General features: G+C 49.5%; 3 protein-coding genes across 6 annotated transcripts in view; 1 reads left to right on the plus strand and 2 right to left on the minus strand.

Moving 5' to 3' along the window:
• LOC116408223 (serine/threonine-protein kinase mig-15-like) overlaps positions 1 to 154 on the minus strand; it is a 1,648-nt gene extending 1,494 nt beyond the window's left edge. For both annotated transcript variants that reach the window (XM_031894951.1, XM_031894952.1), the window contains exon 1: positions 1 to 154. This exon is cut by the window's left edge. The gene's annotated coding sequence lies outside the window, so the exon portion shown is untranslated.
• A 33,854-nt stretch (positions 155 to 34,008) lies between these two features.
• On the plus strand, positions 34,009 to 94,174 carry il11ra (interleukin 11 receptor subunit alpha). 3 transcript variants are annotated; one of them, XM_031898474.1, is made up of 14 exons: positions 34,009 to 34,218; positions 41,543 to 41,645; positions 53,959 to 54,039; positions 62,201 to 62,297; positions 63,529 to 63,589; positions 64,512 to 64,678; positions 66,749 to 66,863; positions 77,906 to 78,069; positions 87,562 to 87,725; positions 89,327 to 89,468; positions 89,766 to 89,843; positions 90,107 to 90,209; positions 90,399 to 90,478; positions 91,122 to 94,174. In XM_031898474.1, exons 2-14 carry the CDS (start codon positions 41,628 to 41,630, stop codon positions 91,136 to 91,138), a joined length of 1,287 nt encoding a protein of 428 aa, XP_031754334.1. In that variant the 5' UTR covers positions 34,009 to 34,218; positions 41,543 to 41,627; the 3' UTR covers positions 91,139 to 94,174.
• A 427-nt stretch (positions 94,175 to 94,601) lies between these two features.
• Positions 94,602 to 101,642, minus strand: ccl28 (C-C motif chemokine ligand 28). Its single transcript, XM_031894954.1, has 3 exons — positions 101,321 to 101,642; positions 99,612 to 99,738; positions 94,602 to 95,897 (listed from the first exon to the last, which is right to left on the minus strand). The coding sequence occupies exons 1-3, from the start codon at positions 101,385 to 101,387 to the stop codon at positions 95,804 to 95,806; spliced, it is 288 nt and encodes a 95-aa protein (XP_031750814.1). The 5' UTR covers positions 101,388 to 101,642; the 3' UTR covers positions 94,602 to 95,803.
• Between the last annotated feature and the right edge of the window lie 42,537 nt (positions 101,643 to 144,179).

Below are 144,179 nucleotides of genomic sequence, written 5' to 3' on the forward strand. Positions count from 1 at the left end.
GATGTTGACCACTTTCACCGCCACGTCGCCTTTCCTATGGTGGTGACCCTGTAACACAGACACAAAGGTTTGTTGGCACTTCTCACTAGTTCAGTATATAAGATTACAGTGACTGGTCCCTCTTAGATCAACACCTTATAGAGCTGGGACAAGGTCTTGGGTGTCATCTTCCCCTAAAATAAATAGAAAAATCTTATAAGGTTAAAAGAACATTATACAAAACCGAGTAAGGCAATGGCACCGCCAGGGGATCGGCACAGACAGAACCGGAGGGGGGAAAATGGCGGCAAAATCGACGTGTGCCAGTGCCGCTGTGCCCCCTTCATGTGACACCTGTATGATGGAGCGAACTTTGCTCTGTAGCCATGGGGGGGGGGGCCTGGGGTCTCAGCCTTACCTGTGTGTGGCAGTGCCACAAAGGCACCTAGATCTTGTAGCACCTCAGCAGATGGCAGATGTAAGTGCCGACACCACAGAAGAGAATAAATAGATGGAAATAGCAGTAGAAGGCCCACAGAGTTTACAATCTGGTTAATCTGGGTGATTAACATGCATACACATAGGTACATGCCTGTATGGCACTGCCTCTCCTCCCACTGGCACTGCCGGGCCCCCCGTCCTCTTCTTCTAATACCCCCTGTCCTCTTCTTCTAATACCCCCTGTCCTCTTCTTCTAATACCCCCATCCCCTCAGAGGTTCATGCCTGTATGGCACTGCCTCTCCTCCCACTGGCACTGCCGGGCCCCCCGTCTTCTTCTTCTAATACCCCCTGTCCTCTTCTTCTAATACCCCCCGTCTTCTTCTTCTAATGCCCCCCGTCTTCTTCTTCTAATACCCCCTGCCCCTCAGTAGGTGCATGCCTGTATGGCACTGCCTCTCCTCCCACTGGCACTGCTGGGCCCCCTGTCTTCTTCTTCTAATACCCCCTGTCCTCTTCTTCTAATACCCCCCGTCTTCTTCTTCTAATGCCCCCCGTCTTCTTCTTCTAATACCCCCTGCCCCTCAGTAGGTACATGCCTGTATGGCACTGCCTCTCCTCCCACTGGCACTGGCAGGCTCCCCGTCCTCTTCTTCTAATTGCCCCTGCCCCTCAGGGGGTGCATGCCTGTATGGGGCTGCTACTTGATTTGCCCCTGCCCCTAGGGGCCACCCCCTCATAACCCTGGGGCCGTGCCGGGGTAACAGTGAGGAGCTGTAGGCATATCTGAGACGCTCATAGGGAATGAGCGGTGAGTTTTACCCGGTGTAACTGTAACTACGTATAAAGGTATAAAATAAACATTACACGTTAAACAACAGAGATATAAGGGGTGCCACATACAAGCCGTACTTCAAAGATCTTTCCCCCAAACTGGCAAGAACCCCCAGTTGTTGCCCCCACACTCTTAAGGATTTATAACTCTGAAACAATAAAAGTTACTCTTCCAACTGCCACTGGATCCCTAGTTTGTGCTTTCTGTTAGAATACTGGAAAAGATGCTACTTTTCAACATATTTTGCTCATAGACTTTCCCCTATTTCTATTCTTTTGTGTATTTTCCACCTAAAACCCAATGCCCGTGTGTGGCCTTTAATCAGCTTTCCCCCTATATCCCTCGGGGGGTGCCCCTATAGCGTTATGTAACTGCCCCCCTCCCAGGACTGACTGGCATCCATAATGATGAATAAAAGGCACTGCTGCCAGTGCAATATGGCACAGAATGGGCCTGCGGGGCAGTACTGGAGCTGGAAATGACTGGAGATTGGGTTGGAAATCACTCCCAGGAGTCCTCTGTGTGTCCGGAGAGACACCTTTGTGTTGGTTACTAAAGGATACATACTGATGGTACCTCGGGGAGGGGTCCCTCAGGATACATGTACTGGCACAGAGTCCATAGAGAATTATAGACCCACGTGCATCCATCAAAATACTCCTTCCAGTTTCAAAACAGCAATCGGACCAGTCCCTGGATCGACTTTGTACCCAGAGTGTTAATATCAGTAACCATGAATTTTTTGACTGCTGAAAAGCCATCCAACCCTCTCCTTGTACTGATCCAATGTATCTGCCAGTCCAGCCGGGCCCGGGAGTTAATCCCACAGCTTCCCAGCTCTCCCTGTAACAGCCCTTTAACATGGGACCCCCTTTCCTCTAATCTGATTGGCTCCCTTCTGTCTGTCAGGAGCGTCTACTGGTAAATAAAGTATCAAAGAGTTCATTTTATGGTTCCCTTATACTGTATGTATTTATATATAGTTACCTACCCTCTCCCCAGTGTAACCAATCCCAACTGGGCCAGCCTTTCCCCATAACTGAGCCCATTCCCTTTATCAGCTTAGTCGCTCTTCCCTGTACTTTCTCTATTTCATTACTGCCCCCCCTTATATATTTATATATAGTGACCCCCCCTTAACTGCCCCTTCCCCAGTGTAACCAATCCCAACTGGGCCAGCCTTTCCCCATAACTGAGCCCATTCCCTTTATCAGCTTAGTCGCTCTTCCCTGTACTTTCTCTATTTCATTACTGCCCCCTTATATATTTATATATAGTGACCCCCCCTTAACTGCCCCCCCCCCCCAGTGTAACCAATCCCAACTGGGCCAGCCTTTCCCCATAACTGAGCCCATTCCCTTTATCAGCTTAGTCGCTCTTCCCTGTACTTTCTCTATTTCATTACTGCCCCCTTATATATTTATATATAGTGACCCCCCCTTAACTGCCCCCCCCCAGTGTAACCAATCCCAACTGGGCCAGCCTTTCCCCATAACTGAGCCCATTCCCTTTATCAGCTTAGTCGCTCTTCCCTGTACTTTCTCTATTTCATTACTGTCCCCCCTTATATATTTATATATAGTGACCCCCCCTTAACTGCCCCTTCCCCAGTGTAACCAATCCCAACTGGGCCAGCCTTTCCCCATAACTGAGCCCATTCCCTTTATCAGCTTAGTCGCTCTTCCCTGTACTTTCTCTATTTCATTACTGCCCCCCCTTATATATTTATATATAGTGCCCCCCCCCTTATATATTTATATATAGTGCCCCCCCCTTAACTGCCCCTTCCCCAGTGTAACCAATCCCAACTGGGCCAGCCTTTCCCCATAACTGAGCCCATTCCCTTTATCAGCTTAGTCGCTCTTCCCTGTACTTTCTCTATTTCATTACTGCCCCCCCCTTATATATTTATATATAGTGACCCCCCCTTAACTGCCCCTTCCCCAGTGTAACCAATCCCAACTGGGCCAGCCTTTCCCCATAACTGAGCCCATTCCCTTTATCAGCTTAGTCGCTCTTCCCTTTATAGGTCCCTGGTAAGGCCTCACCTTGAGTATGTAGTGTAGTGCATCTCTTTGCCACAGGGGGGCACTGCACTGTAAGTGATAGTTGCAGTGGGACATAAGTGCAGTTAAAAGTAGGAATGTTCTTCCCAGAGGCGATGGTTTCCCTGGAGATGCAGTAAGTTTCTTGCCTTAAGGAATACAGTCCTGTTGCCCAGTCTCAGTCCTAAAAGTTTTGTTGAACTACAATCCGCTTTTGCTTTTAGTGGGGCCCTGGGAGTTGCAGCTGAAGAACAGCAGGAGGGCCACAGGCCGGATATCTCTGGTGTTAATACTGAACTTATCTGAAAGCTGTAAATATAATCTGTCTTTTCATTTGGGTCTTTACTCCAACGGGCCCCTGTGTTGCTTAGGGCCCAGTCTGAATGCCTCACCTGTCTGCCTCTAACCCTTATACTGTATTATAGGAAATTCTTATCTGCTAAACCTTACAGCCAGGGATGTAACTATAGGGGTAGAAGAGCCCATGGCTGCAGAGGGGTCGCACTAAGGACTTGCTAAACCCCCCCGGGCAGTGGCTGCACATCTGGCAGAGTGGGCTCCAGCTGCTGGGGGCCAAAAAGGGTTAAGTCCTAAGTCCTTGCAGTCTCCATCTTGCCCTACAGTCTCCATCTTGCCCTACTGTCTCCATCTTGCCCTACAGTCTCCATCTTGCCCTACGGTCTCCATCTTGCCCTACTGTCTCCATCTTGCCCTACTGTCTCCATCTTGCCCTACTGTCTCCATCTTGCCCTACTGTCTCCATCTTGCCCTACTGTCTCCATCTTGTCCTACTGTCTCTATCTTGCCCTACTGTCTCCATCTTGCCCTACTGTCTCCATCTTGCCCTACTGTCTCCATCTTGTCCTACTGTCTCCATCTTGTCCTACTGTCTCCATCTTGCCCTACTGTCCACATCTTGCCCTACTGTCTACATCTTGCCCTACTGTCTCCATCTTGCCCTACTGTCTCCATCTTGTCCTACGGTCTCCATCTTGCCCTACTGTCTCCATCTTGCCCTACTGTCTCCATCTTGCCCTACTGCCTCTATATTGCCGTACTGTCTCCATCTTGCCCTACGGTCTCCATCTTGCCCTACTGTCTCCATCTTGCCCTACAGCCTCTCTCATGTCCTACAGTTTTAATCTTGTACTACAGCCCCCATCTTGCCCTACCATTTCTATGTTGCCCTACTTTCTCTATTATGTCCTAGTGCTTTAATATTTTCTAACTGTCTCCCTATTGCCCTACTTCTCCCTTGTGCCCTTCTGCCACCATCTTGTCCTGTTACCATGCTGACGTACTGTAGCCATTGTGTTACATTAGCCATCATGCTTCTTCACTCTTAATACCTTTATGTGGTGGCCTTGTGGTCCCTGAGGCCCAGGATAGCCCCCCTGGATTGCAGGGCCTACAGACCCCCCTATAAGGATGGTACCGCTGGTATTGTGCTGGGTAATGAGGCACAAAGGGGTTCTGTCCTTACGTTACCCATTTGTTGCTCAAAGAAACTCGCATAACCTTTTACATTTCTCTGGAACAAGAAACTAAAGAAGCCTTTAAACAGTGAGTTATTGGACCGGCCCATTGTACCTGGGCACATATATTACTGAGCGGCGCTGCTGGTTGGAGAGAAATATTATAGTGTGGAAATTAATTTCCAAAATAACCTCACGTTCTGCTTTTATTTCCTCGCCCCGGCGCTTTGGAACAGGAAAGTCGTGAAAGGTCTTGGCTTGTTCTACATCTGGCTTATTTGTTTAGGATTTATACGTTTAATTTCCTGAAGAAGGAGCCATTTCAACTGTTCCGCCATCACCGCTGGAAACCTGCTTCTCCTCAACGAATCGCTTCTCCTCCAAACTGTTTGAACTAGGAAACCAAGGGGCCTCCTTACTGGGTAAAATGCCCTTTTCCCCCCCAAACAAAGCAGCCCTGACCCCCGGGGCCCATTAATCCAGATCTGTTTGGATTTGGATCGGTATTTGGCCAAATCTTTAGCGGAATGGAAAAAATGTGCATTTGGTGCATTCTGAGGCAATTTGTATTTGTTATGTTTGGTGGAATCTCATTCTCTAGTTCCTCAGCTTTCTCTTTGGCATTGGAACTGCTAGAGACGTATGGGATTTATATACATATACAGTACAGGTATCGGACCTGTTATCCAGAATGCTCGGGACCTGGGGTTTTCCGGATAAGGGATCTTTCCATAACTTAAGTCTGCTAAAAAATCATTTAAACATTAAATAAACCCAGTAGGATTGTTTTGCCCCAATAAGGGGTAATTATATCTTAGTTGGGATCAAGTACAGGTACTGTTTTATTATTACAGAGAAAAGGGAATCATTTAACCATTAAATAAACCCAATAGGGCTGTTCTGCCCCAATAAGGGGTAATTATATCTTAGTTGGGATCAAGTACAGGTACTGTTTTATTATTACAGAGAAAAGGGAATCATTTAACCATGAAATAAACCCAATAGGGCTGTTCTGCCCCAATAAGGGGTAATTATATCTTAGTTGGGATCAAGTACAGGTACTGTTTTATTATTACAGAGAAAAGGGAGTCATTTAACCATTAAATAAACCCAATAGGGCTGTTCTGCCCCAATAAGGGGTAATTATATCTTAGTTGGGATCAAGTACAGGTACTGTTTTATTATTACAGAGAAAAGGGAATCATTTAACCATGAAATAAACCCAATAGGGCTGTTCTGCCCCAATAAGGGGTAATTATATCTTAGTTGGGATCAAGTACAGGTACTGTTTTATTATTACAGAGAAAAGGGAATCATTTAACCATTAAATAAACCCAATAGGGCTGTTCTGCCCCCAATAAGGGGTAATTATATCTTAGTTGGGATCAAGTACAGGTACTGTTTTATTATTACAGAGAAAAGGGAATCATTTAACCATGAAATAAACCCAATAGGGCTGTTCTGCCCCAATAAGGGGTAATTATATCCTAGTTGGGATCAAGTACAGGTACTGTTTTATTATTGAATTATTTCCTTAAAATGGAGTTTATGGGAGATGGCCATTCTGTAATTCGGAGCTTTCTGGATAATGAGTTTCCAGATAACGGGTCTGATACCTGAATAGTATCCATATAATGGCTACCAACAAACCTGAGCCCGGTTTATGCCTGCTGCTGAATGTTCTTACTCTCTATACAGAATGATAATCCTTTCATGAAGATGCAGAGTTTTTCTTCCCCCGGGAATGGCCAGAAATGCCTGTTTGATGTAACCACATAAAGGGAAAACAAGAAAAATACATTAAATAAAAAATATATTTATATTTTCTCGACCTGCTATGAACCAAGCAGGAAAACACGGGTCATATGTTTGGTTGGTTATTTGGCACGGGAGCAGCTGTTTGTAGCTTCCCTGTTGGTTTTTGGCTTGGGGTCGGCTGCTCATAAATTCATTTCTGCAGATCTGGACTGAAGAGTAGAGGAGATGCCCAACCTGCCAGATGTCAAGCTCTTTTCCTACCCTATAACCAGCCCTGCATTGGTTAATTAATTCCAGCTGCTTTGTAACGTCACTGGCACAAATCCCAATATGGGCTTTTGATCAATGAATCTGGTTAGATGTTCCTTGTTGGATCTTGATGACCTTCCAGCTCAGGACTCTAGTAAAACATTGTCTTCTGGGAAGCATCAATGAATCCAACCTCTGTTAGTTTTAGTGGCTTACACAACCTGGTTTAATGGATTTCGACATTCAGTTTTATAGGCTAAGTGCGAACTCTGAGAAATGAGTTCATTTCATTGGGTTTGATTTATGGTCTCCCTGGGTGTGGATCCTGTGTTTCCTTAGGGAGGAAATATCCCTCCGTATATTGTGCCGGTCACAGCCCAGTGCCTTTAGCAAGGTCAAGTTATAATCTTATATAACCTCTGGTGCTCTCTTCCTCCGTCGTTCTACTTGATATTCACTGATGGAATCTTAAATCTGCTCCTCTGTCCTATAGAGAATTAGGAACCCATGTCTGCTCACTTATTCTCCTAGGTTAGGCTAAGGACTTCTGGTCTTCAGGGCATATTGACTTCTAAAGTTATTAGGTCTAATGCCTGTAGACTATGTTTCTCCTTGTATAGAGCCCACTGCTCTGCCCACTGATGTGGTCCTCTTAAGTATACATTGCTGTATCCTCCTGATCTGGTCTTCTGGGCTTTAACATAAGCGACCTTCTAAGCTTTTGGACCAGAAAATATTTATTCCTTTTGAGTTCTTCTTGGATGGAGCATGTCTGAACTTCTTGGATGAAGCATGCCTGAACTTCTTGGATGGAGCATGTCTGAACTTATTGGAAGTAGTATGCCTGGTCTTCTAGGATGGAGCATGTCTGGTCTTCTAGGATGGAGCATGCCTGGTCTTCTTGGAAGTAGCATGTCTGATCTAGGATGTAGCATATCTGGTTTTGTAGGATGGAGCATGTCTGGTATTCTAGGATGGAGCATGTCTGGTCTTCTTGGAAGTAGCATGTCTGACCTAGGATGTAGCATATCTGTCTTCTAGGATGGAGCATGTCTGGTCTTCTAGGATGGGGCATGTCTGGTCTTCAAGGATGGAGCATGTCTGGTCTTCTTGGAAGTAGCATGTCTGGTCTTCTTGGAAGTAGCATATATGGTCTTCTAGAATGGGGCATGTCTGGTCTTCTAGGATGGAGCATGTCTGGTTTTGTAGGATGGAGCATGTCTGGTTTTGTAGGATGGAGCATGTCTGGTCTTCTAGGATGGGGAATGTCTGGTTTTCTAGGATGGAGCATGTCTGGTCTTCTTGGAAGTAGCATGTCTGACCTAGGATGTAGCATATCTGGTCTTCTAGGATGGAGCATGTCTGTTCTTCTAGGATGGGGCATGTCTGGTCTTCAAGGATGGAGCATGTCTGGTCTTCTTGGAAGTAGCATGTCTGGTCTTCTTGGAAGTAGCATGTCTGACCTAGGATGTAGCATATCTGGTCTTCTAGGATGGAGCATGTCTGTTCTTCTAGGATGGGGCATGTCTGGTCTTCTTGGAAGTAGCATGTCTGACCTAGGATGTAGCATATCTGGTCTTCTAGGATGGAGCATGTCTGTTCTTCTAGGATGGCGCATGTCTGTTCTTCAAGGATGGAGCATGTCTGTTCTTCTAGGATGGGGCATGTCTGGTCTTCAAGGATGGAGCATGTCTGGTCTTCTTGGAAGCAGCATGTCTGGTCTTCTAGGATGGAGCATGTCTGTTCTTCTAGGATGGGGCATGTCTGGTCTTCTAGGATTGAGCATTTCTGAATTGTTAGGGTGGAGTATGTCAGAACTTCTTGAAAGTAGCATGTCTGCTCTTTTAGAATGTAGCATGCCTGGTTTTCTCATCTGTAGCATACTTGGTCTTCTAGGCCGTATTATCATTCAATTAAACTGTGCACAGTTACACAATAAATAACAAACAGAGTAGAAATTTTGTTTTTTAGGCTGTGGGACTTCCTGGTCACTTGCTTTCCAAGGACTAGCCTTCTGGACTTCTCTCCCTAGGGTAATTATATCTTAGTTGGGATCAAGTACAGGTACTGTTTTATTATTACAGAGAAAAGGGAATCATTTAACCATTAAATAAACCCAATAGGGCTGTTCTGCCCCCAATAAGGGGTAATTATATCTTAGTTGGGATCAAGTACAGGTACTGTTTTATTATTACAGAGAAAAGGGAATCATTTAACCATTAAATAAACCCAATAGGGCTGTTCTGCCCCAATAAGGGGTAATTATATCTTAGTTGGGATCAAGTACAGGTACTGTTTTATTATTACAGAGAAAAGGGAATCATTTAACCATTAAATAAACCCAATAGGGCTGTTCTGCCCCAATAAGGGGTAATTATATCTTAGTTGGGATCAAGTACAGGTACTGTTTTATTATTACAGAGAAAAAAGAAAATCAGTTTTAAAATTCTAAATTATTTGATTAAAATGTAGTCTATGGGAGACAGGCTTTGCGTAATTCGGAGCTTTCTGGATAATGGGTTTCCGGATAAGGGGTCCGATACCTGTATCATTATTGGCTCTGTGGCACTATAGCAATATGATCCAGCACCTAAAATGTTAATCCGGCCCTAGGTTCTCGCTGTAATTTGGGTCTGGCATGATGGGAAATCAATCAGCGGCGCTGAGCGCTCATTGCAACCATATGCGGCCTGCGCAGCGAGCCCCCAGCCGGACGCCAGCACATTCCTTCACACGGCTATGGGGCCCCGGAGATGTTGGCTGATCCCTGCAATGTGAAACTCAGCAAGTGAAAGAGCCTTATTGTCCCAAACTGACAAATCCAAAAATGGAAAGAGAGAAAAAACCCAGAGGGAGAGAGAGAGAAGCACAAGTGTGAGCCAAGGGGCTGCAGCTACACAAACACTGGCCGAGTGTGCCTGGGGCTACTGACTCACTCACATACAATGTGGCTTTCACTTTCTCTCTGGGCTATTCTGGGCTCCAGCCTGTGGCTCCTTTAACCTCGGGTCACTTCTAATCAGCCCCAGTCAGTCCGACTGACCGCATCTTCTGCATGTGAGGGGATTCATTTTATAACAGAGCATTCTGTCACAGTGGCACAGATCCTATCTGATCCCCCCATTGTAAGCAGCAGTCCTGCCCTGCTTTATGGCTGAGATTCTAGCTATCTGTATAACAGAGCATTCTGTCACAGTGGCACAGATCCCATCTGATCCCCCCATTGTAAGCAGCAGTCCTGCCCTGCTTTATGGCTGAGATTCTAGCTATCTGTATAACAGAGCATTCTGTCACAGTGGCACAGATCCCATCTGATCCCCCCATTGTAAGCAGCAGTCCTGCCCTGCTTTATGGCTGAGATTCTAGCTATCTGTATAACAGAGCATTCTGTCACAGTGGCACAGATCCTATCTGATCCCCCCCATTGTAAGCAGCAGTCCTGCCCTGCTTTATGGCTGAGATTCTAGCTATCTGTATAACAGAGCATTCTGTCACAGTGGCACAGATCCTATCTGATCCCCCCATTGTAAGCAGCAGTCCTGCCCTGCTTTATGGCTGAGATTCTAGCTATCTGTATAACAGAGCATTCTGTCACAGTGGCACAGATCCTATCTGATCCCCCCCATTGTAAGCAGCAGTCCTGCCCTGCTTTATGGCTGAGATTCTAGCTATCTGTATAACAGAGCATTCTGTCACAGTGGCACAGATCCTATCTGATCCCCCCATTGTAAGCAGCAGTCCTGCCCTGCTTTATGGCGGAGATTCTAGCTATCTGTATAACAGAGCATTCTGTCACAGTGGCACAGATCCTATCTGATCCCCCATTGTAAGCAGCAGTCCTGCCCTGCTTTATGGCTGAGATTCTAGCTATCTGTATAACAGAGCATTCTGTCACAGTGGCACAGATCCTATCTGATCCCCCCCATTGTAAGCAGCAGTCCTGCCCTGCTTTATGGCTGAGATTCTAGCTATCTGTATAACAGAGCATTCTGTCACAGTGGCACAGATCCTATCTTATCCCCCCCATTGTAAGCAGCAGTCCTGCCCTGCTTTATGGCTGAGATTCTAGCTATCTGTATAACAGAGCATTCTGTCACAGTGGCACAGATCCTATCTGATCCCCCCATTGTAAGCAGCAGTCCTGCCCTGCTTTATGGCTGAGATTCTAGCTATCTGTATAACAGAGCATTCTGTCACAGTGGCACAGATCCTATCTGATCCCCCCCCCATTGTAAGCAGCAGTCCTGCCCTGCTTTATGGCTGAGATTCTAGCTATCTGTATAACAGAGCATTCTGTCACAGTGGCACAGATCCTATCTGATCCCCCCCCCCATTGTAAGCAGCAGTCCTGCCCTGCTTTATGGCTGAGATTCTAGCTATCTGTATAACAGAGCATTCTGTCACAGTGGCACAGATCCTATCTGATCCCCCCATTGTAAGCAGCAGTCCTGTCCTGCTTTATGGCTGAGATTCTAGCTATCTGTATAACAGAGCATTCTGTCACAGTGGCACAGATCCTATCTGATCCCCCCCCCCATTGTAAGCAGCAGTCCTGCCCTGCTTTATGGCTGAGATTCTAGCTATCTGTATAACAGAGCATTCTGTCACAGTGGCACAGATCCTATCTGATCCCCCCCATTGTAAGCAGCAGTCCTGCCCTGCTTTATGGCTGAGATTCTAGCTATCTGTATAACAGAGCATTCTGTCACAGTGGCACAGATCCTATCTGATCCCCCCATTGTAAGCAGCAGTCCTGCCCTGCTTTATGGCTGAGATTCTAGCTATCTGTATAACAGAGCATTCTGTCACAGTGGCACAGATCCTATCTGATCCCCCCCCATTGTAAGCAGCAGTCCTGCCCTGCTTTATGGCTGAGATTCTAGCTATCTGTATAACAGAGCATTCTGTCACAGTGGCACAGATCCTATCTGATCCCCCCCATTGTAAGCAGCAGTCCTGCCCTGCTTTATGGCTGAGATTCTAGCTATCTGTATAACAGAGCATTCTGTCACAGTGGCGCAGATCCTATCTGATCCCCATAGGAAGAGGGTGTGTCTGATAGAGCTCGTCCATGTCTGGAGCAAGCCCAGGCCCTGCTAGGGCTGGTAGAGCTCCTCGCAAATCTGAGGCCCAGGCTTTGGGGCCTAGCCCATGTGCTGAAATTTCAAGGCCAAAACTAAGGTCATCTTCGCTGGGAACCCCTAGATCTACTAGGAGGAGGAACAGCAGCGACAGTGATATGGAGGTAGAGAAAACTGTGCAAGAGGCCAGAAAACTAAAGCAAAAGAATGTACAGGTTGCAAGAGATCAGGAAGTTGGGCTTCGGCGTGGAGCAGCTTGTGAAGGATTTTCTTCCTCTGAAGGTCCCCCCTCCACCCCTTCAACAACCCCCAAACCAAAAGGAAAGCAAAATGAGAAGGCAAAGCAAACACCAAAGAAACCTGTGAGTACTAAACCCCAGAAACAGCAGGGGCAGCCAGCAATGCCTGCAGGTACAGCTAAGGCTGTGGAGGCTGGAGTGAGTGCAGCCGAAGATGCGGCTGAACTGCACAGAGCACCGTCAGATGGTACCAGAACGCGAGCAGCAAAGACGCCCGGCAGTCCTTCCGTTCCAGACTTGGTGCCAAACCCAATATCTGCAGAGTCTGAGGAGGGAGCCTGTCAGGTTTTGGGCCACAAGGGTGAACAAACTGCTGGTAAGAACTTACCTTCTTCTGCAGAGGAACCGCTAGTGTCCAACATGGTGCCCGCTGGCAAAGCTGAAGCTGAGAGTCCCATCAGTGCTGGCAGGGGCACTGGCACCGCAGAGGTAAATACAGCAGGGAATAGCCATGAAAGCAAGCAGTCAGCAGCACTCCACAAGCAGCTAAAGCAGGCAGGTGCTGAAGGGGTTAACAACACAGGTGCAAGTCGTCTAGGTGAGCAGGCAGCTCAGGTGCAAAAGCCTCATACTGTGAAGCAGCACATTCACATGGCAGCAAGTGAAGGGGAATCGTCTGCTATGGATACAGAGGGGGAGAGCCGGTTTGAAGGGGAAGTAAAGAGCACAAGCAGGAAAAAAAATAAAAATCAGCCCATAACAGCAGAAAGAGTTGCGGAAGCTCTAAATGAATTAGCAGCTCTTCAGAATGAGAAAAAGAAGTTGCAACTGTCTATTAAATGTCTTGTTAACTTATTTGCCGTGTCTGATGAGAAACACAAAGTGGCTACAAAGCAAAAGAAAGATGCATTGTGTAGAGAACTGTCTGATGTGGAATCCAGGATACAGACATTATTTCAGGAAGTCGGGCCATGGAAGGAAGTGTATCAGAACAAACAGAGATTCGACGCAATGCAGCCTTCCTACCAAGCCACACGCAGGAGGTACAATGTACAGACTGTCAGGCACTCAAGCACCTCAAACAGTGCCGCCAGCTCAGAGAGTGACACGGAATTCACCAAACCTTTGCCTCCCCGGAGACAGAGGGGAAAGGAGAAAGTGAACTGGCAAAATATGGCTTTCAGTGAGAAGGAGCTGGAAGAGCAGGAGAGAAAAAAGCAGGAGCAAAAAAGTTTCAAAGTGAATGTCCCGCAAGTCACCGCAGACGTCGAAGCAACCTATGCGATTGGGTCTGACCAAGACTTCCCAGCATTGCCCACAGCAGAGGGAAAGAGCCCAGCGAGCCCACCAGCACCGCCCAAGCCCAGTCCCTGGGAGAATCCTTGTGAGCCAGAAGGGGAACCATCTACTCGCAGCAACATGGAAGTACCTTCTGTTCCTCAGGGGGTGGTGCAAGTACCTGTGGTGGTGCAAGTACCTGTGGTGGGGCAAGTACCTGTGGTGGGGCAAGTACCTGTGGGGGTGCAAGTACCTGTGGGGGTGACTGAGGAACATGGAGAGAGTGAGGTGCAGAGTGAGTCTGTGGGGGAAGTGAATGCTGAGTGTGATGGACAAGTGGCAGTCACACAAAGGGTTAATGTTGGAAGGCCAATCAGGGAGGCAGAGCAAGGGACACAGAATGGAGGCAGATCAGAGGCTGGTCAGCGCCCAGACAGGAGTGGAGCTCAGCAGGGACAGGGAGCCCAGGTAGAGGTGGAGACAATACAGGCAGGGGGTGAGACTATAGCGGTAAATCCCTCACAGTTTTGGGAAAGGAGGAGACTCTTTGCCACCCCAGATTTTTCAGATAATGAGCCCTTCAGAAGGAAGAACTGGGTGAAAATCAAATGGGATGGTAACAAGGATGAGGCCCCCCCCAGGAAATTTATTGTAAAGAACCTCCTGTTAGATGGTATGGGCTTTACTCCCGGAGACCTCTCCGCTGTCATGGCTCAATCAAGCATCGAATTTGATGTTACCTTTAATCTCCCTGATGCTCTGGATCATTTCTGGCGCATTTACAATATACAGAGTAGGGCGGGTCACCAGAACTGGGATAAGTTAGTAGTTATTCCTATGACAAGGCCCCAGACGAAGAACATTACGGTAATAATGAAAAACGATGCTGTCCCACAGGAAGACATCCTCATGTGGTTAAGGCGCCAGTGCACGGTCTTAACACCCTTAGTAAAAGCTTTCGATGAGGATGGAGTTTGGGCAGGGGTCTGGAAAACGCAGGTAAAACTAAACATGTCGGGCAATGTGCCGCAACACCTGCCCAACTCATTCTTCCTAGGGAGGGAGCGAGGTGTGTGCTTCTATGTGGGACAGCCTCGGAAATGTTTCAAATGTGGGGCAGGTGACCATCTGGCCAAGTCATGTGAGGTCCTTAGGTGCGCCCTTTGTAATGCGGTAGGTCACGAGGCGGAGAGCTGTAACCGCATACGGTGCAACCTATGCAATCGAATGGGCCATATGCATAGGAAGTGTCCCGAGGCCTATCACAACGTAGTGAAACTATTCCCGGAGATAGACAGGGAAATGAGGAGGGAAATGGTGCCACCGCAGGAAGGAGACACGGGACAGGAAGGAGCAGAGGTTCAGGGGCCGCAAGAGGAGGTGGTGTCTAAAAGATCTATGACTAAGGGTCCCAAACATGACAGAAGGAAGGAGAAAAGGCCAGACAGAGAGGTGAAAAGGAACCCTAACAATACAGGGAGGAAAGATAATGAAGGTTGGGAGTTTCAGAAAAGTAAAACAAAAAATAAAAACAAAAGAAATGCTGACCTGTTAGACCCAGGGGAGAGTAGCTCAGGGGTCTGTTCTTTCTCACTCAGCACTAAGAACAAGTTTTCGGTGCTGGAGGAGGAGCCGGACAGCTGGGGCGACAGGGCAGAAAGAGAGGAGGAGTTAGAGAGGATGCGCAGGGAGGAAGAAAGAGAACAGGAGCAGATGGAAATCCAACTTGCATCACAAAAGAGAGGTAGGGAAACCGAGGATCAGCCAGTAAGGAAGAAAGGTGTGGGGGGGACAGTAACTGGAGATCCGGGTGGTGGTACAGTTGGCCTTGAGGATGATGTGCAGGTCCAATCAGGTCCTCAGGTGAAACGATTTGGAGAGGCTACAGGTCAGCAGGCAAAGAAGGCAAATTTGTCAATCAGGGTTCATGATGGCGCAAACTCAAATTAGAATCCTGTCATCCAATGTCTGTAGCATTAAATCTGAGCGGGCGAGGTTCTTGGCTTATGAGAATCTCTCCCGCTCAGATGCGGAGGTGTTTTTCCTTCAGGAGACCCGACTCGCTACTAGGGCGGATCTGAGAAAGGCAAAGGCTGACTGGCGACATGGGCCTTCCTTCTGGTCCATTGCGGAGGAGCCATGTGGCGGAGTAGGGATACTGTTTCGAGGTGGCCTCGATATTAAAGTGCATCGTCTCCTTGAGATCCAGGTGGGGCGTTGTTTACTACTAGATGTTACATTAAATGGCAGGCGATTTCGCCTTATAAACGTCTATGGGCCGCAGTCTATGGCAGGCAGGAGGGCTTTGCTGAGTGAGATCAGGCCCTTTCTGCACACGTCGCTCCCGGTCGTCTTTGCTGGTGACTTTAACCAGGTCCTCAGGCCAGAGGATCGTTCCGGAAGGATAGGGAAATCTGAGAGCTATTTTTTAAATATGCTTATTCAGCAGGCAGGACTGGTCGATGTCGCTACCTGGGGCGGCCGGAGAGCGGCGCATACTTACAGGTGTGCAAATAGGAGCAGCCGTCTGGACATGGCTTTTGTCAGGGCAGGTGAGGAGTTCACTAATGTTAGGGAGGTGGCGACCGAGTACTCTGACCATCTGACTCTTTCCTTTACAGTGGGGGTCTCCTCTATTCCAGCGAGTGGTAGGGGTCTCTGGCGCCTTAGTGCAGATTCCTTGGAGGGCGAGTCAGTAGGGAAGTCTTTTGGGGCTCTCCTTCAGCACCAGCTTGGGAGAATAGACTTTTACAACTCTGTGTCATCATGGTGGGAAGATGCCAAATGCTCATTCCGGACTTTCTTCCGTAAGCTATCTGTACGCAGGGAGGGTAACAAGTATAAGAAGTACCTGACTCTTTTAACGAAGTTGGAGTCCTCTATTTCGGATGGGGTGGAGGGGTCAAAAATTACCCGGCTGAAAGCCCAGATCAGAGAATGTCAGTATAGCCGCTACAAATCTCTTGTGCAGGAAAGGGATTATGGGAGTTTTCACTCTCCGGACCCCTTTTTAAACTGCCGGGAGAATGTTGGGCGGAAGCTTATCACCGGTCTGATCGACCCCGAGGGTGAGTTACAGACATCCAGGGAGGGCATCCTTGGGGTTGTGAAAGACTTTTACGGTTCTCTGTTCCGGGCCAAGGCTTTGGATAAGGGGAGGACTTCATCCTTCCTGGAGGCAACCCCAGGGCCTGATGTGACCAATTTGGACTTTGAGCCTTTGACAGCTGAGATCACGGAGGATGAGGTCAAAGCTGCCATCGACTGCCTTGCTAAAAAGAAGGCTCCAGGACCCGACGGCCTTACAGCCGAATTTTATAAGAAATTTAAAGACCAGCTGGCTCCGGTTCTCGTAGAGGTCTTTAGAGACTGCCTGGAAGGGGGTATCTTGCCCCCCTCTATGAGAGAATCCTCCTTGATCTTGCTGTCAAAAGGTAAGGATCCGCAGCGGGTTGAGAACTGGAGGCCGATTGCCCTTCTCAACACTGATAGGAAGCTTCTCGCACGGATACTTTTTACTAGACTGATTTTGTTTTCAGGCACTTTATTATCTCCTGTCCAGTCCTGCACGGTGAAAGGGCGGAGCATATTCGAGGCGATCCTTACTATAAGGGAAGCCTTGGAACTATGCAAAGTCCAAAACATTGGGTGCTACTTCCTGTCTCTGGACCAGGCTAAGGCCTTTGATCGAGTGGATCATGAGTATCTGTGGGCCGTTTTGGCAAAGTACGGCATCCCGGGAACATTCATTAGGTGGCTATCAGCTTTGTACAAAGGGGCCGTAAGCTTTCCACTTATCAATGGGTGGCGAGGTGAGAACTTTGAGGTCGGGGCCGGGGTGAGACAGGGGTGCCCTTTAAGCCCTTTGCTGTATGTTTTTGCGATCGATCCTTTTTTAAGGCGTTTGCAGGCGGGTGGAATAAAGGGTCTCTCTGTTCCCTGTAGCCAGCCCCTCAGGTCAGTAGCCTACGCGGATGATGTCACGGTGGCAGTCTCTTGTCCGGAGGATGTGGGAGTGCTGTCCGAGACCATCAGAAGTTATTCAGAGGCCTCCGGGTCTCTGGTCAACATGGATAAGTCTCAAGCTTTTTGGTCATTAGACGAGGAGCCGGCTTTTCCGCTCCGGGAATTCTCAGTTGCCCCAACTCAGATTAGAATCCTGGGGATCAAGTTTGGGAAGGGAGATGACTGTAGGCAAAACTGGGAAGAGAAGTTGGATGCCGGGAATGCTAAAGTACAGCGATGGAAGCAGTGGAGGCTGTCCTACAGTGAAAGGGTGAAGCTTGTGAAGACTTACCTGGTCCCTATCTTTTTGTTTGTTTCCTATGTGTATCCGCTGCCTGAAGCTCTCTATGCTCGGATCCACAGTCTGTTCTTCCAGTTAATCTGGGGGAGCAGGCTGAATCCAGTAAAAAGGGGTGTCACTTACCTGCAGAGGAAAGAGGGAGGGTTGGGCATGTTATGTCCAGTGGCTTTCTTTGGCTCCATCTTCCTAAAGTCTAACTTTGGGTGCCTGGGCCAAAGAACTGATTCCCTGTGGGAATGTTGCGTCAGGCGTTGGGTATTGCCTCTGGTAGGAGATTGGGTGCTTGGCGGTAGCGTGAAGAAAGTCCGGGTGCGTGGTTGTCGTCTCCCAACGCATTTACAGTTGGGGTTGAAGCTCCTGAGGAAGTGGGATGTTGGAATTGGGGAACTGGGTTCTGTCCCGAGGAAACAGATCTATCAGAGGATCCTAGCGACCTATTTCATTGTCCCTTTGGCCTTGAAGGACTGCGTGGGGGACATTCTTTCCCAGAGCCTCCGGTGGCTCAATGACAGAAGGGTGCCTTCTAGGTACTTTGATCTAAACTGGCTCGCCCTTCAGGGAAAGCTTTTTGTGCGGGGCAATCTGCGCTACTTGAATATTGCGGACAGGAATTGCCCGTGGGGCTGTCCTGGTGATGAGACCCAGGAACATTTTTTGGTGGATTGTCCCGTAGCAAAATTGTACAGTGTCAGCTGGCAGAGGCCCTCAAAGTGCCATATATCAAGAGACTTTCCTATGCAGATGCGGCTTATGGCGTTTTGTCCGTCCAACACCCCCTGGATAGAGGAACGGTGTACATGATTATATCAGTGATGAGGTACCACCTATGGCAATCCCGCTGTAGGAGATCTTTTAGCCAGGAGGATGTTGTTATTGACCTTATAGTGAAGTCTGTGGTGGTCGACTTGGGTTTCCTGAGGGAAAGGGAGCTAAAACAGAGCTGCTCAAACGCATCAAAATGGAGGTGCATAACCCTGTAGCCTGGTTACTGTATTGCCTGACGATAGTGAGTGTAACAGCTGATCCTGTCTTCCTTTTGCCTCTTAAGATCAGTCATGGGAACCATGTTCAATGGGGAAGTGACCAACACTGTACCACCACCAGTAGGAGCTTATCAGCTAGCCGAACTTTAGACTTTGTGGCCGGGTGTGTGATGGTGGAGGGTGGGGAGGGAATGATCTTTTCATGGACAAAGGGAGGACTTTGCCGGTATCTGATTCTTGGGAGGGAATTATGGACAGAGGAAGGACTCTGGGAGGGTTTGGTGTGTGGTGATGGGAAATTTCATTTAAGAGCTGTGGCATGGCAAGCCTAACTCACTGGTGGTGATGCTGGTCTGAAATGATCGGAATATTTAGGTTTGTTTTGATTTGAATGTATTTATTATAAATTGTTAAGTTTTCACTAAATAAAAAATTCCTATCTGATCCCCCATTGTAAGCAGCAGTCCTGCCCTGCTTTATGGCTGAGATTCTAGCTATCTGTATAACAGAGCATTCTGTCACAGTGGCACAGATCCTATCTGATCCCCCCCATTGTAAGCAGCAGTCCTGCCCTGCTTTATGGCTGAGATTCTAGCTATCTGTATAACAGAGCATTCTGTCACAGTGGCACAGATCCTATCTGATCCCCCCATTGTAAGCAGCAGTCCTGCCCTGCTTTATGGCTGAGATTCTAGCTATCTGTATAACAGAGCATTCTGTCACAGTGGCACAGATCCTATCTGATCCCCCCATTGTAAGCAGCAGTCCTGCCCTGCTTTATGGCTGAGATTCTAGCTATCTGTATAACAGAGCATTCTGTCACAGTGGCACAGATCCTATCTGATCCCCCCCATTGTAAGCAGCAGTCCTGCCCTGCTTTATGGCTGAGATTCTAGCTATCTGTATAACAGAGCATTCTGTCACAGTGGCACAGATCCTATCTGACCCCCCCCCCCCTCATTGTAAGCAGCAGTCCTGCAGATCCCATAGTGGCAGTGAGTAGCACCTTGTGGTCAGTGTAATGCTGATGGAGATCGCTGGTTTCCAACCTGCCTTGCATGGAATGCATTGGTTCTGCTTCAGGTACAGCAGCTTCTCGGAAATATCCGTGTCCTATTAAATATTTGACTTGTCTAGACCAGCCTTGTGCCCAGGACTGGCCTTAATGTGCAATAGGCACCCCACTATCATTGCACAAAGTCTATTACGCACAGTGCCCCTTTATCCAACCCAGGCCCAATGGCTGCACTGTCTGAGCTTGCAGGGAGGCTAAATGCTAGAAAATAGAAATGTTACTGTAATCTGTATGTGTCGGGGGGGTTACAAAGTATAGAAATATTATGGGGAGTCCGGCATGTCCCCTTCCCTGTGTGGCTCTAAAGCTTGAACCCCCCCTTAAAGCCCAGCCCTGGCTGTGACATCTGTGCGGCTCTCGAGAAGAGAAAGTTTTGATGGTGTTTATAGGAAAATGTTCCATCAAAAGCTTCAAAAGTTCTTTAGAGCCACTCAGAATGCAGAGAAGGATCAAGTGGTGCCTGAGGGGCAGTTAGGTATGGCGGTGATGTCAGGGGGCAGTTAGTTATGGAAGTGATGTCAGGGCAGTTAGGTATGGAGGCAATGTCAGGGGCAGTTAGGTATTTGATGTCAGGGGCAGTTAGGTATTTGATGTCAGGGGCAGTTAGGTATTTGATGTCAGGGGTAGTTAGGTATGGAAGAAATGTTAGAGGAAGTTATGGAAGCGATGTCAGGGTTAGTTATGTATGGGGGTGGTCAGGGGTAGTTAGGTATTTGACGTCAGGGGTAGTTATGTATGGGGGTTATGTCAGGGGTAGTTAGGTATTTGGTGTCAGGGGTAGTTATGTATGGGGGTTATGTCAGGGGTAGTTATGTATGGGGGTTATGTCAGGGGTAGTTAGGTATTTGGTGTCAGGGGTAGTTATGTATGGGGGTGATGTCAGAGGTAGTTAGGTATTTGGTGTCAGGGGTAGTTATGTATGGGGGTGATGTCAGGGGTAGTTAGGTATTTGGTGTCGGGTAGTTATGTATGGGGGTTATGTCAGGGGTAGTTAGGTATTTGGTGTCAGGGGTAGTTATGTATGGGGGTGATTGGGGGGTAGTTATGTATGGGGGTGATGTCAGAGGTAGTTAGGTATTTGGTGTCAGGGGTAGTTATGTATGGGGGTGATGTCAGGGGTAGTTAGGTATTTGGTGTCAGGGGTAGTTATGTATGGGGGTTGTCAGGGGTAGTTAGGTATTTGACGGCAGGGGTAGTTATGTATGGGGGTGGTCAGGTAGTTAGATATGGAAGTGATGTCAGGGTAGTTATGTATGGGGGTGGTCAGGGGTAGTTAGGTATTTGACGTCAGGGGTAGTTATATATGGGGGTGGTCGGGTAGTTAGGTATGGAAGTGATGTCAGGGTAGTTATGTATGGGGGTGATGTCAGGGGTAGTTATGTATGGGGGTGATGTCAGGGGTAGTTATGTATGGGGGTGATGTCAGGGGTAGTTAGGTATTTGGTGTCGGGTAGTTATGTATGGGGGTGATTTTGGGGGGTAGTTAGGTATTTGATGTCAGGGGCAGTTATGTATGGGGGTGATATCAGGGGGGCAGTTAGGTATGAAAGGGATCTCAATTCTCTAGGCTTTCTAGGACAGGGATGCCCAGTATTCTCATCAGACGATCTTTAGCGGCGCCAGAACCCTAACATGAAGGGGCAAATCTGCTTATAAGGATTATAGAACTTCGCTCTGACCCCTGCTGGGGCCGCACAGTTAAAGGTCAGACCATGGTTTGACCCCCAAATCTGGCAGATTCTCCCCGTTTCACCCCCCACACACGGCTGGCAGTTTGCACCTGTCGGATGATGAATGAGCGCTGTTACACGAGTGGCCGACGCGCCGCTGCCCAGGTTTGTTGCTGTTGGCCAGCGCCGCTACCTTCTCTCCTTGTAAGAAAAATATGTGTTTTGGGGCTTATGCTTTCTGTCAGGCACACCGGGGCGCGTACGACAAGCACGGTCGGGTTGAAGAGCACAAAGTGGGCCCTGTGCGCAGCCTTCACTTTCCTCTTGTGTCCTAATCCCTAATGAAAGCGTTGCCCCGGCCAGGGCTGCCAGCAGGAAGTTCCCCCCTCCAGATGTTCCCGGGGCGCCCTACCTTGGCCGGAGCCCTCGGCCATAAATCACAATGTGTTTGGGCTCATAATCTGCCTGTTTGCCCCGTGCCACTCTGGGCAGGAAACAGCGGGGAATGAAAACAATATTGAGCCAAGCGTGAGCAGCTGGCAGTCGGGAGTGGCAGCCGCAGCCCATGTGGAAGATGCGACTGTGAGCGCAGCTGGGTACCCTTCCCTCTCGCACAAAGGCGCAATTCTTATCTGGGGGCCGGGGCGCTGGGCTGCTGCGTCTTTAGTCCATTTCCATCTCGGCAAAGGGTTTTAAAGGGAAACTATACCCCCAAACAATATATTGTATAAACAGCTCAAATGTAAAACCCTGCTTCATCCAAATAAACCAGTTTCATATAAATATACTTTATTAGCAGTATGTGACATTGGGTAATCCTAAATAGGAAACTGCCATTTTAAGTACTAAGGGCCGCCCCCTGGGATCATAGGAGTCACAGTGCACACAAACAAGCCAAGGCACACATACATGCTAGGCCCCATCAGCCAATGTGCTTGCATCAATTCTAATTGCTGATTGGTTGCTCTGGGAAACTCTGCTGGGGCAGTTTAGCACCTATGTTCGGGGTCGGACTGGGCCGCCGGGACACCGGGAAAAATCCCGATGGGCTCCGGTGGCCCACACCCGACCCTTGCTGGTGCTCACCCTGCCCAACCGCTCCTCCCGATGTTCTCAAGTGAGAACATCGGGTGGGGGCCCTGCAAGGGGGGTTAGGGGGGCCCCTGCGAGGGGGGGGAATTAGGGGAAGTGACCGGTGGGGGTACCTGCAGGGGACGGGAGCCCCGGTGGGCCCTTCATCCCCCAGTCCGACCCTGCCCATGGTGCACTGATTGGCTGCGCTGATTGGCTGCACAGATTGGCTGCGCTGATTGGCTGCACAGATTGGCTGCGCAGATTGGCTGCGCAGATTGGCTGCGCTGATTGGCTGCACTGATTTTCAAATAACACTAAACGGGTTTTAAAATAAATCTGCCCGCTTAGTAAGTGAGGGCGGGTTTAGGGTACAGTAAAGCGTTTGCTGTGGGTCCCCCAGTATCACAGGGGCCCCATTGGAAAAAAAATGTGAATGTTAAAGAACATTAAAGAAAGGAATATCCCCCAGTTTGTTAGATATATCCCTGAATTACATACATTTTCCCATCATATTGGGGCCCCGGCCTATTTGCAACACCAGGACCCCATCATTTCAAGGGGTTGTTGCTGTTCTGAGACAATTTGCAATTGGTCTTCATTTTTTTATTTGTGGCATTTTAATTAGTTCACTCTTTATCGAGCAGCTCTCTAGTTTGGAATTTCAGCAGTTATCTGGTTGCTAGGGTCCAAATTACCCTAGCAACCAGCCATTGATTTGAATGAGACTGGAATATGAAGAGAGGAGAGGCCTGAATAGAAAGATAAGGAATAAAAAGTAACAATAACAATAAAACTGGAGCCTCACAGAGCAATAGGGTTTGGCTGCCGGGGTCAGTGACCCCCATTTGAAAGCTGCAGAAGAAGGGAAAGAATTCAGAAACCATAATGAAGACCAATTGAAAAGTTGCTTAGAATCAGCCATTCTATAACATACTAAAGTTAACCTGCAGCCGTGGGCAGGGCGAGGAGTTGTTCCTCGAGTGGGGCCCCTGGGGGCACAGAGAAGCAGATGGGGAGGATTGGGCAGGTACTAGAATTCCCAGACAGTTATTTTTATTTCCAACGATCTCCATCAATCTCAGAATTCCTGCACCGAGGGAAATGAGACGTTTGTCTGGGACGCACAGATCCGCCATATTCCTGCCAGATGGGCCCCGGGACCCGTAGCCAATTCATTTCCTCTGCTCTACGGGATCCGGGCAATAGAGCTGAGCCCCCTGTATAAACAACACAAACCCCTGACTGTGTGGTCCCAGATTGGCCGGGGACTGCGATTAAATACGGAACCCAATCATCGCTGTGTAAAGTGTTTGTTATGGGACCAAAACAATGCGCCTTGTGTTACTGACGGACGTCGGGGTAATGGGGGAAAAATCATTTTTCTTTTAAATGGGAAAAGGATGTTGCACGTTTCCTGCTGCACACAGGCCGGTCTGGTTACTTCCAGTCATGTGACCCCGGCGCACCCGCGGAACAGCCCAAGTCAGAGGGGTGCAGGAAAGGGCCATTGGCACGACTGGGGTCGCCACCTTTGCTGCATGGAAACTCCGGGCAGGGAGGCGGAGCATGATGTCACGGGGCGGGACTATGACTCAGTGATTGGCCAATCGTCGTGTCAATCTTGGAGATTCCTGCTCAGTTTTCCAAATTGGGAAAACCGGACAGGTATTTTTAACCTGGACAGGCCTACCGAAAGCCGAGCTGTCCTGGGCAAAACCATTGGCAACCTGAGGCAAGACTGTATTTTCTATATAGGCACCCAGAGGCCCGTGCCTGAGGGGGGCAGCTTTGGGGGTGGCAGATGGCGAGTTTAGTCGCCCCGCAACAAATCTTTGTTGACACGGGCAACTAATCTCCCCGCAATGCCATCCCATCGGGCGTCCATGCCGTCCTCTTTTTCAAATCATGTGCGGCTATTACTGGAGGGGGCGCTCTGGAGCTACCGCTACATTCAAGCTGCCAGTAATGCCAGGGGCTTAAACTGATTCATATGGCGCAGTAGACTTGTGTGACTTGTGCAGGGTCAGACTGGGGGGTGAAGGGCCCACTGTGGATGCTGCTCCAGGGGCTCCCTTGATGCCCTTGCCGTGTCTCCCACATGGGCCCCCACCATGCCTCCCCAACCCCCCACAGGGGCCCCCACCATGCCTCCCTAACCCCCCACATGGGCCCCCACCATGCCTCCCCAACCCCCCACAGGGGCCCCCACCATGCCTTCCTAACCCCCCACAGGGGCCCCCACCATGCCTCCCCAACCCCCCACAGGGGCCCCCACCCGACTTCCCCTCCTGAGCGTGCGTAAGTGATACATCAGGAGAGGGACACCGTCAGCCAGGGGAACACCATCAGGGGCTGGGTTTGTGCTGCTGGGGCCCACCGGGCTTTTCCCAGTGACCCGGCGGCCCAGTCCGACCCTGGACTTATGTGCAAACGCCATAATAATGTGAGTGCCGGATAGAGCATAACCCCCCCACTCTGAGAAACCTTTAGTGCAATTCTGTCATATTTGCCCAAATGTGCACCCACAATCTGTTGGGGGGCATCTGACTCAATGACACTGGAATTGTGGGAAAAAACGCTTCATTGTGGGTAAAAAAAAAAGGGCTTTAATTGCATTTTGCGTGCTGCTCTTGCCATTGTGAATGAGCCCTTTTGTGTGGCACAGATGCCAAATAAATCTGCCTCGCTTTGCTGCACGCTGCGACTACGTAGCCACACACAGAATGGTACAATTAACGCCGCGCTCGTTATGTTTCTGATTGGATACGGCATTTAGGCAACAGCAGGATTTAACTTCTTGACATAAACCCCAAAGTGCTGGAAAATCACCACGAAACCTTCAGGAACCCCCAATCCCACCTTTAATAAACGCCCCCCCTGCTTGGCGCATAAGCATCTATAGATCCACTAACAATACCCATCGGGCCCCTCTCTCGGCACAATCAGCGAATGGAAAGAATGCGGGGAATTCCCACTCGGCCCTCTCAGTACAAACCCAATTAGGCACGTAACTAATGGGTCGCTATGCGCGCCCTCATTTACAGGAAACTTCATTTACATAAATAGAGAAACAGCCAATCAGGACGTTCGGCTGAATCGTTAGCTAATTAGTCCCAAATTGTGTCTCAGTGTTGTTGTTTTGTGCTCAAACCTCTCCCAGGGCCCAGAACTCGTTTCCTATCCGGCCGAGACTCGGCCTTTTGGGCAGGACTGGGATTGGGCAGAATCCATAATGTCACTTTTTGACAGTTTTTGAAAGTTGTCTTTAACCCTAATTAGCATATGCAGATTAGAATTCGGTTCATTATTTGGATAAATCTTTCATGAAGGATTTGGGGTTTGGCTGAACCTCAAAATAGTGGATTTGTTGCATCCGTAGCTCATATATATATACAGGTATGGGACCCGTTATTCAGAATGCTCGGGAACAAGGGTATCCTGGATAAGGGGTCTTTCAGTAATTTGGATCCCCATACCTTAAGCCTACTAAAAAAACAATAAAACATTAATTAAATCCAATAGGATTGTTTTGTATCCAATAAGGGGTAATTATATCTTAGTTGGGATCAAGTACAGGTACTGTTTTATTATTACAGAGAAAAGGGAATCATTTAACCATGAAATAAACCCAATAGGGCTGTTCTGCCCCCAATAAGGGGTAATTATATCTTAGTTGGGATCAAGTACAGGTACTGTTTTATTATTACAGAGAAAAGGGAATCATTTAACCATGAAATAAACCCAATAGGGCTGTTCTGCCCCCAATAAGGGGTAATTATATCTTAGTTGGGATCAAGTACAGGTACTGTTTTATTATTACAGAGAAAAGGGAATCATTTAACCATGAAATAAACCCAATAGGGCTGTTCTGCCCCAATAAGGGGTAATTATATCTTAGTTGGGATCAAGTACAGGTACTGTTTTATTATTACAGAGAAAAGGGAATCATTTAACCATGAAATAAACCCAATAGTGCTGTTCTGCCCCCAATAAGGGGTAATTATATCTTAGTTGGGATCAAGTACAGGTACTGTTTTATTATTACAGAGGAAAAGGAATCATTTAACCATTAAATAAACCCAATAGGGCTGTTCTGCCCCCAATAAGGGGTAATTATATCTTAGTTGGGATCAAGTACAGGTGCTGTTTTATTATTACAGAGAAAAGGGAATCATTTAACCATTAAATAAACCCAATAGGGCTGTTCTGCCCACAATAAGGATTATGGTAGAACCTGGGCAGAGGTAGGCCCAGTAGGGAAGGGTTAGGAGAGGTAGGTTTAGGGTAGAGCCTGGGCAGAGGTAGGCCCAGTAGGGAAGGGTTAGGAGAGGTAGGTTTAGGGTAGAGCCTGGGCAGAGGTAGGCCCAGTAGGGAAGGGTTAGGAGAGGTAGGTTTAGGGTAGTTAGTGAGCAGCCCGATGCTCCTACAAGGAATGCAGAAGGATTAGGCTCTAACCTGTACCCACCTTCCTGCCCTGCCATCTTCCCCTGTGTATGTTGCCTCAGTCCAAATTTGGCCATATAATTAATTCTAAACAAAAAATGTAGCAGAATCCAGAACAGTACTCTTAATTTTCATATGCAAATAAGGATTGGGTCAGGCTAATGGCACAGGGGTACTTTTTGCCACTGGCGTAAATGACCCTTGTGCCCTAAAGCCGATACATTTATATATTATTAGGTGTTTCTTCCAGTTAAGGGAATGGGCACATAATGGTTTGTTCCCTGTGATTTCCCTGAGGCCGGGTTCTGCCCAGTACAGAATATGGTGCTGTTGGTTCTATTCAATCCTATGGGTTCTGCCCAGTACAGAATATGGTGCTGTTGGTTCTATTCAATCCTATGGGTTCTGCCCAGTACAGAATATGGTGCTGTTGGTTCTATTCAATCCTATGGGTTCTGCCCAGTACAGAATATGGTGCTGTTGGTTCTATTCAATCCTATGGGTTCTGCCCAGTACAGAATATGGTGCTGTTGTTTCTATTCAATCCTATGGGTTCTGCCCAGTACAGAATATGGTGCTGTTGGTTCTATTCAATCCTATGGGTTCTGCCCAGTACAGAATATGGTGCTGTTGGTTCTATTCAATCCTATGGGTTCTGCCCAGTACAGAATATGGTGCTGTTGGTTCTATTCAATCCTATGGGTTCTGCCCAGTACAGAATATGGTGCTGTTGGTTCTATTCAATCCTATGGGTTCTGCCCAGTACAGAATATGGTGCTGTTGGTTCTATTCAATCCTATGGGTTCTGCCCAGTACAGAATATGGTGCTGTTGGTTCTATTCAATCCTATGGGTTCTGCCCAGTACAGAATATGGTGCTGTTGGTTCTATTCAATCCTATGGGTTCTGCCCAGTACAGAATATGGTGCTGTTGGTTCTATTCAATCCTATGGGTTCTGCCCAGTACAGAATATGGGGCTGTTGGTTCCGATTACTCATTTCCTTCCCACGTCATTTCATTCTCCTATTCAACCCTATGGGTCCTGTCCAGTCGGCACTGGGGGTGGATGGGGGGCTTCGCTATGTCGGGGGCTTCGCTATGCCGGGGGCTTCGCTATGCCGGGGGCTTCGCTATGTCGGGGGCTTCGCTATGCCGGGGGCTTCGCTATGCCGGGGGCTTCGCTATGCCGGGGGCTTAGCTATGTCGGGGGCTTCGCTATGCCGGGGGCTTCGCTATGCCGGGGGCTTCGCTATGTCGGGGGCTTCGCTATGCCGGGGGCTTCGCTATGTCGGGGGCTTCGCTATGCCGGGGGCTTCGCTATGTCGGGGGCTTCGCTATGTCGGGGGCTTCGCTATGCCGGGGGCTTCGCTATGTCGGGGGCTTCGCTATGCCGGGGGCTTCGCTATGTCGGGGGCTTCGCTATGCCGGGGGCTTCGCTATGCCGGGGGCTTCGCTATGTCGGGGGCTTGGGGCTTCGCTATGCCGGGGGCTTCGCTATGCCGGGGGGGCTTCGCTATGTCGGGGGGGCTTCGCTATGTCGGGGGCTTCGCTATGTCGGGGGCTTCGCTATGTCGGGGGCTCACACACCGGGGGGAATGGCCGTTACTGTAAATCTGCCTCCTTTTTGCCGTTATATTTAACGAGGGGGATCCTGTCAGGCAGAAACTCATTTATTGTCCCGGGATCGATAATCCAATTCCTCCTTCTCCCCATAAACCGCCGGCTTTATTGCCGCTTATTCCCGTCCCTCTCACAGCAGATGTTGCGGGTTTATTTGTCCTTTATATTTCTATAAATCTTCAGTGACATATAGTGGAATGTTAGGAATAAATGTGTATTAGAAAGCTGCTCAGAATGATATTTGCGTTCATTATGCACTGGTTTTACTTCTCCTTTAAATCTGAGTAGTGCAAAGTCCCTGTAAGTTTGCTTGTGAGTAATGATAATTAATAAAGTGCAACCAAAACAGAACAATCAACTGCCCAGTCTGAATAACATGTAGGGCAATTCCCTGGGGTTGCATGGGGGGGGCAGTTTATACACATCTGACCACAGAGGCCCCTGCCTGTTAGTGGAATGTTGGGAGATGTAGTTTCACAGCTGGAGGGTCGGGGCATTGGCAGCCGAGATGCGCAGGTTCCAGAGGCCGCGGTGACTCGGATATTAATCTAATAAAGCAGGGAAATCACCGTGATTAGTTGCAGCAACTAATTCCCCCCCCCCCCCCGTGTGTGTCTTGCTTGGCTTTATTATTGGATCATTCGAATGTGAGCGGGCGGTTCCTTGTTTTACTCAATAGATTGGTGTAAAAGCACATAGTCACTTACCCCCTCACTGGGACTTACTTACCCCCTCACTGGGACTTACTTACCCCCTCACTTGGACTTACTTACCCCCTCACTGGGACTTACTTACCCCCTCACTGGGACTTACTTACCCCCTCACTTGGACTTACTTACCCCCTCACTTGGACTTACTTACCCCCTCACTGGGACTTACTTACCCCCTCACTTGGACTTACTTACCCCCTCACTGGGACTTACTTACCCCCTCCCTGGGACTTACTTACCCCCTCACTGGGACTTACTTACCCCCTCACTGGGACTTACTTACCCCCTCACTGGGACTTACTTACCCCCTCACTGGGACTTACTTACCCCCTCACTGGGACTTACTTACCCCCTCACTGGGACTTACTTACCCCCTCACTGGGACTTACTTACCCCCTCACTTGGACTTACTTACCCCCTCACTTGGACTTACTTACCCCCTCACTGGGACTTACTTACCCCCTCACTTGGACTTACTTACCCCCTCACTGGGACTTACTTAACCCCTCACTGGGACTTACTTACCCCCTTACTGGGACTTACTTACCCCCTCACTGGGACTTACTTACCCCCTTACTGGGACTTACTTAACCCCTCACTGAGACTTACTTACCCCCTTACTGGGACTTACTTACCCCCTCACTGGGACTTACTTACCCCCTTACTGGGACTTACTTACCCCCTCACTGAGACTTACTTACCCCCTTACTGGGACTTACTTACCCCCTCACTGGGACTTACTTAACCCCTCACTGAGACTTACTTACCCCCTTACTGGGACTTACTTACCCCCTCACTGGGACTTACTTACTTACTTACTGGGACTTACTTACCCCCTCACTGAGACTTACTTACCCCCTTACTGGGACTTACTTACCCCCTCACTGGGACTTACTTACCCCCTCACTGAGACTTACTTACCCCCTTACTGGGACTTACTTACCCCCTCACTGGGACTTACTTACCCCCTTACTGGGACTTACTTACCCCCTCACTGGGACTTACTTACCCCCTTACTGGGACTTACTTACCCCCTCACTGGGACTTACTTACCCCCTCACTGGGACTCCCCCCCCCTCACAATTCTTCCTCATTTTTTTGAAATCACCGATTTCATGACACAGGTGCAGGTAATGGGGCAGAATGCAGCCAATGGGGCAGAATGCAGCTAATGGGGCAGAATACAGCTAATGGGGCAGAATACAGGTGAGGAGGGTAGAATTCAGGTAATGGGGCAGAATGTAGCTGAGGGGCAGAATGCAGGTGAGGAGGGGCAGAATGCAGCTGAGGCGCAGAATACAGGTGAGGAGGGGCAGAATGCAGGTAATGGAGCAGAATACAGGTGAGGAGGGGCAGAATGCAGGTAATAAAGCAGAATGTAGTTGAGGGGCAGAATGCAGCTGAGGAGGGGCAGAATGCAGCTGAGGGGCAGAATACAGGTGAGGAGGGGCAGAATGCAGGTAATGGAGCAGAATGTAGCTGAGGGGCACAATGCAGGTGAGGAGGGGCAGAATGCAGCTGAGGGGCAGAATACAGGTGAGGAGGGGCAGAATGCAGGTGAGGAGGGGCAGAATGCAGCTGAGGGGCAGAATACAGGTAATTTGGCAGAATGCAGCTGAGGGGCAGAATACAGTTGAGGAGGGGCAGAATACAGGTGAGGAGGGTAGAATTCAGGTAATGGGGCAGAATGCAAGTGAGGAGGGGCAGAATGCAGGTAATGGAGCAGAATACAGTTGAGGAGGGGCAGAATACAGGTGAGGAGGGTAGAATTCAGGTAATGGGGCAGAATGCAGGTAATGGAGCAGAATACAGGTGAGGAGGGGCAGAATGCAGGTAATGGAGCAGAATACAGGTGAGGAGGGGCAGAATGTAGCTGAGGGGCAGAATACAGGTGAGGAGGGGCAAAATGTAGGTAATGGAGCAGAATGTAGCTGAGGGGCAGAATGCAGGTAATGGAGCAGAATACAGGTGAGGAGGGGCAGAATGCAGGTGGGGGCAGAATGCAGGTGAGGAGGGGCAGAAAACAAGTGAGGAGGGGCAGAATTTAGGTAATGGAGCAGAATGCAGGTGAAGGAGAGAATGCAGGTGGGGGGCAGGGAGGCTGTTAAATTGAATACCATAAATAAACGAAGACCAACTAAAATAATACTTAGAACAGATCTGTAAGGTATACAGGTTCATTTAAAGGGGAAATTTCCCTGTTGCCCCTCCCACCTTGCAGCCCCTCCCACCTTGCTGCCCCTCCCACCTTGCTGCCCCAGGGTCTGGGCTTCCCACATATTCAGGCCGTGGCCCCTACAGGAATCCATGCAGGCCAAGGCGCGTATATCAGTGTGTGCTGCAAGGGTTAATACATTCAGGGGCCACTCATGTGTGTGAGGCATTCTCTGTGGGGGCCCCCACTCTGTATCTATTGTGTTACACTTACAGGCGGGGTGTGGGTATAACTGGGTTACACTGGGATTCAGTGTGAGTGTTACACTGGGACTGAGAGTGAGTGAGTGTTACACTGAGAGTGAGTGAGTGTTACACTGAGAGTGAGTGGGTTACACAGGGGGAGGAGTGAGAGGGATAGGGGAGGGGCAGGAATGTGAGTGAGTGTGTGAGTGTTACACTGAGAGTGAGTGAGTTACACAGGGGGAGGAGTGAGAGGAATAGGGGAGGGGTAGGAATGTGAGTGAGTGAGTGAGTGTTACACTGAGAGTGAGTGGGTTACACAGGGGGAGGAGTGAGAGGGATAGGGGAGGGGCAGGAATGTGAGTGAGTGTTACACTGAAAGTGAGTGGGTTACACAGGGGGAGGAGTGAGAGGGATAGGGGCGGGGCAGGAATGTGAGTGAGTGTTACACTGAGAGTGAGTGGGTTACACAGGGGGAGGAGTGAGAGGGATAGGGGCGGGGCAGGAATGTGAGTGAGTGAGTGTTACACTGAGAGTGAGTGGGTTACACAGGGGGAGGAGTGAGAGGGATAGGGGCGGGGCAGGAATGTGAGTGAGTGTTACACTGAGAGTGAGTGGGTTACACAGGGGGAGGAGTGAGAGGGATAGGGGCGGGGCAGGAATGTGAGTGAGTGTTACACTGAGAGTGAGTGGGTTACACAGGGGGAGGAGTGAGAGGGATAGGGGCGGGGCAGGAATGTGAGTGAGTGTTACACTGAGAGTGAGTGGGTTACACAGGGGGAGGAGTGAGAGGGATAGGGGCGGGGCAGGAATGTGAGTGAGTGTTACACTGAGAGTGAGTGGGTTACACAGGGGGAGGAGTGAGAGGGATAGGGGCGGGGCAGGAATGTGAGTGAGTGAGTGTTACACTGAGAGTGAGTGGGTTACACAGGGGGAGGAGTGAGAGGGATAGGGGCGGGGCAGGAATGTGAGTGAGTGTTACACTGAGAGTGAGTGGGTTACACAGGGGGAGGAGTGAGAGGGATAGGGGCGGGGCAGGAATGTGAGTGAGTGAGTGTTACACTGAGAGTGAGTGGGTTACACAGGGGGAGGAGTGAGAGGGATAGGGGAGGGGCAGGAATGTGAGTGAGTGTTACACTGAGAGTGAGTGGGTTACACAGGGGGAGGAGTGAGAGGGATAGGGGAGGGGCAGGAATGTGAGTGAGTGTTACACTGAGAGTGAGTGGGTTACACAGGGGAGGAGTGAGAGGGATAGGGGAGGGGCAGGAATGTGAGTGAGTGAGTGTTACACTGAGAGTGAGTGGGTTACACAGGGGGAGGAGTGAGAGGGATAGGGGCGGGGCAGGAATGTGAGTGAGTGTTACACTGAGAGTGAGTGGGTTACACAGGGGGAGGAGTGAGAGGGATAGGGGCGGGGCAGGAATGTGAGTGAGTGTTACACTGAGAGTGAGTGGGTTACACAGGGGGAGGAGTGAGAGGGATAGGGGAGGGGCAGGAATGTGAGTGAGTGAGTGTTACACTGAGAGTGAGTGGGACAGGGATAGGAGTGAGAGGGATAGGGGAGGGGCAGGAGTGTGAGTGAGTGAGTGTTACACTGAGAGTGAGTGGGACAGGGGTAGGAGTGAGAGGGATAGGGGAGGGGCAGGAGTGTGAGTGAGTGAGTGTTACACTGAGAGTGAGTGGGACAGGGGTAGAAGTGAGAGGGATAGGGGAGGGGCAGGAGTGTGAGTGAGTGTTACACTGAGAGTGAGTGGGACAGGGGTAGGAGTGAGAGGGATAGGGGAGGGGCAGGAATGTGAGTGAGTGTTACACTGAGAGTGAGTGGGACAGGGGTAGGAGTGAGAGGGATAGGGGAGGGGCAGGAGTGTGAGTGAGTGAGTGTTACACTGAGAGTGAGTGGGACAGGGGTAGGAGTGAGAGGGATAGGGGAGGGGCAGGAGTGTGAGTGAGTGTTACACTGAGAGTGAGTGGGACAGGGGTAGGAGTGAGAGGGATAGGGGAGGGGCAGGAGTGTGAGTGAGTGTTACACTGAGAGTGAGTGGGACAGGGGTAGGAGTGAGAGGGATAGGGGAGGGGCAGGAGTGTGAGTGAGTGTTACACTGAGAGTGAGTGGGACAGGGGTAGGAGTGAGAGGGATAGGGGAGGGGCAGGAGTGTGAGTGAGTGTTACACTGAGAGTGAGTGGGACAGGGGTAGGAGTGAGAGGGATAGGGGAGGGGCAGGAGTGTGAGTGAGAGAGTGTGTGAGTGTTACACTGAGAGTGCGTTACAAAGGGGGCGGAGTGAGTGGGACAGGGGGAGGAGTAAGTGGGACAGGGGGAGGAGTGAGAGGGGTAGGGGCGGGGCAGGAATGTGAGTGAGTCAGACGGACGGACGGACGGACGGGGGAAGGGGATAGAGAGCTGCCGCCTCCCGGACCCCCAGGCAGCGCCGCTCTCACTGCCCCAAGTGGGACTCCTGACCGGGGCAGCAGCGGGATCCGGAGGGACAAGCCCGGAGTTTAGCGGGAGGAGGCGGAGGATGGAGCGGGGCCGGGAGCAGAGGCACAGCCGGAGCCCTTACTGTAAGTTTCACTACTCACCCCCCCCCTGGTACCGGGGCTGATATTGCCCCCCTCCTGCCTACTGTGGTACCCCCCGGCCGGAGCCTGCACCTGCACCCCACAGTGGGACCGAGTAGCTTGGGCTGCTGGGGGGCAGTTGCAGGGAGCTGGGGGGGCAGTTGCAGGGAGCTGGGGGGGCAGTTGCAGGGAGCTTGGGGGCAGTTGCAGGGAGCTGGGGGGGCAGTTGCAGGGAGCTGGGGGGCAGTTGCAGGGAGCTGGGGGGCAGTTGCAGGGAGCTGGGGGGCAGTTGCAGGGAGCTGGGGGGGCAGTTGCAGGGAGCTGGGGGGGCAGTTGCAGGGAGCTGGGGGGCAGTTGCAGGGAGCTGGGGGGCAGTTGCAGGGAGCTGGGGGGCAGTTGCAGGGAGCTGGGGGGGCAGTTGCAGGGAGCTGGGGGGGCAGTTGCAGGGAGCTGGGGGGCAGTTGCAGGGAGCTGGGGGGCAGTTGCAGGGAGCTGGGGGGCAGTTGCAGGGAGCTGGGGGGCAGTTGCAGGGAGCTGGGGGGCCGGCGGGCTACCTACTTGGGGTCCCACCGACAGTGCTGGGGTATTACCGGGCCTGCCCACTGTGTATAATGTTACCCCTCTCCCACTGCTTGTCCTATTACCCCCCCAACCTGGCACCCACATACTGACTGGGCTGAGTCCCACTGGGGCAGACTGGCCCTCCGGGTGTTGTTCAACTACAGCTGTAAGTGTATCAGTAACACCCAGGGAGAGACAGGTACTGGTGTAATAACGGTATATATATATATATCTGCCCTGGTCACTGGGCCCTGTGTGATTTATGTGCCAAGAAAGTTAATCTGTGTCTTTACTTATCAATATACATTCATCTTTTGTCAAACTACAACTCCCAACATCCCCGGCCATAGGGGAGTGGAGCAAGCGATAGCTATAGGGCTGCTGTACCCGAGCGCTTGTGTAGCAGCCTTATGGTCATGACCTCAACAATGGTGTGTGGGTTCATTTAAGCCTTTATTTGCCCTTTATTTCTAAAGCTTTATAGGGTCCTGTCTGTTTGGATCAAATTGTTCTTGTAGCGCAGTTTCTCTACAGAACCAGGACAGGCATCAGAACTTGTGCTGGTACCACCTGTAGTGCAGACGCTCTGGGCCAGCGCTGCCAGTTTGTTCTGTCTTAATATGGTTCTTAAGGGCCCTGGGCCCCTGGGCTTAGGCGTCTGGTGAGAATATTCACTGAATCACACAATATACACTGAGAGTCACCTCCGTCCCACTGTACAGTGCCCAGTAGCACCCCGCGCGCTCTCGTATGGGTCTTGAATGATTGGTTTGGAATTTGACAGTGTCATCTGGTTGCTTAGGTCCTTCCAACCTAGCAACCAGGCCTGGACAGAGTGTTAAAGAGACAGGGTTGGTAGCACTAGGTAGGTACCTAATATATAGGGGCAGAGACAGGGGAAAGTGTTGGAAGGGTTACTGCCTGCTCTGCTCTCATTTCCCTACAGAAATAGGGGTTGGTAGCACTAGGTAGGTACCTAATATATAGGGGCAGAGACAGGGGAAAGTGTTGGAAGGGTTACTGCCTGCCCTGCTCTCATTTCCCTACAGAAATAGGGGTTGGTAGCACTAGGTAGGTACCTAATATATAGGGGCAGAGACAGGGGAAAGTGTTGGAAGGGTTACTGCCTGCCCTGCTCTCATTTCCCTACAGAAATAGGGGTTGGTAGCACTAGGTAGGTACCTAATATATAGGGGCAGAGACAGAGGAAAGTGTTGGAAGGGTTACTGCCTGCCCTGCTCTCATTTCCCTACAGAAATAGGGGTTGGTAGCACTAGGTAGGTACCTAATATATAGGGGCAGAGACAGGGGAAAGTGTTGGAAGGGTTACTGCCTGCCCTGCTCTCATTTCCCTACAGAAATAGGGGTTGGTAGCACTAGGTAGGTACCTAATATATAGGGGCAGAGACAGAGGAAAGTGTTGGAAGGGTTACTGCCTGCCCTGCTCTCATTTCCCTACAGAAATAGGGGTTGGTAGCACTAGGTAGGTACCTAATATATAGGGGCAGAGACAGGGGAAAGTGTTGGAAGGGTTACTGCCTGCCCTGCTCTCATTTCCCTACAGAAATAGGGGTTGGTAGCACTAGGTAGGTACCTAATATATAGGGGCAGAGACAGGGGAAAGTGTTGGAAGGGTTACTGCCTGCCCTGCTCTCATTTCCCTACAGAAATAGGGGTTGGTAGCACTAGGTAGGTACCTAATATATAGGGGCAGAGACAGAGGAAAGTGTTGGAAGGGTTACTGCCTGCCTGCTCTCATTTCCCTACAGAAATAGGGGTTGGTAGCACTAGGTAGGTACCTAATATATAGGGGCAGAGACAGGGGAAAGTGTTGGAAGGGTTACTGCCTGCCCTGCTCTCATTTCCCTACAGAAATAGGGGTTGGTAGCACTAGGTAGGTACCTAATATATAGGGGCAGAGACAGGGGAAAGTGTTGGAAGGGTTACTGCCTGCCCTGCTCTCATTTCCCTACAGAAATAGGGGTTGGTAGCACTAGGTAGGTACCTAATATATAGGGGCAGAGACAGAGGAAAGTGTTGGAAGGGTTACTGCCTGCCCTGCTCTCATTTCCCTACAGAAATAGGGGTTGGTAGCACTAGGTAGGTACCTAATATATAGGGGCAGAGACAGGGGAAAGTGTTGGAAGGGTTACTGCCTGCCCTGCTCTCATTTCCCTACAGAAATAGGGGTTGGTAGCACTAGGTAGGTACCTAATATATAGGGGCAGAGACAGGGAAAGTGTTGGAAGGGTTACTGCCTGCCCTGCTCTCATTTCCCTACAGAAATAGGGGTTGGTTAGCACTAGGTAGGTACCTAATATATAGGGGCAGAGACAGGGGAAAGTGTTGGAAGGGTTACTGCCTGCCCTGCTCTCATTTCCCTACAGAAATAGGGGTTGGTAGCACTAGGTAGGTACCTAATATATAGGGGCAGAGACAGGGGAAAGTGTTGGAAGGGTTACTGCCTGCTCTGCTCTCATTTCCCTACAGAAATAGGGGTTGGTAGCACTAGGTAGGTACCTAATATATAGGGGCAGAGACAGAGGAAAGTGTTGGAAGGGTTACTGCCTGCCCTGCTCTCATTTCCCTACAGAAATAGGGGTTGGTAGCACTAGGTAGGTACCTAATATATAGGGGCAGAGACAGGGGAAAGTGTTGGAAGGGTTACTGCCTGCCCTGCTCTCATTTCCCTACAGAAATAGGGGTTGGTAGCACTAGGTAGGTACCTAATATATAGGGGCAGAGACAGAGGAAAGTGTTGGAAGGGTTACTGCCTGCCCTGCTCTCATTTCCCTACAGAAATAGGGGTTGGTAGCACTAGGTAGGTACCTAATATATAGGGGCAGAGACAGAGGAAAGTGTTGGAAGGGTTACTGCCTGCCCTGCTCTCATTTCCCTACAGAAATAGGGGTTGGTAGCACTAGGTAGGTACCTAATATATAGGGGCAGAGACAGGGGGAAAGTGTTGGAAGGGTTACTGCCTGCCCTGCTCTCATTTCCCTACAGAAATAGGGGTTGGTAGCACTAGGTAGGTACCTAATATATAGGGGCAGAGACAGGGGAAAGTGTTGGAAGGGTTACTGCCTGCCCTGCTCTCATTTCCCTACAGAAATAGGGGTTGGTAGCACTAGGTAGGTACCTAATATATAGGGGCAGAGACAGGGGAAAGTGTTGGAAGGGTTACTGCCTGCTCTGCTCTCATTTCCCTACAGAAATAGGGGTTGGTAGCACTAGGTAGGTACCTAATATATAGGGGCAGAGACAGAGGAAAGTGTTGGAAGGGTTACTGCCTGCCCTGCTCTCATTTCCCTACAGAAATAGGGGTTGGTAGCACTAGGTAGGTACCTAATATATAGGGGCAGAGACAGGGGAAAGTGTTGGAAGGGTTACTGCCTGCCCTGCTCTCATTTCCCTACAGAAATAGGGGTTGGTAGCACTAGGTAGGTACCTAATATATAGGGGCAGAGACAGAGGAAAGTGTTGGAAGGGTTACTGCCTGCCCTGCTCTCATTTCCCTACAGAAATAGGGGTTGGTAGCACTAGGTAGGTACCTAATATATAGGGGCAGAGACAGGGGAAAGTGTTGGAAGGGTTACTGCCTGCCCTGCTCTCATTTCCCTACAGAAATAGGGGTTGGTAGCACTAGGTAGGTACCTAATATATAGGGGCAGAGACAGGGGAAAGTGTTGGAAGGGTTACTGCCTGCCCTGCTCTCATTTCCCTACAGAAATAGGGGTTGGTAGCACTAGGTAGGTACCTAATATATAGGGGCAGAGACAGGGGAAAGTGTTGGAAGGGTTACTGCCTGCCCTGCTCTCATTTCCCTACAGAAATAGGGGTTGGTAGCACTAGGTAGGTACCTAATATATAGGGGCAGAGACAGGGGAAAGTGTTGGAAGGGTTACTGCCTGCCCTGCTCTCATTTCCCTACAGAAATAGGGGTTGGTAGCACTAGGTAGGTACCTAATATATAGGGGCAGAGACAGGGGAAAGTGTTGGAAGGGTTACTGCCTGCCCTGCTCTCATAGGGATAAGTAGAAGTACAAATGCAGTTTAGTTGGCCTTTAGCGTGCCAGTGAGTAGGAATTGTTTACATACAAGGAATGGGCTCAGGGGACCCAGTCCCGGGCAGGTGGCCCCCGCATTCTTGCTCCATGATTACTGACCCCCAGGTAAATGAATAAATGAGCGTGATTGTGTTATTGTGTTGCGCTAGGTGGTTTATATAAGGCTGAAAGGTGATAAATCACAGTGACGCGCGGCAGCGCCAGACTTTCCTGTTCTCCAAATGACTTCATGAAAGTGGCAGCAAAGTGACTGGGCCCCTTTATCCCGCGGCGCTAACGGTCCCCGTGGGCTTCTGATCGGTGACATTGAAAAATAGGTTAATTGGAAGCTGCTATTTCCAACGGAAAGTTAAGTGAGATTTGTAGTCGGTCGTCTTTTGTTTTTTTTGTATTTAATGGCTTTATGGAAAGATTACAATGTTTTTATAAGAAGCTATAGTTATGTGAGATAAGTGACCTGAGCATCGCAGGGGAAGCAAAACCACTGTTTATACAATCACTTTATATATTTATATTTAGTTATTTGTAAATATCAAGTACAGAGATCCCTGCAGCGCATTGCTTTGTATAGAGATCCCTGCAGCGCATTGCTTTGTATAGAGATCCCTGCAGCGCATTGCTTTGTACGGAGATCCCTGCAGCGCATTGCTTTGTACGGAGATCCCTGCAGCGCATTGCTTTGTACGGAGATCCCTGCAGCGCATTGCTTTGTATAGAGATCCCTGCAGCGCATTGCTTTGTACGGAGATCCCTGCAGCGCATTGCTTTGTACGGAGATCCCTGCAGCGCATTGCTTTGTACGGAGATCTCTGCAGCGCATTGCTTTGTACGGAGATCCCTGCAGCGCATTGCTTTGTACGGAGATCCCTGCAGCGCATTGCTTTGTATTGAGATCCCTGCAGCGCATTGCTTTGTATTGAGATCCCTGCAGCGCATTGCTTTGTATTGAGATCCCTGCAGCGCATTGCTTTGTACGGAGATCCCTGCAGCGCATTGCTTTGTACGGAGATCCCTGCAGCGCATTGCTTTGTACGGAGATCCCTGCAGCGCATTGCTTTGTATTGAGATCCCTGCAGCGCATTGCTTTGTATTGAGATCCCTGCAGCGCATTGCTTTGTACGGAGATCCCTGCAGCGCATTGCTTTGTATTGAGATCCCTGCAGCGCATTGCTTTGTATTGAGATCCCTGCAGCGCATTGCTTTGTATTGAGATCCCTGCAGCGCATTGCTTTGTATTGAGATCCCTGCAGCGCATTGCTTTGTATTGAGATCCCTGCAGCGCATTGCTTTGTATTGAGATCCCTGCAGCGCATTGCTTTGTACGGAGATCCCTGCAGCGCATTGCTTTGTATTGAGATCCCTGCAGCGCATTGCTTTGTATTGAGATCCCTGCAGCGCATTGCTTTGTATTGAGATCCTTGCAGCGCATTGCTTTGTATTGAGATCCTTGCAGCGCATTGCTCTGTACAGAGATTGCTTTCCCTTCTCTCACCCCCCCCCCATAACTGTGAGTGAGTCACCTCCTTGGAGCCACAATAGCCCGTCGCAGTGAGAGCCGGGGGCCCGGGCCCTTTGATGTATTGTGCCACTGACAGATGGGCGCTGATGGCTCTCAGTGAGGAGGTGCCGGTGCCCAGTTAATTCCCCGTGGGAACCAGAGAGAGAGGTTGGAGACACAGTGAGTGATACTGTAGGTCATTGTCACACACGCCAGTCTGTACTGCAGGCACCTAGGCCCCCCCCCTTCATGGCCCCCCAGCAATACAGAATAGCTGCTGCTACTAAAATGAATGGAGTCCAAGCTGCAGCCCACTGGCTGGGGCTGAATGACGGTGCTGGAGGGATGCACTTAGTATAACCTTGCCCCCCCCCCCCGCAGCTTAATAACCCCCACTCCCTGCACCTCGCGCTGACCTTACCCGGAGGAACCGGAGTGCCCACCTCGGCTTTCCTGCCCATACATGGCTCCCATAGGCGCTTTGGTTACGCAAATGGGATTTGTCCTGACAAACATTGGAACTTTCGTCTCCGCTCGCTGTAATTTACGGCTCTGCCCTGGGGGGGGGGGCATATTTCCACTGAATGTGTGGCTTGGGGCAAGACAGGGCCTCTGGCTTTGTACAAATAATTACACAAATCAGCCATGTTTAATCTGCTTTTCTCCAGCTCTTGTTACACTACAACTCCCAGAATCCCCTGAGATCCCATAGAATCCCACTATCAGTTGGGACTGGAGGCTCCAGTAAGTGAGTCCCCTATGGAGGAGCCTTGGTTACTGCTTTCCCTTAGAAGCTCTCGGTTCTTCCCATAGAGAGGCCGGTGGGGGCTTCTGTGGCTGACAGTCAGTCTTTTGGGGCAGTAAATCTGTCACTCCGGAATCTGTAGTTTTGCTCACTAGAGAGTCGGCTACGAGCAGCAAAGCAAAGTAAATATCTCTGGCCTCCTAGGAAACAAAACACAAAGGGAAACCGGGTCCGTTCCAACCCATAGCCGACAGATCGAAGCATTTCTATTGGGTCAGTAAGTGCCTCCTACAGATGTCTGGGCAAGTTCCCCTTGGGGCTAGTGGCTACCTACCTGCCCTGGTATGTACTGTATATTGCTCTGTGCATACTATGGGCAGTCCGTGTAAGAAGTAACATTCGGGTCATGGGTAAGAACCTCACTGATAAAAAGAAATGTGTTCCTGTTCTGTACAGATTGCTCGGCACAAAGGGACGACTGACCCAGGGTGACCCGGTGAAATGATCTCCGCTTGGTGTGGCCCCTCTCCTTGTATCACAAATGATCAGCTTCAGTAGGGTAAGTCCTTGTTCCATTGCTGGTGTTTGATGGGATGCGCTGGGGCCCTTTACTTGAAATGCTCTGCTGGCAGGTACCAAAACAGCCTGACCCAGAAGGTGAATGGAGTAGACCAGCGAGGGCTGATGTACATGTTGGGGAAGTCCTTGTTCCATAAGGGTGAAAACACATGGAGCTACTTAGTAGCAGCTACTTGTCACAGCTACTAAACGTCAAAAAATCCCCTGCCCTAGACAATACTGAGAATTGCCTCTGCTAAACCACATGGAGACAGTTATCAGTAAATGATCAGCATTGTCTGTTTTAGTAGCTGCTACTAGTAGCTCTGTGTGTCTTCACCCTATTCCTTAGCCCTACTACATACGCCACAGTTACAGGCTTACGCCAGGGTTTATGTTTGTATTAGTGATGCGGTACGTGCGGGATTAGGCTGGCAACGCAACATCAAAAGCGGGTCAGGGGCGGGTTCGAGCCCTTTTGCCTCCCTCCCCGCCCGCGACCTAACTGAGCCCCACATCTGGGTCTGGCAGTGTCTATTTATAGGTGCGTGCCTGCCCCGCCCCCTCAGTGATGTCATAGGCTCGGGTCTATAAATAGATGCAAAGCCGCAGGTGGGTCAGGTTAGGCTTGGGTGCAGGTGGAGAAGGGGTCAGGTTAGGCTTGGGTGCAGGTGGAGAAGGGGTCAGGTTAGGCTTGGGTGCAGGTGGAGAAGGGGTCAGGTTAGGCTTGGGTGCAGGTGGAGAAGGGGTCAGGTTAGGCTTGGGTGCAGGTGGAGAAGGGGTCAGGTTAGGCTTGGGTGCAGGTGGAGGAGGGGCGGGTTAGGGTTGGGTGCAGGTGGAGAAGGGGTCAGGTTAGGCTTGGGTGCAGGTGGAGAAGGGGTCAGGTTAGGCTTGGGTGCAGGTGGAGAAGGGGTCAGGTTAGGCTTGGGTGCAGGTGGAGAAGGGGTCAGGTTAGGCTTGGGTGCAGGTGGAGAAGGGGCGGGTTAGGGTTGGGTGCAGGTGGAGAAGGGGCGGGTTAGGGTTGGGTGCAGGTGGAGAAGGGGCGGGTTAAAATGTCTAAATCGTCCTGCTAGCCAAGCCTGTGAACTGGTAGCCAATGGGATGTTTCAGTGCTGAACTAGACCAATAAAAGCTCTGTCATGAGTGGCCAAACCTTGGGCGCCTGTTCCACGTGGCTGCGGGGATGTGGCTCCGTGTCTATAGAATGAGTGAATGGAGACAGGAATACTGGCCAGTTTGGCTGATAAGCCGGCCCGGCCCATAGACACCTCGGGGCCCAACCCTGACATCACAGTTGGCAGGAACCTTGCTGCTTTGTCTGCAGCCTCCCGTCTCCATTCACATTTTCCCTTTAGTGCCGGGGGGCTATTGCCTTATAACATTCTGACATAATCCCCGCTCCGTATAGCCATAAATCCGGAACAGTCATAGGAAATGTCCCACTCGGGGCCCTGGCAATGTGGCCAAAGTGGGGTCGAGAGTGACGGAAATACACAGCTGCCCCTTTGTGCAACTCATACGGAGGTGCCATACTGCTTCCTACTCATATTGTTAATGTTGCCTTTAGTAATCTCCCGTATTAGGGTCAGCATAGCCTAAAATAAGGCAAACAATATGGCAGCTCCGTGCCTTGTGTAACGCTGCAAGCGGATACAAAGCTTTATTATATACACAGTGTATCTTGTTACATTGTTCCTGTGTGATATAAGACCCAGCTGGCCGCTGCCATAAGCCCATTGTTACTCTATATACACATCCCTGCGGCACCGGTTCTGGATAATCTCAGAATCAGAACAACAGGCTTAGGCTTTGCCTACCCACAATGCCCAGGGCTTGTTTCTATTTACACTGCGGCTTTGTGATAAGCACCTGTCACTTTCCGTTCCGGGCGTAAATGTCATTTAGTCCCTTGGGGACCCAGCGCTCCTTATCTCTCTCTGCCCGGCGGCCTTTGCTATTAAAGGGGAAACTCTATCCCAGATCGAGAGCACAATGTAATTCTAAGCAACTTTCCAGCATTGGTAAAGGAAAAGCACTTACATTTATTAAAGGGATAGTTAACCTTTAGTAGAATGTAGAGAGTAATATTCTGAGACAATTTGCAATTGGTCTTCATTTTTTATTATTTGTAGTTTTTTAATTATTTCAGTTTTTGTTCCTCAGCTCTCCAGTTTGGCGTTTCAGCAGCTATCTGGTTGCTAGGGTCCAAGTTAGCTCAGCAACCAAGGTGTGGTTTCAATTAGAGACTGGTATATAAATAAGAGAGGGGGCTGAATAGAAAGATAAGGAATAAAAAGTAACAATAACAATAAAACTGGAGCCTCACAGAGCAATAGGGTTTGGTTGCCGGGGTCAGTGACCCCCGTTTTGAAAGCTGCAAAGAGTTAAAAGAAAATGGCTAATAGATTAAGTAAATGACAGAATTGCCTATTCTATTTATTTATTTCTTATAATTTGTTAATTTCAAAGGTGAACCTCCCCTTTAAAGAACATGCAAACATGTATTGGAAAGTTGCATTGTGCTTAATAGAATAGGGAGGTTGAGTTCCCCTTTAATTCTAATCAGTTCCCCATTGTGCTGTATAACCAGCTCTCTTGCTGTAATTACAGTGGCGAGGGGGGAGAATATATAAACCTACAGGCTATAAATATGGTCGGAGCGGCCAATAGAGTCAGTCTAAACACCGGGCCTGGCGGCGTTCCCGATCCTGCGCTCCAGAAGGACTCGAAATATTTAATTCCTGGTCCAGAACCCGAGGTCCTTCCCAGCCGTTTATGTCTCTTTCCTCTATCTGCCAGTCTTTTTATCTGGCTCCGTAAAAAAAAAAAAACAAAACAGTGGAAAATTCTATTTATACCGTGTTTGTTCTAAAGACGTCGGTCAGAAGCGGCACGGAAACTTCTAGAATGACTTTGCTGGCCTGGGTTTTTATAGGAGCCGTGAGGGTGTATGTGCGGCACCGGGGCAGCGTTTATATTGTGCCCGTGGAATTGTCCTGGCATATTGTTTGCTGAAATACATTTTTCCTATGAACGAAAATAACTTTAATAGGAGATTTCTTTATTGGCCGATGGAGTGCGACGGGGCGAACGCCTAAAAATATATTTATAACTCATAAAGGAAGCCAACTGCTGCGGGGCCCCCGGTGTATAGGGGCCCTGTGTGCCACTTACTAAAGTGATTGGTTGTAAGGTACCACAGCCACCTCCCTATGAGTATTTGCTCTGCTTTGGCAGCAGCCAATCACAGTTGAGATTTGGGGCTTCGTTATGCAGCAAACAGCCAATAGGATCAGGCCTCAGCGATTATAGTAGATGGAGTTTGGATATAGGGGGGCACAGTGCAAACCTACTAATTGCATTTGGTTCAGTTATCCTTCCCCCAAGTGGGAAAGTAGGGTCCAGGGTGGAGGATTTTTCTTAAGGGGAAGTAAAACCAAAACTTGTCTGTTTAAAATACTGGGCCAAGAGTGGCAAATCTATGGCCCCCGGGGAAAGCGCATGTCCGCCATCCAATATGGCTCCGCCCGTAGTCTCGCCGTAAGTGACAAGCGCCGTATTTATTTATAGAGCGCTGGAAAGTTCCACTAGACTGTAGCGAGAAAGAAAACATAGCGGGTAAGTGGAGCATTGAGTCGGAACTCCCTCCTGACTAGTAATTTTCTGCCCTTGACTAGTGACTTCGATTTTTCCAAGAGAAAAGAATTGAGCGCCGTGCCAGATTCTGCACTTGCCAAGCTCCATGTGCGGAACCGCCTCCACCGGCTCTTCTGCTTTGTTGTAGGACTACTGCCCCCCCCCCCCACAATATTTGTCCCAGGCCCGTGTAAGGGTGGGCGCCCCAAGGCCCGTGTAAGGGTGGGCGCCCCAAGGCCCGTGTAAGGGTGGGCGCCCCAAGGCCCGTGTAAGGGTGGGCGCCCCAAGGCCCGTGTAAGGGTGGGCGCCCCAAGGCCCGTGTAAGGGTGGGCGCCCCAAGGCCCGTGTAAGGGTGGGCGCCCCAAGGCCCGTGTAAGGGTGGGCGCCCCAAGGCCCGTGTAAGGGTGGGCGCCCCATACTGATATACTGTGATGCTCAGAACAGAATGTGCCAATGTAGGGTGCCAGCGGACATGCCTAACCATGGGCCACTCGTATGATGCCGCTGGCATGGGCTGGACAATGGATGGAATGTTCTAGAAGGATAAGAGGTTGGGGGCGCAGGGGGCTAACGCTTGCCTTGCATAGGGCTGCTATTGCCCTCACTCATAGTGGAATGGGAAGGCAGCCAATGATTATTATTTACATTATCATTTTTATAATAATGGCTTCCCTGTATGTCTCTATGGGAAGTTCTGATCCGTTTTACTCTCTGGAATCTGGAGTAAAAATGGCTACAATAAAAATAAAAATTACAGAGAAAAAGGAATCATATAACCATGAAATAAACCCAATAGGGCTGTTCTGCCCCAATAAGGGGTAATTATATCTTAGTTGGGATCAAGTACAGGTACTGTTTTATTATTACAGAGAAAAGGGAATCATTTAACCATTAAATAAACCCAATAGGGCTGTTCTGCCCCCAATAAGGGGTAATTATATCTTAGTTGGGATCAAGTACAGGTACTGTTTTATTATTACAGAGAAAAGGGAATCATTTAACCATGAAATAAACCCAATAGGGCTGTTCTGCCCCAATAAGGGGTAATTATATCTTAGTTGGGATCAAGTACAGGTCCTGTTTTATTATTACAGAGAAAAGGGAATCATTTAACCATTAAATAAACCCAATAGGGCTGTTCTGCCCCAATAAGGGGTAATTATATCTTAGTTGGGATCAAGTACAGATACTGTTTTATTATTACAGAGAAAAGGGAATCATTTAACCATGAAATAAACCCAATAGGGCTGTTCTGCCCCAATAAGGGGTAATTATATCTTAGTTGGGATCAAGTACAGATACTGTTTTATTATTACAGAGAAAAGGGAATCATTTAACCATTAAATAAACCCAATAGGGCTGTTCTGCCCCAATAAGGGGTAATTATATCTTAGTTGGGATCAAGTACAGATACTGTTTTATTATTACAGAGAAAAGGGAATCATTTAACCATTAAATAAACCCAATAGGGCTGTTCTGCCCCAATAAGGGGTAATTATATCTTAGTTGGGATCAAGTACAGGTACTGTTTTATTATTACAGAGAAAAGGGAATCATTTTTAAAAATTAGAATTATTTGCTCATAATGGAGTCTATGGGAGATGGCCTTTCCGTAATTCGGAACTTTCTGGATAATGGGTTTCCGGATAAGGGATCCCATACCTGTATAATTCATAACAAATATCCTGACTGACTGATTTGAAGGATTTCAGCAGCTTCTCTTTAATAGAACCAGGTTCTGGCCGCCCGTCCCAGCGCCTGGGATCAGCCTGTTCTTTTGCAGAAGAGGGAGCTGTGTAAGTGCCCGGTGCCCGGTGCCCGGTGCCCAGAGGGACAGAGGCCAAGATGGAGTAAACACTTGGTCGCAAGCTGAGAGCCGCATAATTATCTGTTGTTCTTCTCTCTGGCAGCGCCGCTTGCATTGGCACAGAGGGAGCCGAGGGGCCTCCGAAGCCTTTCTGGGCTCATTCAGTCTCTGGGAATGAGAGCCAGGCCCTTGGCAGGGCAGTTTAACCACTGGGGCTTTGGGATATGGACGCCGGCTGCCAGCGCTGCCCACGGTTCCTGTAAGATGCTGAGATTCTAACCAAAACCATCTTGTTCCACGGGCGAAATATGCACCCAGCGGTGGGGAGGATTATGGGTAACACTGGCTCAGGGGGCCTATGGGGTTTGGGATCTTTGGGGGCCCCTATTAAATCACCCATGTCCAACCAGTAGGTTCCAGTACAAGTCCCAGCTTCCCCTGTCGGGCAAAGCTGCAGTGCTGAGCTCATGAATAACCACTGGGCCACCGTACCCTAAAACATAAAAGCTGGGGTGGGGGTGGGGGCAAGATAGCTGGGATCTAATATAGAGCAGGTACAGCTCACTGTGTAGGATGGGAGGGTGGGGGGGGACACGGGTTTAGGGAATTCAATTTGGCACAGTAGTTTGGCTACGTTTGTGTCTGGGGCAGATGGAGTGCTCCCGGTGCCAATAAGCGCTGAGCCACTGTACCCTAAAACATAAGGACTGGGGGGCAAGATAGCTGGGATCTAATATAGAGCAGGTACAGCTCAGTGTGTAGGGTGGGGGGACACGGGTTTAGGGAATTCAGACAATTTGGCACAGTAATTGGGTTTCGTTGGTGTCTGGGGCGGATGGAGTGCTCCCGGTGCCAATAAGCGCTGAGCCACCGTACCCTAAAACATAAGGGCTGGAGGGGGGGGGGCAAGATAACTGGGATCTAATATAGAGCAGGTACAGCTCAGTGTGTAGGGTGGGGGGACACGGGTTTAGGGAATTCAGACAATTTGGCACAGTAGTTGGGCTGCGTTGGTTTCTGGGGCGGATGGAGTGCTCCCGGTGCCAATAAGCGCTGAGCCACTGTACCCTAAAACATAAGGACTGGGGGGCAAGATAGCTGGGATCTAATATAGAGCAGGTACAGCTCAGTGTGTAGGGTGGGGGGACACGGGTTTAGGGAATTCAGACAATTTGGCACAGTAGTTGGGCTGCGTTGGTGTCTGGGGCGGATGGAGTGCTCCCGGTGCCAATAAGCGCTGAGCCACCGTACCCTAAAACATAAGGGCTGGGGGGGGGGCAAGATAGCTGGGATCTAATATAGAGCAGGTACAGCTCCGTGTGTAGGGTGAAGGGACACGGGTTTAGGGAATTCAGACAATTTGGCACAGTAGTTGGGCTGCGTTGGTGTCTGGGGCGGATGGAGTGCTCCCGGTGCCAATAAGCGCTGAGCCAGGAGAGACCACCAAGGGCCATATAATTGCTATTCTCTGGGTTTAATATAAGGAAATACAAAGGAAGAGCCAATAGGCACGGCCCTGTCTGAGATACTTCGGAGCTTGCAGTTCAGTAACAATCGGGTGAGGGACAGACGGGCGCTGATTAAAGGGGAAGCTATGCACCCATGTCCACTATGGGCTCCGCAAGGTTACATTTTTTGGTTTGGGCAGACCCCCCCACCCAATCACCCTACTGGGAGAATCTGATTAAATACAGTCTCCTCTCCCGTAAGAACCAAGGAGTGAGAGTTTAAAGGTGAAGTTGCCCCTCTGGTCGCACTGTAATAGCCCAACCCCCTGTACAGAGTCCCACCATAGCCAGGCATTACCCAGGCAAGTCCTGTTTGCGGGGGGGCTCATGTCATTTTCCCCTTCAGTGAAGCTGGGACAATGCGCAGCCTTAGTCCTCACCGCCATGATGGTTTTCCGCGGGTTAACCCCTTTTACTCTGCTGTTTAGACAGCTGCGCACCTAGTCTGAACCTGTCGAACAGTCTCTCCCTGTGTATTATCTGTATTTATATAGCGCTGCATGGAAACGGCTGAATAGAACAGGCAGGAAACCATATTATAATGGAATACAAATACAGGGAGGGGGTCCCTGCCCCATAGAGCTTACACTCTAAGTCTTTCTGTTGTTTTCTATGAAAGAATCCTTTTGTGGCCCAGTGCCAGTGATCTCTGCAAAGCTGCTGAACCAAAGCTACATACAGCCGATTGGGGGGCCCCGGGGGCCTACGTCACGCACGCTGGCTGTTCCTGCTGAATAGACTGGTTATTTATATTACACATTATAGTGCGTAGGAGGGACAGGGTAGGGGCAGATATGCAGTTGTGGCAACACATTTGTATGTTATAAAATGGCTCATAAGCAACTTTTCAATTGGTCTTCCTTATTCTTCTTTTTTTTTTTAATCTGCTTCTTTCTAGCTTTCAAATGGGGGTCACTGACCCCGGCAACCAAACCCTATTGCTCTGTGAGGCTACAATTTTATTATTGTTACTTTTTATGACTTATCTTTCTATGCAGGCCCTCTCCTACTCATATTCCAATATCTCATTCAAAACAGTTGCTGGTTGCTAGGATAATTTGCACCCTAGCAGCCAGATAACTGCTTAGATTCCAGATTGTCTGAGAATAGCCCTCTCTGCAGCATACTAAAGGTTAATTTAAAGGTGAACCTCTTTAAAATGGCACCACTGGTCCATTATTGCATTATTTGGGCAAGGTGGCCCCACTAATGAAGGCCAGAATATGGGGGATGTTCCCTCTTGGCCCAGTGACAGCGGTACCTTGCTGGGGGTCCGGTGTCCCAACTCAACAGAGGAAGCAAATCAGCAACAGCCGGAGGGCCACAGGTGTAAATACTACATCCCCCAGTATTGTGGCCAATGGGGCTTCTGTTTCTGCACCCCAGGGTTAATGATATCCTTGCCATAGCTTTTAGCCCTTCAGCTGTTTGTTGCCGTCAGTGATGGGAGTTGTAGTTCAGTGCAGATAAAATAGAAATGATTTCCCCCAGTAGGTAGGACCCCTGCCCCACACATTATTGCCCGGCGTCGCTACGTGGGGGACTAGCCCGGCAGACATTCCCTGAGCCACCAAGGTGCTGACTCCTATCCAACCACTGTGTGCGGGGCCCAAAGGAACCCGGGGCCAGAAATGAAACCGAATATTCTCACTCCCTGCAATGGGGACAGACGAGCCAGCGCGGCAGAACATCTGGTACCAATCACGGTTCTGATGGAAAGGACGAGGCACAGCAGCTGGTGCCCTTGGGTTTAGGGACAGAGGTGCCGTCCAGAAAGGGAGCTGGAGCCATTGCTGAGTGATTGCTCTGGGCAGAACCATAGACTTGGCCTACTGGTCTACGTGCAGACTTGCACCGCCGCTATCACCAACGCATTTGGATATTTTGTGACGCCAGGTTCCGCCATCTCTGGGTTTTATCTATAAATGAGAGCTGCCATGTTGTTTCCTTTAGTAAAGCCTCCCCCAAAGCTACCAGTATGGCAGCTCCCACTCATATAGGTACCAGTATGGCAGCTCCCACTCATATAGGTACCAGTATGGCAGCTCCCACTCATATAGGTACCAGTATGGCAGCTCCCACTCATATAGGTACCAGTATGGCAGCTCCCACTCATATAGGTACCAGTATGGCAGCTCCCACTCATATAGGTACCAGTATGGCAGCTCCCACTCATATAGGTACCAGTATGGCAGCTCCCACTCATATAGGTACCAGTATGGCAGCTCCCACTCATATAGGTACCAGTATGGCAGCTCCTACTCATATAGGTACCAGTATGGCAGCTCCCACTCATATAGGTACCAGTATGGCAGCTCCCACTCATAGGTACCAGTATGGCAGCTCCCACTCATAGGTACCAGTATGGCAGCTCCCACTCATAGGTACCAGTATGGCAGCTCCCACTCATATATATAAATACAGGAATGGTGAGAATACCAGTATGGCAGCTCCTACTCATATAGGTACCAGTATGGCAGCTCCCACTCATAGGTACCAGTATGGCAGCTCCCACTCATAGGTACCAGTATGGCAGCTCCCACTCATAGGTACCAGTATGGCAGCTCCCACTCATATATATAAATACAGGAATGGTGAGAATACCAGTATGGCAGCTCCCACTCATATAGGTACCAGTATGGCAGCTCCCACTCATAGGTTCCAGTATGGCAGCTCCCACTCATATAGGTACCAGTATGGCAGCTCCCACTCATAGGTACCAGTATGGCAGCTCCCACTCATATAGCTGAAAACAGGAATGGTGAGAATGGGTATTGCGTGCAGGAGGCAGGCGTTTGATGGAAATGGCAATGAAACCGTTCCTAGGAATATTCTGTACTTCCCCTTTAATGAGCAGAATCAATGCAGGTCTGTTGGGAACACCTGGTTTTTGGGATGCCCCTGACATTCCATGGAAGGAGAGTGGGTTGATGTGAGGGGCAGGGGGGGCAGAATACTAGTGACTCATCATTCCGTTGCCCCCCCTCTTAATTCCGAGAGGCCGGTTCCTTCCTGCGACCTCCCTGTCCCCCTCGGCTGGAATGTAAGGGCTATTTTGGGCCGGTCCTTGTTGTGTTTGCAGGGAAGCGGATCTTTGCAAGGGAGCTCGGCCTGTTTATACAGGTTTCCCAAAGATGGGGGGGCCGAGTCAGGGCCCGGGAGGGAGGTAAAGAAGTATGGGAGCAGCCGGGCTAGGAAGGGTGCCCCTGTGAGTCGCTTGGAAGGGTGCCCCTGTGAGTAGCTTTGAAGGGTGGCCCTGCTTGGAAGGGTGCCCCTGTGAGTCGCTTGGAAGGGTGCCCCTGTGAGTCGCTTGGAAGGGTGGCCCTGTGAGTCGCTTGGAAGGGTGGCCCTGTGAGTAGCTTGGAAGGGTGGCCCTGTGAGTCGCTTGGAAGGGTGGCCCTGTGAGTAGCTTGGAAGGGTGGCCCTGTGAGTAGCTTGGAAGGGTGGCCCTGTGAGTCGCTTGGAAGGGTGGCCCTGTGAGTCGCTTGGAAGGGTGGCCCTGTGAGTCGCTTGGAAGGGTGCCCCTGTGAGTAGCTTGGAAGGGTGCCCCTGTGAGTAGCTTGGAAGGGTGGCCCTGCTTGGAAGGGTGCCCCTGTGAGTAGCTTGGAAGGGTGGCCCTGCTTGGAAGGGTGCCCCTGTGAGTAGCTTGGAAGGGTGGCCCTGCTTGGAAGGGTGCCCCTGTGAGTAGCTTGGAAGGGTGGCCCAGCTTGGAAGGGTGCCCCTGTGAGTAGCTTGGAAGGGTGCCCCTGTGAGTAGCTTGGAAGGGTGGCCCTACTTGGAAGGGTGCCCCTGTGAGTAGCTTGGAAGGGTGGCCCTGCTTGGAAGGCTGCCCCTGTGAGTAGCTTGGAAGGGTGCCCCTGTGAGTAGCTTGGAAGGGTGGCCCTGCTTGGAAGGCTGCCCCTGTGAGTAGCTTGGAAGGGTGCCCCTGTGAGTAGCTTGGAAGGGTGCCCCTGTGAGTAGCTTGGAAGGGTGCCCCTGTGAGTAACTTGGAAGGGTGGCCCTGCTTGGAAGGGTGCCCTTGTGAGTAGCTTGGAAGGGTGGCCCTGCTTGGAAGGGTGCCCCTGTGAGTCGCTTGGAAGGGTGGCCCCTGTGAGTCGCTTGGAAGGGTGGCCCCTGTGAGTCGCTTGGAAGGGTGGCCCCGTGAGTCGCTTGGAAGGGTGCCCCTGTGAGTCGCTTGGAAGGGTGCCCCTGTGAGTCGCTTGGAAGGGTGCCCCTGTTGGAGCTAGGTTAGGTGGCCCATATGGGTGCATTTACATTAGTTCTTGTGCCACCAAAGTGCCCATGTAGTAGTGGAGAACTGGCACCTTCTCTATATTTAATGGGCGAGTTTGTTGATTCATAATCTTTAAATGCTTTGAGTTATTGAAAATGGCGCCTAAAAGGCACAGAAAAGCCTCAGGAGAGCAACATGGCAGCACCAGGGGGCAGAGAGGCAGGGCAAGGGGGTCTCACATTGTATCACTGCTCCCCTCGCTGGCAACAGGGGCGGGCATTATGTTGGTGCTATGGCAGAGATATTCAGCTGCCCTGGGGGGTAATCAGGCTGCTGTATTGTGGGTAATCGGGGGGAGCAAGAACTTGCCCTGTGCTTGTGCAGATGAGCATCAGTGGGTACCAGTGGGGCACAGGGGGGTACCAGTGGGGCACAGGGGGGTACCAGTGGGGCACAGGGGGGTATCAGTGGGGCACAGGGGGGTATCAGTGGGGCACAGGGGGGTATCACCCAGTGTGTTTTGCCCATTGATCAGATCCACAATCAGAGTGGCTGAGGCCCTGCTCTAAGCGTGAGACACACTGAGCTACTTAGTAGCAGCTACTTTTTCACAGCTACTAATGCCAGAAAATCCCCTGCCATAGACAATACTGAGAATTCCCTCTGCTAAACACACAGACACAGTTATCAGTAAATGATCAGCATTGTCTGTTTTAGTAGCTGTAACAAGTAGCTGCTACTAGTAGCTCCGTGTGTCTTCCCCCTTAGGGAATTACATAAGTTGGAGACGTCCAACCTGCAGACTCTCATTGAACTCCAGCTCCCCCAGCCGATGTGTATATGGAACGTATTGTTACAGTATAGAAGAATATAATGTATTTGTTCTTCCCCGCCGGGGGCCCAGGGCAAATAGCGTGAGTATTGTTGGAGCCGTGTGTGTGTTTGGGGGGAGGAGGTGCCGCAGAGAAGCGCTTGGCACTTTCCTCCCATCTACACCTCTCAGCCCCGTAGCTTTTGGCTGCGACTCCGAGCCTGGGCTCACATTTCACTCTGTTTCGGGGAGCGGGGGTTTCGGCAGCCTGGCAGCTCCGTCTCTCTCTCTCCATCTCTCCCTCTCATTTCTACTTTCTGTTTTTCACTGGGAGTTTAGTGCAGCGAAGCCCAGAAGTGTCCTGTCTCTCGCAGGGGTGAGACGCACTACCATGTGGGCAGAGGGCGTCAGTGTGGGAAGGTAAGGGGGCACCCAGCAGGGGGGGGGCACAGGGCAGGGGGGCAGCCTGGGGTCCTGGGCACACAGCAGGGGTGCAGCCTTGTGTCCTGGGCACCCAGCGGGGGGGGGGGGCACAGGGCAGGGGGGCAGCCTTGTGTCCTGGGCACCCAGCAGGGGGGGGCAGCCTTGTGTCCTGGGCACACAGCAGAGAGGGGGGCACAGGGCAGGAGGTTAACCTTGTATCCTGGGCACAGAGCAGGGGGGGCACAGGGGGGGGGCAGCATTGTGTCCTGGGCACACAGTAGGGAGGGCAGGGGGGCAACCTTGTGTCCTGGGCACACAGCGGGGGGGGGGCACAGGGCAGGGGGGCAGCCTAGTTTCCTGGGCACACAGGGAGGGCAGGGGGCAACCTTGTGTCCTGGGCACACAGCAGGGGGGGCACAGGGCGGGGGGCAGCCTTATGTCCTGGGCATACAGTAGGGAGGGCAGGGGGGCAACCTTGTGTCCTGGGCACACAGCGGGGGGGGGCACAGGGCAGGGGGGCAGCCTAGTTTCCTGGGCACACAGTAGGGAGGGCAGGGGGGCAACCTTGTGTCCTGGGCACACAGAAGGGGGGAGGGCAACCTTGTGTCCTGGGCACACAGCGGGGGGGGGGCACAGGGCAGGGGGGCAGCCTAGTTTCCTGGGCTCACAGCAGGGGGGGCACAGGGCAGGGGGCAGCCTTGTGTCCTGGGCACACAGTAGGGGGGCACAGGGCAAGGAACGGGCATTTTTAGCACTTTGGGTTTTTCACAGATTTCCCTGTTTAATAAAAGAACAAAGGGGGTGCACTCTTGTATGCTACTTCCCCTTTAAATGATACCCTGGGGTTCCCTGACCTGCCCAGAGTCTAAAATGCTAAAGGGAAACTCCACCCTAAAATTATTTTTACATAATAAAAGTAAAAGTCACTTCCCAATATCCTTTCTTTTCCACTGTCATTATGTGTCAGTCATTGCTATTGGCTGCAGTGTCTGTCTGTCTGTTGATATTCTCTACACTGATTAATAGACCTGCCGGACTAGTTGGATACATTGTTTCAAGAGTCGGACCCAGAGAAAGTGCCAGACAAACACTGCTTACAGTAGCAATTACATTTACACAATTATATTAAGTGTTATTATATTTTCTTTAATTATCCGAGAAAAAAACTATTATTGGGTGGAGTTACCCTTTAAAAATGTTCCTTTTCATTGATGTTGATTTTGGTATTTTATGGAAATGGTTCTATTGTTATTTATATGTTGCAAATGATGGATACTATGAAACTGTCATCTGGTTGCTAGGGTCCCACTTGTCCTAGCAACCAGCCGTGTAGCAAATCATAGAGTATCTTATAACGAGCAGTTATTAAAAAGCCGCAATAAATACAGATTATCTAAGTGCCTATGTATGTAGAAGATTCAGAGATTAAGGTGATGTCCCCATTTAATTGCATTGTTTCTGCGCAGTGATTGCCCAGTTGTTGCCCATTCGCTGGCTGGTACCACAAGCCCCGCCTATTCGGTACCACAGGGGGGTCGCTGGGCTGGTGCCACAGGGGAGTCGCTGGGCTGGTACCACAGGGGAGTCGCTGGGCTGGTACCACAGGGGGGTCGCTGGGCTGGTACCACAGGGGGGTCGCTGGGCTGGTGCCACAGGGGGGTCGCTGGGCTGGTACCACAGGGGGGTCGCTGGGCTGGTACCACAGGGGGGTCGCTGGGCTGGTGCCACAGGGGGGTCGCTGGGCTGGTGCCACAGGGGGGTCGCTGGGCTGGTGCCACAGGGGAGTCGCTGGGCTGGTGCCACAGGGGGGTCGCTGGGCTGGTACCACAGGGGGGTCGCTGGGCTGGTACCACAGGGGGTCGCTGGGCTGGTACCACAGGGGGGTCGCTGGGCTGGTGCCACAGGGGAGTCGCTGGGCTGATGCCACAGGGAGGTCGCTGGGCTGGTACCACAGGGGGGTCGCTGGGCTGGTGCCACAGGGGGGTCGCTGGGCTGGTGCCACAGGGGGGTCGCTGGGCTGGTACCACAGGGGGTCGCTGGGCTGGTACCACAGGGGGGTCGCTGGGCTGGTGCCACAGGGGGGTCGCTGGGCTGGTGCCACAGGGGGGTCGCTGGGCTGGTACCACAGGGGGGTCGCTGGGCTGGTACCACAGGGGGTCGCTGGGCTGGTGCCACAGGGGGGTCGCTGGGCTGGTGCCACAGGGGGGTCGCTGGGCTGGTGCCACAGGGGGGTCGCTGGGCTGGTACCACAGGGGGGTCGCTGGGCTGGTGCCACAGGGGGGTCGCTGGGCTGGTGCCACAGGGGGGTCGCTGGGCTGGTGCCACAGGGGGGTCGCTGGGCTGGTGCCACAGGGGGGTCGCTGGGCTGGTGCCACAGGGGAGTTGCTGGGCTGGTACCACAGGGGGGTCGCTGGGCTGGTACCACAGGGGGGTCGCTGGGCTGGTACCCTTCTCACTGCTCTGTTTTTATTTCTCTGCTCAGAACATACAGTTCCTATTAAGCCCAATGAGCACTGAGATGAGAAAAGTTCTGAGCAGATTTTCCTTATTTATTGATTTTTGTGTAAAGTACTTGCCCATTGAGAAGGTCCTAAATTGCATCCGGTTGCTAGGGACAGAACTTTGGTTGTTAGGCTTAGTAAAGACTTTTGCTAGGGTCAGAGAATCCCATTGCTGGGGCAGAAAATCTAGTTGCTGGGGGCATTTAATCTCTGAGCTAGAGTAGCTTGTTGCCTGGGGGCAGATAATACCTTTGCTGCGGTTAGAGAATTTGGTTGCTAGGGGCAGAGAATTCCAGAACTGAGGTCACATAATCTGGTTGCTAGGGTCAGAAGATTATTATTATGCTGGGGTCAGAGAATCTCTTTACTAGGGTCGGAGAATCTGGTTGCTGGGGGGCAGAGAATCTGGTTGCTGGGGGGCAGAGAATCTGGTTGCTGGGGGGCAGAGAATCTGGTTGCTGGGGGGCAGAGAATCTGGTTGCTGGGGTCAGAGATTCTGGTTGTTGGGGTCGGAGAATCTGGTTGTTGGGGTCGGAGATTCTGGTTGTTGGGGTCGGAGATTCTGGTTGTTGGGGTCGGAGAATCTGGTTGTTGGGGTCGGAGAATCTGGTTGTTGGGGTCGGAGATTCTGGTTGTTGGGGTCGGAGATTCTGGTTGTTGGGGTCGGAGAATCTGGTTGTTGGGGTCGGAGAATCTGGTTGTTGGGGTCGGAGATTCTGGTTGTTGGGGTCGGAGATTCTGGTTGTTGGGGTCGGAGATTCTGGTTGTTGGGGTCGGAGAATCTGGTTGTTGGGGTCGGAGATTCTGGTTGTTGGGGTCGGAGATTCTGGTTGTTGGGGTCGGAGATTCTGGTTGTTGGGGTCGGAGATTCTGGATGTTGGGGTCGGAGAATCTGGATGTTGGGGTCGGAGAATCTGGTTGCTAATGTCAGAGAATCTGGTTACTAATGTCAGAGTATCTGGTTACTGATGTCAGAGAATCTGGTTGCTATGGTTAGATAATTAGATTGCTAGGGTCAGGAAACCTGGTTGCTAGGGTTAGAGAATTAGATTGCTAGGGTCAGGAAACCTGGTTGCTAGGGTTAGAGAATTAGATTGCTAGGGTTAGGTTATCTGGTTGCTAGGGTCAGGTAATTGCTAGGCACAATTTTGATGCCAGCCTGATTGCCTCTTTAAAACTATTTAATTTCCCTTCCTGTCTGTCTTCTAGACATCTTTCATTGTGACACCTGTGCAAATGCATCGTTGCTAGGTTTAGCAACCCGAGCAACCAGATAAAATTCCAAACTAAATAGGTGTAGGGAAAAAGTAAAAATAATTAAAAACTTATTTAAAAAATAGCTTTATTGCTGAGTCTTTGACAGTTAAATGCAAGGGGAACTTATCCCTGAAACACTGTTGCCCTTTAAAGATTAAGTACCTGGGTCTGATTTTATTGGGTACTGGCCCTTTAAATCTGTTTTGCTGTTATTAGTTTTTTTTTTTTTTTAGTGTTGAAATAAAACCGACCCCTTAGAGATGCGTAACTGCCACCGTTCAAATGTCGGGGATCCCCAGCACCCCCCCCCCCCGGCATTGATGTTCAACTCCCCGCACCCCTGGGCTGTAAGCTGGATACTGGCACTTTAGATGCAGGTTTAATGGGCTCTTCTGATTGGCTGTCGCGAGCATGTGATTTTCTGTTACGGAATATTAAACGAAATGGATATGGGTCTCGATTAATATCGTTACAGCAGGAAATGTGCGGTTTTTGGCGCCCGAATCCCTTTCTCCTTGTTGTTGTGTGAGACTGAATTAATGGAAAACAGGAGGGGCAGTAGGGCGGGGGCTGTTAGAGTAGGGGGGTCTTTACTCTGAGCCAGACCGGACCAGGGGCCTCTCCCCAACCCAACGATAAGTACCCACATATACACTTATTATTTAGTTTAACCTTAATATCCCCCCCCGTCCCTGTGAGATGGAACGTTCCCTAAACACAAGAAAAATAAATTGCGGATTTGGGAGTGTCGGAAATTTCACTGATATTTATTCCTTCTCCGAGAATTTCCCTTCCGACTTTATAGTAAAATCTGCCTCTGTCCCAACAGATTCCTCCCTGCGCCCCAAATAGGCCGGAACTGGGGCTCCCAAACTATTGGGCTCCTCCCAGGGGCCCCGGCCTAAAGGCCAACTAAGGTCAGATTATCCTATAGCGGGGTGACTGTTACCCCAATGTTTCTATATATCTGTAACCTTGTTATGGGCTAAGGGGGCCCAGCCTGAAGGCCAGTTAGGGGGGGATTTGGGGTGAGTGCTTATTTGTGCCCTGGGTACCCCTGGAACTATAGCGGGGTGACTGTTACCCCAATGTTTCTATATATCTGTAACCTTGTTATGGGCTAAGGGGGCCCAGCCTGAAGGCCAGTTAGGGGGGGATTTGGGGTGAGTGCTTATTTGTGTCCTGGGTACCCCTGGAACTATAGCGGGGTGACTGTTACCCCAATGTTTCTATATATCTGTAACCTTGTTATGGGCTAAGGGGGCCCAGCCTGAAGGCCAGTTAGGGGGGGATTTGGGGTGAGTGCTTATTTGTGTCCTGGGTACCCCTGGAACTATAGCAGGGTGACTGTTACCCCAATGTTTCTATATATCTGTAACCTTGTTATGGGCTAAGGGGGCCCAGCCTGAAGGCCAGTTAGGGGGGGATTTGGGGTGAGTGCTTATTTGTGTCCTGGGTACCCCTGGAACTATAGCGGGGTGACTGTTACCCCAATGTTTCTATATATCTGTAACCTTGTTATGGGCTAAGGGGGCCCAGCCTGAAGGCCAGTTAGGGGGGATTTGGGGTGAGTGCTTATTTGTGTCCTGGGTACCCCTGGAACTATAGCGGGGTGACTGTTACCCCAATGTTTCTATATATCTGTAACCTTGTTATGGGCTAAGGGGGCCCAGCCTGAAGGCCAGTTAGGGGGAGATTTGGGGTGAGTGCTTATTTGTGCCTTGGGTACCCCTGGAACTATAGCAGGGTGACTGTTACCCCAATGTTTCTATATATCTGTAACCTTGTTATGGGCTAAGGGGGCCCAGCCTGAAGGCCAGTTAGGGGGGGATTTGGGGTGAGTGCTTATTTGTGCCCTGGGTACCCCTGGAACTATAGCGGGGTGACTGTTACCCCAATGTTTCTATATATCTGTAACCTTGTTATGGGCTAAAGGGGCCCAGTCTGAAGGCCAGTTAGGGGGGGATTTGGGGTAAGTGCTTATTTGTGCCCTGGGTACCCCTGGAACTATAGCGGGGTGACTGTTACCCCAATGTTTCTATATATCTGTAACCTTGTTATGGGCTAAGGGGGCCCAGTCTGAAGGCCAGTTAGGGGGGGATTTGGGGTGAGTGCTTATTTGTGCCCTGGGTACCCCTGGAACTATAGCAGGGTGACTGTTACCCCAATGTTTCTATATATCTGTAACCTTGTTATGGGCTAAGGGGGCCCAGCCTGAAGGCCAGTTAGGGGGGATTTGGGGTGAGTGCTTATTTGTGCCCTGGGTACCCCTGGAACTATAGCGGGGTGACTGTTACCCCAATGTTTCTATATATCTGTAACCTTGTTATGGGCTAAGGGGGCCCAGCCTGGGGGCCAGTTAGGGGGGGATTTGGGGTGAGTGCTTATTTGTGCCCTGGGTACCCCTGGAACTATAGCGGGGTGACTGTTACCCCAATGTTTCTATATATCTGTAACCTTGTTATGGGCTAAGGGGGCCCAGCCTGAAGGCCAGTTAGGGGGGGGATTTGGGGTGAGTGCTTATTTGTACCCTGGGTACCCCTGGAACTATAGTGGGGTGACTGTTACCCCAATGTTTCTATATATCTGTAACCTTGTTATGGGCTAAGGGGGCCCAGCCTGAAGGCCAGTTAGGGGGGGATTTGGGGTGAGTGCTTATTTGTGCCCTGGGTATCCCTGGAACTATAGTGGGGTGACTGTTACCCCAATGTTTCTATATATCTGTAAGCCTTTGGGAAGGGAGCAGTAGATATAGATACATATATGTGCAATCTCATGAATAGGTTTTGCATTCAGGTAGGAGTAGTGTATCCCACATTATGGGCTGAATGTGACTCTTGTCCGGCCGGAGGGATGGGGCAATAATGCGGAAGTGCTGGGCACCCAATAAACAAAACCCTTTGCTTTGAACTGGGAGACGCCATGTCTACAATGAGACCACAGTCTCCTCATCGGCCCCAAGAACTGACCCTCACGAGCCACAGAATTTCAGGGGGGAGCCCTGTCCCAGTGCGAGTGCTTTCATGCGCCCCTCCCAAGGTGATCTCTGAGCCCGGAAACCTCGGGTCTGGTCAGAAGGTGTTACTGGTAATTACTTATCCAAACAAACACGGTGCCTGTCACCCTCGGGGAGATCAAACAGCGCCGCGCTGCCAGCAATGCAGGAACTCGTGGGTTTATTGTTAGTGCCAACGTATGGCGGCTACCGGGGCAGCTCAAACAGCTCCTACAGTGGGGTTTCAAATGGATTATTAGGGTGCAGCCCATTAAATACGTGGGTGCGAGATGCCATTTGTCTGCTTAGTGCCAAGCTGATGGGTGGGGCACCTACCCTAGTTCGGGGGTACTTTGTCCCAATTCATAGGGCTAAAATGTCCTGCACAGCCCCCATGTGAAATGCTTGTTGCAAAGCCCCCTGGCAGCTGACGCTGTGCCCCCCAATCTCACACATAAGGAGAAGCGAATGAATGAGGGGACTAGGTGTGAGGAAGGCTCGGTTGGCGCAGCGAGGGGCTGCCGTAGGCTCAGTGTCGCACACAGTACGGGGCTTGTTCTCCGGGATTAATACCTCATTACTGGCTAATGCTTTTTTTTTACTTGGAGCCAATGTGAGAATCCACCCGGGTAATTGGCTTTGCTTTATTTGCTTTGGGCCTCAGCGGACCAATGAGGCTTCCCTTAACCCTTGGGTCACCTGAGGAGAAAGCAGTTCATTCCTTACCCCCCCCCCCCATTCATTATTATGGGCTCTTACATTTGGCTGCTGTATCCTCCATCCCCAACTGGTGCTCGGCAGCCCCAACTCACATTAACCTGTTAACGGGCTCATTAATGGGGCAGATCATTCTGGGTTAATTGGCGTGAGTTCCAGGCTATCCCCACCAATGATTTATAAAACGCATAGAATTTCACGCGTCCTTTCCTCTATAAATCTGAATGGAATCTGGCGTAGGAATAACTGTATCACATTGGCACTCGTTAGCCTGTATCCTGTATATAATAATATCAGCCTCGTTAAAGCCATCCGATGCCTCGAGTACGGGGGTCAGATGCTTTAAATAACAGGCTCCAGATGCCTGGAAATAACGCCCCCTACTGTTTGGTGTTAGCCCTGCACTGCGGGTTTATATGTATAGCACACTGTTTCTTTATACTCTATATTTATACAATAAATGACTGGGATCTGCCGGTTGCTCTGACATTTATAGACACCAATACAGTGGCCAGAATATCATAGGAAAAGTCTTTCTTGGTTTTACCTTTGTCCATCTTGGCCATGGTAGTACTTTCTACTGACTAAGAATACTTCCCCTTTAAATATTCTGATAAATGTGAGGTTCCTGCTGTGTGTATGAGTATTCCCTGATGCCCGTGGCTAATGGCTGCTCCTTGTTTTCTAGATGAACAGTTTGGCATCATGTCTTAGCCGGGTGATTGTGCTTCTCGCCGTGACTGCTGTCTCGCTGTCTGTCTCTTCATCTAAATGGGGAGAGGAAGGTAAGGATCAAGTACCCTGGCCTAATGCTTTCTACTGCTACCAGCAGGCTTTAGCGAGATGCCTTAGCATGAACTGTCTGTGAGTGGGTGCAAATAGGAGCAAATACCCTAGAACCTGCCCAGAAGATGATGTAGGGAGCAGGGGGCATAGGAGGGCAGTATCCAACACTAGGGCACGATGGAGACGGCAGGGCAAGGTGGAGACGGCAGGGCAAGATGGAGACGGCAGGGCAAGGTGGAGACGGCAGGGCAAGGTGGAGACGGCAGGGCAAGGTGGAGACGGCAGGGCAAGGTGGAGACGGCAGGGCAAGATGGAGACGGCAGGGCAAGATGGAGACGGCAGGGCAAGATGGAGACTGTAGGGCAAGATGGAGACGGTAGGGCAAGATGGAGACGGCAGGGCAAGATGGGGACAGTAGGGCAAGATGGAGACGGCAGGGCAAGATGGAGACTGTAGGGCAAGATGGAGACGGCAGGGCAAGATGGAGACGGTAGGGCAAGATGGAGACGGCAGGGCAAGATGGAGACTGTAGGGCAAGATGGAGACGGCAGGGCAAGATGGAGACGGCAGGGCAAGATGGAGACGGCAGGGCAAGATGGAGACGGCAGGGCAAGATGGAGACGGCAGGGCAAGATGGAGACTGTAGGGCAAGATGGAGACGGCAGGGCAAGATGGAGACGGCAGGGCAAGATGGAGACGGCAGGGCAAGATGGAGACGGCAGGGCAAGATGGAGACGGCAGGGCAAGATGGAGACGGCAGGGCAAGATGGAGACGGCAGGGTTTAATTAAAGCTGGAGCAAGGTGGAGAAATATGGCAAAAACAAAGCCCGATAAAGGCAGCAGGGCAGAATGGTAATAGAAGGGCAAGATGGAGACAGACAGAAAGCCAAGATATATTTCCCTAGCCCCCATCCCAGCTAAAAATCTCCATGTAGGGTTGGGGATTACAATAACTGTGGGGTACATAACATTTGGCACCCCCCCCCCCCCCCCCAGTGATTTGATCTTTCCTTCTCCGTTAATTGATGATTTGCTAGTTGGGCCCGGTGGCAACAATGCCCCAAAAATTAGTTTTCTCCTGGCCTAGCAAAATGGGTCCTTGGTGTTAATACTAAGAGTCTGTACCATAGCAACGGAAACCCCATAGTCTCTCTGTAAGGGGTTTATGATACATATGAGGAAATAAACTCTTTGCTTTACAAATAACATTTTTTTTTGCTGTTTTTTAGGGGTTTTATATGGAAAGATTGGAGGAAACATCACATTAATGTGCAACGCTAGTAACGACAGGTAGGAGTATGATTGGCACTGAGTGTGGGAAGGTGTTGGGAGTTACCCGGCTGTCCCTTGGGTAGCGGCACAGTGAGGTGTAGGCAGGCTTCAGTCAGGCCCAGGCTGGCAATCTATGGGTTCTGGCTAATGTCTGGGGGGCAGCTGTAAGATGCCACAGACAGTCACTATTTATTGGGCTGGGGGGGCTGTTTGTGCCTCTGTGTACTGGGAATGCCAGGGGGGCTGTAAGGTGCCACAGACAGTCACTATTTATTGGGCTGGGGGGGCTGTTTGTGCCTCTGTGTACTGGGAATGCCAGGGGGGCTGTAAGGTACCACAGACAGTCACTATTTATTGGGCTGGGGGGGGGGGCTGTTTGTGCCTCTGGGTACTGGGAATGCCAGGGGGGCTGTAAGGTACCACAGACAGTCACTATTTATTGGGCTGGGGGGGGGGCTGTTTGTGCCTCTGGGTACTGGGTATGCCAGGGGGGCTGTAAGGGTGCCACAGACAGTCACTATTTATTGGGCTGGGGGGGCTGTTTGTGCCTCTGGGTACTGGGAATGCCAGGGGGGCTGTAAGGTGCCACAGACAATCACTATTTATTGGGCTGGGGGGGCTGTTTGTGCCTCTGGGTATTGGGAATGCCAGGGGGGCTGTAAGGTGCCACAGACAGTCACTATTTATTGGGCTGGGGGGGCTGTTTGTACCTCTGGGTACTGGGAATGCCAGGGGGGCTGTAAGGTGCCACAGACAATCACTATTTATTGGGCTGGGGGGGCTGTTTGTACCTCTGGGTACTGGGAATGCCAGGGCCTATTTGGAATCCCAGTCCCCAGTAGGAAGAGATGGTACCAGTAGTATTTACATCCAGTGGGACACTGACATCTTGTTTCCCCACGCTCTCTCTCATAGACCTTTCTCGCAATTTTATTTGCAGTTTGGTGGCCGAGTGGCGGTTCAATGGCACGCCAGATATCTCCTGGGGCTTCTTCACCGATATAGGGCACTTGGAGCTGCCCCATGCCCACCATTCAGCCACGGGCAACTACAGCTGCTACAGTCACTCTGGGGACCTGCTGAGTTCTGTGCTGCTCAGAATGGGATGTGAGTATGGCCGAAGGGAGAGAGATAAATGGGACACTAGTACAACCTATAGTAGCGAATATTCCAGTTACTGATGCAGTTATATGTCTCTAAGCACAGGGGGAAAGGACTCTGATCCGATATGTAGTAGTAAAGCTGGTTGGGCGAGTGGAAAGAGTTCATCAGGATCATTATCATTTACTTTCTGTTTATTCCAAGGTTGATCCAATAGAAGCCCTGTAGGCTGAATAGTTTGTCAGACGCTCTGCCAAATGTACAAATATTTCAAAACAAAACCCATAGAGAGTGATAGAAACCAGGATTGGAATGAGGAGTTTATACAAGATTATCTTTGGGGATTCCGTACAGTGGGATCATATATTACTGGGGCGAAGTTGTAATGATTGGTTGGTATGGAACAGTGAAAAGCGCAGCAAGAAGCGTAACTAATGTTCTTTATTTGCTTAAAGTTTCAGGTCCAATTTTGAAATCCACAGATCTGGTTTTAGGGTACAGTAGGCAGGGTGTTTCCGTGGGGATATTTCCTCTATAGTAGGGAGAGATGGTGCCTATAGTAGCAGTGGGGGGATAATAGCCTCTGGGAAGGGACTGGGGCTGTGGGATAGCAGGTATAGTAGGGAGAGATGGTGCCTATAGTAGCAGTGGGGGGATAATAGCCTCTGGGAAGGGACTGGGGCTGTGGGATAGCAGGTATAGTAGGGAGAGATGGTGCCTATAGTAGCAGTGGGGGATAATAGCCTCTGGGAAGGAACTGGGGCTGTGGGATAGCAGGTATAGTAGGGAGAGATGGTGCCTATAGTAACAGTGGGATATAGCCTCTGGAAGGGACTGGGGCTGTGGGATAGCAGGTATAGTAGGGAGAGATGGTGCCTATAGTAGCAGTGGGGGATATAGTCTCTGGGAAGGGACTGGGGCTGTGGGATAGCAGGTATAGTAGGGAGAGATGGTGCCTATAGTAGCAGTGGGGATAATAGCCTCTGGGAAGGGACTGGGGCTGTGGGATAGCAGGTATAGTAGGGAGAGATGGTGCCTATAGTAGCAGTGGGGGATAATAGCCTCTGGGAAGGGACTGGGGCTGTGGGTTAGCAGGTATAGTAGGGAGAGATGGTGCCTATAGTAGCAGTGGGGGGATAATAGCCTCTGGGAAGGGACTGGGGCTGTGGGATAGCAGGTATAGTAGGGAGAGATGGTGCCTATAGTAGCAGTGGGGGGATAATAGCCTCTGGGAAGGGACTGGGGCTGTGGATAGCAGGTATAGTAGGGAGAGATGGTGCCTATAGTAGCAGTGGGGGGATAATAGCCTCTGGGAAGGGACTGGGGTTGTGGGATAGCAGGTATAGTAGGGAGAGATGGTGCCTATAGTAGCAGTGGGGGGATAATAGCCTCTGGGAAGGGACTGGGGCTGTGGGATAGCAGGTATAGTAGGGAGAGATGGTGCCTATAGTAGCAGTGGGGGGATAATAGCCTCTGGGAAGGGACTGGGGCTGTGGGATAGCAGGTATAGTAGGGAGAGATGGTGCCTATAGTAGCAGTGGGGGATAATAGCCTCTGGGAAGGAACTGGGGCTGTGGGATAGCAGTATAGTAGGGAGAGATGGTGCCTATAGTAGCAGTGGATAATAGCCTCTGGAAAGGACTGGGGCTGTGGGATAGCAGGTATAGTAGGGAGAGATGGTGCCTATAGTAGCAGTGGGGGGATAATAGCCTATGGGAAGGGACTGTGGGCTGTGGATAGCAGGTAATAGTAGGGAGAGATGGTGCCTATAGTAGCAGTGGGGGGATAATAGCCTCTGGGAAGGGACTGGGGCTGTGGGATAGCAGGTATAGTAGGGAGAGATGGTGCCTATAGTAGCAGTGGGGGGATAATAGTCTCTGGGAAGGGACTGGGGCTGTGGGATAGCAGGTATAGTAGGGAGAGATGGTGCCTATAGTAGCAGTGGGGGGATAATAGCCTCTGGGAAGGAACTGGGGCTGTGAGTAGCCAGTAGAATGTAACCCCAGCTATTTAGAGACAATTGCCCCCATCTCTGTGCCTCTCCAGTCATATTCTCTCTATCCCTTTGGCACACAGACCCCCCGGGAACCCCATCGGTCTTCTGTAGAGCTTCAGATTATGAGAACTTTTCCTGTTTTTGGAAATCCAGTGTCGAGACGCTGCTCCCTACCAGATTCACGGCTTCCTACCGGTGAGTGAGACGATTCACTCTCATTAACGCTAATTAAACATATACAGTGTATAATAAACTCTATCATTGGTTGCGGTGGGACACGTGATGGCGGGTTTGTGTAGTGAGTATGTGGCGCAACTAGTGATACATTATAGTCGGTATGGGCAGTAACCCATAGCAACCAATCAGTGACCATGAAAGTACACATCTGATTGGTTTCCATGGGTTACTGCCCAGGTGTAAATTTGCCCAGTGTTTGTAAATAAGCCCTAAAAGCATATAAAATGAGTATATGGATCTGATTCTGAGTCAGTTTCTGGGTCAGGCTGTGACTCTCCATAACTGAGTTCATCTGATTGCCACCTATGCTGTACGGCGGATCAGGGAATGGTACTTCTGTGTCACTGAAGAACTAAATCTGATGTTGGAGCAGAAATCGGAGCAGGTTCTGCAGCGCACGGGAGGCTTTGGGAGATAAAAGGAGCGAGGAATCCAGAGGAAACACGAAGGGAAAAACCCGCCCAGCACTCAGTTCTCCATTAACCATGATTAGTAAAAGAGCTTTTAATGCCCATGTAATTGCCTCCCGTGCCCAGACATAACAAGCCGTGTAACCGATACTCACGCACCCCGCGCTCCCAGCCGCCTGTTTGTTTTATTTAGTCCGAGGCCAAATATACGTTATTCCGGCTACAGACGCAGACATTCCTCTGCCCTCGTAGGGACGGGCACTGAGAATGTTGCCTATTTCCTGTTATTGGAGACAGACTTGTCCTTAATGGGGGCAACCTGTGTGGGGCCCCCTAATTTATAGAAATGCCCGTAGCTCTCCTGATCTGTAACTCCCGGAACCCGCGACAGGCAATAGTGTATGCTGGGAGTTTGCCCGCTGGGCCCACTGGCAGCCGCAGGGTCTGGGAAACCTTTTGCTGCCAAGGGTAAGTGTGCCAGGGTGCCAGCGCCCCCTCCGTGCCTTAGTATATAAGTTAATAGCAGTCTGGGTCACCCCAGTATTTATGTATCAGCACAGCAGTCTAATCCCACCCCCCCGGCACCTCGCCTGGCTCAGGCGTCCCCTTTGTGCATAAATACTGTATATGGGCAGGATTCCTACCCCTTTGTCTGTGGCGTCTGCCCCGGTGCATCAGCCAAGCGCCGCCCTTCAGGGAACGAGTTCAGAGGGAATCATCGTAGGGATAAATAAAGTGAGACTCGGTGTCACCATTAGCTCCTCATTACAGGGAATTTTATTAGGAGTGAATTCATTGTGATCAGAGTGAAAGGCTGCAGGCTGAGTTATACAGGGAACTCTGAGTATCACTCATGTATTATAAGGGATAATGTACCCCCTACTGTAAATGATAAGGATATTAGCAGTCACTGAGGGGTTCTGTGCCCCCCATATAAAGGCACAAGGCTGCAGGCTGAGTTATACAGGGAACTCTGAGTATCACTCATGTATTATAAGGGATAATGTACCCCCTACTGTAAATGATAAGGATATTAGCAGTCACTGAGGGGTTCTGTGCCCCCCATATAAAGGCACAAGGCTGCAGGCTGAGTTATACAGGGAACTCTGAGTATCACTCATGTATTATAAGGGATAATGTACCCCCTACTGTAAATGATAAGGATATTAGCAGTCACTGAGGGGTTCTGTGCCCCCCATATAAAGGCACAAGGCTGCAGGCTGAGTTATACAGGGAACTCTGAGTATCACTCATGTATTATAAGGGATAATGTACCCCCTACTGTAAATGATAAGGATATTAGCAGTCACTGAGGGGTTCTGTGCCCCCCATATAAAGGCACAAGGCTGCAGGCTGAGTTATACAGGGAACTCTGAGTATCACTCATGTATTATAAGGGATAATGTACCCCCTACTGTAAATGATAAGGATATTAGCAGTCACTGAGGGGTTCTGTGCCCCCCATATAAAGGCACAAGGCTGCAGGCTGAGTTATACAGGGAACTCTGAGTATCACTCATGTATTATAAGGGATAATGTACCCCCTACTGTAAATGATAAGGATATTAGCAGTCACTGAGGGGTTCTGTGCCCCCCATATAAAGGCACAAGGCTGCAGGCTGAGTTATACAGGGAACTCTGAGTATCACTCATGTATTATAAGGGATAATGTACCCCCTACTGTAAATGATAAGGATATTAGCAGTCACTGAGGGGTTCTGTGCCCCCATATAAAGGCACAAGGCTGCAGGCTGAGTTATACAGGGAACTCTGAGTATCACTCATGTATTATAAGGGATAATGTACCCCCTACTGTAAATGATAAGGATATTAGCAGTCACTGAGGGGTTCTGTGCCCCCCATATAAAGGCATAAGGCTGCAGGCTGAGTTATACAGGGAACTCTGAGTATCACTCATGTATTATAAGGGATAATGTACCCCCTACTGTAAATGATAAGGATATTAGCAGTCACTGAGGGGTTCTGTGCCCCCATATAAAGGCACAAGGCTGCAGGCTGAGTTATACAGGGAACTCTGAGTATCACTCATGTATTATAAGGGATAATGTACCCCCTACTGTAAATGATAAGGATATTAGCAGTCACTGAGGGGTTCTGTGCCCCCCATATAAAGGCACAAGGCTGCAGGCTGAGTTATACAGGGAACTCTGAGTATCACTCATGTATTATAAGGGATAATGTACCCCCTACTGTAAATGATAAGGATATTAGCAGTCACTGAGGGGTTCTGTGCCCCCCATATAAAGGCACAAGGCTGCAGGCTGAGTTATACAGGGAACTCTGAGTATCACTCATGTATTATAAGGGATAATGTACCCCCTACTGTAAATGATAAGGATATTAGCAGTCACTGAGGGGTTCTGTGCCCCCCATATAAAGGCACAAGGCTGCAGGCTGAGTTATACAGGGAACTCTGAGTATCACTCATGTATTATAAGGTTCCATAACTGCAAGGTGACTTCTAATATCCTAATACATAATTTTTTTTTATGATACAAAAGTGTCAGGTGAGTCATGTGACACAATGACATCACTAAGCACTGTTTAGAAGGATATATTTTACATGTTATTAATGACTATTGTGTTTAATTATATAAAGTTAGTATATTAGGCCAACACTAATAAGTGAGTTAACTCTTTCCTGCCCCTTTCCCTGTTCTGGCTGTGCAGATGCAGTGCAAGTGGGGGGTTAATGCCAGATACAAGGTGGGGGCGTTTGGGGTGGTGCTGGGAGCGCTCACTGAGGGTGAGGATGCTGGGCAGGTGCGGGGGGGATCGTACATTACATACAGGTGTGAGGGCGCTTACAATTAATGTTTCATGACCCCCCCCAGTTATAGAGTCTGGTGTTTGCTTACACAGTGGGGCCTTTACATTGCGAGCCTGACCCTGCGGAGCCCGTAAGCCCCCTCCTGTGCCGCTCACACACAGACTCCATTCAGCTCATTCTGGCACTGGGAAACCTTATCGCTGCTGCCCCTGGCTGGCAAAGGGTGGGGGCCAAACTTTTGCCTCTCCGGAGCCAGCGCACTGAGCCTCCATTGATCTGTGTTAGTGCAGTATGGGGGGGGTTAGCTCAGGTCAGCGGCCTGGTACTGACCCACTAGGTAGAAACACGGGCAGATCAGGCTAAAGGGGCGCAGCACCCACAAGCCGCCGTCCCCCCACTTTGCTGCGGGGGTCACTAACTGATCCTTACTGAGTCCTTCAGTCGGGTGGGGCAGCTCTTCTTGCCCGCGCTCTCCTGGTCTGCTTGGTACTGAAGGAGTTCTGTGCCCCCTGCCAATGGGCCAAAACTGGGCCGGCAGGAGAGAGTGTTGCTTTCTCTTCCCAGCTGCTGTAGGTTACACTGGAGACTGGGATTCTTATGGCTGGCAGATGGTACTATACTAAGGTTGGCAGGGGGTACTACACATATGGCTGGCAGGGGGTACTATACTAAGGTTGGCAGGGGTACTACACATATGGCTGACAGGTGGTACTATACTAAGGTTGGCAGGGGGTACTACACATATGGCTGGCAGGGGGTACTATACTAAGGTTGGCAGGGGTACTACACATATGGCTGGCAGATGGTACTATACTAAGGTTGGCAGGGGGTACTACACATATGGCTGGCAGATGGTACTATACTAAGGTTGGCAGGGGGTACTACACATATGGCTGGCAGAGGGTACTATACTAAGGTTGGCAGGGGGTACTACACATATGGCTGGCAGGGGGTACTATACTAAGGTTGGCAGGGGTACTACACATATGGCTGGCAGGGGGACTATACTAAGGTTGGCAGGGGTACTACACATATGGCTGGCAGATGGTACTATACTAAGGTTGGCAGGGGTACTACACATATGGCTGGCAGATGGTACTATACTAAGGTTGGCAGGGGTACTACACATATGGCTGGCAGGGGGTACTATACTAAGGTTGGCAGGGGGTACTACACATATGGCTGGCAGATGGTACTATACTAACGTTGGCAGGGGGTACTACACATATGGCTGGCAGATGGTACTATACTAAGGTTGGCGGGGGTACTACACATATGGCTGGCAGATGGTACTATACTAAGGTTGGCAGGGGGTGGGGGCAAGATGGTACTATACTAAGGTTGGCGGGGTAACTACACATATGGCTGGCAGATGGTACTATACTAAGGTTGGCAGGGGGTACTACACATATGGCTGGCAGATGGTACTATACTAAGGTTGGCAGGGGGTACTACACATATGGCTGGCAGATGGTACTATACTAAGGTTGGCAGGGGGTACTACACATATGGCTGGCAGATGGTACTATACTAAGGTTGGCAGGGTTACTACACATATGGCTGGCAGATGGTACTATACTAAGGTTGGCAGGGGGTACTACACATATGGCTGGCAGATGGTACTATACTAAGGTTGGCAGGGGTACTACACATATGGCTGGCAGATGGTACTATACTAAGGTTGGCAGGGGGTACTACACATATGGCTGGCAGATGGTACTATACTAAGGTTGGCAGGGGGTACTACACATATGGCTGGCAGGGGGTACTATACTAAGGTTGGCAGGGGGTACTACACATATGGCTGGCAGATGGTACTATACTAAGGTTGGCAGGGGGTCTACACATATGGCTGGCAGATGGTACTATACTAAGGTTGGCAGGGGGTACTACACATATGGCTGGCAGATGGTACTATACTAAGGTTGGCCGGGGGTACTACACATATGGCTGGCAGATGGTACTATACTAAGGTTGGCCGGGGGTACTACACATATGGCTGGCAGATGGTACTATACTAAGGTTGGCAGGGGGTACTACACATATGGCTGGCAGATGGTACTATACTAAGGTTGGCCAGGGGTACTACACATATGGCTGGCAGATGGTACTATACTAAGGTTGGCAGGGGGTACTACACATATGGCTGGCAGGGGGTACTATACTAAGGTTGGCAGGGGTACTACACATATGGCTGGCAGATGGTACTATACTAAGGTTGGCAGGGGGTACTACACATATGGCTGACAGGTGGTACTATACTAAGGTTGGCAGGGGGTACTACACATATGGCTGGCGGGTACTATACTAAGGTTGGCAGGGGGTACTACACATATGGCTGGCAGATGGTACTATACTAAGGTTGGCAGGGGGTAACTACACATATGGCTGGCAGATGGTACTATACTAAGGTTGGCAGGGGTCACTACACATATGGCTGGCAGATGGTACTATACTAAGGTTGGCTCTCACATATGGCTGGCAGGGGGTACTATACTAAGGTTGGCAGGGGGTACTACACATATGGCTGGCAGATGGTACTATACTAAGGTTGGCAGGGGGTACTACACATATGGCTGGCAGGGGGTACTATACTAAGGTTGGCAGGGGGTACTACACATATGGCTGGCAGATGGTACTATACTAAGGTTGGCAGGGGGTACTCACATATGGCTGGCAGATGGTACTATACTAAGGTTGGCAGGGGTACTACACATATGGCTGGCAGATGGTACTATACTAAGGTTGGCAGGGGGTACTACACATATGGCTGGCAGATGGTACTATACTAAGGTTGGCAGGGGGTACTACACATATGGCTGGCAGATGGTACTATACTAAGGTTGGCCGGGGGTCTACACATATGGCTGGCAGATGGTACTATACTAAGGTTGGCAGGGGGTACTACACATATGGCTGGCAGATGGTACTACACATATGGCTGGCAGGGGGGTACTACACATGGCTGGCAGGGGGTACTATACTAAGGTTGGCAGGGGATACTACACATATGGCTGGCAGATGGTACTATACTAAGGTTGGCAGGGGGTACTACACATATGGCTGGCAGATGGTACTATACTAAGGTTGGCAGGGGGTACTACACATATGGCTGGCACAGGGTACTATACTAAGGTTGGCAGGGGAACTACACATATGGCTGGCAGATGGTACTATACTAAGGTTGGCAGGGTACTACACCGAGGGGTCTCTCTCCTCACTTCTTCCTGGCTCCCACCTTAGTCTTGTCGTTTTTCGGGAGCTGAGCCGAAAGCTGCCAAATTCAGGCCAGGAAACGACTAGGTGCCAAGAGCTGCACGGGATTCTGGGTAATGAAAGCACGGCAGGGCAGAACATATGTTTTTGATTCCTAATTATTTTTTTTGGGAAAAAGGCCTCTTCCTAGCAACGGAGTTATACAAACCCTGTCTGTTCAGCACGAGAGGCCGCTCTGGGGTGGATATTAAAGGAATATTACAGAGAAGTAAAATGTTTGTGTTAAATGTCTGAGATTCTAGCTATCTGTATAACAGAACATTCTATCCCACTGGCACAGATCCTATCTCATCCCCCCCCCCCATTGTAAGCAGCAGTCCTGCCCTGCTTTATGGCTGAGATTCTAGCTATCTGTATAACAGAGCATTCTGTCACAGTGGCACATATGATCCTAATGGCTGATCTACCCTGGCCATTGGTTGATTATGGCTGAGGGAGCAGGACACATTCTGGCAGTACTATAGGTACAGAGATACTATCCCCGGTACATACTACATAGCAGGGCTTATGCATTGTTCAGGTAGCAGATCTGATGACATTCCTACTGATTAAGTGAATTCCCAGTCTGACAGTGGCACAGTAATTTTTACAGCCTGCCATGATTAGTACACAGAGCATTGTTGTATTCATCTTCCAGGTATATAATTTATCAGGGTGCCAGAGCTGCCCCCGCACCTTGAGCTTAAATTATTCTGCTAGCTATGAGTCTCTGAGACTTCCAGGAAGCCCCCAATTTACTGGCACCTGAGATTTGCTCTGGGCTGTGAGACCCAGTAACCCGATCGCTCCCTTCCCCGTGTCCCTGTCCCATCGGCCCATGAAACCGTAGCTGTGTATTTATCTGCCCTTTCCCTGGCATATGGTGCCCCCCCTGGCATATGGTGCCCCCCTGCCTGCAGCTCAGCCCAGTCTAAATGCCTCTGGCTTGAAATTATTTTAAAATCTTTCGCCACCCAATGTGATTTTGTCCGGATCTAATGCGCCGCCCGGAAATGTCTGCGCCCATCTACTCTCTATTTATATGTCTTAGATTGGATTCCCAGCATTCCATGGGGCTTTATTATATCAGTAAGGAAAGCTCCAGTGCTCTGATTGGCCCCTAAGAATATTCTAATGCTCTGATTGGCTGCAGGTTGGTCTAGCACTCTCAATGCTCTGACTGGCTACAGTGTAAACATTTGAATATGCCCATGAATTATATCCTTATAGACTAATGGGTTCCACCCCCCTAAATAACCTCTTTCCTCCCCAGTAGCATGTTATTCTGGCTAATACATAAACTGGATGAGCTAAACACACACGTACCGTATAGCGCCACAGGCTGGTTATTGCTGGGATAATCCTTTGGGTATAATTTGCCTTTAAAGCACCGTAAAGCATCTGAATTGGCCCAATAATGATCTGGTAGAAATAGTTTTAGCTGATATATCTGTTTGTCAGTGGGAGCTGCCATGTTGTTTCCCTTGGGCAATACAGTATTTGGGCAGAAGAGGCATGTACTTAGGGTGCAACAGTAGGGGGCGCTGGGCACAGGCCGCCTAGCATGGGAGGAGGAGCTGACGAGCAAGGGGTCTTTCCCTGGATGGAGCCACCTATTGGGGGCAGAGCCGGGGGGGGCAGACAGGACCCTCTTTCAGACATTGGAGCCTGTGCTGGATCTCCTGCCCCGGGCGGGGGTATTATAGGTACTATCTGTAATTACAGAGTGCAGGGGGGGGGCACATATGGCTGCTGGTTGCATCCTCCCGTCTCAATGAGTTTGACCCTTAGCCGTGTGTGTGTCACCGTCTGTGAGAGATGTGGCCCTTTGCCAGCAATCGGCTTGTAGATTCCAGCAGGGGAAGCAGACAGACCGCCTTCTGGCTCAGAGACTGCCCCTGGGGAGAGATTCTCTCAGCGGCGCTAAGACTTTCCACTGTTACAGCTCTAAGCATCCTTCCCATGTAGTAATACCCCCCCACTAACTGTATGAACTGCTCTGCCCAGCACATTGCCTTCCCCTCACAGCAACATGTGGGTGCAGGGAGTTGTTCTATAGCAACAAGAAAGGGCTGCAGGTTTGTCACCAGCAATATCAATTGTTACTGTCCCCATCTTGCCCTACTGTCTCCATCTTGTCCTACTGTCTCCATCTTGCCCTACTGTCTCCATCTTGTCCTACTGTCTCCATCTTGCCCTACTGTCTCCATCTTGCCCTACTGTCTCCATCTTGCCCTACTGTCTCCATCTTGCCCTACTGTCATCTGCCCTACTGTCTCCATCTTGCCCACTGCTCCACTGCCCTACTGTCTCCATCTTGCCCTGCTGATTCCCATCTTGCCCTGCTGATTCCCACCTTGCCCTACTGTCTCCATCTTGCCCTGCTGTCTCCATCTTGTCCTACTGTCTCCATCTTGCCCTGCTGTCTCCATCTTGTCCTACTGTCTCCATCTTGCCCTACTGTCTCCATCTTGCCCTACTGTCTCCATCTTGCCCTACTGTCTCCATCTTGTCCTACTGTCTCCATCTTGTCCTACTGTCTCCATCTTGCCCTGCTGTCTCCATCTTGCCCTGCTGATTCCCACCTTGCCCTGCTGATTCCCACCTTGCCCTGCTGATTCCCATCTTGCCCTACTGTCTCCATCTTGCCCTGCTGATTCCCATCTTGCCCTGCTGATTCCCATCTTGCCCTACTGTCTCCATCTTGCCCTGCTGATTCCCATCTTGCCCTGCTGATTCCCATCTTGCCCTACTGTCTCCATCTTGCCCTACTGTCTCCATCTTGTCCTACTGTCTCCATCTGTCCTACTGTCTCCATCTTGCCCTGCTGTCTCCATCTTGCCCTACTGTCTCCATCTTGCCCTGCTGATTCCCACCTTGCCCTACTGTCTCCATCTTGCCCTACTGTCTCCATCTTGCCCTGCTGATTCCCATCTTGCCCTGCTGATTCCCACCTTGCCCTACTGTCTCCATCTTGCCCTACTGTCTCCATCTTATCCTACTGTCTCCATCTTGTCCTACTGTCTCCATCTTGCCCTGCTGTCTCCATCTTGCCCTACTGTCTCCACCTTGCCCTGCTGATTCCCACCTTGCCCTGCTGATTCCCATCTTGCCCTACTGTCTCCATCTTGCCCGCTGTCCCATTCCGCTGATTCCCATCTGCCCTACTGTCTCCATCTTGCCCTGCTGATTCCCATCTTGCCCTACTGTCTCCATCTTGCCCTACTGTCTCCACCTTGCCCTGCTGATTCCCATCTTGCCCTACTGTCTCCATCTTGTCCTACTGTCTCCATCTTGTCCTACTGTCTCCATCTTGTCCTACTGTCTCCATCTTGCCCTGCTGTCTCCATCTTGCCCTACTGTCTCCATCTTGCCCTGCTGATTCCCATCTTGCCCTACTGTCTCCATCTTGCCCTGCTGATTCCCATCTTGCCCTGCTGAGTCCCACCTTGCCCTGCTGAGTCCCACCTTGCCCTGCTGAGTCCCACCTTGCCCTGCTGAGTCCCACCTTGCCCTGCTGAGTCCCACCTTGCCCTGCTGAGTCCCACCTTGCCCTGCTGAGTCCCACCTTGCCCTGCTGAGTCCCATCTTGCCCCTCTCCCAGCAGCCCCTGCCCATAGCAGTATATACATGGGGCCCAGTGCATGATGGGAAGAGCCTGTAAGTGAGGCGGTGCTGCTGGGCTGGAGGGGCTGCTGCTAAATTCCCTCAGTGAGAAGTCATTGCCCCGGGCTCGTGACTCAGGCCCCTGTCATCCCTTATTGTGTGAATGATCAGGCCCCCCCCACTCCCCTTCTATTAACCCCACATGTGCCAGACTTACTCATCCAGCTCATAAGTACAATTTTCATTTGTATTGTACTGTATTAATTTCAGGGCATTTAAAGGGGAAGTTGGCCTGGCATTAGACTTCAGTACAATATACACACTGGTACTGGGGGGTACGTTATCTCCCAATAGCAATGTATTGTTAAGCTGAGCCTAACTGGGCCCATTTAGTTACTACAGGAGCCCAGTGTGCAGAACATTCCTTGGTGTTCCCTGTGGCAGAGCCACATCCCAGTAACCCCCTCGGCGGAGCCTTGCACGGAGCCTGCGGTGGGGAAGGTGTGAGTGATGAGTCGGATCCGCTAGCGAATCACAGGCCTTCTCTATTCCTGGCTTTAATGCTGCGGTCTCACACAGCCTGACCCTCTCCTGCGGTCGGGGAAGTGCTCTCCGGTGGTTAATGAGTTTGTATCACAAAACCACCCGATTGCCCCTCAGCAGAGACCCTTTCATGGGCCTGGGAGCCCTTCTTACCCATGGAATCTGCACTTTGGGGGTCGCCTGTACATGCCCAACCCCCCCCCCCCCTCCATTGCCCCCTAGGAAGAGATTCTCATCGGGGTCAGTAGAGGGGGATTTAGGGAATCTCGGCCTGTGACCTGCCCTAAGGCTCCGCTGAACAGACCAAGTGGGGCAATAGATGAGAGTTGACTGAACACTATTTTTTTATTTGTTTTACTTGTCCTTTACCTGTTATATATTGTCTCATTGTGCAGGAGCAGGAATCACATGATTGGGGTGTGCCTGCAGGAACCGGTGCGGCCCAATATGTGCTCCGTCAGGAAGTCCGAGTTCTGGAGCTCCTACCAGATGAACATCACAGAGGAAAACCCGCTGGGATCCAGTTTCCGGCTGCTGGATGTCACCATGCAGTCTATAGGTGAGTGTAATGCTGTCTCGTGAGGGTAATGCTGTCTCGTGAGGGTAATGCTGTCTCGTGAGGGTAATGCTGTCTCGTGAGGGTAATGCTGTCTCGTGAGGGTAATGCTGTCTCGTGAGGGTTATGCTGTCTCGTGAGGGTTATGCTGTCTCGTGAGGGTTATGCTGTCTCGTGAGGGTAATGCTGTCTCGTGAGGGTAATGCTGTCTCGTGAGGGTAATGCTGTCTCGTGAGGGTAATGCTGTCTCGTGAGGGTAATGCTGTCTCGTGAGGGTAATGCTGTCTCGTAAGGGTAATGCTGTCTCGTAAGGGTTATGCTGTCTTGTGAGCGGCGCCCGTCTGTGGTTCTTGTGGTTCCGCCCACGCTGGGCACTCACGGGCCGGTAACCCCGAGCTGCTGTAGGGTTGTAGTTCAACAACAGCTGAGATCAATTTCAATAATAAATCCCCACAAAGTCTGTTCCTCCCCAGGTCCCACCACATGAGAGCGAGGGTCCTGCCCCGGGGGGGGGGGGGGGCTGAGTCACAGCCTGGGGGCCCACGCAGGCCTAACTGACTGACACTATAATGACTGTATTGTTGTGGCATTTACCCCCCCCCCCCCCGCTCTCTAGGGAAAGATTCCCTTTCTATTGTGTTACTGGAAATGATTCCGACCCACAAGCCGCTGTTATTTTCCCCTCACAGCCGCCAACAGGCTGCGGAAGGAAGATATGAGCTGCCCCCCCCCACACACAAGTGCCCCCCACACACACAACAATGCCCCCCTTATGTAACATCAAAATCGAATTACTAACGCTGATTGCTTTCTCCATGCCCTGCATTTTGCCCTCTACTTCCCCTTTAATGGGAATTAGTGAAGACAAGACCCCTCATAAACTGTCTTACAACCAGGCCCCCCCGTGGCCCCCCCCCCCAACTGTATCCCCCATCATTTAATCAGCCAGATGAGCTCTCCAGCAATATGTGTAGCCTCTTCATCTTCATCATCATCATCACAATTTTATTATGGAAAAGATACAGAGCAGAACAGAGCCCGAGAGAGAGAGAGAGAGAGAGAGAGGGCCAGAGCCCAAGAGAAAGAGAGAGAGAGAGAGAGAGAGAGAGAGGGCCAGAGCCCGAGAGAGAGAGAGAGGGCCAGAGCCCAAGAGAGAGAGAGAGAGAGAGAGGGCCAGAGCCCAAGAGAGAGAGAGAGAGAGAGGGCCAGAGCCCAAGAGAGAGAGAGAGAGAGAGAGAGGGCCAGAGCCCAAGAGAGAGAGAGAGAGAGAGAGAGAGAGGGCCAGAGCCCAAGAGAGAGAGAGAGAGAGAGAGAGAGAGAGAGAGAGGGCCAGAGCCCAAGAGAGAGAGAGAGAGAGAGAGAGAGAGGGCCAGAGCCCAAGAGAGAGAGAGAGAGAGAGAGAGAGGGCACACCTACACAACAGCAACCCCAGGACCTACCCCCATAAAGCCATGTTGCACAATGAGACCCAGGGAAAGCCTTGTGCCCTGAAACAACCCATCAGCACCCTGCCCACCCAAGCCCCCCACCCACTGACTAAAGGCCGAGTAACACAAACAACAAACCAGTCAAAAGAGCAATATATCTGTGATTGGAGGGAAGAGATAGCAAACTCCCAGAAGCTTACGATCTACCAATCACTAGGGAGGGAATACAGACTGGGCCCATACCTGGAAAGGCTACAGAAGCCCAAAGCCAGGCAGACCCTGAGCCAGTACAGACTGAGTGCCCACAGCCTGGAGATTGAACTGGCACCGACAGACCTACAGGCCCAGGGAGAGCCGGCTGTGCCAGTCATGTGACCAGGAGGCAGTAGGGGATGAGACCCAAATACTCAGCACTGAGAGACACCTACTGCCAGAGACCCAAATACTCAGCCCTGAGAGACACCCACTGCCAGAGACCCAAATACTCAGCCCTGAGAGACACCTACTGCCAGAGAGCCAAATACTCAGCACTGAGAGACACCTACTGCCAGACACCCAAATACTCAGCACTGAGAGACACCTACTGCCAGAGACCCAAATACTCAGCCCTGAGAGACACCCACTGCCAGAGACCCAAATACTCAGCCCTGAGAGACACCTACTGCCAGAGAGCCAAATACTCAGCACTGAGAGACACCTACTGCCAGACACCCAAATACTCAGCACTGAGAGACACCTACTGCCAGAGACCCAAATACTCAGCCCTGAGAGACACCCACTGCCAGAGACCCAAATACTCAGCCCTGAGAGACACCCACTGCCAGAGACCCAAATACTCAGCCCTGAGAGACACCCACTGCCAGACACCCAAATATTCAGCCTGAGAGACACCCACTGCCAGAGAGCCAAATACTCAGCCCTGAGAGACACCCACTGCCAGAGACCCAAATACTCAGCCCTGAGAGACACCCACTGCCAGAGACCCAAATACTCAGCCCTGAGAGACACCCACTGCCAGAGAGCCAAATACTCAGCCCTGAGAGACACCCACTGCCAGAGAGCCAAATACTCAGCCCTGAGAGACACCCACTGCCAGAGACCCAAATACTCAGCCCTGAGAGACACCCACTGCCAGAGACCCAAATACTCAGCCCTGAGAGACACCCACTGCCAGAGACCCAAATACTCAGCCCTGAGAGACACCTACTGCCAGAGACCCAAATACTCAAGCACTGAGAGACACCTACTGCCAGAGACCCAAATACTCAGCACTGAGAGACACCTACTGCCAGAGACCCAAATACTCAGCCCTGAGAGACACCCACTGCCAGAGACCCAAATACTCAGCCCTGAGAGACACCCACTGCCAGAGACCCAAATACTCAGCCCTGAGAGACACCCACTGCCAGAGACCCAAATACTCAGCCCTGAGAGACACCTACTGCCAGAGACCCAAATACTCAGCACTGAGAGACACCTACTGCCAGAGACCCAAATACTCAGCCCTGAGAGACAACCCACTGCCAGAGACCCAAATACTCAGCACTGAGAGACACCCACTGCCAGAGACCCAAATACTCAGCCCTGAGAGACACCCATTGTCAGAGACCCAAATACTCAGCCCTGAGAAGGACACCCACTGCCAGAGACCCAAATACTCAGCCCTGAGAGACACCCACTGCCAGAGACCCAAATACTCAGCCCTGAGAGACACCCACTGCCAGAGACCCAAATACTCAGCACTGAGAGACACCCCACTGCCAGAGGACCCAAATACTCAGCCCTGAGAGACACCCACTGTCAGAGACCCAAATACTCAGCCCTGAGAGACACCCACTGCCAGACACCCAAATACTCAGCACTGAGAGACACCTACTGCCAGACACCCAAATACTCAGCCCTGAGAGACACCTACTGCCAGAAGACCCAAATACTCAGCCCTGAGAGACACCCCACTGCCAGACACCCAAATATTCAGCCCTGAGAGACACCCACTGCCAGAGACCCAAATACTCAGCCCTGAGAGACACCCACTGCCAGAGACCCAAATACTCAGCCCTGAGAGACCCCACTGCCAGAGACCCCAAATACTCAGCCCTGAGAGACACCCACTGCCAGAGACCCAAATACTCAAGCCCTGAGAGACACCTACTGCCAGAGAGCCAAATACTCAGCACTGAGAGACACCCACTGCCAGAGACCCAAATACTCAGCCCCTGAGAGACACCCACTGCCAGACACCCAAATACTCAGCACTGAGAGACACCTACTGCCAGAGACCCAAATACTCAGCCCTGAGAGACACCCACTGCCAGAGACCCAAATACTCAGCCCTGAGAGACACCTACTGCCAGAGAGCCAAATACTCAGCACTGAGAGACACCTACTGCCAGACACCCAAATACTCAGCACTGAGAGACACCTACTGCCAGAGACCCAAATACTCAGCCCTGAGAGACACCCCACTGCCAGAGACCAAATACTCAGCCCTGAGAGACACCCACTGCCAGAGACCCAAATACTCAGCCCTGTGAGACACCTACTGCCAGAGAGCCAAATACTCAGCACTGAGAGACACCTACTGCCAGAGACCCAAATACTCAGCCCTGGACACCTACTGCAGAGACCCAAATACTCAGCCCTGAGAGACACCTACTGCCAGAGACCCAAATACTCAGCCCTGAGAGACCCCACTGCCAGACACCCAAATACTCAGCCCTGAGAGACACCTACTGCCAGAGACCCAAATACTCAGCCCTGAGAGACCCCACTGCCAGACACCCAAATACTCAGCCCTGAGAGGACACCTACTGCCAGAGACCCAAATACTCAGCCCTGAGAGACACCCACTGCCAGACACCAAATATTCAGCCCTGAGGAGACACCCACTGCCAGAGAGCCAAATACTCAGCCCTGAGAGACACCCACTGCCAGAGACCCAAATACTCAGCCCTGAGAGACACCTACTGCCAGAGACCCAAATACTCAGCACTGAGAGACACCTACTGCCAGAGACCCAAATACTCAGCCCTGAGAGACACCCACTGCCAGAGACCCAAATACTCAGCCCTGAGAGACACCCACTGCCAGAGACCCAAATACTCAGCCCTGAGAGACACCCACTGCCAGAGACCCAAATACTCAGCCCTGAGAGACACCCACTGCCAGAGACCCAAATACTCAGCACTGAGAGACACCTACTGCCAGAGACCCAAATACTCAGCCCTGAGAGACACCCACTGCCAGAGACCCAAATACTCAGCACTGAGAGACACCTACTGCCAGACACCCAAATACTCAGCACTGAGAGACACCTACTGCCAGACACCCAAATACTCAGCCCTGAGAGACACCTACTGCCAGAGACCCAAATACTCAGCCCTGAGAGACACCCACTGCCAGACACCCAAATATTCAGCCCTGAGAGACACCCACTGCCAGAGACCCAAATACTCAGCCCTGAGAGACACCCACTGCCAGAGACCCAAATACTCAGCCCTGAGAGACCCCACTGCCAGAGACCCAAATACTCAGCCCTGAGAGACACCCACTGCCAGAGACCCAAATACTCAGCCCTGAGAGACACCTACTGCCAGAGAGCCAAATACTCAGCACTGAGAGACACCCACTGCCAGAGACCCAAATACTCAGCCCTGAGAGACACCCACTGCCAGACACCCAAATACTCAGCACTGAGAGACACCCACTGCCAGAGACCCAAATACTCAGCCCTGAGAGACACCCACTGCCAGAGACCCAAATACTCAGCCCTGAGAGACACCCACTGCCAGAGACCCAAATACTCAGCCCTGTGAGACACCTACTGCCAGAGAGCCAAATACTCAGCACTGAGAGACACCTACTGCCAGAGACCCAAATACTCAGCCCTGAGAGACACCTACTGCCAGAGACCCAAATACTCAGCCCTGAGAGACACCTACTGCCAGAGACCCAAATACTCAGCCCTGAGAGACCCCACTGCCAGACACCCAAATACTCAGCCCTGAGAGACACCTACTGCCAGAGACCCAAATACTCAGCCCTGAGAGACACCCACTGCCAGACACCCAAATATTCAGCCCTGAGAGACACCCACTGCCAGAGAGCCAAATACTCAGCCCTGAGAGACACCCACTGCCAGAGAGCCAAATACTCAGCCCTGAGAGACACCCACTGCCAGAGACCCAAATACTCAGCCCTGAGAGACACCCACTGCCAGAGACCCAAATACTCAGCCCTGAGAGACACCTACTGCCAGAGAGCCAAATACTCAGCACTGAGAGACACCTACTGCCAGACACCCAAATACTCAGCACTGAGAGACACCTACTGCCAGACACCCAAATACTCAGCCCTGAGAGACACCTACTGCCAGAGACCCAAATACTCAGCCCTGAGAGACACCCACTGCCAGACACCCAAATATTCAGCCCTGAGAGACACCCACTGCCAGAGACCCAAATACTCAGCCCTGAGAGACACCCACTGCCAGAGACCCAAATACTCAGCCCTGAGAGACCCCACTGCCAGAGACCCAAATACTCAGCCCTGAGAGACACCCACTGCCAGAGACCCAAATACTCAGCCCTGAGAGACACTCACTGCCAGAGACCCAAATACTCAGCCCTGAGAGACACCACTGCCAGAGACCCAAATACTCAGCACTGAGAGACACCCACTGCCAGAGACCCAAATACTCAGCACTGAGAGACACCCACTGCCAGAGACCCAAATACTCAGCCCTGAGAGACACCCACTGCCAGAGACCCAAATACTCAGCACTGAGAGACACCACTGCCAGAGACCCAAATACTCAGCACTGAGAGACACCCACTGCCAGAGACCCAAATACTCAGCCCTGAGAGACACCCACTGCCAGAGACCCAAATACTCAGCACTGAGAGACACCCACTGCCAGAGACCCAAATACTCAGCCCTGAGAGACCCCACTGCCAGAGACCCAAATACTCAGCCCTGAGAGACACCCACTGTCAGAGACCCAAATACTCAGCCCTGAGAGACCCCACTGCCAGAGACCCAAATACTCAGCCCTGAGAGACCCCACTGCCAGAGACCCAAATACTCAGCCCTGAGAGACCCCACTGCCAGAGACTCTCCCATCACATCCCAGACTTCCCATCTATAGAAGAAAAGAGAAAACTCCGCATCCTACTGAGAGAAGAGGCACCAACAGCAACAATGGCAGCACAATACGTAACTGACTGTCATAGACTGAGAGAGACAGGACTTTCCCCTGTCCCCATATACTGACCCCATATCCCCACCCCTTAAACCCCCCCATTCCCATATACTGACCCCATATCCCCACCCCTTAAACCCCCCCATTCCCATATACTGACCCCATATCCCCACCCCTTAAACCCCCCATTCCCATATACTGACCCCATATCCCCACCCCTTAAACCCCCCCATTCCCATATACTGACCCCATATCCCCACCCCTTAAACCCCCCCATTCCCATATACTGACCCCATATCCCCACCCCTTAAACCCCCCCATTCCCATATACTGACCCCATATCCCCACCCCTTAAACCCCCCCCCCATGCTAAATGTATTTGGTCCTGCCAATAAAGCTGATTTGAGCCCAAGAGAGAGAGAGGGGCAGAGTCGAGAGAGAGAGGGGGGGCAGAGCCCGAGAGAGAGAGAGAGGCAGCGCCCGAGAGAGAGAGAGAGAGAGAGAGGGGCAGAGCCCGAGAGAGAGAGAGAGAGAGAGAGAGAGAGAGGCAGAGCCCGAGAGAGAGAGAGAGAAAGAGGGGCAGAGCCCGAGAGAGAGAGAGGGGCAGAGCCCGAGAGAGAGAGAGGGGCAGAGCCCGAGAGAGAGAGAGGGGCAGAGCCCGAGAGAGAGTGGCAGAACCCGAGAGAGAGAGAGGGGCAGAGCCAGAGAGAGAGAGAGAGAGGGGCAGAGCCCGAGAGAGAGAGAGAGAGGGGCAGAGCCCGAGAGAGAGAGAGAGAGGGGCAGAGCCCGAGAGAGAGAGAGGGGCAGAGCCCGAGAGAGAGAGAGAGAGAGAGAGAGAGGGGCAGAGCCCGAGAGAGAGAGAGAGAGAGAGAGAGAGAGAGAGAGAGAGGGGCAGACTGGAGAAACCTAAAGTCCCAGACTGAGAGCCTTTGTGGCTACAGACAGGAATAACTGCTCGTTAGTACAAGTGAATGAGAGTGTTCTGCCCCCGTCTCACTGCTGCACCCGCGCCACATTCCTCCCTGGCACTAATGTTCTACTGAGCGGTGTTACTGGGAATGGTTCTAGGAATGCTAAGAATGTTCCGTGGGAGAGAAATGTCTGGGATACGAGCTACAATCCCTCTTACACTCTGTCCGGCTCTCATCATGGCTACCTTCTATCCCAGCTCTGATCACTGTCCCATTCTATCCCAGCTCTGATCACTGTCCCATTCTATCCCAGCTCTGATCACTGTCCCATTCTATCCCAGCTCTGATCACTGTCCCATTCTATCCCAGCTCTGATCACTGTCCCATTCTATCCCAGCTCTGATCACTGTCCCATTCTATCCCAGCTCTGATCACTGTCCCATTCTATCCCAGCTCTGATCACTGTCCCATTCTATCCCAGCTCTGATCACTGTCCCATTCTATCCCAGCTCTGATCACTGTCCCATTCTATCCCAGCTCTGATCACTGTCCCATTCTATCCCAGCTCTGATCACTGTCCCATTCTATCCCAGCTCTGATCACTGTCCCATTCTATCCCAGCTCTGATCACTGTCCCATTCTATCCCAGCTCTGATCACTGTCCCATTCTATCCCAGCTCTGATCACTGTGCCCATTCTATCCCAGCTCTGATCACTGTCCCATTCTATCCCAGCTCTGATCACTGTCCCATTCTATCCCAGCTCGGATCACTGTCCATTCTATCCCAGCTCTGATCACTGTCCCATTCTATCCCAGCTCTGATCACTGTCCCATTCTATCCCAGCTCTGATCACTGTCCCATTCTATCCCAGCTCTGATCACTGTCCCATTCTATCCCAGCTCTGATCACTGTCCCATTCTATCCCAGCTCTGATCACTGTCCCCATTCTATCCCAGCTCTGATCACTGTCCCATTCTATCCAGCTCTGATCACTGTCACATTCTATTCCAGCTCTGATCACTGTTCCCATTCTATCCCAGCTCTGATCACTGTCCCATTCTATCCAGCTCTGATCACTGTCCCATTCTATCCCAGCTCTGATCACTGTCCCATTCTATTCCCAGCTCTGATCACTGTCCCCATTCTATCCCAGCTCTGATCACTGTCCCATTCTTCCAGCTCTGTCACTGTCCCATTCTATCCAGCTCTGATCACTGTCCCATTCTATCCCAGCTCTGATTCACTGTCCCATTCTATCCCAGCTCTGATCACTGTCCCATTCTATCCCAGCTCTGATCACTGTCCCATTCTATCCCAGCTCTGATCACTGTCCCATTATCCAGCTTGATCATGTCCATTCTTCAGCTCTGATCACTGTCCCATTCTATCCCAGCTCTGATCACTGTCACATTCTATCCCAGCTCTGATCACTGTCCCATTCTATCCCAGCTTGATCACTGTCCCCATTCATATCCCAGCCTCTGATCACTGTCCCATTCTATCCCAGCTCTGATCCACGTGTCCCATTCTATCCCAGCTCTGATCACTGTCCCATTCTATCCCAGCTCTGATCACTGTCCCATTCTATCCATTACATTGAATCCTGTGCATCACTGCCAGTAACACATTGTGAGGTTCCGTCCCACCGCGCCGGCTGCCAGCGCTTGCGTTTCGCTGCGTCATGGTTTCAGTTGGATCCCCGGTGTTGTTGTTGGCCGGGCCCTGCTCTCGGCTCTGGACTTTCTCTGCCGTAATAGGATGTGATGGGTCCCCAGCGCCTCATTGTTATCCGCTTTGTAATGGAGTGTCTGTGGGTTGGTGCATCTACAGAATCTCCGGGAACATATTGCTGATGTAGTCGGGTTTATCTGCCCTTTAATTTCCCTAACGATACAGTATAGGCTAGTGGGGCAGATCTGTATCGCTACTAACCTGACGGGGGGGTTATTTTCCAGTCAAACCGGACCCTCCAGAGAACCTGTTGGTGGAACCAATCCCATTCGCTCCCAGGCGGCTCCGTGTCAGTTGGGATTATCCTTCCACTTGGCCCAAAGAGCCTCATTTCCAGCTCAAGTTCCGCGTACAGTATCGACCCGTGCAGCATCCCCTGTGGTCTGAGGTGAGTCACGTGATCCAGAAGGCGGGGCCTGCGCTGCTCTCTTTCCCATGGTCAGACAAGGAGCTTGGCTTCACTCATTGGATGGGCTCAAACCCCCAGGACTTTTGCAGGATCTGTTTGGATAAAGCAGGTTGAACTACAGCTCCCAGCAGCCTTTTGTCAGAGGATGTGGGATCTGTAGTCCAAGTCGTACTGTGATATTTCTTTTCCAATTAGACATTTCCATTTCAGTTCTAATGTTTATGGTCTCTTCCTTAGCTTAGCTTACTTCTCTCTCCCATTCTGATCTGTATCAGGCCTCTCCGGGCAGCAGGGCTGCAAATTAACCTTTCAGATAAAGGGTAACAGACCCTGCAATGTGCCCATAAAGCAGGACAGTGCCAGGAGGGAACAGAGAGAGCCTTGGGTACCCCCTCATACAAGTACAGGAGGAAAATGACCCCCCCCCCCCTTTGCTTGTGCCGGGGAATCCCGTGCAATGCACTTTATCCTGATAAAGCCGAGGATTATTTACTGTTTGTCTATAGAAGCCGGGGGAATGGCGGTGAATCTGCCGGCCTGGGATTGGTGGGGGGGGAATCGTGTTGTGGCAAGTTGCCCTTTGTGCTTCCATTGTGAAAATGAAAGTCTGGCAGGAATGGGTTGTGTCTCCTTGTTATTTGTGTGATCTGGGTATTGTGCCCCATCCTCCCACCCCTATTCACTCTCCATCTTTGTTTCACACTTCCACCCCGGCTGGGGCACAGTTCCCAAGGAGAGGTACATGGGGCCCCCATGTGTTCAGATGTGGCTTTGACAGGCTATGAGCAAACTTAGGGGGCTGTTCCTGCTGAATTGTGCTTAGTACAGGGGAATCCCTATGCTGCCATAGTTTTATGGTATCTCTCTGTACAGGCTATGAGCAAACTTAGGGGGCTGTTCCTGCTGAATTGTGCTTAGTACAGGGGAATCCCTATGCTGCCATAGTTTTATGGTATCTCTCTGTACAGGCTATGAGCAAACTTAGGGGGCTGTTCCTGCTGAATTGTACTTAGTACAGGGGAATCCCTATGTGCCATAGTTTTATGGTATCTCTCTGTACAGGCTATGAGCAAACTTAGGGGGCTGTTCCTGCTGAATTGTGCTTAGTACAGGGGAATCCCTATGTGCCATAGTTTTATGGTATCTCTCTGTACAGGCTATGAGCAAACTTAGGGGGCTGTTCCTGCTGAATTGTACTTAGTACAGGGGAATCCCTATGTGCCATAGTTTTATGGTATCTCTCTGTACAGGCTATGAGCAAACTTAGGGGGCTGTTCCTGCTGAATTGTGCTTAGTACAGGGGAATCCCTATGTGCCATAGTTTTATGGTATCTCTCTGTACAGGCTATGAGCAAACTTAGGGGGCTGTTCCTGCTGAATTGTGCTTAGTACAGGGGAATCCCTATGTGCCATAGTTTTATGGTATCTCTCTGTACAGGCTATGGGCAAACTTAGGGGGCTGTTCCTGCTGAATTATGTTTAGTAATATGATCTCTGAAATTAAAGCATTATTTCCCTCAGTAAAAACCTGGGAACAAGCAGATTGGTTGAATGACTCTCGCCTGTCCCCATTGGTTTAGGTGGAAACCGCCAACCTCTCTGACATCATAACAGATGCGTTTGCAGGAATGGAACATGTGATTCAGGTTAGCGCCAAGGATTTCCTGGACGCCGGGAACTGGAGCGACTGGAGTGTGGAAGTCAGAGCTACGCCATGGACCAGTATGTGTTTCTGTCTGCTTGTTGAAGAGCAGTGGGTGTGGCCAATGCACTGCATCATGGGAATGTTTTTTTTATTGCAGTACAATGGGGGGGGGGATGTGTCCTGCAATGCATTATGGGATGTATCCCATATGCCTTTATTGTATACCCCCTTGCCTTTATTAGGGAGGGGAGACATAGAAATGGTGCATGGAATCCTTGGCTTGGGTGCCCACGTACCCTGGCAACCCCTTCCCTGTACCCACTACCCTTTTAGTGAGAAGCACAGACTCATCTCATTGTTATTTGTTTCCGCAGGGGAAATAGACATCACCACGCCGACCAGCGAGGAAACCCTGACGGACTTAGGGGAACCTCAAATTGACAATCCGATTGGTGAGCAATTGGTACCCATGATCCTCCGCAACACACATCCGCTGTGCATTCTCTCTGGTGGTGCCCCCTGGTGGTGCCCCCTGGAACTGCTCTGTATAGTTCCCTCCCCTTCTCATTGATCACCCAATCAGATCATTGCCTTCATTTTTTACCTTTATTACCTTGTAATAGCCTGAGCTACTATTAGTTCCTAGGCTGCTATTGGTCCCCAGGATCTCGCCCAATGACGGGCTGCCCCTGAATCTCTTTCTGCCCCTCTGCAGATGTGCACACTGACCCCCTGGAGAAAGTTGCCATCCTGATCTCTCTGGGCATCTTTGCATTTGTGGTGCTGGCGCTGTTCCTGATTATGGGGGTGCTCATCTGGTAAGTTCTGCAGGTTGGGGGGGTTCCCTGAGGGGCTACAAACAGCAGAGAATATACCAAATTGCCTAATATGGGGGGGGGGGGGGCAGGGTTTAATCACCTGATACAGTTATGCATTGTGACTCCTTCTCTCGGGCGCCCTCTAGTGGGGAAAGAGCTGCACTGATTTGTTCCATAAACTCCCTATAGGGTGCGAGTGCGGAAGAAGGGAATGGAGAACGGGATGAAACCAGACTTCCTATCGGTCATTCACATGAAGGCTTTGCCCAGTAAGTACCACGGGCTGCGCCCACTTACCAGTCTGGCCTGGTATTGGCAGCTCCATGCTGTGGGTAGGGCTAAGCCCACAAGCAGGAGACTGAGCAATGCGCTGATGAGTACTGCAGCCTCCTTTGGTCAGGCATTTAGTCAAAGGCGCTTCCAGTTTTCCAATCTCTAACTCAGTCTATTGCTTGTGGTCTGAACCCCACCCACTGCTCATCCAGGTTGGCTGTTTTAGTCAGATGATCTTCTCTGAACTGTTAGTGATGCTTCATGCACAGGCACAGTCTGTCCGCCAGGGGGCACTCTGCATGGTATTGAGGGGCTGGCTGTACAGCTTTGGGGCACCAAGGGGTTCAAATTCATCCCCCCGATCATTCATTGACCCTGTTTCTAACTATACAAATGTTTTTATTTAGCAGGGACCTACCTTGTGGGTGGGGGGTAATAGATGAAGCAATAGGGTTACTGGTAATCGTCCAGTCCCAATTCTGTACTGCAGGGGGTGGCAGTTCTTTGGGGTGTATGTATTGGGGTGAAGCGATTCTATTCTTTCTGTGTATTCCACTGACATCTCCCTAGCCAGGGCCGGGGTTCAGCCCACAAGCAGAGCAGCTAAGCATTATTTTAATGTTCCGTTTTTCCTTACAGAGGTGCAGATTTTATAGCCCCCCCCCCCCCCATCCCAGCAAGATGTGAGATTGCGGAGCACGTAAGGAAGAGCGGAACCAGTTGTGGGGCCCCTGCGTTACTTTCCCATTGGGGCCCCCCCCGTGTTACTTTCCCATTGGGGCCCCCCCCCCCGTTACTTTCCCATTGGGGCCCCACAGACCAGCGGCCGCTGTTGATGAGGAAGACTCCTTCATTCAGAAGCGACAGCTCCGTGCTTCATCGCCCAGGGGAGAAACCAGCTTTTCTATATGGCAACGTCATAGCAACGGGCCCTCCGGTTCTGATCAGAACCAGGGACAGGAGATGCTGCTACTCCATAGAACCTCCTCTGTTTATATATGTACTGTATATACGTGTGTGTTAGAGAGCCGGCACTGCCCCGCCCACACTGCATCTCTAACACCAATCACGGATCTGGATCCGGTTCTGTTGGGTTCATCCCTCTGCCAAGGACCCAGTGTTGGTTACAGACTGTTACAGTTATTAAAGCTACGTACCAGCGGGAATCTCTCTGCCAGTACCTGTGGGCCACACGGACGGTACCGGGTCTCCGGTCAGAACTTTATTTTCTATGTAAATAAGAACTTTCTGTGCATTCCGACACCAGCGCCGCCATTTGCCGGATGTTGGAATCCGCGGATGAAGGAGATAAAGCACAAATGGTTTTATTATAGAGGGGCAACCGCCATATTGCTGGGGGGGGCAAAATGGTGCTAAGTGCCAGTCATTGGGTTCTGTTGGGTCTCACTGGCACTTGGGAAGGTTCTGGGGTTGGAGAGAGAGAGGGGGGGGGGGCAAAACCACATTATGTAAGTTGGGGGGGAGTTATGGTTTATTTAATGGAAGCGGTATATAAAGGACAGGAATTAAAGGGGAACTAAACCATAGCCTAAATGTCATTCTAAGCAACTTCCCAGAATCCATTCATTGGTCTGAAACACTTCCCACAATGCCTTGCATGGTCTGCCTTCAGCTTCCTTCTGCTTGGTTGTTCAGGAGTCGGAACCATCAGTGCAGGGAACAGTGGAATGAATGTATATCCAGAAGTTGCTTAGAGTGATTCTTGAGTCTCTCATGGAGGGATGGGGGGGAACCAGTAACTCCCTCTCCCGGATGTACTGGAGGATATCTAAGCTCTACACAGAAGGTGCCTGTGGGAGCTGCCATACTGCCCCTTCCTGCGTCTGGAGAAATAACCTGAACTGAACACTAACTGCCTCTCACTATGCTGTGCTACAGACTGAACTACAACTCCCAGCATCCCCAGACAATAAATGGCATTATAGCATTACATACCATGGGGGGGGGGGGGGGCACATATACGCAGCATTATTAGGGGTTACTGTACCGGCATTTTATTTGGTAAATCCCCTTCCCCCCACGTTAGTAAATACCTCATACCTCATTCATTCTCATGTTATTCTCTGCAGTCCCGGAGCATTAATACCCCCATATATATATATATATATATATATATATATTTATATAACCTGTTCTTTGTACAGAGACACCTCCCCTTATACCGGGTTCAAGGGGTTCCTTTTGGGGTGCAAGTAGCAAAACTACTTCTGTTCATGAGTCGCTTTTCCATTTTGTACGGAATATAACGAATAGAATGTGGAGAAGACATTAAATAGGGGGAATGTCATATTTGTTTACTTACCCTTTATCTCACAGTAAGGGGGGGGGGGGGCAGAGCTTTCCCCCCTCCCTACACACAGCAGTGCCCAGTGGGGCAACTCCATACATCATCAGGAGTGAGACCAATCAGAGGCCCCCATGTCAGAGAGGGACCCCCAAGAGATGTGAAGGGCAAACAGGTTGGTGCTTGTAACGGAACCATTGGGGCTCAGAGCCCAGGAAAAACTTGCACCCCCTCCTTCCTGTTTCACCCCCACTGTCCAATCAATAAGTGCACAGGGGTACAGGGTAATAGGGGCATGACAGTAAAGGGGATCAGGTACTGCGTCAGCCGGGGCAAGCGATATGGCAGCTCCCACCCATACATTTATATATAGAAATCCGTACCGACAGCCAGAGCCTGTTCTGAGCCCCCAATTATCCAGTGCTGATTTGTATCATGGAAAAGAAAGTGTTTACTTACCCTTTACTTGCTACCTATCGGTTTCTGTGGATTGATTTTCAGTGTAAAAAATCATAGAAAGTTGTGATTGAAGGGCGGTGCGCTGCTGCCATCTAGTGGAAGAAAGCGGTACAGCTCCAGTCCTTCGGTCACTGCTGGAATGTTGAAACCAATAAGGATATTTCCAGGACCCCCCCCCCCTCGGAGTCGGTGAGGAGTCTATTTTGGGGAAAGAATATTGGAAAGAACCAAAAGAGAAGCATTTGTTCCAGTGTTAGTAACCCATAGCAACCCATCAGAGATGTAAAGCCGCTTCCTGATTGGTTGCTATTGGTATATGTTGTACATGTTGCTCCTCCCCTTTATCCAGTGGGGCAAAGCTCAAAATGTAGGAGTTGTGTTGGTTAAACGGGAAAGTTAAACCTAACTTTTATTTGAAGGTAGACAGTGCCTTAACAATCAATTTTAGTTTTGGTTTCTAGGGCAAAGAACCTTAGCAACAAGGGAGCTTTCAGCATTTGAGACTGGAGAGACATAGAGAAACAGAAAGGCAAATACCATATAATATCAATACAAGTTGGTGTCCAACAAGTGATGGCCGTTCCGGTTGCGTTGAACTACAAGTGTCTGGGACCTGCCAGGAATGCTGGGAATTGTGGGGGCAGAGGGTTGTTGGGAGTTTTTGCAGCATGGCAGCAGCTGGGTTAAGCTACACGGCCTCCTCAGAAGCAGATGTTTGTATTGCAGCCTCGCTAAGGATGCTGGGAGTTCCCATCAGCTCAAGGGGTGGAGCTTGAAATGTCCCCCTTTTTGGGAATGTTCTACCGTATGAATGACGTGATGTGTACGTTCTGCCTCTCCTGTATATAATATATATATATATTCCTGCACAACTGACACATAACTGCATTTTTTGGAGAAAAATAAAACCTCAGTTGGTAAATAACGAGCTGACGCGTCTGTGAAAGTCATTCCCCAGTTAATATGCTGCAGAGATGCCTCTATACTGGCAAAGTCTGCGGAAATGTCTCGGCCCCCCCCTTGTGTCTGTGCAGTGGAACAGTCCGGGGCCCGCCGGGGGTCATTCCCTGTGCATAATACAGATACAGGCAGCTAGTCATTAATCTGGTTTGGCGCTACAGGAGTCCCGAGCCCCCCGGTTACTATGGGGGTAACAGGGATTTCTCCCTTAAAGGCGTGCCTCCACCCAGGGATGGTCTTGTGGAACTATAACCCACACCCTGGGAACTTACTAGTTCAATAGTACCTCTTCCTGGGATCCACACAACTCCCGGTACCTTGCCCCCTCCCTGGGGTAGTTGCTTACCAGCGGGTAGGTGATCCCTTGTGCAGGAAAGAGCCAGATACACAGTTTATATGATGAATCGGATAAGTTGCTTTATTAAGGCAGAACCTCTCCAGGAGCGGAATACAACTCACAGCAGGGCAGTTACTCCTCACTTCCCATTGAGAACCTTTTCCTGTTACATAGTAACATCTATGTGATCCCCCCGGTACTCCCGCCAAGTGCTCCCATCTAGGTGATCCCCCCGGTACTCCCGCCAAGTGCTCCCCTCCCATCTAGGTGATCCACCCGGTACTCCCGCCAAGTGCTCCCATCTAGGTGATCCCCCCGGTACTCCCGCCAAGTGCTCCCATCTAGGTGATCCACCCGGTACTCCCGCCAAGTGCTCCCATCTAGGTGATCCACCCGGTACTCCCGCCAAGTGCTCCCATCTAGGTGATCCCCCCAGTACTCCTGCCAAGTGCTCCCATCTAGGTGATCCCCCCGGTTCTCTCGCCAGGAGACACTCCCTCTTGGAGCTCTCCCCGGTACTCACGCTTGGCAGCCTCACCACAGGGACCCACCCCGGTACTCTCTGTAGGCACCCTCAGATCTGGACTCCTTGACTAGCGGTAACTTGGTCCACCTACCTAGCCACTTTGTGCCCTGCACTCCTGCAGATGTAATGCTGGCGGGGTCTTAACCCAACTACCACTCCTGGAGGGGCAATATCCGCCCATTCTAGCTAAGTGACCTACATATCACTCCTGGAATGATCTATTACATGAACTACTGTCCCTAAACTCCTCTACTGGAGCAGTCCCTGGACTAAAATGTCTGCCCCACAGCACATGGCTGCATCCCCTTATATAATGCTATACACCCCCCTGTGGCTATAACCGGAACTGCAGGGATACTCTGTTAACTGTTGATAACCAGTCATCCTAATATCCCATTTACCAGCACCACCCTGTGGCCTGTCCTAGGGGTGTCTGTCCTAAGGGACCCATTTTGGGCAAACCCCTACACTAGATTTATAGCAACTAGTTAAAAAGCTTAAACCCTGAGTGGGAAAACCAATTGCTTCTCAGTGTCGTTAAACCTGAAACTGCTGTTAATTTGTGCTGAGAGACTGTGTGCCAGTTGTTAAGTAGTTATTTGTGTGATCCAGAAACTGATGGGTTAATCTACTGCTGTGGCCTTAGTGCATGGGGGATCCCTGCCCCCGGAACTTTACTCGGGATATACGGTATCCAGGGTTACTGGGCCATGGATACGGATCACGTGACCCTCTCACATCATCTTCTTAGGGTGGCGCTTCTGGATCCATTTCTGGAGGCTTCTGTTCTTGGGATCCAAACAGATCTGTTTATTGTTAACATGAAGCCTGGAGTGGAACAGAACCGGATCAGTTACTGAACCCAACATGCTCTCTCTCTGAGTTAGCAGGTATAGTAGGGAGAGATGGTGCCTATAGTAGCAGTGGGGGGATAATAGCCTCTGGGAAGGGACTGGGGCTGTGGGATAGCAGGTATAGTAGGGAGAGATGGTGCCTATAGTAGCAGTGGGGGGATAATAGCCCCTGGGAAGGGATTGGGGCTGTGGGATAGCAGGTATAGTAGGGAGAGATGGTGCCTATAGTAGCAGTGGGGGGATAATAGCCTCTGGGAAGGGACTGGGGCTGTGGGATAGCAGGTATAGTAGGGAGAGATGGTGCCTATAGTAGCAGTGGGGGGATAATAGCCTCTGGGAAGGGACTGGGGCTGTGGGATAGCAGGTATAGTAGGGAGAGATGGTGCCTATAGTAGCAGTGGGGGGATAATAGCCTCTGGGAAGGGACTGGGGCTGTGGGATAGCAGGTATAGTAGGGAGAGATGGTGCCTATAGTAGCAGTGGGGGGATAATAGCCTCTGGGAAGGGACTGGGGCTGTGGGATAGCAGGTATAGTAGGGAGAGATGGTGCCTATAGTAGCAGTGGGATAATAGCCTCTGGGAAGGGACTGGGGCTGTGGGATAGCAGGTATAGTAGGGAGAGATGGTGCCTATAGTAGCAGTGGGGGGATAATAGCCTCTGGGAAGGGACTGGGGCTGTGGGATAGCAGGTATAGTAGGGAGAGATGGTGCCTATAGTAGCAGTGGGGGGATAATAGCCTCTGGGAAGGGACTGGGGCTGTGGGATAGCAGGTATAGTAGGGAGAGATGGTGCCTATAGTAGCAGTGGGGGATAATAGCCTCTGGGAAGGGACTGGGGCTGTGGGATAGCAGGTATAGTAGGGAGAGATGGTGCCTATAGTAGCAGTGGGGGATAATAGCCTCTGGGAAGGGACTGGGGCTGTGGGATAGCAGGTATAGTAGGGAGAGATGGTGCCTATAGTAACAGTGGGGGGATAATAGCCTCTGGGAAGGGACTGGGGCTGTGGGATAGCAGGTATAGTAGGGAGAGATGGTGCCTATAGTAGCAGTGGGGGGATAATAGCCTCTGGGAAGGGACTGGGGCTGTGGGATAGCAGGTATAGTAGGGAGAGATGGTGCCTATAGTAGCAGTGGGGGGGGATAATAGCCTCTGGGAAGGGACTGGGGCTGTGGGATAGCAGGTATAGTAGGGAGAGATGGTGCCTATAGTAGCAGTGGGGGGATAATAGCCTCTGGGAAGGGACTGGGGCTGTGGGATAGCAGGTATAGTAGGGAGAGATGGTGCCTATAGTAGCAGTGGGGGGATAATAGCCTCTGGGAAGGGACTGGGGCTGTGGGATAGCAGGTATAGTAGGGAGAGATGGTGCCTATAGTAGCAGTGGGATAATAGCCTCTGGGAAGGGACTGGGACTGTGGGATAGCAGGTATAGTAGGGAGAGATGGTGCCTATAGTAGCAGTGGGGGGATAATAGCCTCTGGGAAGGGACTGGGGCTGTGGGATAGCAGGTATAGTAGGGAGAGATGGTGCCTATAGTAGCAGTGGGATAATAGCCTCTGGGAAGGGACTGGGGCTGTGGGATAGCAGGTATAGTAGGGAGAGATGGTGCCTATAGTAGCAGTGGGGGGATAATAGCCTCTGGGAAGGGACTGGGGCTGTGGGATAGCAGGTATAGTAGGGAGAGATGGTGCCTATAGTAGCAGTGGGGGGATAATAGCCTCTGGGAAGGGACTGGGGCTCTGGGATAGCAGGTATAGTAGGGAGAGATGGTGCCTATAGTAGCAATGGGGGTATAATAGCCTCTGGGAAGGGACTGGGGCTGTGGGATAGCAGGTATAGTAGGGAGAGATGGTGCCTATAGTAACAGTGGGGGGATAATAGCCTCTGGGAAGGGACTGGGGCTGTGGGATAGCAGGTATAGTAGGGAGAGATGGTGCCTATAGTAGCAGTGGGAGGATAATAGCCTCTGGGAAGGGACTGGGGCTGTGGGATAGCAGGTATAGTAGGGAGAGATGGTGCCTATAGTAGCAGTGGGGGGATAATAGCCTCTGGGAAGGGACTGGGGCTGTGGGATAGCAGGTATAGTAGGGAGAGATGGTGCTTATAGTAGCAGTGGGGGGATAATAGCCTCTGGGAAGGGACTGGGGCTGTGGGATAGCAGGTATAGTAGGGAGAGATGGTGCCTATAGTAGCAGTGGGATAATAGCCTCTGGGAAGGGACTGGGGCTGTGGGATAGCAGGTATAGTAGGGAGAGATGGTGCCTATAGTAGCAGTGGGGGGATAATAGCCTCTGGGAAGGGACTGGGCTGTGGGATAGCAGGTATAGTAGGGAGAGATGGTGCCTATAGTAGCAGTGGGGGGATAATAGCCTCTGGGAAGGGACTGGGGCTGTGGGATAGCAGGTATAGTAGGGAGAGATGGTGCCTATAGTAACAGTGGGGGGATAATAGCCTCTGGGAAGGGACTGGGGCTGTGGGATAGCAGGTATAGTAGGGAGAGATGGTGCCTATAGTAACAGTGGGGGGATAATAGCCTCTGGGAAGGGACCGGGGCTGTGGGATAGCAGGTATAGTAGGGAGAGATGGTGCCTATAGTAGCAGTGGGGGGATAATAGCCTCTGGGAAGGGACTGGGGCTGTGGGATAGCAGGTATAGTAGGGAGAGATGGTGCCTATAGTAGCAGTGGGATAATAGCCTCTGGGAAGGGACTGGGGCTGTGGGATAGCAGGTATAGTAGGGAGAGATGGTGCCTATAGTAGCAGTGGGGGGATAATAGCCTCTGGGAAGGGACTGGGGCTGTGGGATAGCAGGTATAGTAGGTATAGTAGGGAGAGATGGGGCCTATAGTAGCAGTGGGGGGTATATATATATATATATATAATGGGGGCTAGTAGTAGGTTTGGTGAGTAAGACCCTATATATAACACAGGGAACAGTAATTTATACACAGAGGAAGGAGCAGTAAGTGACAGACAAGTGGGGACCTGACTGAATACCAGAAGCTCCCGGATGAGTAGGAATTCGGGGCTCGGGGCTGTTTATCAGACAGATGAGGGGGGCCGGGAATAAACAGCACAGGCTTGTGGGGCTGCAGGCGTGGGGCGGAGCCCTAGCAACAAATAATAACACAGATATAACCCCAACAAACACAATCACACCCCTCATGTTGTTGTTGAACTACCAGAAGCCAAAACTCAGTAAATAAGCCCCCCAGTGGGATACTCCGCGCCCTATAGCGACAATTTATGGGGGTAACGGAATAAGAGGCATAAACCGTAAAAGGGGGTTTTCACTTTTGAGGCAATTTACAATTGGTCTTAAGATTTAGCTTTTTGTTCAAGGGCTATATGGTTGCTAGGGGCCAATTTAACCTAGCAACCAGGCAGTGGTTTAAAAGAGAGACAGTGATGTGAATAGAAGTGGGGCCTGAATAGAAAGATAAGGAATAAAAAGTAACAATAACAATAAAACTGGAGCCTCACAGAGCAATAGGGTTTGGTTGCCGGGGTCAGTGACCCCCATTTGTAAGCTGCAAAGAGTCAGAAGAAGAAGGGAAATAATTAAAAAACTATGAAAAACAAATAATGAAGACCAATTGGAAAGTTGCTTAGAATTGGCCATTCTATTACATACTTAGTTAACTTATGAGTTGCCATTCAAGCTTTACCCTTTTTCCCCCAAGAAACTTACACAACTGCCCGAATGTTACAGATTCCGTTATTTTTCTGTATTCGCATCCCGGTCACATGGGGCAGAAGGTTGCGGGGGATCCTTCTAGCAACTTCCGTACAGCAATGGGCAAAATTGGTTGGTAACCCTGCGGGAAAGGGGGGGAGGATTGTCAGATGTGCTGAGTTATACAGGGAACTCTGAGTATCACTCATGTATTATAAGGGATAATGTACCCCCTACTGTAAATGATAAGGATATTAGCAGTCATTGAGGGGTTCTGTGCCCCCCATATAAAGGCACAAGGCTGCAGGCTGAGTTATACAGGGAACTCTGAGTATCACTCATGTATTATAAGGGATACTGTACCCCCTACTGTAAATGATAAGGATATTAGCAGTCACTGAGGGGTTCTGTGCCCATATAAAGGCACAAGGCTGCAGGCTGAGTTATACAGGGAACTCTGAGTATCACTCATGTATTATAAGGGATAATGTACCCCCTACTGTAAATGATAAGGATATTAGCAGTCACTGAGGGGTTCTGTGCCCCCCATATAAAGGCACAAGGCTGCAGGCTGAGTTATACAGGGAACTCTGAGTATCACTCATGTATTATAAGGGATAATGTACCCCCTACTGTAAATGATAAGGATATTAGCAGTCACTGAGGGGTTCTGTGCCCATATAAAGGCACAAGGCTGCAGGCTGAGTTATACAGGGAACTCTGAGTATCACTCATGTATTATAAGGGATAATGTACCCCCTACTGTAAATGATAAGGATATTAGCAGTCACTGAGGGGTTCTGGGCCCCCCATATAAAGGCACAAGGCTGCAGGCTGAGTTATACAGGGAACTCTGAGTATCATTCATGTATTATAAGGGATAATGTACCCCCTACTGTAAATGATAAGGATATTAGCAGTCACTGAGGGGTTCTGTGTCCATATAAAGGCACAAGGCTGCAGGCTGAGTTATACAGGGAACTCTGAGTATCACTCATGTATTATAAGGGATAATGTACCCCCTACTGTAAATGATAAGGATATTAGCAGTCACTGAGGGGTTCTGTGCCCCCCATATAAAGGCACAAGGCTGCAGGCTGAGTTATACAGGGAACTCTGAGTATCACTCATGTATTATAAGGGATAATGTACCCCCTACTGTAAATGATAAGGATATTAGCAGTCACTGAGGGGTTCTGTGCCCCCCATATAAAGGCACAAGGCTGCAGGCTGAGTTATACAGGGAACTCTGAGTATCACTCATGTATTATAAGGGATAATGTACCCCCTACTGTAAATGATAAGGATATTAGCAGTCACTGAGGGGTTCTGTGCCCCCCATATAAAGGCACAAGGCTGCAGGCTGAGTTATACAGGGAACTCTGAGTATCACTCATGTATTATAAGAGATAATGTACCCCCTACTGTAAATGATAAGGATATTAGCAGTCACTGAGGGGTTCTGTGCCCATATAAAGGCACAAGGCTACAGGCTGAGTTATACAGGGAACTCTGAGTATCACTCATGTGTTATAAGGGATAATGTACCCCCTACTGTAAATGATAAGGATATTAGCAGTCACTGAGGGGTTCTGTGCCCATATAAAGGAAACATTACAGGCCGAGTGCTTGTGAATAGGACATGGAAGTAATTAGGGGGTAGATCTGCTCATTATTATATTGCACCTTGATAATAAATATACCCCACAACCCCTTTCTCTTACCGTCGGCGCAGTACAGGACGCAGCACAGAGTCGCGCACAGAAGCAGCACCAGAATTACACGTTTCATGGCCGACGCTCCCTTAGCAGTTACAGTAATTAATCGGCAGCTCTCAGCCCTTATTATATAAAATCCCCGTCAGAATGTTATAGTCGCACCCACCCTCTCCAGCATGTATGTGTCTGTATCCTAAGGGCCCCCGGATGGGGTTGGTCAGGATTAAGAGGCGGAGACATTGATCATCATTTACCCTGCAGGGCGATTTCAATGGTTTTGCCTTGAAAGGAAGATTATCCGGAACCTGCCCTGTTGCCCCGGGAGTTTCGGTGTAATGTGTCTGTTTGGGGATCACAAATACACGAATAAAGCTCGTTAGGAACAACGAGGCCTTCCCTGATCTGTACGAGCTTATTAAGGGGCCCAAGGGGCAAAGCAATGGGAATCACCCCCTGAATGGAGGGAAACTCTGCTGGGAGATCATTTTCCAAAATCTGCCCCAGGTAAAAGTAATTCATAAAATGATACCCCCTCCCCCCAATACCTTCTGTTACATAGTTACATAGGGTTGATAAAAGACCAGAGTCCATCAAGTTCAACCCTTCCAAGTAAACCCAGCACCCACAACCCTATACTTACCCACCTATCCACTCACATACAGACCCACACTGACCTATCCACTCACATACAGACCCACACTGACCTATCCACTCACATACAGACCCACACTGACCTATCCACTCACATACAGACCCATACTGACCTATCCACTCACATACAGACCCATACTGACCTATCCACTCACATACAGACCCATACTGACCTATCTATCCACTCACATACAGACCCACACTGACCTATCCACTCACATACAGACCCACACTGACCTATCCCTCACATACAGACCCACACTGACCTATCCACTCACATACAGACCCACACTGACCTATCCACTCACATACAGACCCATACTGACCTATCTATCCACTCACATACAGACCCACACTGACCTATCCACTCACATACAGACCCACACTGACCTATCCACTCACATACAGACCCACACTGACCTATCTATCCACTCACATACAGACCCATACTGACCTATCTATCCACTTACATACAGACCCACACTGAACCCACTACTCCCCACCTATCCTCACATACAGACCCACACTGACCTATCCACTCACATACAGACCCACACTGACCTATCCACTCACATACAGACCCACACTGACCTATCCACTCACATACAGACCCACACTGACCTATCTATCCACTCACATACAGACCCATACTGACCTATCCACTCACATACAGACCCACACTGACCTATCTATCCACTCACATACAGACCCACACTGACCTATTCCCACTCACATACAGACCCATACTGACCTATCCACTCACATACAGACCCATACTGACCTATCTATCCACTCACATACAGACCCACACTGACCTATCCACTCACATACAGACCCATAACTGACCTATCTATCCACTCACATACAGACCCACACTGACCTATCCACTCACATACAGACCCACACTGACCTATCTATCCACTCACATACAGACCCACACTGACCTATCCACTCACATACAGACCCACACTGAACCTATCTATCCACTCACATACAGACCCCACACTGACCTATCCACTCACATACAGACCCACACTGACCTATCTATCCACTCACATACAGACCCATACTGACCTATCCACTCACATACAGACCCACACTGACCTATCCACTCACATACAGACCCACACTGACCTATCTATCCACTCACATACAGACCCACACTGACCTATCCACTCACATACAGACCCACACTGACCTATCCACTCACATACAGACCCATACTGACCTATCCACTCACATACAGACCCACACTGACCTATCCACTCACATACAGACCCATACTGACCTATCCACTCACATACAGACCCACACTGACCTATCTATCCACTCACATACAGACCCACACTGACCTATCCACTCACATACAGACCCACACTGACCTATCTATCCACTCACATACAGACCCACACTGACCTATCCACTCACATACAGACCCACACTGACCTATCCACTCACATACAGACCCATACTGACCTATCCACTCACATACAGACCCATACTGACCTATCCACTCACATACAGACCCATTACTGACCTATCTATCCACTCACATACAGACCCACACTGACCTATCCACTCACATACAGACCCATACTGACCTATCTATCCACTCACATACAGACCCACACTGACCTATCCACTCACATACAGACCCACACTGACCTATCCACTCACATACAGACCCACACTGACCTATCCACTCACATACAGACCCACACTGACCTATCTATCCACTCACATACAGACCCACACTGAACCTATCTATCCACTCACATACAGACCCACACTGACCTATCCACTCACATACAGACCCACACTGACCTATCCATTGACCCTATCACATACAGACCCATACTGACCTATCCACTCACATACAGACCCATACTGACCTATCTATCCACTCACATACAGACCCACACTGACCTATCCACTCACATACAGACCCATACTGACCTATCCACTCACATACAGACCCACACTGACCTATCCACTCACATACAGACCCACACTGACCCTGATCACTCACATACAGACCCATACTGACCTATCCACTCACATACAGACCCACACTGACCTATCTATCCACTCACATACAGACCCACACTGACCTATCCACTCACATACAGACCCATACTGACCTATCCACTCACATACAGACCCATACTGACCTATCCACTCACATACAGACCCATACTGACCTATCTATCCACTCACATACAGACCCACACTGACCTATCCACTCACATACAGACCCACACTGACTATCCACTCACATACAGACCCATACTGACCTATCTATCCACTCACATACAGACCCACACTGACCTATCTATCCACTCACCATACAGACCCATACTGACCTATCCACTCCACTCACATACAGACCCATACTGAACCTATCTATCCACTCACATACAGACCCATACTGACCTATCCACTCACATACAGACCCATACTGACCTATCCACTCACATACAGACCCATACTGACCTATCTACCACTCACATACAGACCCATACTGACCTACCACTCACATACAGACCCACACTGACCTATCCACTCACATACAGACCCATACTGACCTATCTATCCACTCACATACAGACCCACACTGACCTATCCACTCACATACAGACCCATACTGACCTATCCACTCACATACAGACCCATACTGACCTATCTATCCACTCACATACAGACCCATACTGACCATCCACTCACATACAGACCCATACTGACCTATCCACTCACATACAGACCATACTACCTAATCGACCCATACTGACCTATCCACTCACATACAGACCCATACTGACCTATCCACTCACATACAGACCCACACTGACCTATCCACTCACATACAGACCCACACTGACCTATCCACTCACATACAGACCCACACTGACTATCCACTCACATACAGACCCATACTGACCTATCCACTCACATACAGACCCACACTGACCTATCCACTCACATACAGACCCACACTGACCTATCCACTCACATACAGACCCATACTGACCTATCCACTCACATACAGACCCATACTGACCTATCCACTCACATACAGACCCACACTGACCTAATCCACTCACATACAGACCCACACTGACCTATCCACTCACATACAGACCCACACTGACCTATCCACTCACATACAGACCCACACTGACCTATCCACTCACATACAGACCCATACTGACCTATCTATCCACTCACATACAGACCCATACTGACCTATCCACTCACATACAGACCCATACTGACCTATCCACTCACATACAGACCCACACTGACCTATCCACTCACATACAGACCCACACTGACCTATCCACTCACATACAGACCCACACTGACCTATCCACTCACATACAGACCCACACTGACCTATCCACTCACATACAGACCCATACTGACCTATCCACTCACATACAGACCCACACTGACCTATCCACTCACATACAGACCCACACTGACCTATCCACTCACATACAGACCCACACTGACCTATCCACTCACATACAGACCCATACTGACCTATCTATCCACTCACATACAGACCCACACTGACCTATCCACTCACATACAGGACCCATACTGACCTATCTATCCACTCACATACAGGACCCACACTGACCTATCCACTCACATACAGACCCACACTGACCTATCCACTCACATTACAGACCCACACTGACCTATCCACTCACATACAGACCCACACTGACCTATCCACTCACATACAGACCCACACTGACCTATCTATCCACTCACATACAGGACCCACACTGACCTATCTATCCACTCACATACAGACCCACACTGACCTATCCACTCACATACAGACCCACACTGACCTATCCACTCACATACAGACCCACACTGACCTATCCACTCACATACAGACCCACACTGACCTATCTATCCACTCACATACATGGCCTGTCCTACACTCACTCACCCCCGGTCTGGCTTGTCCTACACTCACTCACCCCCGGTCTGGCTTGTCCTACACTCACTCACCCCCGGTCTGGGCCTGTCCTACACTCACTCACCCCTGGTCTGGCCTGTCCTACACTCACTCACCCCTGGTCTGGCCTGTCCTACACTCACTCACCCCCGGTCTGTCCTACACTCACTCACCCCCGTCTGGCCTGTCCTACACTCACTCACCCCCGGTCTGTCCTACACTCACTCACCCCCGGTCTGGCCTGTCCTACACTCACTCACCCCCGGTCTGGCCTGTCCTACACTCACTCACCCCCGGTCTGGCCTACACTCACTCACCCCCGGTCTGGCTTGTCCTACACTCACTCACCCCCGGTCTGGCTTGTCCTACACTCACTCACCCCCGGTCTGGCTTGTCCTACACTCACTCACCCCCGGTCTGGCCTGTCCTACACTCACTCACCCCCGGTCTGGCCTGTCCTACACTCACTCACCCCCGGTCTGGCCCCTCCTACACTCACTCACCCCCGGTCTGGCCCCTCCTACACTCACTCACCCCCGGTCTGGCCTGTCCTACACTCACTCACCCCCGGTCTGGCCCTACACTCACTCACCCCCCCGGTCTGGTCCTACACTCACTCACCCCCGGTCTGGCCTACACTCACTCACCCCCGGTCTGGCCTGTCCTACACTCACTCACCCCCGGTCTGGCCTGTCCTACACTCACTCACCCCCGGTCTGGCCTGTCCTACACTCACTCACCCCCGGGTCTGGCCTGTCCTACACTCACTCACCCCCGGTCTGGCCTACACTCACTCACCCCCGGTCTGGCCTGTCCTACACTCACTCACCCCCGGTCTGGCCAGTCCTACACTCACTCACCCCCGGTCTGGCCTGTCCTACACTCACTCACCCCCGGTCTGGCCTGTTCCTACACTCACTCACCCCCGGTCTGGCCTGTCCTACACTCACTCACCCCCGGTCTGGTCTGTCCTACACTCACTCACCCCCGGTCTGGCCTGTCCTACACTCACTCCACCCCCGGTCTGGCCTACACTCACTCACCCCCGGTCTGGCCTGTCCTACACTCACTCACCCCCGGTCTGGCCTACACTCACTCACCCCCGGTCTGGCCTGTCCTACACTCACTCACCCCCGGTCTGGCCTACACTCACTCACCCCCGGTCTGGCCTGTCCTACACTCACTCACCCCCGGTCTGGCCTGTCCTACACTCACTCACCCCGGGTCTGGCCTGTCCTACACTCACTCACCCCCGGTCTGGCCTACACTCACTCACCCCCGGTCTGGCCAGTCCTACACTCACTCACCCCCGGTCTGGCCTGTCCTACACTCACTCACCCCCAGTCTGGCCTGTCCTACACTCACTCACCCCCGGTCTGGCCTGTCCTACACTCACCCCCGGTCTGGCCTGGCCTACACTCACTCACCCCCGGTCTGGCCTGTCCTACACTCACTCACCCCGGTCTGGCCTGTCCTACACTCACTCACCCCGGTCTGGCCTGTCCTACACTCACTCACCCCCGGTCTGGCCTGTCCTACACTCACTCACCCCCGGTCTGGCCTGTCCTACACTCACTCACCCCCGGTCTGGCCTGTCCTACACTCACTCACCCCCGGTCTGGCCTGTCCTACACTCACTCACCCCCGGTCTGGCCTGTCCTACACTCACTCACCCCCGGTCTGGTCTGTCCTACACTCACTCACCCCCGGTCTGGCCTGTCTACACTCACTCACCCCCGGTCTGGTCTGTCCTACACTCACTCACCCCCGGTCTGGTCTGTCCTACACTCACTCACCCCCGGTCTGGTCTGTCCTACACTCACTCACCCCCGGTCTGGTCTGTCCTACACTCACTCACCCCCGGTCTGGCCTGTCCTACACTCACTCACCCCCAGTCTGGCCTGTCCTACACTCACTCACCCCCGGTCTGGTCTGTCCTACACTCACTCACCCCCAGTCTGGCCTGTCCTACACTCACTCACCCCCGGTCTGGCCTGTCCTACACTCACTCACCCCCGGTCTGGCCAGTCCTACACTCACTCACCCCCGGTCTGGCCTGTCCTACACTCACTCACCCCCGGTCTGGTCTGTCCTACAGTCACTCGTGCAATTCACCAAGAATTCTACTGCTTCAATATACATTTAGCAAAGGGACTAAGTTTTACCTGCAACTTTCTTGCTTTCAAGGTTAAACCCCCCATATGGCTGCCCTTTTATTGGCTCCACTGGGATCACCTGACTGCTATAGTTTATACAGGGGCAGGGGCCGTTGTAGCTCCCACCCTTCCCAGCTGCAGTCAGGTGATCCCAGTGTATTTCAGGTATCAGGGCCGGCCTTACCAACTGCGGGGCCCAATTGGAACCATTTTTGCGGGTGAATTACATTGTGAATTGTGCTTAGTACAGGGGAATCCCTATGTGCCATAGTTTTATGGTATCTCTCTGTACAGGCTATGAGCAAACTTAGGGGGCTGTTCCTGCTGAATTGTGCTTAGTACAGGGGAATCCCTATGTGCCATAGTTTTATGGTATCTCTCTGTACAGGCTATGAGCAAACTTAGGGGGCTGTTCCTGCTGAATTGTGCTTAGTACAGGGGAATCCCTATGTGCCATAGTTTTATGGTATCTCTCTGTACAGGCTATGAGCAAACTTAGGGGGCTGTTCCTGCTGAATTGTGCTTAGTACAGGGGAATCCCTATGTGCCATAGTTTTATGGTATCTCTCTGTACAGGCTATGAGCAAACTTAGGGGGCTGTTCCTGCTGAATTGTGCTTAGTACAGGGGAATCCCTATGTGCCATAGTTTTATGGTATCTCTCTGTACAGGCTATGAGCAAACTTAGGGGGCTGTTCCTGCTGAATTGTGCTTAGTACAGGGCAATCCCTATGTGCCATAGTTTTATGGTATCTCTCTGTACAGGCTATGAGCAAACTTAGGGGGCTGTTCCTGCTGAATTGTGCTTAGTACAGGGGAATCCCTATGTGCCATAGTTTTATGGTATCTCTCTGTACAGGCTATGAGCAAACTTAGGGGGCTGTTCCTGCTGAATTGTGCTTAGTACAGGGGAATCCCTATGTGCCATAGTTTTATGGTATCTCTCTGTACAGGCTATGGGCAAACTTAGGGGGCTGTTCCTGCTGAATTGTGCTTAGTACAGGGGAATCCCTATGTGCCATAGTTTTATGGTATCTCTCTGTACAGGCTATGAGCAAACTTAGGGGGCTGTTCCTGCTGAATTGTGCTTAGTACAGGGCAATCCCTATGTGCCATAGTTTTATGGTATCTCTCTGTACAGGCTATGGGCAAACTTAGCAAACAAAATTTTCTGGGACTCTCCCCCCAGCATCTTCTAGCTCACTCAACTATCCCCCAGGCCTCCTCCAGCTTTCCCCCACTCTACCCCCAGCACCTACCTGCTTCATCCTGCTCTCGCTCAGCGTCCCCCTGCTCCTCCTCCAGCTGTCTGCTGCTGCTTGCATCCTCCGGCACGGCTTCCTCGCTTTTAATTAGGTTGCGCCCCATGCGTACTGATGTCACATGTACGCATGGGGCGCGACCAATCAAATTACCCGCTGACCACCAATGAAATGGCTCCTGATTTTTAAAGGGGACCCGGACTAAAAAAAAAAGAGAGGTGTATTGCGGCGCGGCAGCGGGGCCCCCATTGGCCTGGGGCCCAATTGTCAGCCATAGGCCCAATCGGCTTAGGGCCGGCCCTGTCAGTTATATATGTATTTCATACCTCCCAACATTTGAAAAATGAAAAGAGGGACAAAAAGATTTGGCGCGCGCAGCAGACGCAAATGTGCTATACCCTCATACTGAATGACCTAAGGAAAACAATATAGCAACTCCTACATATAAATACAGATATAGAGAGAAGTTATAAGTGAGAGAAGTTATAAGTGAGAGAAGTTATAAGTGAGTTATAACTAAGTACCAGTTTTTCCCCCCCCATACACAGTAGCCCCAAATACACAGTAGCCCGCCCCATACACAGTAGCCCCCCCATACACAGTAGCCCGCCCCATACACAGTAGCCCGCCCCATACACAGTAGCCCGCCCCATACACAGTAGCCCGCCCCATACACAGTAGCCCCAAATACACAGTAGCCCGCCCCATACACAGTAGCCCCAAATACACAGTAGCCCGCCCCATACACAGTAGCCCGCCCCACACACAGTAGCCCGCCCCCATACACAGTAGCCCGCCCCATACACAGTAGCCCGCCCCATACACAGTAGCCCCCCATACACAGCAGCCCCCCCATACACAGCAGCCCCCCCATACACAGCAGCCCCCCCATACACAGTAGCCCGCCCATACACAGTAGCCCCCCCATACACAGTAACCCCCATACACAGTAGCCCCCCCATACACAGTAACCCCCATACACAGTAGCCCCCCATACACAGTAGCCCCCCATACACAGTAGCCCCCCATACACAGCAGCCCGCCCCATACACAGTAGCCCCCCATACACAGTAGCCCCCCATATACAGTAGCCCCCCAATACACAGTGCCCCCCAATACACAGTGTCCCCCTTTCACAGTAGCCCCCTATCACAGTAGCCCCCTATACACAGTGTCCCCCTATCACAGTAGCCCCCAATCACAGTAGCCCCCTATCACAGTAGCCCCCTATATGCAGCGCAAGGAGAGGCATAACGAAGCAGCCGACGAAGCGTGAACATCCGGCACAGCAAGCGCATCCCGCTGTGCCGGATAGTTCCATGAATGTCCCACAATGCGGGACATTCATGGAACTATCCGGGACAGCGGGACGCGCCATAAAAAGCAGGACTGTCCCGCGAAAAGCGGGACAGTTGGGGGGTATGGTATTTCTGTTTGATAAGTTACTAGTCTAGAACCGACCAACTGGGTTGTTATTGTACTTTATATGTTTTTAAAATAGCCACAAGATGGCGCTACTGCCTGTATAAAGGAGGATCACTATATATAAATATATAAGGGGGGGGGGGCAGTAATGAAATAGAGAAAGTACAGGGAAGAGCGACTAAGCTGATAAAGGGAATGGGCTCAGTTATGGGGAAAGGCTGGCCCAGTTGGGATTGGTTACACTGGGGAAGGGGCAGTTAAGGGGGGGTCACTATATATAAATATATAAGGGGGGGGGGCAGTAATGAAATAGAGAAAGTACAGGGAAGAGCGACTAAGCTGATAAAGGGAATGGGCTCAGTTATGGGGAAAGGCTGGCCCAGTTGGGATTGGTTACACTGGGGAAGGGGCAGTTAAGGGGGGGTCACTATATATAAATATATAAGGGGGGGCAGTAATGAAATAGAGAAAGTACAGGGAAGAGCGACTAAGCTGATAAAGGGAATGGGCTCAGTTATGGGGAAAGGCTGGCCCAGTTGGGATTGGTTACACTGGGGAAGGGGCAGTTAAGGGGGGGTCACTATATATAAATATATAAGGGGGGGGGGGCAGTAATGAAATAGAGAAAGTACAGGGAAGAGCGACTAAGCTGATAAAGGGAATGGGCTCAGTTATGGGGAAAGGCTGGCCCAGTTGGGATTGGTTACACTGGGGAAGGGGCAGTTAAGGGGGGGGTCACTATATATAAATATATAAGGGGGGGCAGTAATGAAATAGAGAAAGTACAGGGAAGAGCGACTAAGCTGATAAAGGGAATGGGCTCAGTTATGGGGAAAGGCTGGCCCAGTTGGGATTGGTTACACTGGGGAAGGGGCAGTTAAGGGGGGGTCACTATATATAAATATATAAGGGGGGGCAGTAATGAAATAGAGAAAGTACAGGGAAGAGCGACTAAGCTGATAAAGGGAATGGGCTCAGTTATGGGGAAAGGCTGGCCCAGTTGGGATTGGTTACACTGGGGGGGGGGGGCAGTTAAGGGGGGTCACTATATATAAATATATAAGGGGGGGCAGTAATGAAATAAAGAAAGTACAGGGAAGAGCGACTAAGCTGATAAAGGGAATGGGCTCAGTTATGGGGAAAGGCTGGCCCAGTTGGGATTGGTTACACTGGGGAAGGGGCAGTTAAGGGGGGGTCACTATATATAAATATATAAGGGGGGGCAGTAATGAAATAGAGAAAGTACAGAGAAGAGCGACTAAGCTGATAAAGGGAATAGAATAAGGAATCAATGGATTTTTGAGGGGCTTTACACCCCATTTAATAAGCAGCCAATCCACCTTTCAGCTCTTGTTAAACTACAAATCTCAGCGCTTCATCTTTTGACCAATAAAATAAAAATGTTTAAAAGCATGTCATTATTTGACCACCAGATGGCATTGTTTCTAAGCTCATTACTTGGGTATTAGGGATTTAAAGGGACAGTACACACCTAACGACACCTTTGCTAAAATTAGCACGTTAAATAGGACTTGAGTGAAAACGCATTTCGGTTATTCTTTAGGGCAGTGCTGTCCAACTTCTGCGGTGCCGAGGGCCGGAATTTCTCTAGCATACATGGTGGAGGGCCGCTAATGGAAGCCAGTTTTCACCATTCCCCGTTTAAACCACACCCACTTCAAACCACACCCATTTTATCACAATGGTGGTAGCACAGCAAAATCCCAAATGCTTGGTCCTTACTGTGGGGATATCAACCATCATTCATATGTGAAAGAATTATGTCATATTAAGATATACCCTTAAATTCCATATGCCTGCTCCTCCCCTGTGGATAGCACAGCAACCCCCAGTACATAATTACACACCCTAGGGACCATTTAATGGCTATTTCCAACTGCTGACAAACTCCCAGAACAAACCCCTGCCAGGTTTACCTCCCACAGGCAGCATAGGGCAGGCAGAGTATGACACACACAGGCAGCATAGGGCAGGCAGAGTATGGCACACACAGGCAGCGTAGGGCAGGTAGAGTATGGCACACACAGTTAGGGTAGGGCAGGCAGAGTATGGCACACACAGACATCACAGGGCAGGCAGAGTATGGCACACACAGGCAGCATTCTGCCTGTCCTATGATGTCTGTGTGTGCCATAATCTGCCTTGTGTGCCATACTCTGCCTGCCCTATGCTGCCTGTGTGTGCCATACTCTGCCTGCCCTGTGATGTCTGTGTGTGCCATAATCTGCCTTGTGTTCCATACTCTGCCTGTCCTATGCTGCCTGTGTGCGCCATACCCTCCCTGCCTTATGCTGCCTGTGTGCGCCATACTCTGCCTGCCCTATGCTGCCTGTGTGCGCCATACTCTGCCTGCCCTATACTGCCTGTGTGCGCCATACTCTGCCTGCCCTATGCTGCCTGTGTGTGCCATACGCTGCCTGCCCTATGCTGCCTGTGTGCGCCATACTCTGCCTGCCCTATGCTGCCTGTGTGCTATACTCTGCCTGCCCTATGCTGCCTGTGTGCGCCATACTCTGCCTGCCCTATGCTGCCTGTGTGTGCCATACTCTGCCTGCCCTATGCTGCCTGTGTGTGCCATACTCTGCCTGCCCTATGCTGCCTGTGTGCGCCATACTCTGCCTGCCCTATGCTGCCTGTGTGCGCCATACTCTGCCTGCCCTATGCTGCCTGTATGCGCCATACTCTGCCTGCCCTATGCTGCCTGTGTGCACCATACTCTGCCTGCCCTATGCTGCCTGTGTGTGCCATACTCTGCCTGCCCTATGCTGCCTGTGTGTGCCATACTCTGCCTACCCTATCCTGCCTGTGTGTGCCATACTCTGCCTGCCCTGTGTTGCCTACACACAGGCAGCATAGGCCAGGCAGTACAGACAATGTCTGAGGTGTGAACAGGGGAACAATGTGGGTGATTACAGCCTGAGCCTGAGGTGTGAACCCTGCAGGGGGTGAAAGGTGGAACAGTACAGGGGATTACAGGTTTAAACAACACAGGGGGATTACATGTTTAAACAACACAGGGGGATTACATGTTTAAACAACACAGGGGGATTACATGTTTAAACAATACAGGGGATTACATGTTTAAACAATACAGAGGGATTACAGCCTGAATCTGAGGTGAGAACCATGCAGGGGGCAGTTAATCTCAGTACTGATACCATTTAATGCTTACTCAAAGGTCGCGGGCCGCCAGTTGGACAGCACTGCTTTAGAAAAATGTCTTATTTTCTTATTTTTGGCATTCTTAATCACTAAGTTTAAAATTGTTTTTTTCACTGATCATCCCTCCCCCTCCTTTTATTAACAGAGCTCCCTATCTACCTATAAACAAACCAACCCCTCCCTTTAGGCAGCAGTCTTTGAGCAGCTCATTGTCAGGGGCTTCCCAGTCAACTGGTAATTAGTTTTATCATCCACAGATATTTCTTAATTAAATCAATAGGCAAAAGGTATATGCAGCACAGGCCTATTCATTCCGCTCATGTTGAAAGGGGGGTGCACTGTCTCTTTAAAGGTATTTTTGCATTGGTCCCTTCGCGCTATTATTGCTTTTACACTAAGCTTTGCAAGACTTCATGGACGGCAGGTTTGCCCATTATTGATGTATTATTGTGCCTTTATTGCTGTGCCTTGGCTTTATATATATAATATAATATAATGTGGGAGAGCGGATCAGAAAATAAATCTACAGGCGGTGCAGCAGGGGGCGCTGTTGGTTTGCTCCCCTCCATCAGTTCTATGTACAGAAATCCTGCCCTGATACTCTCTCCTATGTTAGATTTTATTCCCAAGCTCCTCCTCTTAAACTGGCTTCATGTCACTGTTTTAAGTGTAAATTAAAGGAGAAGTAAAGCCTAAACAAGAAAATGGCTAGAAATACTGCACTTTATATAGTGGATGTACTGTACCGGCCCAGAGGCACAGCAGCCCGATAATAGTAATGGTCCTGGCCCAGTAGTGTTATTATATATACAGCAAACCTTAGTCCCCCCCTCCCTGGCGTTGTGATTGGGAGGTGCAGCACAGTTGGGACCAGGAAGGGGGAAAAGGGGGAGGAAGGACTGGTTGTACAAGGCCATCTCAAAAGATATTTCTGCAGGGGGGGCCACTGTCCTGGCCTTTTAATTTGCCCCTAGCAGCTCCCCATCTTGGATCTTGTTAGGCCAACTTTTGTGTGTCAGTGGCACTGCACATGCTCAGTGGGCCCTGGGCTGCTGGGGAGGAGCTAAGCTTAGGGATTGTGGGAAATCATCGAGCAGAAAGTGGGGTCACAACTGGCATGGACACTGACTTATCTGTGCAGCCTGCGGCCCTGTATATAGACAGAGTGGGACTGGGGGGCTTCTGCCTCAGGGGCCCCTATACCCCCAATGGCCCCCCCCCCCTTCCCCCCCCCCCCCCAGAGGCCCCCACGCCTTCGGACCCCCTCCCCTGAGCGCTCCTAAAAGAAACTTACCTGCATGGATCACCCTGGGGGGGTAATCGGATCGGGTTTTTTCCCGGTACCCCGGCGGCCCAGTCCGACGCTGTGTATATAGATACATATATACAGGGAATGGCACCCGTATAATATATATAATATATACAGATATAAATGAGATCAGGAAGCGGCTGTTCCTGTCTGTGCTGCTTTATTTCCGCTCAGCATTTCCCCCCCCCCCCCCCGGCAGGGACTGCAGGGGCTTCCCAGATTCCTGATTTCAATACTCCCCCCCCCCCGGTCCGTGTGTTTGCGGAATCCCAGCAGCACGTGCCCAGGGGACGTCTGGATTGGCCAATTCATAGGAAATTCTGGAACAAGTTACTTATATATAATTGGGGGGGGGGGGAGGAGGTGTAGTTCAGCAACAGCGACCTTAGGGATAGAGACCGCAATTGGTCATAGTTTTTTTATTATCTATTCATAATTGACGTTGTGGCTGTAGAATCAGCTGTACATTTAAAGCCCCGGCCAGAAGCCTAATACCCACAGTATGGGGCAGGGGAGGGGCAAGGGGGCACTTGCCCAGGGCCCAACATTGGAGGGGAAAATCACTGTCCGAGATATCCATTCTGTACACAGGAGATGCCCAACCCACCCCAGCTGCCAGAAGGATGATGGGACTTGTAGTTTAACAACAGCCGGGACAGTCTAAGGGGAAGTTCACCCATAATGATACAGACAAGGATATTCTAAGACTATGAACTATTGGTCTATATTGTTTATGAGTTTTAATTATTTCTACTTCCTGTTCCCAAGCAGCGCAATCAAAACAAACCAACTGCCAACAAGAAGCCTCAGCATAGTGAACTGCACCTTATCATGAAGCTGCAGCTGGGGGGAGGAAGGGGTTTGTTTATGCAGAGGACTGCTGGTTTGTGTTTCTTAAGATAAGCGAGTAGAATGTGACTTTACTTTACTGAGTAGAATGTGACTTTATTTTCAGTTTCACAGTGGCTTAGCAACTCCACCCCTCCCAGCCACTGCCACAAGAGGTTAACAGCACCCATGTATTAAAGGCGTAGGTGCAGCCTACCCAACAAAACAACATAGGGGTAATTTACTATGGGCACGGGGCAATTGCTACAGCACTAACGGGGCACAAATCTGCCCCCTGAGGCCGAGGCCTGGAATAGGCTTGAGCTGGACAGCCTGGTTTTCAGGAGGGTCAAAACTCCCTGATGGGTTTCCAAATTAGGGAAACCAGGCAAAACTCATCTTAGATTGACAATGGTGATCGGCCAATCACTGCTTGCCATGTTATAACCCCACCCCGACATAACTGTCCCCACCCCTGGTGTCAAACCACATGAGTTTCCCTTCATATTCCGAACCTGGAATATCCTCCCAGAATAGCCTTCTACCTCCAGCTCAATGATTTTCCAGGGTTTCCAATGATTTTCCCATTTTCCCCGAAGCCCAGAGCCCACTGAGCATGTGCAGTGCCACTGACACACAAAAGGTATCCTAACAAGATCTAAGATGGGGGGCTGCTGGGGGCAACTGGATCTGGATCATTACTGTTATAGGGCTGCTGTGCCTCTGGGCTGTGTATATATAATCCCACATTTATATTTATTGTATTTTTTATTCACCTTCAGACACCCCCCCATTTTAATGTATTTTATCACTGAGCCCTGGGTCCTACTCTGCCCTACTGGCCACTGGGCTCTTCCCCAGGCTCTGGGCACACAGCCATATTCCAGCATAAGAACCAGGAGAAACAATACACACTTGGCCCAGGAACCCGGAGAACCAACTGCAGTCCTGTATGAATGGGCTGCGACCCACCCGCGGCGCCACACCCTCCCACCCGTGTTTGCATCTCCCAAACCGCTAATCCCTCTATTCTGTAAACCCCAAACCCACCCAATTACATTCATCTCCACTGAATCCCATTTACCCCTTAGATGCCCTGACTGCCACTTAGTTTATATCCCTGCATTGATCCTATTGCTCTACATAGTGCCCTGGCACCCCGGCATTCCATGCCCACCTTCCAAGAAACCCCTCCTGCCCCTGGGTTATTCTGTAGAACCGTATCTCTATATAAGAACCATATATTATTAATATTATTAACATTTATTTAAAAAGCGCCAACATATCCCGCAGCGCTGTACAATAAGTGGGTTTCATACATTGGCATACAGAGTAACATATAAAGCAATCAATAACCGATACAGGAGGGGAAGGGAGCCCTGACCAAAAGAGCTTACACTCTACAAGGAGTAACATATAAAGCAATCAGTAACCGATACAAGAGGTGAAGGGAGCCCTGCCCAAAAGAGCTTACACTCTACAAGGAGTAACATATAAAGCAATCAATAACCGATACAGGAGGGGAAGAGAGCCCTGCCCAAAAGAGCTTACACTCTACAAGGAGTAACATATAAAGCAATCAGTAACCGATACAGGAGGGGAAGAGAGCCCTGCCCAAAAGAGCTTACACTCTACAAGGAGTAACATATAAAGCAATCAGTAACCGATACAGGAGGGGAAGAGAGCCCTGCCCAAAAGAGCTTACACTCTACAAGGAGTAACATATAAAGCAACCAATAACCGATACAAGAGGGGAAGGGAGCCCTGCCCAAAAGAGCTTACACTCTACAAGGAGTAACATATAAAGCAATCAGTAACCGATACAAGAGGGGAAGAGAGCCCTGCCCAAAAGAGCTTACACTCTACAAGGAGTAACATATAAAGCAACCAATAACCGATACAAGAGGGGAAGAGAGCCCTGCCCAAAAGAGCTTACAATCTATATATATATATATATGTATAGCATTACCCTATGAGTTTAGTGGCTGTCTGTGAATAAAAGGGTTAAGAGCTGTGAAGCCTGGGTGGCACGGTGCCAGTCCCGGCGCAGCAGAGGAAGTTGGGTACTTTCCACCCCGTGTAGCCCTTCCTTACTAGTAACTTACTCACTGTGAGTACTTGGGAGCACAAGATGCTGTGGGACTCCGTGCCCCTTATTATGAATCCAGTAAACGAGAAACGTGCCCCCCCCCAGCCAGTCAATGAGACCCCCAAGGACCCAGCACTAATTAATACTCATTTAGACAAGCATTTCCCAGTAACAGTAAGGAATAACCGCAGGCAATAACAAGGCCGGGGGGGGTGTTCTGCTTCACAATAACCCCTAGGGCAGATGGAAGCCGGTGCTTTATGTGTAGGGCAAGGAACCCCCCGGTGGGGCATTTGGGATACTTAGGTAAAGCAAGGGGTAATGTAATAAAAGTTACAAAGTTTGCAATAGGTCGACCAACTTATAGTAACCCATCCAGATGTCTGCCTGGTGCCCCTAACTGCCACCTCTCCTGCCCGGTAATTCCGACACGGCGATCGTGATTGGCCCATTGCTGTGTCAATCTTAGAGAATCCCGCCCAGTTTTCCAAATTGGAAAAAAAACGCCACAGTAGCTTTGACCCGGACAGCCCCACCGAAACCGGGCAACCCTACCCTGCGTGCCCCCGAGGCACTGGCCTCCACAGAGGGACAGGCAGTGTTATATCTGTTAAAGGGGAAGCTAAACTGATACTCCAAGTGCTTTCTTTCAGTTTGTGGTTCCCCTGACAGGCCCTGTGTATAATAGAGATGGTTCCCTGTGTATAATAGAGATGGTTCCCTGTGTATAATAGAGATGGTTCCCTGTGTATAATAGAGATGGTTCCCTGTGTATAATAGAGATGGTTCCATGTGTATAATAGAGATGGTTCCCTGTGTATAATAGAGATGGTTCCATGAGTATAATAGAGATGGTTCCCTGTGTATAATAGAGATGGTTCCCTGTGTATAATAGAGATGGTTCCCTGTGTATAATAGAGATGGTTCCATGAGTATAATAGAGATGGTTCCCTGTGTATAATAGAGATGGTTCCCTGTGTATAATAGAGATGGTTCCCTGTGTATAATAGAGATGGTTCCCTGTGTATAATAGAGATGGTTCCATGAGTATAATAGAGATGGTTCCCTGTGTATAATAGAGATGGTTCCCTGTGTATAACAGAGATGGTTCCATGTGTATAATAGAGATGGTTCCCTGTGTATAATAGAGATGGTTCCCTGTGTATAATAGAGATGGTTCCATGAGTATAATAGAGATGGTTCCCTGTGTATAATAGAGATGGTTCCCTGTGTATAATAGAGATGGTTCCATGTGTATAATAGAGATGGTTCCCTGTGTATAATAGAGATGGTTCCCTGTGTATAATAGAGATGGTTCCCTGTGTATAATAGAGATGGTTCCCTGTGTATAATAGAGATGGTTCCCTGTGTATAATAGAGATGGTTCCCTGTGTATAATAGAGATGGTTCCCTGTGTATAATAGAGATGGTTCCCTGTGTATAATAGAGATGGTTCCCTGTGTATAATAGAGATGGTTCCCTGTGTATAATAGAGATGTATAATAGAGATGGTTCCCTGTGTATAATAGAGATGGTTCCCTGTGTATAATAGAGATGGTTCCCTGTGTATAATAGAGATGGTTCCCTGTGTATAATAGAGATGGTTCCCTGTGTATAATAGAGATGGTTCCCTGTGTATAATAGAGATGGTTCCCTGTGTATAATAGAGATGGTTCCATGTGTATAATAGAGATGGTTCCCTGTGTATAATAGAGATGGTTCCATGTGTATAATAGAGATGGTTCCATGTGTATAATAGGGATGGTTCCATGTATATAATAGAGATGGTTCCCTGTGTATAATAGGGATGGTTCCATGTATATAATAGAGATGGTTCCATGTGTATAATAGAGATGGTTCCATGTGTATAATAGAGATGGTTCCCTGTGTATAATAGAGATGGTTCCCTGTGTATAATAGAGATGGTTCCCTGTGTATAATAGAGATGGTTCCCAGTGTATAATAGAGATGGTTCCATGTGTATAATAGAGATGGTTCCCTGTGTATAATAGAGATGGTTCCATGAGTATAATAGAGATGGTTCCCAGTGTATAATAGAGATGGTTCCCAGTGTATAATAGAGATGGTTCCCTGTGTATAATAGAGATGGTTCCCTGTGTATAATAGAGATGGTTCCCTGTGTATAATAGAGATGGTTCCATGAGTATAATAGAGATGGTTCCCTGTGTATAATAGAGATGGTTCCATGTGTATAATAGAGATGGTTCCCTGTGTATAATAGAGATGGTTCCATGAGTATAATAGAGATGGTTCCCAGTGTATAATAGAGATGGTTCCCAGTGTATAATAGAGATGGTTCCCTGTGTATAATAGAGATGGTTCCCTGTGTATAATAGAGATGGTTCCCTGTGTATAATAGAGATGGTTCCCTGTGTATAATAGAGATGGTTCCCTGTGTATAATAGAGATGGTTCCATGTGTATAATAGAGATGGTTCCCTGTGTATAATAGAGATGGTTCCCTGTGTATAATAGAGATGGTTCCATGAGTATAATAGAGATGGTTCCCTGTGTATAATAGAGATGGTTCCCTGTGTATAATAGAGATGGTTCCCTGTGTATAATAGAGATGGTTCCCTGTGTATAATAGAGATGGTTCCCTGTGTATAATAGAGATGGTTCCCAGTGTATAATAGAGATGGTTCCCTGTGTATAATAGAGATGGTTCCATGAGTATAATAGAGATGGTTCCCTGTGTATAATAGAGATGGTTCCCAGTGTATAATAGAGATGGTTCCCTGTGTATAATAGAGATGGTTCCATGTGTATAATAGAGATGGTTCCCTGTGTATAATAGAGATGGTTCCCTGTGTATAATAGAGATGGTTCCCTGTGTATAATAGAGATGGTTCCCAGTGTATAATAGAGATGGTTCCCTGTGTATAATAGAGATGGTTCCCTGTGTATAATAGAGATGGTTCCCTGTGTATAATAGAGATGGTTCCCTGTGTATAATAGAGATGGTTCCATGTGTATAATAGAGATGGTTCCCTGTGTATAATAGAGATGGTTCCCTGTGTATAATAGAGATGGTTCCCTGTGTATAATAGAGATGGTTCCATGTGTATAATAGAGATGGTTCCCTGTGTATAATAGAGATGGTTCCATGTGTATAATAGAGATGGTTCCCTGTGTATAATAGAGATGGTTCCCTGTGTATAATAGAGATGGTTCCATGTGTATAATAGAGATGGTTCCCTGTGTATAATAGAGATGGTTCCCTGTGTATAATAGAGATGGTTCCCTGTGTATAATAGAGATGGTTCCCTGTGTATAATAGAGATGGTTCCCTGTGTATAATAGAGATGGTTCCCTGTGTATAATAGAAAGGCAGAACATTCTCTTTGCTTTACACCTGGGACTCTAAGTGTAACTAAAGGCCAAACACCCCGGAATCCAACCACAAGAAGAACGAGTTCCAGCTGCGACTTCTCATGAACTGTTGCCCAAATGGAACATATCCAGTCTCTCATTGGAGTGGAACCGAGCTAACAGTTTGTTCTTTCTGCAACCACCGAGCGAATCCATAGTAACGGCACAAGGATAATATTTATCATGTAACCTAATGGGGGGGGGGGGCTCTTTGCCATTGGCATCTCTTCTAGAGATGGTTGGGACAATCTTGAGCCAATGATGTTTGGTTATAGTAGTTAGAGTCAATGTTACCTGTTCTGTAAGGGTTGGGGGTCAGGCAGTGATTGGCTGGCTTCTGATTATAGATCCTTGCCATTAGCCAGAGCCAAGCTCCACTCTCCACAAGGGGGTGGGACAAACAGTGATTGGTTGGCCTTTGCTTATGGACCCTTTGCCATTGGCTACATTCATTAACTGAGACATTGGGGTGGAGCAGAATGTTTGCACATAAAAGCACTGAATTATGGCAGCTTGTGTGAGCATGGCCAGGGAAAACCATTTTAAACCATTTAAAAATAAACCATGTTTATTTTAATATATATATATATATATATATATATATATATATATATACATACATGTATTTATAGCCAACTTGGCTATTATATAAACCTTACTGCCCCTCTAACAGACCCTATCATGAAAAAAAAGTAAATAAAGGTTAGAAAACAAGAGAAAAAAAAGTCATACCGGAAAAATAAAACAAATAAAAAGAAATATGTTTCCAGCTCTATGAAAATGATACCATTCTAATGGATGTGGGAATATATCTATATATCTAATGGGCTGGCTGAGATTGGGAGGGAATCTACAAACCCCCACTGGCTAAACTGGCTTCTATTTTATCTTCTGGATCAGCCAATCAGCGGGAGGCTCAAGCAGTCACTGAGGATCACTGGTTCTATTCATGGATTCATGGGAAGTTCCCACCAAGATACTCATCTTCTCTGTATGTAAAAAACAAGTTTGTATTACAAATGATACAATTTATATATTGCCTCGGGCCCCACATATCTTAAACCGACCCTAAATATCCCAGCAGGCTCCCTTAATGATTCTTTTGAAGACTTTGGGGTACAGATTAGCAGCTGAAGCTGAATAGAGCCAGGCCTACTCGTGACCCATATTGGAAAGGCTTGTGTGGACTTTGTGCATCTTTACAACACCGATCTCCTATGAAAATTGCTAGGCAGTCACCTATATAAGTGTAAGGTAGGTAGTGATCATTGCGCTGGTTGTGTTAAGTCATAAACCCCCCCGGTGTAGAGTAATGGAAGCTCCATTATAGGCTCAGTAGTAAAGAGGACTGGTTGCTCAAACACCAGTTAGTAAAAGCCGGTAGCACTGGTTGCAATGCCCATGAGCAAAGAATCAATGGCTTAGAGCAGGCCTGTCCAACTGGAGGCCCCTGGGCCAGATGGGGCCCTCCAAAGGATTTTTATGGCCCAAGTATGCTTAATGGGTCCATAGACTTTGCTATATGATATGATCTTTTTGATTGAATCTGTCCCTCCAACATTGGCCCACTAAATGTAATATGTTGGCTGGTTTGGAGGAACAATGTCCCTAAACCTCATGAGAACCGACCTATAGAATGAGTGGCAGAGAGAACGTGTAGGGAGGGCAATACGAACATCAAAACTTTATTCACACACCCGGGATCACAGCATAGACACAATTGTTCTGCTGTTTCCAAGGGCAGGTCTACATAATGGCAGAACATTCCATGCAGGCCAATCACTGTCTGGCCAGTTCCCTCCCATAAAGGCAGTTTTATATCCTATTACCTCTACCACCCCCTAGTGGCCAGCATTAAACTACACTTATTCTTCCTAACTATACTGCCACCTGTTGGTTAAATAAACAACTAACATCTTATCTAAAATAGTTTCCCACTGCCACCTACTGCTTATTTAAAGAAAAACATGTAATAACAACGCAGAACATACAATCATCATTTGCACCCCCTTATAAACCGACATCTCTAACTACTAGTTGAACACAACTTAAGCATCAGCAATAGAAAATGTAGTATCTTCTGCTACTAGGACCCTGTTGCCTCCTAACCTAGAACTTCAACCTCCTGAACTAGAACAATGCCTTCAATGATATATTCAAGGATTCTGGAGATTGTACTTCTGGGAAGCCAAGACTAAGAACCAGTATCCAAGGAAAACAAACCTATAGCAACAGTGGTTAAAAGATCTGGTATCTCTAACCCATAGAAACAAAAGCCTTAAACATCACTGGTTTACAAAAGCAATTTCAGAAGAATCAAGACCAGGGCAAGGGGCATAGACAGCTTGGGCTTGTAGTAATCTGGAGGACTGGATATATAATAGACACAAGTGGGAAGCTGAGTTTGTACTGAAGCTCTAGTTGGTCACTTGGGTCCTACTAAAAGGTGGGCTGGAATTGATGTATAATTCAGACAGAAGAAAGTGTGATAGAAAGGCAGATTGTCTCAAACTACCCCTCTCTGCACCATACTAAAATTAATCAAAGGTTCCCTGCCACTTAAGGATCAAATGCTTGAAGACTAAGGAAAAGATGAACTCAACCCTACATAGTGTGGGCACCAGAAGGATAAGGGTTCTATCCAGTTCCCCCATTGGCCAGTATTTGGGGGAATAAAGATCTAAGTCATAGTCTTCTTGAAACACAAATAAAATTGAACTGTACCTATGTGTTTCCCTTGGCCAAACCCACCATGCGGTTTATTTATCACACAGGCCTATGGGGGGGGAAAGGATAGGCTGATGGTAATTGTCCTGGCTTGGGCCCCCGGCTCTAGTACTTTGCAGGCCAGTTGGGCCTTGGCCTAAACAAACCCAAACATCTGCGGTTAAACAGAGAGATTAGTAAGGACCAACACAGAGAAGGGGGAATCTGAGGTTTACAAGGCAGATGGGTCGGCCGCAGCGCCATCTTTTAATAATTAAAAGCAAATCAATCAACGAAGCCAAAAAAGATCAATTATAGAAGCAAAACATGTAAAACGAGAAACATATTACTGCAAACTGCAGAACAAAGGCACAATATAAAAATGTGCACAATATAATTAGTCAAAGTTATTGTGGGGCCGGGGGGGGGGTAGGGGTAGGGGTTGTACCCCCCCTTGTGAATGTTCCCATCCAATTAATTAGATCCCTTACACTTAGGGACATCCCACTCATTGTTGAGCATCACATTGCCAGAAAGTAGTGGCTGACAGATACACACATAGGGCCCCTGTACTGGTTGGTCTTTGGCCCCTAATAACCTCATACGGCACTTTAGCATTGTACTATTGTCCCTTCAGCCAGGCCCAGTCAGCAGCCAATCAAGTGAGTGGGTTGAGAGCCTTCCTGCTGGTGAGTGACACATGGGAAGTCCCGCCCCCTGCACTACAGAGCAGAAAGAACACTCTGCAAGGATAATGGGGAAACCTGAGCTTACAATATTTACAATTTCAGTCCAAAGTTGTAATTACTGTCAGTGTAATTATATTAAATAATACATTTTCCCATCATTATTTTATTATTATTTTATTACATAGGGCCGGGCAAGAGAAGGTTCATATAAGAAATGGAAACGCTCCTTCCTTATTGTCCATGAAATAATATCTCACAGCTTTTTCATTATATTTGGCCCCGTCCCATCAGCCTTCCCTTATTCGAGGGTGGGGCATTTCTGTGTCGGCAATGGCTGGCAGCGGGGCACACAAAGCCTTTCTGCATTGCCAGGGGCCCCCCCAGTTCTTGCCTAACTGTGGGAGAATTTCTGGGCCTGTCAGAACCTGAGTCTGATTCCTAACAAGGAGGTCCGTCTGCACCGCAAGGCAACGCCCATGGAAGCTCTTACTGTCAAAATGATTAAGGGATAGAAGAGATTATAAACAATTCTATCCCAGTGTAATGGAGCGTCGGCGCAAGGCTGAAACTGCCAGCTGGTGGCACAATGGAACATTCTCAATAATCATTTAATTAACTATTTATACGTGTTACAAATGTATTGGTCCCCCTGGACGACCTATCGGAACATCCCAATAAACCTATAGGACCAACCATCTCAACCTCTAAGAATACCTTTCTCAAAACTCTTAATAGTAAGGCCCAAACCTTGCAAAATGATGATTGATAAAAGAACTATCCACAAGTTATACCCATGTTATATCCAACTTTTCTTTCCTCCCCCCCCTCCATCTCAACTCCCTCCCTTTCCTTTTCCTTCTTTTTGAATGTTTTCATATATGTACCTGAATTATACTTCATACCAACCTTGCACCATGGGAAACCCCAAGAGGTGCACCTTTGTACATTGTTATACTAAATGCAAAATAAAAAAACACTAAATTAAAAAAAATAAAAAATAAATGTATGGGTCCCCCAAGGGCTCTGAGAGGATCTCTAGATGAGCCAATCATTTGCCTTAGAGCCAAACAATCTGATCGGCTGAATCCAGCCCAACACTTCATCTCAGTGTCCATTGGCTGAACCAGCATGGCGGGCACGATTGTTACCAAAAAATGCAGGGTTTCCAAGGGACAGTGGGTCTGACCCATATGGACCCCATGAATATGAAGCAATTGCCGCCATTTTGTTGCCTTCAGATCTCTTCCGGTTCCTTCTTAGTGCAGCCCCCATGCCCGGCATCTTCTCAGGGGGCACAGTCACCTTCACTTACCATGGAGACTTGGGGCAGTACTAGCGGCACTATTGCCCTACTGATGGGCTAGAAACCTCAACTACATGTTTGCTTGTGCGCTCACACAGAGGCTGAATACACACATTAACCCACTCACAAATTCACATTTAGAGTTAAAATCCTGAGTTAAAGAATTGCATAAGGCTTCACAGTGAGGCAAACCCCTGAATTCCTGGAGGATAAAGGGTATTTTATAATGTTCAGAAATAATTACAGCAATAGCTTCAGGGCTGAAGATCATGTGTCCCAATTACTCCCTTCACAAAACTTCTGATTTAGACTTCAGAACAGTCCTATTGGGTTTATTTCATGGTTAAATGATTCCCTTTTCTCTGTAATAATAAAACAGTACCTGTACTTGATCCCAACTAAGATATAATTACCCCTTATTGGGGCAGAACAGCCCTATTGGGTTTATTTCATGGTTAAATGATTCCCTTTTCTCTGTAATAATAAAACAGTACCTGTACTTGATCCCAACTAAGATATAATTACCCCTTATTGGGGCAGAACAGCCCTATTGGGTTTATTTCATGGTTAAATGATTCCCTTTTCTCTGTAATAATAAAACAGTACCTGTACTTGATCCCAACTAAGATATAATTACCCCTTATTGGGGGCAGAACAGCCCTATTGGGTTTATTTAATGGTTAAATGATTCCCTTTTCTCTGTAATAATAAAACAGTACCTGTACTTGATCCCAACTAAGATATAATTACCCCTTATTGGGGGCAGAACAGCCCTATTGGGTTTATTTCATGGTTAAATGATTCCCTTTTCTCTGTAATAATAAAACAGTACCTGTACTTGATCCCAACTAAGATATAATTACCCCTTATTGGGGGCAGAACAGCCCTATTGGGTTTATTTCATGGTTAATTAAATAAAATAATACTTATGAAAATAACACAAGGAAATTAAAATTAATGGGAAATGGCTGTAATGCTGCACATTCCCCTATCATTGTGTCTGTATGTTATAAAGTGATAAAGAAATGACCAAGGCGCTGCCCACATTGTGCAAAGGAACCAAAGTGCCGGGGGAGCCATTGTCCTAATGACCCGCCACTTCCCTGGGTCAGAGTCAGACTCTGTACATTGCCGGCTCTTTATAGAATAAAAGTACAGTACTTCCCCCACTGACCCAAATGTTGGGAAATGGATCAGAGCCATATATTTCCCCTGTTCTATTTATTCCACTGAATTCTTTATAAACAAAATGTTCTGTACTGTGTATCTCCCTGGAAGGGTTCCAGGCAAGCCGAGCTGACAGCGCATCTAACCACATCCTGTTAGTGGGGAGCCGGCTCTCCTGCTGCCCCCCGTGTATCGGTATAAGGCCGTTGGGGTGGGTGCGAGGGGTTGTTTATTGGGGCAGACCCTGCGCTGCTTCACTGGCACAAGAAAGGGAATTCGGCCTTTTGGCATTTTCTGCATATTCTGCATTCTGCCACTAGGGGGAGCAAGCAGAAAATACAAATGGCAGATACATTAGTAGACAGTTCCAAGGAAGGGTTACATAGTTACATAGTTACATAGGGTTGAAAAAAGACCTGTGTCCATCAAGTTCAACCCATCCAAGTAAACCCAGCACACCTAACCCACACCTACCAATCTATACACTCACATACATAAACTATAAATACAACCACTAGTACTAACTGTAGATATTAGTATCACAATAGCCTTGGATATTCTGATTGATCAAGAACTCATCCAGGCCCCTCTTAAAGGCATTAACAGAATCTGCCATTACCACATCACTAGGAAGGGCATTCCATAACCTCACTGCCCTCACCGTGAGGAACCCCCTACGCTGCTTCAAATGGAAACTCTGTTCCTCTAATCTAAAGGGGGGGCCTCTGGTGCGCTGATTGTTTTTATGGGAAAAAAGAACATCCCCAACTGCCTATAATCCCCTCTAATGTACTTGTACAGAGTAATCATGTCCCCTCGCAAGCGCCTCTTTTCCAGAGAAAACAACCCCAACCTCGACAGTCTCACCTCATAGCTTAAATCTTCCATCCCCTTAACCAGTTTAGTTGCAGTCTCTGCACTCTCTCCAGCTCATTAATATCCTTCTTAAGGACTGGAGCCCAAAACTGCCCCCCATACTCACTGTAACTGCCCCCCATACTCACTGTAACTGCCCCCCATACTCACTGTTACTGCCCCCCATACTCACTGTTACTGCCCCCCATACTCACTGTAACTGCCCCCATACTCACTGTTACTGCCCCCCATACTCACTGTAACTGCCCCCATACTCACTGTAACTGCCCCCATACTCACTGTAACTGCCCCCCATACTCAAGGTGAGGCCTTACCAGGGACCTATAAAGGGGCAAAATTATGTTCTCATCCCTTGAGTCAATGCCCTGTTTATACAAGACAGCACTTTATTTGCTTTAGTAGCCACAGAATGACACTGCCTGGAATTAGACAACTTGTTATCAACAAAAACCCCCAGATCCTTCTCCATTAAGGATGCCCCCAACACACTCCCATTCAGTAGATAGTTTGCGTTTATATTATTTCTACCAAAGTGCATAACTTTGCACTTATCAACATTGAACCTCATTTTCCAGTTTGCTGCCCAGTTATCTAATTTTGTCAAATCGCTCTGCAAAGCGGCACATCCTGCATGGAACTTATAGTTTTGCACAATTTAGTGTCATCAGCAAAAATAGAAACAGTACTGTCTATGCCCCCCCCCAGGGCATTAATAAACAAGTTAAACAGCAAAGGCCCAAGGACTGACCCCTGCGGTACTCCACTAACCACACTGGTCCAATTAGAAAATGTTCCATTTACCACCACTCTTTGTACTCTATCCTTCAGCCAGTTCTCTATCCAATTACAAATATTATGTTCTAGGCCAATATTCCTTAATTTGATCATTAACCTTCTGTGAGGTACTGTATCAAACGCTTTAGCAAAGTCCAAGTAGATCCCATCCACTGCCATTCCAGCATCAAGGTTCCTGCTCACCTCCTCATAAAAGGCAACTAAATTAGTCTGGCAAGATCTGTTACCCATAAAACCATGCTGGCACAAACTAATAGTATTGTGAACTGCAATGTATTCAAGTACCCTATCCCTTATTACCCCTTCCAAAAGTTTTCCTACTACTGATGTCAGACTAACAGGCCTATAGTTTTCAGGCTGAGAACGGGATCCCTGTTTAAATAACGGCACCACATTAGCAATCCGCCAGTCTCTCGGCACCATGCCAAACCTCAATGAATCCTGAAAAATTAAGTGAAGAGGTTTGGCAATCACAGCGCTCAGCTCATTTAATACCCTGGGATGAATCCCATCCGGTCCTGGACCTTTGTTTCCCTTTACATGTTCAAGTCTCTTTTGAATTTCCTCCCGAGTGACCCATGCGCCAGTAGCTAAATTACTAGAACTGGGCATATTACAAGGGAAGCCTTCATTATCTGGCTCCTCAGATGTATAGACAGATGAAAAATAAGAGTTCAAAATTTCAGCTTTTTCCCCGTTTTCATCAACCAACGTACCCCCCCGTGATAATAAAGTTCCCACCCCTTCTTGCTTCATTTTTTTACTATTCACATAATTAAAAAATAATTTTGGATTCTTTTTACTCCTAGCTGCAATATCCCTTTCCATCTCTATTTTAGCTGCCTGATAGCTTTTTTGCTGCTTTATTTGCCCCCCTGTACCTGATGAAAGCCCCCGCTGTCCCAGCTAACTTGAATGCCCTAAAAGCACGTTTTTTCTTACCAACCTCGACAATAACACTTTTATTCAGCCATAAAGGTTTTGCTTTGCGATGCCTCTCCTTGCTTACAAGGGGGATATACTGTTGTGTATACCTACAAAGCAATGTTTTAAAGATGTTCCATTTTCCTTCTGTGTCTAACCCCATGAAAAGCCTTTCCCAGTTGACACATTGCAGAGATGCCCTTATACTGGCAAAGTCTGCACGTCTAAAATTGAGTGTTTTAGTTACTCCCTTATAGCGCTGTCTCTGCAGCATTATCTCAAAGGAGACCATGTTGTGATCACTGTTCCCCAAATGCTCACCCACACAAATGTTAGAGATAAGTTCATTATTATTAGAAATCACCAGGTCCAAAATAGCATCATTCCTAGTGGGTTCTTGAACTGCCTGAAATAAAAAGTTGTCATTTAGCATGTTTACAAACCTACTAGCTTTTTCTGACTTAGCCACCCCATTACTCCAGTCAATGTCCGGATAATTAAAGTCCCCCATAACAACAACTTGACCCAGTTTTGAAGCCTCCTCCATTTGCAACAATAGCTGGGCCTCATCCCCCTCATCTATACGGGGTTGGATAACTTTTTAGGAAACCTGTTAGGAATTTTGATTTATTCATTTATATTTGCTAAAAAAATGACATTACCCACGGGAACTGTTTTCTTGCCAAACTTGTTTAACTTTCTGGAAGAAATGAAACTGCCGAGTTACAAAGGAGAATTAGTGCAACGCGAGGAACTAATAGAGACCTCGAAGCTAAAAACGAATCCCCGAGGCACAGGGAAGGGTTGTAGCTTGTTGGCTCGGAGACACTCACAGGGCTAATATAGAAAGAACTGTAATAGCAATGGGACTGAGGCACTGAAACCTCCCTTGGTTACCCCATTCCTCAATGATTAACAGGGTTGGAGTGGGTTGGGGGGTCACCGGGAAAAAACCCGGCCCCCAGTCTGACCCTGATAAACTATTGTGGGAAGTTATAATTCTACACCAGGTAAAATGCCTAAAAACTTGTACCAGTTTTGTGCCTCTTTTTTCTATATAAAGGCATAAGGCTGCAGGCTGAGTATCACTCATGTATTATAAGGGATAATGTACCCCCTACTGTAAATGATAAGGATATTAGCAGTCACTGAGGGGTTCTGTGCCCATATAAAGGCACAAGGCTGCAGGCTGAGTTATACAGGGAACTCTGAGTATCACTCATGTATTATAAGGGATAATGTACCCCCTACTGTAAATGATAAGGATATTAGCAGTCACTGAGGGGTTCTGTGCCCCCCATATAAAGGCACAAGGCTGCAGGCTGAGTTATACAGGGAACTCTGAGTATCACTCATGTATTATAAGGGATAATGTACCCCCTACTGTAAATGATAAGGATATTAGCAGTCACTGAGGGGTTCTGTGCCCCCCATATAAAGGCACAAGGCTGCAGGCTGAGTTATACAGGGAACTCTGAGTATCACTCATGTATTATAAGGGATAATGTACCCCCTACTGTAAATGATAAGGATATTAGCAGTCACTGAGGGGTTCTGTGCCCATATAAAGGCACAAGGCTGCAGGCTGAGTTATACAGGGAACTCTGAGTATCACTCATGTATTATAAGGGATAATGTACCCCCACTGTAAATGATAAGGATATTAGCAGTCACTGAGGGGTTCTGTGCCCCCCATATAAAGGCACAAGGCTGCAGGCTGAGTTATACAGGGAACTCTGAGTATCACTCATGTATTATAAGGGATAATGTACCCCCTACTGTAAATGATAAGGATATTAGCAGTCACTGAGGGGTTCTGTGCCCCCCATATAAAGGCACAAGGCTGCAGGCTGAGTTATACAGGGAACTCTGAGTATCACTCATGTATTATAAGGGATAATGTACCCCCTACTGTAAATGATAAGGATATTAGCAGTCACTGAGGGGTTCTGTGCCCATATAAAGGCACAAGGCTGCAGGCTGAGTTATACAGGGAACTCTGAGTATCACTCATGTATTATAAGGGATAATGTACCCCCTACTGTAAATGATAAGGATATTAGCAGTCACTGAGGGGTTCTGTGCCCATATAAAGGCACAAGGCTGCAGGCTGAGTTATACAGGGAACTCTGAGTATCACTCATGTATTATAAGGGATAATGTACCCCCTACTGTAAATGATAAGGATATTAGCAGTCACTGAGGGGTTCTGTGCCCCCCATATAAAGGCACAAGGCTGCAGGCTGAGTTATACAGGGAACTCTGAGTATCACTCATGTATTATAAGGGATAATGTACCCCCTACTGTAAATGATAAGGATATTAGCAGTCACTGAGGGGTTCTGTGCCCCCCATATAAAGGCACAAGGCTGCAGGCTGAGTTATACAGGGAACTCTGAGTATCACTCATGTATTATAAGGGATAATGTACCCCCTACTGTAAATGATAAGGATATTAGCAGTCACTGAGGGGTTCTGTGCCCATATAAAGGCACAAGGCTGCAGGCTGAGTTATACAGGGAACTCTGAGTATCACTCATGTATTATAAGGGATAATGTACCCCCTACTGTAAATGATAAGGATATTAGCAGTCACTGAGGGGTTCTGTGCCCCCCATATAAAGGCACAAGGCTGCAGGCTGAGTTATACAGGGAACTCTGAGTATCACTCATGTATTATAAGGGATAATGTACCCCCTACTGTAAATGATAAGGATATTAGCAGTCACTGAGGGGTTCTGTGCCCCCCATATAAAGGCACAAGGCTGCAGGCTGAGTTATACAGGGAACTCTGAGTATCACTCATGTATAATAAGGGATAATGTACCCCCTACTGTAAATGATAAGGATATTAGCAGTCACTGAGGGGTTCTGTGCCCCCCATATAAAGGCACAAGGCTGCAGGCTGAGTTATACAGGGAACTCTGAGTATCACTCATGTATTATAAGGGATAATGTACCCCCTACTGTAAATGATAAGGATATTAGCAGTCACTGAGGGGTTCTGTGCCCATATAAAGGCACAAGGCTGCAGGCTGAGTTATACAGGGAACTCTGAGTATCACTCATGTATTATAAGGGATAATGTACCCCCTACTGTAAATGATAAGGATATTAGCAGTCACTGAGGGGTTCTGTGCCCCCCATATAAAGGCACAAGGCTGCAGGCTGAGTTATACAGGGAACTCTGAGTATCACTCATGTATTATAAGGGATAATGTACCCCCTACTGTAAATGATAAGGATATTAGCAGTCACTGAGGGGTTCTGTGCCCCCCATATAAAGGCATAAGGCTGCAGGCTGAGTTATACAGGGAACTCTGAGTATCACTCATGTATTATAAGGGATAATGTACCCCCTGCTGTAAATGATAAGGATATTAGCAGTCACTGAGGGGTTCTGTGCCCATATAAAGGCACAAGGCTGCAGGCTGAGTTATACAGGGAACTCTGAGTATCACTCATGTATTATAAGGGATAATGTACCCCCTACTGTAAATGATAAGGATATTAGCAGTCACTGAGGGGTTCTGTGCCCCCCATATAAAGGCACAAGGCTGCAGGCTGAGTTATACAGGGAACTCTGAGTATCACTCATGTATTATAAGGGATAATGTACCCCCTACTGTAAATGATAAGGATATTAGCAGTCACTGAGGGGTTCTGTGCCCATATAAAGGCACAAGGCTGCAGGCTGAGTTATACAGGGAACTCTGAGTATCACTCATGTATTATAAGGGATAATGTACCCCCTACTGTAAATGATAAGGATATTAGCAGTCACTGAGGGGTTCTGTGCCCATATAAAGGCACAAGGCTGCAGGCTCAGTTATACAGGGAACTCTGAGTATCACTCATGTATTATAAGGGATACTGTACCCCCTACTGTAAATGGTAAGGATATTAGAAAATCTTTATTTATGTAGTCTGTACCAGATTACTTGTTGGATTGGATGGAATTGCAGTTCTAGGCATTTTTGCTAAATGACTCCTTACAGACTTCACCCCCAACTTAACATCTCTATTGGAGTTCTCCATAGTGAGGACCTGTATAGTCAGTATTTCTAGAACAAACTTGCCCTCCCTCCCACCTCCTGAAAAATACATTTGTGCCGCAGGTCCCACTGGTGCCAATTCCAGTTACATATTCCAAAGACACAAAGCTGAAGCCTTGGGGGGAAAGCTGGAATGTACCAATTGGCAGAGGAACATGGTGCCCTTTCATGGAGAAGACTCAGAATTACAGTGACCTCTAGTGGATTTTCATAGAATACACATCCCAGGAGGACCCCATGGCTGTAAGCCAATCCCCATAGAGGATCCCTCTGCTGCAACTGTGCTTCCTTCCAGCCTGAAGTGCAGATATGAGAACCCGACGGGGGGGGAAATAAACTGCTTGAGATGATTTTGTTAATTTGCTATTTTTAGTAGTCATTTATCTCACTCATTGCAATAACAACCCCGGGTCCCGCTTCCCCTGCTCTCAGTTTTCTGCAAGAAACGAAACTACCAACCTACAAAGGAGAATAAGTGCAACTCAAGGAACTATTTTTGAACTAAAAGCTGTTCCCCGAGGCCCAGTGTCCCGGTGTCACTTAGAGTGCTGAGTCAGTAGCTTTCTATAGCGCTCACATTGTATCAGCTTTCTACAAAACAGCAATGGGACTGAGGCATTGGTAGCACTAGGTAGGTACCTAATATATAGGGACAGAGACAGGGGAAAGTGTTGGAAGGGTTACTGCCTGCCCTACTCTCATTTCCCTACAGAAATAGGGGTTGGTAGCACTAGGTAGGTACCTAATATATAGGGGCAGAGACAGGGGAAAGTGTTGGAAGGGTTACTGCCTGCCCTGCTCTCATTTCCCTACAGAAATAGGGGTTGGTAGCACTAGGTAGGTACCTAATATATAAGGGCAGAGAGAGGGGAAAGTGTTGGAAGGGTTACTGCCTGCTCTCTCTCATTTCCCTACAGAAATAGGGGTTGGTAGCACTAGGTAGGTACCTAATATATAGGGGCAGAGACAGGGGAAAGTGTTGGAAGGGTTACTGCCTGCCCTGCTCTCATTTCCCTACAGAAATAGGGGTTGGTAGCACTAGGTAGGTACCTAATATATAGGGGCAGAGACAGGGGAAAGTGTTGGAAGGGTTACTGCCTGCCCTGCTCTCATTTCCCTACAGAAATAGGGGTTGGTAGCACTAGGTAGGTACCTAATATATAGGAATTTTTCTTTATTGAGAAAAAATAAACCAAACATAAAGATAACAAACATCACATCACATAATCAACATAACATAATAGCTCCGATTAGGCTGTCCATTGAAAAGTAATAAACATTAACCAAAACCCACCCATTCCCTCCCAACAGAAGAGAGCCATCTTTCAAAGTCTATTCCTCTGTCCATGATGGCTTCCATTCCCTCCCCCTCCCACAACAAACACACTTGATCCAAGTCCATAAATGCCCACAAAAAAAAAAAAAGTGCTTAAGTAGCAATAAAACGAGACAAAAAGAAGGCAAGTCATCTGGTGGGTCACCTGGTTCTGCAGCAATTGAGAAGAAAGGTCTTGTTGCTCTGTCATATCGGCAGCGGTGGGCAGCCTTGTCTCCTGGATGAATATAATGTTGGCCAAGGATTGCCCGAGTGACTGGAAGGCTTGGAACATTGCCCTTGGAACCTTAACACTTGATACATGTGAGGATATTATCCTGAGTAGTAAAGAAGTCATAATTAGAGGTTATTGTTTTTTGGTTTCTTTTTAAGCTTACTCGCTCTTTTACTTTCCTCTTGACTGCTTTCCCCCTCCTGATCCCCATACCTCTTAACCCCCGATGGTATTGGGTCCTCATCTCCAAGAGAAATTATTCCATCAGAATCATCCGATTTCCCTTTGACTCCCTTTTGGCACACACCTCCCCGTGACACAGAATGTCTCTTTCTGCTATCTTGCCGTTTTTCAATTTCCATCTCAGATTCACTATCAGTTCCCACTACTGAATGAGCATTAGGCTTCTGCCTATCAGTGAGGACTTTTATATCCTCCCTTTCCTCCTCTCTAGCCATTTTCTCTGACTCCTCAATTTCCTCCATTGCATCAGCCCAAGATTTACCACTGGACAAAGGATCAAACTTGTTCTGCAAATCAATTTCCATTGAAGGAATTATTTTGGACACATCAAGTGGTTTCCCTAGTTTACCCTTTATTGGCACCACTGCCCACTTACCAGTGGGGGAAACACCAGCTGGTTTCACAGACTCTTTTTTGCTTCCCAAGGGAGAGGGCAAATTTACCTTTGGCACCGGAGGTTTTTGGCGCTGGGGGAGAGGCTGAATATTAAGGGGCTGAATGAAGGGAGCCTCAGTGATATCATTTGGTGATACCCCTCTAACTGCCTGTGCAAAGGAAGGTGGGTCAGTGTGGGAAGGGGGCTCTGGAACTTGCTGAAAGGGAACAGCAGGGCCTTGGGCTTTAGACTGGGTAGGGGGGGCATGATCAAGTTCTTCCCTAATTTCCTCCAACAACTCCTCTGCCATCTCCTCCTCCAGCTGAGGGCAGTTTTCCATGATGTTGTGGAGAGCCTCCGGACAAGCCCTGTGTGAGTGACCATAGTACCCACAAAGATGACACTTTACATCATTGCAATCCCTGCTAACATGTCCTACATCGCCGCAAAGTGAGCACCTAATCACCGCGCAGGCACTTGCCCAGTGACGGTAAGAGCCACATTTAAAACAAGCCCTGAGCTGGCCCGGATAGAACACCACTCCTCTTTCATCCCCAATAAAGAGAGAATTGGGCAGATGCTGAGGGATATGGTACCTCATGTGCAGTTCTACATTGGCATACCACCCACCCGTCCAATAACCGTACTTATCCATATCCATTTGGAGAGGAGTCAGCACTTTACACTGCCTTTTCAGCCAGATCAGAATGCCTTCTGGTGGGACACAATCGTTTTTAAAGAGATTGGTGACTTTTTTTGTTTCAGGTTTTGTTATAGGAATAACTCTGAAATCATTCCATAGGCCGGTATGCCTAAACCCATCGTAATCCCGCCAGAAGAATTCCAGTGCTTGGAAGGTTGTGAAGACAATATCATATTCAGTGTCAGAGAATTTGATTAAAGCCCTCACACCTGTGGGTGCCAGAGTGGATTGTTTGAGCAGCAGCTCTGTCGCCAACTCATCCCTTGTGGGCATTGAGTCCTTCTCCTTTAGCCACCTCAGTCTTATCAAATTCTTACGTTTAAAGACTGGACCCATGATATTATTCTTCACCCCAGGAACCCTTATTCTGCTAGCACGCCTGTTCCACGCATTTGATGGAGGGGGCGGGGCATTTCTTACATGTGGAGGGGGCGGGGCATTGCTTACATTTGCGCTACTGGGGTGGGAGGTTGGTTTTGCTGCTGGGGTAGAAGATGGCTGACCAGGAACAGATTCGTGGGACTGAACCGTAACAGCAGGAGCCGCTGATGTAGAGACAGTACCAGGGGGGACAGGGGAGGGGACAGTATTAGATGTGGGAGGAACAATTTTAGAAGAAGAAGAAGACGACAGTTTGGAGGGAGAAGGATGAGCAGAAAGGACAGTGACATTATTATCCCTCAGTGATGTTCCTTCTTGCTGCCCACACTCACTGCTTGATTCATTCAAGACAACTGCCACACACTTCATTGCCACCTTCTCACCCATCCCCTCACTCTCCATAGGAGCGGCTTCTCCTTCCACACTCACACTCTCACCCACCTGCCCACTCACACTCACACTCTCACCCACCTGCGCACTCACACTCTCGCCCACCTGCCCACTCACACTCTCGCCCACCTGCCCTCTCGCACTCTCGCCCACCTACCCACTCACACTCACTCTTGCCCACCTGCCCACTCACACTCTCGCCCACCTGCCCACTCACACTCTCGCCCACCTGCCCTCTCACACTCTCGCCCACCTACCCACTCACACTCACTCTCGCCCACCTGCCCACTCACACTCTCGCCCACCTGCCCACTCACACTCTCGCCCACCTGCCCACTCACACTCTCACCCACCTGCCCACTCATACTCACACTCTCGCCCACCTGCCCACTCACACTCACACTCTCGCCCACCTGCCCACACACACTGTTTTGGTGGCATGCCGTCAATTCCATTTGGTTCAACTCCCCATGCTCCTGGCCAATGGCCAATGAAGCACCCTGCACAGGGGCAGGAGACCCGGCTTTCTCCACAGATACATCTTGTTGCCTGGCAGGCTGCTGAGGGGGGGCTTGGGGATTCTCCTCTTGCAATGTGGAGGGAAGAGAAGGAAATTCTTCCTGTTAAAAAAAACAAAAGTTTCTTCTTCTCTAAAAATAGGCTTAGCTTGCCCTTTAACTTTACCATCCACTTCATGTATCTCGTCTGCGCTAAAAACAAAGTTGGGCGCATGGATTTGAGCAACAACAGTCTTTTTAGATGACAGTTTACCAGACTTTTTGAGTTCCTTGTCACTATCAGATGAGGATGAAGAAATGTGATGTTTAGACCTGTAATGTACCGGCCCTTTAAGAGCTCTTTGCGACTCCTCGAACCTCCCCCTGTTAGAGTGCACCTCAGAGAGAGGCCCCATTTGCTTTTGAGTTCTAGAAATCTGATTCTCTAGAGTTTTCAGTTCAGAGCTGATTTTCCCTACTTCAGATTGCTAATAGTCTTGATGCTGAACACTGGCCATAGAATAGTTATCGCAAGCATTTTGTAAGTCTGCCTTCAATTTTTTCCTCCTCATTTCTAGTTCATCTGCAGTCTTTATTAGTTCCACTAGCTCAGTGGTATCAATGGCAGCATCACCTTTAATTAAAGTCTTTAGACTTAATACAGTGTCCTGTTCCTTTAAGAACACAGTGTCTTTTGTAACATAAGTGCAGCTGTCTGTTGTAATTGGAGTAGCAAGATGGCAGCTGGCTCCAACCTCCTCTGCCTGTAAACTCCCTGCTTTATTGGGTGCAGCAAGATGGCCGCTGGCAAGGGATTCACTATGCAAACCTTCATACAAAGGAGCAGCAAGATGGCCGCTGGCAAGGGATTCACTATGCAGGCCTTCACACAAAGGAGCAGCAAGATGGCCGCTGGCAAGGGATTCACTATGCAGGCCTTCACACAAAGGAGCAGCAAGATGGCCGCTGGCAAGGGATTCACTATGCAGGCCTTCACACAAAGGAGCAGCAAGATGGCCGCTGGCAAGGGATTCACTATGCAGGCCTTCACACAAAGGAGCAGCAAGATGGCCGCTGGCAAGGGATTCACTATGCAGGCCTTCACACAAAGGAGCAGCAAGATGGCCGCTGGCAAGGGATTCACTATGCAGGCCTTCACACAAAGGAGCAGCAAGATGGCCGCTCATATTAGCTGTGCATGCTCCCTGTGAATCAAAATGGCTGCCAGCCACATGGAGTGAAACTGCACCAATACTGAGAGCACCAACATGGCTGCTACAAAAGTTTTGTTTGGCATTTTCCTGCTCAGAACCAGCATTACCCAACACATCAGCTGCACCAACAGAGACACTTATGGTTTCTGCGCCAGATGGAGCTGCACATACACCGGGGGGCACACCTGCACCAGGTAAGGACATTACAGAGCCGCTCACTGGTACTGACTGCCTGTCCCATGGGGCCTCTCCCCTCACAGGCAAACTCCCCCCTGAGAAGCCTCTCACTGAGGCCGGGCTCCCAGGGGCCCCGGTACTGAGCTCACTCAATACCACATGGTTATTTACAGGCAGTACTGTAGCTGCAGCAACAGAAATGGCACATTTGCTACTTTCTACAGGTCTTAAACTTTTCTTTATGTCTGGCTTTTTGAACTCATCCTCACTGTTTAACTGCTTCACTTTGCTTTGATGCACAGATTTCCCCTCAGTAACAGCCCCCCCTCCACATTCACTCCCAGAGCCCCCAGGTACTTCCCTTTGCTGTGTCTTCCTCACTGCTGTGTGTGGCCTTGCCCAGTCCTACAGCACCGCAGCCTCAACTCTGCTCAGGGAGGCCGACCTGTTACTCCTCATGGTCCTTCCCGCTGCCGCTCTCTCCTCCTGGCCTTTCCCAGCAGCACCTTGTGCACCTTGGCCCCTCCATTGTAGGCCCCAGAGCCTGGGCCTCACGGGAAATTTTCCCCCGCCCAGGCCTCCCCTGGCCCGGACAGACACTCTCCATTGCTGCTAGCTGCTGCTTCCCTGCAGCGCACTCCTACTCTAATCTCATTTCCCTACAGAAATAGGGGTTGGTAGCACTAGGTAGGTACCTAATATATAGGGGCAGAGACAGGGGAAAGTGTTGGAAGGGTTATTGCCTGCCCTGCTCTCATTTCCCTACAGAAATAGGGGTTGGTAGCACTAGGTAGGTACCTAATATACAGGGACAGAGACAGGGGAAAGTGTTGGAAGGGTTACTGCCTGCCCTGCTCTCATTTCCCTACAGAAATAGGGGTTGGTAGCACTAGGTAGGTACCTAATATATAGGGGCAGAGACAGGGGAAAGTGTTGGGAGGGTTACTGCCTGCCCTGCTCTCATTTCCCTACAGAAATAGGGGTTGGTAGCACTAGGTAGGTACCTAATATATAGGGGCAGAGACAGGGGAAAGTGTTGGAAGGGTTACTGCCTGCCCTGCTCTCATTTCCCTACAGAAATAGGGGTTGGTAGCACTAGGTAGGTACCTAATATATAGGGACAGAGACAGGGGAAAGTGTTGGAAGGGTTACTGCCTGCCCTGCTCTCATTTCCCTACAGAAATAGGGGTTGGTAGCACTAGGTAGGTACCTAATATATAGGGGCAGAGACAGGGGAAAGTGTTGGAAGGGTTACTGCCTGCCCTGCTCTCATTTCCCTACAGAAATAGGGGTTGGTAGCACTAGGTAGGTACCTAATATATAGGGGCAGAGACAGGGGAAAGTGTTGGAAGGGTTACTGCCTGCCCTGCTCTCATTTCCCTACAGAAATAGGGGTTGGTAGCACTAGGTAGGTACCTAATATATAGGGGCAGAGACAGGGGAAAGTGTTGGAAGGGTTACTGCCTGCCCTGCTCTCATTTCCCTACAGAAATAGGGGTTGGTAGCACTAGGTAGGTACCTAATATATAGGGGCAGAGACAGGGGAAAGTGTTGGAAGGGTTACTGCCTGCTCTGCTCTCATTTCCCTACAGAAATAGGGGTTGGAAGCACTAGGTAGGTACCTAATATATAGGGGCAGAGACAGGGGAAAGTGTTGGAAGGGTTACTGCCTGCCCTGCTCTCATTTCCCTACAGAAATAGGGGTTGGTAGCACTAGGTAGGTACCTAATATAAAGGGGCAGAGACAGGGGAAAGTGTTGGAAGGGTTACTGCCTGCCCTGCTCTCAGTTCCCTCTATAAATCTATTTATTTCAAATTCATATTTCAAAATGTTTTGTTTTTATGAAGATTTTATTAAATGGAATTTCACAGTAACCCTGCGCCAATGCTGGGAGTTGGATATCTCCGTAGAACAGGGGTGTAATTAGTAGAACATGTTCATAGCGGAGTTAATGATTTCCTTCCCTCTGGATGAACTTGGGCTGATCCTTCGTTCGCTTGATTCTGTCATCAGAGACTTCAGTTCATATTTACATGGAGGGAAATGAGTCGATTGATTGAATCCTCTCGCTCTTTGGAGCCGGGGGTGGTGGGGGGGATATCAACCACCTTGCGCTCAGCATGTACATACCCCATGAAAGCTTAGGGGCACCGGGATTAACCCCTTCCTTGAGGAGCTGTTAGTTCAGGGTTCCCGTCGCATGTTGCACCTACGTGTCCAAATGCGCCAGATGCATCGCATGCTAGCCTTATGTCATTGACCTTAAGGTCCCCATACATGGGCCAATTGTTGCTGCCGATATCAGTCCCTTAGACCAATTCGGCAGCTTATCGGCCCGTTTAGGGGCAGAAACAACGGCCATACCCGACCGATATCTGGTCTGAAATTGGCCAGATATCGATTGGGCAGGTTGGAAGATTCAGTCGGATCGGGGACTGCATCGGCTCGTTGATGGGGTCCCCAAACTGACTGCCCCATTGCCGCCATTATAATTCGATCGTTTGGCCCCATGGAAATGACACTGGAAATCTGGGGAGTGTGGCTAAAAAACACGGCACTTTGCACATAGCCAAGGCCTCTATCAGAAATTATGGGGCCCCACCATTTTGGAGCTGCACCAAGGCCCTCTGTCCGACCAGCTACTTGGGTGGTGGGTCCTGACAACTAAATAGAATGGGGACCCCGGTTTTTTTTTTGGGTGGTAATTGTCTGACCATCACCCTCAATCCACCCCGGCCAATCCCAGTTCCATCCAAACACCCCCCAACCTTCCCATTCTTGGGTAAGTGCCACGGCTTTTGCTTGGGACCCCTGTGTCTTTCCAGCCCCCCTTTACAAAGTTGGGGACCATAACTGGGACCAATTAAATTCTTCCTTACAGCCTGCAGCAGGACAGAACCCCTATCGGTTACCAAGAGGCTCTTATTGTCTATGGAGATAACCAGACAGCTGGGGTATATTTCCTATAATTACCCCCCTATTGGGACATATGTGACCAACCATGATATTCTCCTTAGTGTTTAGTCACCATCAGGGTGGGTTTCAGTTCAACAACACTTAGGGCACAACTTGGATGTTCCACAGGAAATCTTGAGTGGACTCAAGTGAATGTCAGTAAGTCAAGAGCCCACTGCTCCGTCACGGCGGCTGGGGGTCTCCCACTAAGGCTTATTTTTAGCCATCGTTACTGTTTATTTGTTCCCATTTGTACTGAGCATTAAATCAAAGTGAGAGGTTCAAACGGGGCCCAAGTGGTTCCAGCTGCTCGTGGGGTTACACGGGTCTGTGTGTGTTAGTTATTTCATTTTTAGTTTAGCAGCTCTCCAGTTCAGAATTTCAGATGCTATTTGGTTGCTAGGGTCCAAGATACCTTAGCAACCAGGGATGAGAGACTGGTATATGGATAGGAGAGGAACAGAACAGAAAAGAAAGTTATAAAAAGTAACAACAGTAAAACTAGAGCCTCACAGAGCAATAGGTTTTGGCTGCCGGGGTCAGTTATCCTGTTGCTAGGGCTCAAATGACCTTAGCAACCAGGGAGTGGTTTGTTTGAGAGACTGGTATATGAATAGGAGAGGGGCTGAATAGAAAGATAAGAAATAAAAAGTAACAATAACAATAAAACTGGAGCCTCACAGAGCAATAGGGTTTGGCTGCTGGGGTCAGTGACCCCGTCAGTGCAACACTGTCTGAAATGCTTCACAAAACCAACCCATGGGTCCTCCTATTCCTACAGGTACTCAAAGAGCTTGGGGTTCATCAAAAGGGTCTTGGGGTTCAGCTTGTAGTGACCCCAAACTGTACTAAAGGTCCCATAGGTTCCATATGAGCAGCTCCCACATTAAACCGACCCCCATTACAGAGTCACTGAGCTCGCTTGGCACATTTGCCCTTTAGTTACCCCCAAGGTACCACCCTGCTCTTAGCAACGGGAAACTAAATAAAAGCAAAAAAACTGCAAAGTAACATAAAAAACACCTTTATTAAAAGATAAATTCACAGTTTCAAAATTCCCAAAGTTCCAAACAGTCTTCCAATTAGAATAATAGAGATTCCCGGCAGGAGTGTAGGGAACATGGAGGAGCTGCCATAGGAGGGGTATGTGTGGGGTAAACAAGGGGATGGATAAGGCGGAGTGTGCCAACCAATAGCAGCCAATCAGATGTTTGCTAACAGTACTAGCCTGGTAACCGCTAGCTGCTGATTGGTTGCTATGGGTAACTAGTCCAGCACAAATTTAATCATAATACCCCATAGTGTAGGTGCACTTTACCCCCACATTGCACAAACAGGAGATGAATTGCCATCTATTTTGGAGCACAAAGACTCTCGTGAATACAGTGCTACCTAACCCAGGCACCACAGTATTCATCGGTCTCAAACAAGTCAATGTGGGGTAAAGGGATGTAGCAGGGGTACGTAGGAGCCCCCCTTTTGCACCCTTCCCTGTGCCTTGCACGTTAGTCTGGGGTCCAAGTAAATTACCTCCTTAGTCTGCATCCATATTGTATAAACACACATAGCCCCTTTGAAAATCAGTCTAGAACA

This window comes from Xenopus tropicalis, chromosome 1 (genome assembly GCF_000004195.4).
Source record: "Xenopus tropicalis strain Nigerian chromosome 1, UCB_Xtro_10.0, whole genome shotgun sequence".
Classification (NCBI taxonomy): domain Eukaryota; kingdom Metazoa; phylum Chordata; class Amphibia; order Anura; family Pipidae; genus Xenopus; species Xenopus tropicalis.

Excerpts from the sequence above, each read along its gene's own strand:
- il11ra (XM_031898474.1), top strand. Across the intron at positions 63,590-64,511 it reads TGCAACGCTAGTAACGACAG|TTTGGTGGCCGAGTGGCGGT; the intron begins GTAGGAGTATGA and ends TTTTATTTGCAG. Across the intron at positions 66,864-77,905 it reads AGATTCACGGCTTCCTACCG|GAGCAGGAATCACATGATTG; the intron begins GTGAGTGAGACG and ends CTCATTGTGCAG.
- ccl28 (XM_031894954.1), bottom strand. The coding sequence starts at position 101,387 with ATGAAACGTGTAATTCTGGTGCTGCTTCTGTGCGCGACTCTGTGCTGC. Across the intron at positions 99,739-101,320 it reads CGTCCTGTACTGCGCCGACG|GGTTACCAACCAATTTTGCC; the intron begins GTAAGAGAAAGG and ends CCTTTCCCGCAG. Across the intron at positions 95,898-99,611 it reads TGTAACATTCGGGCAGTTGT|GCTTCATGTTAACAATAAAC; the intron begins GTAAGTTTCTTG and ends GTTCCACTCCAG.